The sequence below is a fragment of the Salminus brasiliensis genome, chromosome 4 (genome assembly GCF_030463535.1).
Source record: "Salminus brasiliensis chromosome 4, fSalBra1.hap2, whole genome shotgun sequence".
NCBI classification, from domain to species: domain Eukaryota; kingdom Metazoa; phylum Chordata; class Actinopteri; order Characiformes; family Bryconidae; genus Salminus; species Salminus brasiliensis.
The window spans coordinates 4029806-4173984 of NC_132881.1; the positions used below are offsets into that span (position 1 = coordinate 4029806).

General features: G+C 43.2%; 2 protein-coding genes and 1 non-coding gene across 6 annotated transcripts in view; 2 read left to right on the top strand and 1 right to left on the bottom strand.

The window, feature by feature from the left end:
* Positions 1-11299: 11299 nt before the first annotated feature.
* Positions 11300-111634, top strand: gfra1a (gdnf family receptor alpha 1a). 2 transcript variants are annotated; one of them, XM_072677357.1, is made up of 9 exons: positions 11300-11647; positions 13109-13411; positions 14834-14917; positions 88079-88430; positions 90950-91059; positions 95727-95861; positions 100566-100768; positions 105384-105425; positions 108288-111634. In XM_072677357.1, the coding sequence occupies exons 1-9, from the start codon at positions 11608-11610 to the stop codon at positions 108444-108446; spliced, it is 1428 nt and encodes a 475-aa protein (XP_072533458.1). In that variant the 5' UTR covers positions 11300-11607; the 3' UTR covers positions 108447-111634. The 2 variants fall into 2 exon arrangements, with proteins under 2 accessions (XP_072533458.1, XP_072533459.1); XM_072677358.1 differs by having other exon boundaries at positions 95733-95861.
* Positions 111635-119954: 8320 nt separating this feature from the next.
* atrnl1a (attractin-like 1a) overlaps positions 119955-144179 on the bottom strand; it is a 286426-nt gene continuing 262201 nt past the window's right edge. For 2 of the 3 annotated variants that reach the window (XM_072677372.1, XM_072677371.1), the window contains exons 28-29: positions 142156-142215; positions 119955-120103 (exon numbers count right to left, since the gene is read on the bottom strand). In XM_072677372.1, coding sequence (XP_072533473.1) covers positions 120026-120103; positions 142156-142215 — 138 coding nt within the window. In that variant the 3' untranslated portion in view covers positions 119955-120025. Of the gene's footprint in view, positions 120104-120688; positions 120735-142155; positions 142216-144179 lie in introns of those variants that run through there. The other variant, XM_072677373.1, reaches the window with a different exon arrangement.
* trnag-gcc (transfer RNA glycine (anticodon GCC)) lies at positions 140938-141008 on the top strand. Its single transcript has one exon. It is a non-coding gene; the product is annotated as a tRNA-Gly (tRNA).

Sequence of the window (144179 nt, forward strand, 5' to 3'; positions counted from 1 at the left end):
GGCTTTTTATACAAAACACAATACAGAACAGCCCATCAGAACAGAGCTTGTTTATTCAATAGCTTTCTTAAAGGTAGCTTAAAGGTAGCTTTCTTAACAGTAAGAAGAATAAAAAGAGTGACTATTTTTGAAATATAAAGCTCAAGGAAAGATATAGAGATCAACTAATATATATATATATATATATAGAGAGAGAGATCAACTATATATGTGTGTGTGTGTGTGTGTGTACACTCATTTCCAAGAACATGGATAATAAAAAACTAGAATAAAAATGAAAATGATGTCATGAAAATTACAAACAACAAAAAAGAAGAAGTGAATGTTTTGGGGGGTTTTGTAATGCATATACACTCATTTGTCCTGCAGGGGGCATCAGCTTGTACAGTTTTAGGCAATTCTGAGTAACATTCTCAAAAAGTCTGGTTCTCCAACCTCTAAGAGCGTTTTCACACTTGTCCCGAACACACGAGTTTGCACCCAGGAGCTATTCCAGGCTCATCATTACTGGTTTGCCTTCACACAGAAGGATTCCATACAACCATGGGTCAATTGTGCAATTGCAAACATTGCTTTTCTGTATGAATGTTTGCAAAATGATTAATCTGTTTATTGCTTTTTTTTTTTTCTTATTTTCCTTATTTTTCTTTAGCTTCCACGGCTGCACTGGACCACCCCGGACCACAGATTTCAGGAGGACCAGAAATTGGTGCGCTGGACCGCTCCCGGGCCTGAAAACAGCGTCTCTAGTGCGGGTGGAGCAGCCAAAGCGGCTAGTAGTGATGTTTTCATTTTTGTAATTTTGGATTGTCCTAGTTGTGGTAGTAGTGTCCTGATGTAGCCCAAAGCTGACATGCAAGTCATGATGCAGCATACTGGAATTCGGTTTGGTGCAGAATTATGTACTGTATTGTTACATTCCATTAAATACCACTTTTAATTAAAAGTTTTGACCTTACAGACAGCTGATATAGTCTTTCTGCAGACCCTCTAGGGTGGGCCAGTGGTAAACGGGCATGACCAAATGTGCTTTGAAACAGGGAATTCAGTTGTTTCAAAGCTTCAGAAAGTTGTTTCTCCCATCGCCATCTGGTGGCCAGACTTGGAAGTGCGGTATGCCTGTGTTTATTAAAGCATTTGGATGCAGTCTATGTCTAACTAGCAGTAAGCTTCCAAGCCCTGGCAAATACTGGGAGGATTTGTTAGATAAGTTCTCAACTGCATGTTTTTTAATTTAAAAAAAAATAATAATATATTTTTTTTTTTTATGTTAAAACGTCGACCCTGAGCTGATGCCCAAATTCCCGGACCTCCTTTTCAAGGCTCAACTTCTGGTTTCTGAATTGTACCACTTTTTAACCCGCTGGTCTAACAGAGTACCGAGTCTACAGAGTCTATCAGAGTGCTTTCACCTCAGCATGGACAGCAGCTGGCGGTGGACATCCTGCTACACTGCATTGCCAGTGCTGAGCTGCTGAGTCTCAGCTCAGCTCTAGACTCCAGCTCACCCCTGTCTAACACTGCTTTCACATAGACAGAGAAAAAGAAAGAGAGAGAGGGCGAGAGACCTTATGTTCGTATTGAGAGGGAGAGCTCCTTGTACTTAAGATCTATGAAGATATTCGTTTAGTAAAGTCCCAGAATGCTCATTTGCATATTAAATAAGTAAGCAACCAATCAGACGCCTCCAGAGTCAATGAGCCTTTAAATACCCTGCGATGTGACTGGTGTTCTCGATGGGGGTGAAGAGCAAAAATAACTTATTATAGAGATTTTTCTTCACCGTGAATGAGAAGAGTAGTAGAACTGAATAAGTAAAAATCAGCAGGGTGAGGTTTTCTCTTTAACAAACTGTTGAGAAAAATGAGAACAAAAAAGTTTATAGGTTGCTGGTGCTGAACCATCTTCCAACCAACCTTCTTTCTCTTCAGTATCCCTACAGGGTGAGAGGGTCTCTCAGCCCAGCCTGTAGCTCCTCACCATCCCTGCTGGGCTGGAGGCTCTCCCAGTCAGGCCTGTAGCTCCTCGCCATCCCTGCTGGGTGAGAAGCTCTCCCAACCAGGCCTGGAACATCTCAACAAACCCACAGGATTAGAGATGCTCCCAGCCTCCAGCCCACTGGGTGGAGCTTGAGCAAGAGCAAATTCAGGCCAAAATAACTCAGCCCAAATTTATAACACGCCCCCTTTAGAAGGCTGTAAGCATCTGAGAGCTGCGTTTCTCATTTATGGTAGATTCATTACCAGACACTAGCTGAGGTTTTTCTTGGGTAAATAGCAAAGCACTTTTGTAAGTCACTCTGGATAACAGCGTCTGCTAAATGCCTTAAATGTGAATGTAAATGAAGAGACAACTAGTACTGACTGAATGAGTACCTTTTTTACTTTTATATCTTAAAATACTAAATAAAATTTAGTTAATTACTTCTACATGTAGGCCCCACTTACATAACACTGGGTTGCAACCCCAGCATCACATCCAAAAAAAAACAACTGTTTCTCATTGCCAGACAGGCCAGAAGCGCTTCAGGAACCATATCCAGCAACACTGCCAAAGTTGTACCAATGCTGTGCCAAGAGATTCTGGACCACAAGAGCCCAAAGCCATACCAACACCCCATATGAAGCTGCAAGTATGTTAGTACAAGTCATCTCATTTATGGTAGGTCAACTACCAAACATTAAGAAAGCTAAAAAGACTCCTCCCACTTAACACCAGTTCAGGAGCCATAGATTGTGTTCTTAAAGGCCCAACACTCCACAACACCTATAAAATAAATATTAAAAAAGAGCTGGCTTTCTCGTTTATGGCACTCCATTCATACTACCATGAACGCAGTATTTACATTTTACAATCTTTATAATTTATAAAACACAGATGTTGAACACAGTCAATATGTCAAAGCCAGCTGTTGTCACTAAGCTTTACAACTGTGGTAACAGCTCTGATTGACGTGGGTCAGGGTATGTTTGACCATGTAGGTCAGCCCAGGGTTGTTCTCTAGACCACACCCTTTACTTCTGTAACTTTTTAATACATGATAGGCTCCCATAGCTATCACTGTTAACGGTTTGGAGGCTCATTAGAACATTAACTCCTCAAGTTCTTGCCTTTGAGCCATCTACAACACTCTACATGTTTTATACACAGCATTTTCATTGGTGGTAACCATAAGTGTGCCGTCCCGGGCCTTGTCCGCATACTACCTTTCCTACCATCTTTACCTTGGTTATGAGTGAAATGCTGCTTTCATTTTTTTATTTGTAATATTTAAACATCAACCAGAACAAACAAAATAAACACATTACTGAGAGCTGCCCCACCAACACGTTAGCTATGTGGCTAATTTAGGTAGCTTGCTAGCCAGTGGGCTGAGCTGTGCCCCAGCTAGGGCTTTAGTCTGAGCTTGGTCTGCCTCTTTACATAACAGTTCAGCCCGTCCTCATGGGTCTCCGCTCAGTGTGCAGCTGTTTTTGCAGCAGGTCTGCCCCTAAAAAGGTCCGCCCCTACCGGTCATGAAGAAACGGGGGACGGGTGAATGGCCTTGTGTGGTCTAAGTAGATGGTTCAATGCTAATCAACAAAAAAGCAGATTCTGTGTTGGTGGAGGAGTCTGGAGTGAAGGTACCGACTCCACCATGGGACAGGTGACAGTAGCTGAAAGTGGGTGTGGCTTATTGAGCAGAAATAGATGATGCATTTGTGATCACCATAAATGAAAATGCTTGTATGGAAAACTGTGGCTTTGCTAGAGAAGAGCTGGTTGGCCTAAGCGGTGTGGTGTGAGCTTTGCTGTTTGAGCAATAATATTGTTGGCTGTATTGATCTGTTTATTTTAGTAAATTATAATAATTACTCTAATGATTGATTTGTTAGTGATTCCTAATGAGTGGTTAATCAACCAGTCTGGCACAGGGGGGAGAGCATAGTGATGGGAGTCCTGCCCGACAACTCTCATTGGTTTGGTGAAGTGTGGTTCAGCCAGGTCAAACCCTGATTGGATGATCAGAGGTGATACCATTAATGTGAAGCCTAGTGTTAAAGTGCTGACTGGTTCTTGGGGACACTGTGGAGCTTATGTTGAAGGGGCTTCCTGTGAGAAGTTATTGTTCTTTTCTGGTTGGAAGTGTTTAACTCTAAAAACTCAAAAACTGAAGCTTTGCTGTATTAATTGAGGCGTGTATGGTGTCATTGCCTTGAGCAAATGTTGATAGAACTTCCAGCAAGGAGCACTCTCTACTGATGATGCTCTGGCTGATGTTGTTCAAGGCTTCACAGAGATGAGAGCAGTCTGCATTAATTTCAGGTGTTTAGTGATGAGTAATGAATCTACCATCCGTGAGAAAAGTAGTTCTAACATATATATACAGCTTGGAAACAGGGCTCAGTTATCATTTTGAGCAGAGCTTTGTGTGCTTGAGTTTACCCTTTTTCCTGCTCTCCACCCAATGTGGATGCAGGCTGGAGATGGCTCTGATCCTGTGTGGATTAGGAGCTGCTGTAAGCCTGTTTGAGAGGAAGGATGCCTAACATGAAGTGGTGTAGGACTACAATGGTGAAAAACAGACAGACCCAGGGAGGTGGGAAAGATTTATTTATTTATTTTTAATATGTTTATTTATTACATTTTTAAAGAGCAAATTGAGCAGAAATCCCAGCATGCTCAGTTTACTTACTCTGCTGCACTACTCTTCTCATCCATGGTGAAGAAAAACTTGATTTTCCCTCTTCACCATGATCGAGAACACTCGTCACATCTCACGGTATTTAAACACTCATTAACCCTGTCTGTACCTGATTGGCCAGGTACTAATATAATATGCAAATGAGCAGTCTGGAACTGTAGTGTTGGAATCCATTTATAGAGCCCTGTTTATAAGGTCCCTCCTATTAATACAGGAGTAAGGTCTCTTGCTCTTGCCCCCTCTCTCCCTCTCTCCCTCTCTCTCTCTCTCTCTCTCTCTCTCAAAGCAAAGTTAGATGGGGGTGAGTTGGAGTTGGGGGTGAGCTGCAGCTCAGCACAGGATCTGCAGTGGAGACTTTCCTTTACTGAGTGGAGGACTCACAGGCTGAGGGTAGAAAGTCCACTTCCGGCTGCTCTCCACACTTGAGGAGGTCCCTCCCACTCTGAGCCGTTAGAACAACCGCTTAATCTCACACACACACACACACACACACACACACACACACACACACACACACACACACACACACACACACACTTCTCACACACTCTCTACAGTCCCTTTCAGTCTCCGTATCTTCATCACTGATGGACACATCTCAGGAAGGGATGCAGTCCTGGAGCCAGAGGTCCAGTCAGAGCAATCCTGGAAAGGGGGATAAATGGTTCAGCCAGCTGAAGGAACGGTAGTGTGGCCTCAGCTTGGGGTCACGGCCTGAAAAAGACACAGTCTCACTTTTAAAACAGGCTTCAGATGAAGAGAAGAAACAACTGAGAACTGAGTCTCACTGAAACACCTTCATTACTAACAGCAGGCCAACAGAGAAGATCCAGGGCTCACATCCTGAAGATCAGACTGCTGGGTTTTTACCACAGTATGACAGGGCCTCAGTTGACTGTCTGAAATACCTACAATTACACAAACCAATTCCAGTGTAAATGTGATGTAGCATTAAATCAGGATTAGCATGTTAGCTTGATTCTACGTGTGGACACTTTAAAGCTCAGGTATTTTTAATCAAGACATTACAAAACACTACTTTTCTAATGTTGGATTAGAACCTTTCTCTAATCTGTAGTCCAAAACAAGCCTGACATCCTGACAGCATGTCTACAGAGAAAATACAGCTGATGAAGCAGCTGGTGGAGCAACACCAACAGCTACCAAAGGTGTCAAAAGTATTCCCATTTATTCCTCAGATAGTGAGTGGAGATACTAGGGTTTAAAAAAGACTTTAGAAGCTGAAGTATCAACTTAAGCTTTTTACTCCAGTAAAAGTGTCAAAGTACTGGTTTCAGAACGACTTCAAGTAGAAAAGTAAAAGTAATGGAAGGAAAACAAAGGCCGAAATTTCTCTAAAAGCCATAATGAGGAGAATGTTCTATTAAAATGTTGATGTTAAAAATGTTGGGCTGCACTAGGCTCCTGTTTCAGCTGCAAATCTACTGAGCATTAACATGAGCTTCATGGAGGAAAATATGAGGAGTCGTTGTCTAGAAGTTTTGTCAAAAAGTCAAAAAGTCAAACTTCAGAGGCGTGTGATCAATAAGCTTTATATTTACTATAAAACTTTTGATTTATTCTCATCCAACCACAATCAGATACACACTTTCTGGATGGTGCAATTTTATTTATTTATTTTTATTATTTTATTTATTTATTTATTTATGATGAACAATGACAATAAAATGGCTATTTTTAAAATGTAAGGGGTAGAAAGTTCAGATAATTGGGTGAAAAAGTAAGAACTAGAAGTAAAAAGTCAGCTGAAAAATAAATAATGACTCCAGTAAAGTAAAAATAACCAACATTTCTACTTAAGTAGGATAATGAACTATTTGTACTTTGTTACTTGACACCTCTGACAGCTACCCCCAACTCCACCTGCACTACCAGCACCGACCAGCAGGTGTCCAACAGCTGAAGAACATGACTAGAACAGCATTTCAGAAGTTTACACACTTTGTTAAAGACTCTCGAGCTGATTTCAGGAGGGTGTGAGGGTGAGCACAGCGTTACTGTAGTAAAACTACAGCAGTTTCTTCATGAGAAACAGCACAGCAGCTCCAACCTGAGCTTCAAACACCAGCTTTCAGTTGAGGGTGGAGCTCCAGTCTCCCAGCTGAAGCTCATCCTCTCTAAATGGATGGAAGCAGTGTCTTCTCAAGTCATCTTACGTAAATCACAACTCTGCTGAAATTAGCCAACGATCACGTCCTTCTGTAAATCAGTGTGATGATAAGAGCAGGGCTTTGTTAGGAACTCACCTGATTTCACTGCTGATCCTCCTGCTTTTCCTGATCTGGAGAGGTTCTCCTGTTCTTCAGGAGGTAAAGCTCCTCTTTACCTTCATCAGGTGGAAGGCTGAATTACTTTGGATGTAGATCCTGTTGTTTCTGAACAGTCATTCACTTTCTGGTTGGTAATGTATGCATGTAAACATGAATATCATTGGAGGGTAAATAAATTGGAAGTTGCCCCGCCTCCAAATGTACCCAAGACTATTGGGTGACATCTAGCTGCAGCCGTGCAGAACAACCGCCAGATTGAACAAGGCCTCTAAATTAGTGCAGGTCATGCTGGCCTTACGCTAAACCGATTTTCAAGCGATTGCATTGTCGCAGACAAAATTCCAGTGTGGTAAAAATGGTCTGTGATGGTGAAATCACTTGGAAAGTCATTTGGTTTAAGACCGGCAATAGCATTAGCCAACTGACTAAGGTGAGCTAAGGTGTTGGTCCAGGAGCTCACATTAACATTGGGTGGGAATTTGTTGGTGTTAGTGTTATTTGAGAGAGGTCATGCTAGTAATTTCATCTGTTGATGAACTAGCATGTAGATCAGCCAGCCAACCAGAACCTCAAAGAAGAACATACCCTATGAAGGTCTTCCCGATTCCTGGTCTAGTGCACCTGTGTGAATTTACTCAGAAATCCATGATGGGTTTTACTCAAAAATGCAGCTCAAAACTGCTGGTTTCAGGTGCTTTAACTGGATCTTTGATGGACAAGGTGGTTAAAAAAACTGGTCATCCAGGCACAAAACATTGCCCCATGCTGGTAAACCAGCTTATCTCTTGACTAGCATAGCGTACTTTTTTCATTTGAGGTTGACGGACGAGCTGGTCTACCAGCATGACCAGCTGGTTGTCAATCTGGTAGACCAAAGTAGTCAGGCTGGTCATGCTGGACATGTTGGTCTATAAACTAATTTAGTCAGCTTGGTCCGTCAAACACATGAAATCATACCTTAAGCTGGTTTACAAACCACCTCCTCTATTAACATAGCCAGCTGACTTACCAACAGAGTGTATATGCTCGCCTGGATGACCACCTTCACGATCAAAGACCATCCGAAACCGGTTATCACTTGCTTATCATTGCCTTCAGACCCAAACTGTGCAATGAATGAGCTTGTGCACTCACTCAGGAAAAAATACAGCGCATCCAACAAGAACATGCTGAAAGGGCTGATACCACATGCTGTGCGCCATCCACGCATCCTAACTGTTTCAGTGGTGGATTTAAACCAGTAAAGCCAAAGGCGCAAGCCAGTGGATGCTTCTATTCCACCTGAGGCCACTAAGGGGCCTGAGGAAAGAGAGGTCAGGCGCACTGCATTTGTTACCTAGCGTAACGTTTTTCATTATACTGGACTAAAACACTCCTTATAACGTCAGCAGGAAGGGGCAGGGCCTACTGGCTGTATGAGCAGGTATATGTACATGAGCTGGTTTTAATGGCATCACAAAAGTGATGCTATGTTAGAAAAGCAAGGCCTTTATATTCTCAGTTAGACCAGTACTGGCTGCCTGACTCCTGGATCAGCTGTGAAGAAATCTAACGGGGTGGCGTACACACTTTCTCGCCCCAGCTCCGTGGCGTAAAGGACTACAGGCACTCTCTCTCTCTCTCTTTCTCTCTCTCTTTCCCCACCTCCACAAAGCCAGCCGTCATTCATCACGGGCCTGCTTCAAAGAGCTATTAGAGCTGCCAGCCTCGGTATTGTTTGACGTTTGTAGGCCCCGTCAGCAATCAATAATTTTAATTCGCCGCCATTCGGTCCATCAGGATTTGTCCCGTCATCCTTTACTTTGTCCAATTTCCTGAGCGCCGTGGGGGGAAGAATGGTTTTGATCCGAGGCCATGAAGCACATTAAAGTGTGAACGCAGCTCGTTTACGGCCCAGACTTTATCACTCTGACATTCATTTGCAAAATTAATAGTAAATATTGATTGAGGCTTTTCATATGTCTCAGGATTGATGTCGCGTACCTTCCTGAAGCTGGCAGTCCTGCCCCGCTGCTCAAACCTGCTTACTCATCATATCGTAGTTTCTTACCATTAAACCAGGATCCCCGCCCAGCTCACACTCCTAAATCACCAGCAGAATTGTCACTAAGCTCCATATCAAAGGTTACAAATCAGTCCAGTTATTAAACACCGGTTCATTTCCGTCTTGAACCCCCACTCCACCCCACCCCAGCCTGAGGAATAGTGTGAGGCTGTGCGGACCCCCCGCTTACGCTCATTAGAACAGAACAGAATCACACACTGATTTATAAGAGCGTTGGAGCTGCAGAGCATAGCAGCTGATTGCAGGCCTGCAGTCGATCGACTCAATAATGTACAACAATGCTTTAAACTATTAAGCTGCTTTCCAGCCAGCCGGACGGGACGTATGCAAATCAATGGGGGGTAAATTATATTTGCCGTGCTAAAGTTCAATATGTTAAATATGCAAATCGGTATTTAACTGAGTTCAGTTTGTACTATTTAATGATAGCATGAGTGGGATTAAATGGAGCCAATCACCCCCCCTACACACATACACATATATAAAGAGTGCAAGCAAGCTGTGTTCTAGCAACGTAGATACACTATATTGACATAAGTATTGGGACGCCTGCTCATTTATTGTTTCTTATGAAATCAAGAGTATTTAAAAAGAGTTTACCCTGCTTGTTGTCTTGGAGTAACTGTCATCTCTACTGTCCAGGGAAGAAGGCTTTCTACTACATTTCTGAAACATTGCTGTGAGGGTTTGATTGTGTTGAGCGACAAGAGAGACTAGAGAGTCATATTTTGTTGGCAGTACTTCTCTACGGGAGCTAAACAAGCTGTGTGTGTGTGTGAATGCATTCATTAGGAGGGGCATCCACAAACATTTGGACATATGGTGTGTACCATTAGTAGTCTGTCATGACAAATCAGAAAGAGAGAGAGAGAGAGAGAGAGAGAGAGAGAGTATGAGCTAGCACCTGCTCAGTCATTGTTTTTTTCGAGGCCGGATAACTATAAGTTCATCTGCTTCAGAGAGTCCTATTCTATTGGCAGTACTTCTTCTCTACAGGTTATGTGTACAAGCTGTGTGTGTGTGTGTGTGTGTGTGTGTGGATGCATTCATTTGGAGGGGCGTCCACAAACATTTGGACAAATGGTGTGCAGCATTTCTGTCGTGGCAAATCAGAGAAAGAGAGAGAGAGAGAGAGAGGGAGAGAGAGAGAGAGAGAGAGAGAGAGAGAGAGAGAGAGAGAGAGTATGAACAAGCAGCGTTCTAACAATGTAAATACATAATGTGGACAAAAGTATTGGGACACCTGCTCATTGAAACTCATTGTTTCTTCTAGGCAGGGTGCCTGTGGAGTCTTGCTTATCTGTCCCAGAGAGTCCTACAATATTGGCAGTACTTCTTCTCGACGGAAACTAAACAAGCTGTGTGTGTGTGTGTGTGTGTGTGTGTGTGTGCATTTGATTCATCTGTGGCCTATGGAATGAGATGGGGGAGAGGGGGGAGAATTACAGACACAGGCAGAAAGGGAGAGACAGATAGAGAGAGAGAGAGAGAGAGAGAGAGAGAGAGAGAGAGAGAGCAGTATGTTGCAATGAATCCAATGCACACAGTAACAGAGAGGCAGAAATGCACCAGTAGAGGGCGACCTCGGCCAGTTTTTTGCCTCCCTCTCTCTCTCTCTCTCTCTCTCTCTCTCTCTCTCTCTCTCTCTCTCTCCCTCTCTCGCTCTCTCTCTCTCTCCCTCTCTCTCTCAGTAAAGTGCAGCACGTTTTTTTTTTTTTTAATATAATTTCTGATGTTAAACTGAATCCATCAAGAAACTGCAAAGGTAAGGTGACACAGCACTAACAGCCCCCCCCCCCCCCCCCCCATCCCATAGATGCTGAGGGACAAAGTGAAGACACAGCCTCCCTCCACTCCGCTGTATCAGAATGCAGGCCTAAATAAACACCAGTAATAAATAAATGTAATAAATAAAAAATATGATAATATTATAATCTGTAAAAAAAAAAAAAAAAAAAACACAACAACAACAAAAACATCAGAAAACTGGACTGTGATTTTGTCCCCACGCGTTTTCCGGAACTCCCCGCCCCCCCTCCGCTACGATTGGCTCCTTCCACTCGAGTCCTGCGCTGCGAATGGCCGCTACGCCCCATCCCCCTGCCACTCACCAACCCTCCGCCGACCTCGCACAACCGCCAGCCAATCCAAGCCCGGGAACAGAGACCCGAGTAGCCAATCCCAGCTCGAGAGGGGGGCGGGCTTTGTCGGAAAACGGGTGCGGGAAAAAGAACGCACTTGCGCCTGCGAACAGCACCGCCGTCGCGCGCTCACTCGAACGCGGGTTTCCTTGGATACGGAGTTTTGGAGCCGCGCGAGCGTTTCGGTGTTGTTATTTTGATGGAAATGTGCTAATATTAGTTCATTAATCAGATTTTTTATGTGATTTTCTTCAGTCGCCCATGAATTACAGCCGGCTAGGCTTGCCGAGTCGGACCGCGGAGCACTTTGAGGGATTTATTCGGTGGGGAGGTTCATGTGACGATGCTCGGGTGGATGAGCTGAGAAGCGTGAGAACTGTGAGGAAAAGCAGAAAACACTGAAATAATCGCCGAATAAGAGCCGAAATGTTCTTCAGCACGGTGTGTTTGCTTCTGCCACTGCTGGGTAAGTTTTTTCTAACGTTTAAAACCACATTAAATAAGTGTTATTTATGTTTTTGGCACGCTCGCGCGCTTCTAGCCAGCTGCAGTATTCGGGTCTAATTAGGGGCTCCGCGTGAGTTCAGCTGTTGGCTCTGTAGTGTGTGTGTGTGTGTGTGTGTGTGGTCATATCGACGCTCCCCCATGCAAAACACTTGTACCTTGTACCTCCAGTGTTTCCACTGTTTTAGACATCATATAAACAGACCAATAGAAATGCACCGTTGCAGTATGTTGAATGAGCCAAAACATTACAACCACTTACAGGTGAAGCAAATCACGATGCACTGCGTCCAGATTGCATGGAGAATGGAGCAGGAGAAATCCTCCAGCATGATCAGATGGAGAGAAGTTAGGAGGGTGTGCTCCTACCCCTGTGGAGTTGCTGGTTACAGTGATCAGAAAGGTCCTGGCTACAGTACCTGAGTGAGACCTTCATGAGCATTTCATGAAATAACCCTAAACTAGCTTTCCTGGGTGGTTATGATTCACTAATATTAAAAAAAAAAAAAAAATTAATTATTCAATTGCAATTGGCATTATTATAATGTGCCAAAACATTATGACCCACCACAGACATAAAGAGAATAGCAGATTCTGTTGAATCTGTCCATGGCAAGATCTGGGATCCTGTCTCTGCCAGCCCCAATTTTTTTTTTTTTTTTATCCGTTTATCCAATAGAAATGCTCCAAAATGATAACAACAAAAAAAAGTGAATCAGGGCTCTTTCTCTTGTCTGTAAGTTGGTATTGTAGGGAGATACAAGGTTTTTGCATTGGAGTAATGATGTGCTATCATATGTGTACATTATAAAGATGTTAAATCACTGTCAGCACTTTGTAATTGTCAGTGAATTTCTCATTCTTCTACATTAAATGCTGTGCCAGTGCTGAGCGAGTGCCATAGGTTTCCTGCAGAACTTTAAAAAAACGCCTGTATCTGGTAGAAAGACCTCGTGTATGAAGTGATCCCATCAGCGCATGAACAAACACACATCAGCAGCCGCACTAGTGCGCTCCCTTTTTCGCCGAACAGCACAGAGAGAGAGTAAAGAGTAGCAGAAGGAGGCGCATTCTCCTTTATTTATTTATTTGTTTGTTTGTTTGTTTGTTGATTTTTTATTACGAGCATGTCTTGTTTGCCCAGCCTTCACATTAACCCCCATTGTGTTTTTGTAATTGTGAGTGAGAGCGAGCTCTTTGTGCTGCTTAGTAAAAATCTCCAGGCGTTGATATTTTTAATCTCTAAAGCAGCTTGAGTGTGGTTTAATCCCCTCACGCGCAGACAAACGCACGCAGTCGTCTTAGGTACTTGCTTTTTTTTTAGGGGAGGGGAGGTGGGCAGAACGACTTATTTACCACAGGGATCTGAGAAGGAGGCTGCTTTGTTTAAATAATGCGCCTGAACTGTTTCTCCACACCGCAGACGTGCTGCTGTGGGCAGGGGAGCCTGTGTTTGCCGTGGCCGGCCGCCTGGACTGCGTCAGGGCCAGCGAGCTGTGCCTGAAGGAGCCGGCGTGCAGCACCAAGTACCGGACCATGAGGCAGTGCGTGGCGGGCAAGGAGAGCAACTCCAGCGCGGTGGCCGGCCTGGAGTCCAGGGACGAGTGCCGCAGTGCCTTGGACGCGCTGAAGCAGAGCCCGCTGTACAACTGCAGGTGTAAAAGGGGCATGAAGAAGGAGAAGAACTGCCTGCGCATATACTGGGGGATCTACCAGCATTTGCAGGGTGCGCAGACTAGCACGTATTCTTCAGGGTTTAGACTGGGGATGCACTGATAGGGGGAGCGGTATTGGGGGATAACACTGGGTATCTGACTGATACTGATAACTTTCTAAACCCATGTGACCCCACTATCACCATGCATCCCTAGTGTAGACCACCTAAATGAGCTGTGATGCTGTGACTAACCTACTGTGTTCAATTAACTTCACCTGGACTCATACGAACCTCAAGTTCATTTGGCACTGGGATGAATTTGGCTGTGAACTACTCGTACACACCCACCACACTACGCCTTTCCCTCGTGTAATTATGAGTAGTGCACGTTCACAAAATTTCCTTACTTCATCATCAGGCCAGATCATCTGAGGAACCGTCAGTTATTCTTAATCAGGTGTAATCTCTCAGCCTAGATTTGGCTCTCCAGTTTGAGGACGGCACAGTCGTGCTGAAGCCACACCCACCGTGTTAAACAAACATCTAGGGTTGGTGGATTAAGCCTGGACCTGGACTACTCAGCATTTTCAATGGAGATTCTCCACTGAAAACAAACAGCAAAAAAGTAGTCCAAGACTAGGCTTAAATCTGTCTGGAAAATGGATTAAACCTATTCATGGACTATATTTTCTTTTCCATGGAAAATCTAGGTATAGCTCAGGTCTAGACTTATCCCTGTCCAGGTAACCAACCCATAGTCTTCCGCTTAGTGCTGTACCCAAACAATTGCTCCAGCAATGAAGGATTTGGCTAGGCACTTTGGCTAGGCTGTTCAGCTATCAAAGCCTGCACCAGTGTCTTATTTGCTTGGACACACAACACACACACACACACACACACACACACACACAATGCCCCAAAGTTGTCCTTCTTGAAGAACCAGCCATTACACTTAATCAAATGTAATTAAGCCTTGATTTGGCTCTCCAGTCCACCCAACAGCAGTAGTGCTGGAGTAACACCCAGAGTGTTGGTTTCTAGACAAGGATTAGGACTAGACCTGGACTACACAGCAATTTTAATGAGGATTAACTCCATATTAAAACCATAGAACGTAGTCCAGGGCTAGGCATCTTCACTTCATCTGCCTGGGAAAAGAATTTAACCTAATCATGGGCTATATAACGGTATAGCCCAGATCTAGGCTTAATCCCAGTCCAGGAAGCCAACCCATAGTGTTCGCTGAACTGCCGGACCCAAACAATCGTGCAAATTTCGTGGGGGGATTTGCCGGTGCATGCTCAATCAACCTGAAACTGGCCACCTAAATAACAGAGTCTAAAGCAGCGCCATGAGTGAGTGACCCACATAGCCGTTTCCCCCTCAGGCAAATCAACAGGGACAGTTTACGCCATGAAATCGGTGGTTTATCGGTCTCTGTGAAGATCACTGCACTCATTGGAATTAACAGCTCTTCTATTTGGTCAACAGGGAACGATTTTCTTGAGGATTCTCCGTACGAGCCCGTGAACAGCCGTCTCTCAGATATATTCCGACTGGCCCCCATCTACTCAGGTAGGATGAGGGTTTAATGAATTTCGTGATTGTGCCTAGTGCTGTTCTCGGCAAACAGCTCCACTTGCAGAGCACACACACGGTACTAGTGGTCTGACATTTTATGAATCAGATTAATTGGGCGTTATTTCATGTTTGCTCTCTTCCTCCTTCTCCTTCTTCTTCTCCACCCCCAGCCCTTCCCCTAACCCCCCAGCCCCCCCCCAGCCCCCCTGACTGCATGCTGTGTCTGTGATCTCTTGCATGGGGAGATATAGTTCTGCATGTCCACGCTTAGCGTTCAGCGGGCCGTTAAATAGGCTCTGACCTCACCACCTTAAAGAAAGTTCAGCTTGCCGAATTGACAGAGGCTGACACGGCCTGTTCAAGCGCAAGTCTGTCGTATGAACCGCTCAGATGGGGGATCTGTGACGCTGGATTCTGTGCAGGTCGGTCTGCGTTCAGCCTCTAGGTGGCAGTGTTGTTCTCTGGGTAGTACAGTCCCAGCCACTGGGACGACTTCAGTTATAGTGCCCTGTCTAAGGTGCTTCACAGCATATGGTGATAGCAAAGGTTTAACGGAAGCAAGTGAAGTCAAACGGAGATAGCTTTGAGTTGCCATCTCAAGTAGACTAAATGTTGTCCTTGAGAGTAATCGAGAGAGAGAGTCTGACTGACAAGATTTAAACAAACCTCAAGTCTATAACCTATGCTGGGAGGCTGCTGAGCTCAGATAGGTTGAACAGAAACTACAAATACAGTCACCCACTCTCTGTCTAGCATACAATAGATGGCTTACTTACTTTGGGCAGTAAGTGAGTATTAGCTCAGTAAAATGCAGATATTAGAGATATTAGAGAGGTTTTCCATCACATCCAAACATCTCCAAAGTTCTCCTAATGGAGTCTAGTATTGTTATAGTCATCATTCAACACCTGGTTTGGTGGTAAATCAGGGCTTAATGATGGTAAATCAGGTGAGCTGCTGCTGCTGCTGATGATGATGATGGAGGTGAACACATCCTCCACGCTGTGCTGGCTGGACTGGGGGGCGTCCAGGAGAAACCTGGAGGAACTGAGCTCTGTTCTTCAGACTAAAGATCTCACAAGATCTCACTACTTTCTTTCTTCAGAATGAGAAACTCTTGCTCGTTTTTACTGGATTTCCGTTTACCTGCATCTGTTTGAATAGGATCTGCTCAGGTGTCTAGAACTTCTGCACAGTACTGCATATTCCTAAGCGTAACTGAGGAGATCTGCAGCACCTTCATATCATTTCATTTCCTTCTGTCCTGACCTTAATTTCCTTAGACTGGAGTTCTTCTGTATGTAACAGGGTTCGAGTTGCCATTTGAGTTGCCCGAGGTTCGCTTATGATGTTTACGTCCCAACAGTTGTGAAAAGGTGTAATATTTATTCTTGCATTAACATTCATCAACTGCTTTTTAACCCCTTGACCCCTCGAATGCTTAGCAGTGGTTGTTATGAATATCAATATATGATAATAAACACTGAGCAAGAATACGATTTTGCAAGTATGGCCAACCGTACAGGGCCTGAGGCTTTAGGGGGCTAATCCAACGTAGCTTTTGACAATACCTTTTTATTCAAATGTGCGTCTTTCTGATTGGCTGCCTTTCATTCAAAAAGTACCTCAGTGTTAGGATTGTCCTAATTGGTACAAAGAGAGAGAGAGAGTGTTCAGTTTGATGCTTGCTCGACCTTTTAAGAATCATATTTCATCGTCATATCTGTGCTAGCAGTCTTTATGACTTTAACATGAATGGGCGGGGCTAAAGTGGTTGGCTTTTATGATGTCACAAAAACAGTGCATTCAAAATGGGCTGCTGTTGCAGCTTAGTCTTCTTGTGAACTGCGTTAAACTCTTGACTGTATATATCTATAGTAGAACCTCTATAGGTTCCATAAAGAACCTTGTTTGTAACGATGAGATATATGAAGCGAAGGACATTTTGAAGACCTAAAGAAGCACTGCTTGATGTAAAGGTTCTTCACCAATTCAAAAAGTTCCTCACACATTTCTATAAACATGGTTCTTTATGGAATCTAAAGTCGCTCTTCAATAGGATCCCTCAAAGAACCCCCTGGAGCACCTGTGTTTTAAAGACTTTAATTTGGGCCTAGATAAAGTTGTGTCACATTCACAGCGGTCAACTGTAAATACAAAACATGCCCACGTTTCCATTCATGAATCCTAAGCAGGAGGAGGATCCCAGCCTTCACTTTCCAAACAATCCCTCAAGTTTTGTTCAGACTCTGGAGAGCGTGGAGAAGCGGAAGTGAAAACTTACGCCCTCCTAATTCAATGTCACCGGTAAGTCACGTCAATCAAAATAATGAAAGCGAAACAATCGCAGAGCCTGTTTCGAGCTCCCCTTAGGGGTCCGGAGTCAGCGAGTAAACAGTACGGTAATTAAAATCACACGCACCTCGCTATTTTTTACCTGCCTCCGCCTTTCTCCGGGGCTGTGAGAACAGAGAGATTTATGGGAAAGTGCTCGGAATCAGAGATCGCTCCTTATTCCCCATTGAAAAGCTCTTTACTTTGATTGACGGCTGCGCTCCGTGGCTAAGAGACAGCCCCACGGAGCATCAATCCCTTTCCTACAAAGGGATTTACGAGGCAGACGCAGTCAGAGACAGGGCACACTGCACTCACGGCGTCTGGAGGCTTCAGGCCTCTGGCGAGCGCCTGCTGTTGCTTATGGCTCCATCGGGAGATGGAAGAAAATAGGGTTTGTTTTGCTTCTTTTTTTATCTTTATTATTATTATTATTATTATTATTATTATTTCTGGGAACGTTAGCCATGAAATACAGTACAGTGAAATCCATTTAAGCTTGTGTGATGTTTTAAATAGTGCAGTGCTTGCCTAATATATCAGCCCCACCCCCCAGCACTAGCAATGCTCCTGATACTAGGAGAAGAAGGACTGCAACACATGTAAAACCAGTAAAGTCGCCTCTTTTTAAAAAAAAAAAATTATTGTGGCTGATGTGGCATTTCTGGGCACCTGATACACTCAGAGGAAAGCACCAGGTCCCCAGACACCTGTGCCAGCCAGCATAGCTTTAAAAGGGGAGAGAATTGTGCTCTCTCTGAAAATCTGAAGGGAAAGCTGATTTTAAGCTGCTTTAAAATAATATTTGATTAAATCCAAACAAAATACCTACAGAAAGTCATGGTTTTCTATCACTGTGTTCTTTCAAACAGGAGCATGTACAATACTATGTACTGCAGTTTTGGTGAATGGTACACCGAAGCGATCCTGGATTTATATGAGCGTACACTCTGGCTGCGCGTGTTTTGGAGTATTTTGAGCTGGCATGAGCGCTCCTCGTCTCTCCGTTTGCCTGCTGAGTCTCTCACCAGCCTCTACAGTGTATTGATGTCTGTTTTTCCACTCAATTAAATGGCTTATTGAACGCTCAGAGGTTTCCTCTCTGCATGGAGTCTTGCTGCCCTCATTCACGTCATGCCACGAAACCAGTAGAACAAACAAGCCAGAGTGCTCCCTGGGTTAGAGGTCAAGTCGGTCGGTTGGAAGATGGACTGGTGTGGCTCAAGCTGTCTGACAGCTGCACTCTCGCAAACGTACCTCCGCTCTATAATGGGCTGAAATGTAAACGGCGGTGGTGAAGTAATGGGACGGCTAAATTTAGGTTCGCTCAGATCCTATTCACCTGGCTCAGCTCGAGGTTTACTTCAGAAATCCCTGCAGAGAATTTAGATCAGGTTCTTCGGCGAGGAGGATACAGAGCAGGAATGAGGGAATGTGTATTGTTGACGGGTTGACCTACCAAAAACAGGCAAACCATTAAAAACCACCTGACGAATATTGTGCATGACACCCTTCTGCCATCAAAATAGCTCTGACCCATCGAGGCATGGATTCACAAGACCTCTGACGGTGTCCTGTGGTATCTGGCACCACAAGACATTAGCAGCAGATCCATTAAGTCTTGTAAGATGTGAGGTGGGGCCTTCATAAATACATCGGTGTGCCTTGGGTGTCCATCACCCTGTCGCTTTGGGATACTTTTGGTATGTACTGACCACTGAGTACCAGGAACACCCCACAAGACCTCTGAAGGTGCCCAGTGCTATCTGGCCTCCAGAGGTCAGCTGATACTAAAGGTTTCGGTATCGGTATCAAAAAAAGTGGTATTTATGCCTCGGCTGTTTGTGTTTGTTGGTGTTCGATGATGTTCGGGCATTTGGCCATGACTTCGGACCGACTTTTCCACACTGAGCTGCACACCCACTAAAGCTCAGCTCACCCTTTCCTGGTTCCCATAGTGAACAGCTCACATTTCCGCTGTTAGATCGTTGTTTTCCGCTAAGCCATCAATAATTGCATTGTATTGAGGTGCAGTCCTGTTGCTTGAGCAAGGCCCTCTGCTCCCTGGCATGTGTGTGTGTGTGTTGCACTGTGTGTTTGCGCTCATTAGTGTGTATGTGAGTGTTCACAGCAGCAAAAGCTTAACCTAACCGCATACCCCTCCCATACCCTAATTTCCATCCACTTTTAGCTTAGCAACCATTGCTAAACGATTGCTCAGAAATACAGCATTACTTTGAAGTTGTGGATGATACTGAACCACCTTTAATGGGGCTACAGCTGCATTCTGGCACGTGCTAACTACCGTATTTAAGGTGGAGCGCAGAAATCAAACAAGAAGCCTCTCAAGTGTTAGAGTTTATCCTGGAGCATCTATGGATCTGTTTGAGGGGACTGGGTGGGGACGGGTCGAAGCATTCGAGGATGGGGCGGGGACAGTATTAGAGACATTGGGAACAGTTGGGCTGGGGGGGTCTTGATGCTGCTCTCTACACTATTAAACGTATTCAATTCTTAAGGAACGTTTGGAGGTTCTTCTGTTTAGACGTGTTGAGGATCCTTCTAGAAAAGGAAAGGTTTCAGGTTAAAGGTTCCTTAGGAGGTTCCTCCACAGTTTCACACTGAAAAACCTCCAAAAAGTTCCTCGATGATCTTATCCTTTTACCAGTGAGGGTAAGTCATGCATTTATCATCAGTCATGCTCTTATCCAGAGTGACTGAATCCATGTGAATCATGTTACACAGGTAGGAGAGTATGGAGTTAGGAGTCTTGCCCAATGCCTGTCCAGACAGGGAATTATACCCTAGTCTGCCACAGAAAGGGAGGAGCTGTTGTCCACTTCGTACCTTCTCCTCCTAATCGGCCATGACACATTTAGAGCTTCAAGGCTAGTAAAGGAAGCTTACACTCCACTAATTAGCATCATCCTAATCACCACACTTAAAACCTGTCCAGTCTGAATTTTGTCCACAAGTTTGTCCATTTTTCTAGATGTGTGCGTTGTCCGTCTCTTTTGGAGTTTGATCAAACACTCCCCCCCCCTCCTTTTACACAGTTTGCTTTTGGTGGTGAAGCACTGACCCATGTAGAAGCCAGTCAGAACTCATTTCGCCCACTTTCGCCACTCTCTCTCGCGCTCTGAGATGGCAGGCAGTCGAGGCTGTATTTCCAGCACACCATTAGCCTCTGACCAAGAGGGGAGCAGAAAGCAAGGATGGCTCAAACACACACACACACACACACACACACACAGTACAACACCCCCCCATTTCACACGTGCCCATTTCAATAACGCAGCCGCTCCAAAAGCAGCCAGCCGGAAAAGCTGAAGAATCACCGGCTACACAGGCCAGGCAGAGGGAACGCAGTCCGGAGGGCGGCCCCTGAAAAGCTGCGATTGGCTCTGAACAAGGAGGAATGGAAACGTTGGCGTTTTCGCTGAGATATGCGCCGTGGCATTGTTGGAGTTTGTTGATAAAGTCCTCAGTAACGTCAGCCGATCGTCACTTACCGCTCAGCAGGCCTCTTTGAGAAAAATGGGGCTGGAAAGAGAATGTGACACAAAGTGTAATAGCCAGTCTGTTGAGCTGCCTGAGTTGGCTGGGCTGAAATTGCCTAAATTACGGGGTGGTAAGAAAAGGACGAGGACATCAAACAATCTGGCGAAGCACAACCATGAATAAAGATGAGCCTCCATATAATTCCGCCGCTTCTCCACCTCTCTCCAACAACGAATGTTTGTTCGACCTGGCAGCAGTGGTGGAAAGCTTTATCCAAACATAAACACGCCCCGACGTTCGCTTTTTAAGAAAAGAACCATTCTGCCTCAGCGACATGGCAGTCAGGACCGCTGCTCTGAATGAGCTCATTATTATGTACATATAGTCAGGAGCCAGTCAAGTCAAGGTCAGCTGGAGCTTAGCATCGTCTCTCCCCCCTGTGTGTATGTGTGTGTGTGTGTGTGTGTGTGAAAACATCTGTAGTGGCAACCTTCCAGGCCAGCGACACGGCTCTGCTGCACATCCCAACACAGACATGGCACTAAAAGGCTGTCGGCACATCCGCACTACAGCAGGGTCGCACTAAGCAGCTCCGCACAGGGAGACTCTCTCAACAGGTTTTTTCTCCCAGGTTCACTGTTACCGTTGCTGATGCCACAACACTGCATGTGCTTGCTATTCGTTACAGTAAAGCTGGTGATAGCTGGAAATGCTGCGATCCTTTAGCCAGAAACTCTTGAAATATAGGTGTAAAAGAGATATAAGGCCTTTAAAATAGGGATGTCCCGATCCGATCCAAGTCTCGTAATGCTGAGTAACAGCCAACATCGATACCGATCCGATCTTTGTGTGTGTATAAATAATCCAGCTCCACAGTTTAGTCACATCAGATGAGCTGCTGATTAATCCTTTCAGTACAATCCCTTTAGATTAGATCAGTTTCTATAATCAGACATTCTGGACTGACTGATGTAGTTTTCTTAAAATAACAAGTGTTTTATAGTGTTTAATATCTTATAACTCAGTCTGACCAATCAGCTCCCAGCTCCTTTACAACACTGCAGTCTAATCACTTCCTCTGTGTGTGTGTGTGTATAGTACTAGTGTTATATAGTTATATAGTTATTTCGCACCAGTAGATGTGCTGTGATTAGGGTTTCTATAGCATCAGCATTAGCTTAAGATTAAAATAGCCAATACCCGATCCATTATTAATATGCCTGGACTGGTTTAGGACATCTCTCCTTTAAAAGGTTTTCTTCTTACTCATCCATCTTTAACACAATAAGGGCTGTTTATGAAACCAACATTGGTCATTTTGTGGCATTGCTCAAAGTGTGCTGGAATCCAGGTGTTTTGTTTTGGACTGCAGTTGGGTGCTGTTTTTGGTTCTCATGATAGATCTTATCATTAATATGTTCTGACCATTAAAAAAGAAAGTTTTAAAAGGGCCATAAACTCATATGTAGTCCCATGATAAGCTCTTTTTTATTTATTTATTGTTTCTACGATATAAATGATGCTCTGACTGAGATTACAGGCTTATCATTCATTTCATATCTCGCAAAATACAAACTTAGCCTTTCCATAGTGACAGTAAGGGATGCCGTTACTGTCAGTGTTTGTGTTAGTACTGTTGTGTCTTTTAGAAGCAGTTATGATATTAATATAAAGTGCCAGCTGTATGATCGCTATAATGTTGATATGTGGGTGTGTATTTCAGCCAGAAGCCACGGTGTCAGTGTATAGTCTGCATTGGTCTGTTAAAGTAACACCATTCTTAGCTCCTGAGCTCCACCTATAGTTGGAATAATTTATGTAAATTCAGTTTTAAACGTTTAAAGTAATTTGTGCTTCAAGTCGCCACTAAAGAACCCGGTTTTCTGGTCAAACTGAGAGACACATAGCCATCAATGAAAGTGAAGGAACATGGTGGAGCAATACTACCGGATTTGACGTAGCGTTACCTTGCTTCTTAGCAGCATGCTGACCCTATATTCTTCCTTTTAAAGGCCAGTGTAGCATCATGATGATGTTGAAGGTGTTATTTTGAAGAGACCAATGCTACATTGCTCTAGTGTTGCTTTAAAGGAATAGTTTGACGAAAAAAATTTAACTAACATGATTGATCTCTGACAACAGATGCAGGTGATCAGCCAAGACTTGTTTGGTATCTGACGTTTGCTTCTTTAGATGCTAGGCTAACATTGCTAACAAACACTAGACTTCATCTTCACCACCAAAAAATGGTGGAATGTCATTCTAATACTAGCTTAAATGTTTACATGAGCTCAGTTCATGCCATTAAACCTATTTGCCTAGCTTTTCAGTAGATTTTCAAAGCAAATGAATCACTGTTTTGGTCTCATTTGTACAGAAATGAGATCGGTGGCAGTGGTCAGAGATCAATCATGTTCATTTGTCGTGACAAGTACTGCATCTACACCCTTTCCACATTGTACACGGTAGTCATTCAGCGCTTCATTTGGGAGAAAATATGTTTTACGGTCCATTTAGTGGCTTGCATTCGTTCCAGTGGTCCGTTTAGACCGTGCGTCAGCAGACTTTGATCTGACGGGTCGTGTTGGACGATAATACACTGCACATGGTCTCACAAGCCTACTCCAGACTCAATACAAGGAAGGGAGGACAGTCTGAGAGCGTCTGCAGTCCATTATTACAGAAAACACACAAACCTCCTCTCTGTTTGCAGATTCATCTGTCCTGAACGACTGAGGACAAGTTTCCCAGCCTTCTCCCTCTTTTTCACTGCAGAGTTGATTTGCATTGCTTGAACCGATAAGGAGACTACAGCGGAAGTTTCTCCGTGCCTCCACAATAGCAGCTCAGTGTGCCATAGCGCTCGCCTGGGGACGTATCACTCATTCTGTTCTATTCATTCTTCAAGTCTAGTCTTTTTTTTTGTTGTTTTTTGTGTCGACAGCCACTACAGTCCAGCCATTCTTCAGAAACTGTTAGTTCTGTTAGCGAACGCCAAGAGAAGAGTGAGGAGCTATCTTTCCCCAGCGCCCCTCTCGCTATTTTGGGCTTTTTGTTCTAGTAAACGCTCTTCTGTCCTCCTGGAGCTAGCGGCAGCTCGGGGAGACAATTCTTGCGAAAGCAAATCAATACAGAGGCATGTTAAAATAGAAACTTGAGGCTGTGCGTACAAGAAACTATTGATTTCTGCCTTTCTCCCTCTCACACTCTTTCCCTTCCCCCCCCCCCCCCCCTTCCTTTCCGCCAAAGCTCTTGTGTTGAAGTGGATCAAAGGATAATCCTCTGTTGCTAATGCTCAGGTATACTGTTGCATCATGAAGCGCAATGTTCCAGAAGAACCAGAGGAAAACGGCGAGTGTTTCTGTGCGGCTAAACAAACGAAGCGCCGGGCCACGTGTCGCTGGGCTAGGAAAACGGATGGCCGCTGTTCACGCAGGCCTTGTTATTGGCTAAGTGCTATTGATGAAGTGTGTAGATCTGCGGAGAACATTTAGGGCTTTGATGGAGCGTTAAGGTGCTCCTCGGGGGAATGTTAGGATGTTAACACAGCGCGGCGCGGTGTTAATGAGGCCTCGCGCAACATTAGAGCTCGTCCTTTATCTGTAAAAACCCCAGGCTTCCCACAGCTCCCTCCACGCCCAGCCCACCATCTGGCTGACTGCAGTTTTGGAGGTCATACTCTTGCGCTGTGGCAGCGCATGGGGAAAACAGGCTCTCTGAAGGAACATGTGGCGAGTTTTAAAGAAGGTGAGGAGGAAAGTTGAAGACTGATACACGTTGACCTTGCCTGTGAACCTGCCGAGGCCACATGGAGAGATGAAAGCGAAGACGGTGTGGTCTGATAAACAGATAGCTGTGGGTTTCAGGTCTGGAGGCCATTGCTTTAGGTAGAGCGATACAGTAACTTTGGCGGTACTTTCTCAGGCTTTGTCTTAACACTTTACTGATTGATAGCTCAGTGCTAACATTTGACTTTCTTTAAGACTTAGCTGTGGGTTTAGGCTCTCCAGATGGGAGGCTAGTCTTATTTAGGGTTATCACCCAACACCTGGTTGGAACAGCAATGCAATATACATGCACTGTAAGAACCTTAGTTTTCTCTCATTTCTCAATTTGCATTCGTGTTCAACCCTCTGGAATCAAATTTGATGTTTCTCGATGCTTCCAGTAATATCTTAGCTTTAATACAGCAGAGAAATAGTAAATAATAATCAGTTTAAACATTTCCTGGATCAGTAGAGCCTTGCCTTTACGTTGCGTCCCATCTGTCAGATCATACGTGACTTACAACTGGAGTCGAGATACAAGTCTTCTACCTCTCGCCATTTATATACTATGTTATTCATGCATTTCACTGCTTTTGTGAAGCTGAGACTCTGGTAAACCCATTTCAGGCACCAAAGCAGTTTATCCACATGACTTTAGTTTAGGTTTTATAGGAGAAATGAAGAATTTGCTGGGGTCGCAAGTTCGAATCCCAAGCCATGCCGCTTTGCCATCAGCAGCCAGAGTCTGAGAGAGCAGAATTATGCATCTGTTAGCTGGTGTGGTGAAGCTGGGGGGCCTGGCGATTAGTCCGAGCATGTCGGCTGCCTGGCGATGTTCGAAAAGAGGCGGTAACTGGCTTCACATGTATTGGAGGAGGCGTGTTAAGTCCTCACCCTCCTGTTAGTGCTAGGGCGAGTTACGAACAGGGAGGTTCTAACAAATTGGGAGAAACCGGCAGGCTTTGCCTGTTCAAAGTCCAACCACGTCCTTCTTTGGTCTGAAGCCGGTGCCTGAACCAAAACTGTGCAGATTGCAGTTTGTTGAAGTTTGCGTTGCGGCCGTCCCCCGCTCCTTCTCATCATTTATTCATGTTGCTTTATTGCAGTCCTCTGGAGCACAATGCTGAGCCAAGCGGAGGAGCTCAGAGTAATAGAGCAATTCCCCCCGATTACAGCATCATCAAACAAACGCACTTATTTGGGAAAGCTATCGTTTGCGCGCAGTTGTGCACACGCTGTGGGGAAAGGACAAAGAACGGAGCTCCAGACTGTTTGCTCTGTTGCCATTTTCAGTTTCATTCATCATTCCCCTCAAACCGGCGCTCGCGCTGCACTTACGCTTACGCTTCTACACGTGCGGCTTTTAAAAGCTCAGCGAGAGCGTGATCGCTTTACAGTGCTTTTGCACCTGAACATCCTCTCCTCTTCTCTTCTCCAGACTCGGTTCTCTCCCAGCTCTGCTCTGACCGCAAAATACCGCAGACAGATGTACAACATCGCCCTCGGTTCTGGCAGCAGCTCTTCACTGTCCTAAAAAAAATCGTTTAGCATGAGGTGACCAGCGCGGCGTTCTCCTGAGGGCTTTCTGATAGGATTCAGAGGTGGGAGGGGTGATTTATCATGGTTAATAGACACTGTTGACAGCTGGAATCAGCAGGGGCCATGCTCGTGCCAGCTCCAGTCCCAGCCAATCGCGACAGATGCATGCAAATTTGCACAATTACCAGGGCAACAAGTGCTGCTCAGCGTGCCAGTCAGGAGGCAGAGCAGATGAGGAGCAAGAAAGTTCCACTTTTTCAGTATTAACTGTTCAAGGCCGAGGCGGAAAGCAGCGATTTCTGACTTCTAATCCACTCGTCTCTGCAAGCAACTTGGTTTCTCCACGTGATCCAGCAAAGCTGAGCATTCGTAGCTTTTCATATTGTCACAAAGGGGCTTTTTAAACAAGCAAATGATTACTGCGAACAGGAATATGATTCACACCTCAGACGCCTGTTATCGTGCTCTAAACCAATCAATAGCGAGCGCCTACTGAGAGAAATTGCGTTCTGATTGCGCCTGCCTGCTCACTCGCAGCACATCCAACAATAAACGTCAGCTTGATACTTCTGTTATTCAGCCTGACTGAAAGCACAGTAGCACAGTTCACGCCACGCTGATGCATTTTGCTATGGCCAGTGTTAAAAGGGGCAGAGACTCTTGGGATGTTTGACAGGGTTAATATGCATCATATCCTTGGATATTAGAGGCGGTGTGGTGCACGGTCAGTCGGGAGGTGGGATCACATGGTTATCATCTTTGCTTCTGGGGTGTTTAGTAGTTTTGACTGCTGAACTGCTGAAAATGAAGACTGCCCTGCTCGTAGTCACGCCCATTTCGTCATGCAACGTGAAATGCAAAAACCCAGCTAAGCTAAGACATGTTCGGTATCTGAGGTCTGCTTCTTTAGTTTACAATAGACACGCTCTAGACTGTCAACAATCATGGGCATTCATCTCCACAAATGAATGCCCAACTTACTTATTCCAGACAAATGACTGTGGTTTTGGACATGGTGTGACTTACATTAGTCTATAATAGAAATAAAAAAGCACTTTTACTTTAGCACAGGGTGTCGCTTCATTCTACGCACTGTGATCCTATGAGTCTTGTTTTTGTCCTTTTTGCACACTTGGCATCAACAGCCTTGTTTGTAATAGAGGTTTGCATGTAAAGAACACTTTAAGATCTAAAGGACCTTTAAGTTTTTTATTATATAAGTAGAATACAAAAGTTGATTATTATTATTATTATTATTATTATGTCTCGACAGAAAGCTATGAGTCTTGTTTTTGTCCTTTTTGCACACTCAGCATCAACAGCCTTGTTTATCATAGAGATTTGCATGTAAAGAACACTTTAAGGTCTAAAAGACTCTAAAAGCTTTTTATTATATAAGTAGAATACAAAAGTTGATTATTATTATTATTATTAATATTATATTTAGACAGAAAGCTCTTGAAGAGTCTTGTTTTTTTTTCTTTTTGCACACTCTTGCACACTTGTTTATAATAGAGATTTGCGTGTAAAGAACACTTTAAGGACCTTAATTTAAAAGTTCTTCACCAGTTTGAAGGTCCTTCCCACCTGCACATTTGACTCTACACACTTTTAAGAAACCAGAAGTGGCTCTTCTATGGCATCGCTCAAATAACCATTCCAAGCACCTCTATTTCTTAAAAGTGTAATGTGATTTTTTTGTTGTTGTTTGAATGTAAACGTAATCAATTATTTAAATTACTATGGAATATGGCGCAGCTTTGTAATTAATGACATAATTATATTAAAACAGTACAGTAAAAACCCTGTTCCCATAACAACCAGCTCCCCTTCAGCCTCCCTGAACCAGTGCGTTCCTCCTCTGCCCCCTGTCGACTTCAACCAGTGTTTTCTTTATTTCTTTATTTTTCGCTGTGGAAATTTCCAGGAACAGCGAACACCACAACAAATCGCACGCAAAAATAAAAACAGTCACCTTGGGATCCAGCTGTTCCTGGCTCCGTTCCAGCCTCTCACCTCAGCTGTGCCATTGAGCACACCACCACTGTCAACCCAGATGCATTCGGAAGCTCTCCGAGTGAAACACGCAGCGCTGCCACGGCGAATCCACAGGACGCACGTTAAATATGCGGCAAACGTGTTTATTTAATACGCAGCCTATAATCAACATCAGCGTCCCTCCTGAATAAGAGCCGGGGGTACTAACACGTTGTGTGTGAAGCATGTCACTTGAACTTACTTGAACTTCCAAGAACTATACTCCCACTTTCTGCTGCCCTCCCTAAACACCCCTCTCGTCCAGTTTAACCTCTCTCTCTTAGAACCCATGTGACCTCCTGTGAGAACCGTACTAACCCAGTGATCCACGCTGCACTGTGGACTCATTCTTCTGCATTTTGGACTCTCTTGGTTGCCAGTACCCCTTGTGTCATGCCCCTGCTTTCCTACTGTATCATGCTATCGTCTCCACTCCTGTATTCCCCTCGAGCCCTCCTCAGTGTCGCTAGTTTCAGTGTCTAGATAGCCTAGAGACCACCACTTCACGATTAGGGTGGTTTGCACCTACAAGAATTTAATTAACCTCATCAAACCTCTCGCACTCAAAAAGATGGATTCTTTAAGTGTTCTTGGTTGGAACGTAGAGAACGTGTAGAAGTGGAGAACCTTTACCTTGCTTTAAAGAACCTCAGCGTAAATGTAAAGCAAACCAAGAACCATTTAAGAGCCTTTATTTTTACACTGTACAGCATTAAGTCTGATGAACTTAAAGATTACAGAACCTCAGCATAAGGTAAAGGTTCTATACTAATAAATATTTGTCTAGAACTGTACATGCAAGCCAAGAACTTTTAAAAAACATTTTTTTCCAAGACTGTGGGAACCATTAAAGAACCTTTATTTTAAAGACTATGAGACCTTAAGTCTGACACGTTCAAGAATTAAAGAACCTAAGCATAAGGTAAAGGTTCTATACTAATACATATTTGTCTAGAACTGTATATGTGAGCCAAGAACCATTAAAGAACCTTTTTTAGGCTGTATGGCATTAAGTCTGACACGGTCAACAATTACAGAACCTCAGCATAAAGGTAAAGGTTCTATACTAATACATATTTTTCTAGAACTGTATATGTGAGCCAAGAACCTTTAAAGAACCTTTTTTTCCAAGACTATGGGAACCATTAAAGAACCTTTATTTTAAAGACTTTGGGACCTTAAGTCTGACACGGTCAAGAATTACAGAACCTCAGCATAAAGGTAAAGGTTCTATACTAATACATATTTGTCTAGAACTGTACATACAAGCCAAGAACTATTAAAGAACCTTTATCTTTTACACTGTACAACATTAAGTCTGATAAGGTTGAGGAATACAGAACCTCAGCATAAGGTAAAGGTTCTATACTAATACATATTTGTCTAGAACTGTATATACAAGCCAAGAACCATCAAAGAACCTTCTAAAATATACACATTTTGGAAATGAAAACCACCTCAGTTGAAATGTAACCCCTTAACAAAGTTGAAAGTCATGGAGAAACAGAATGTAATGGAATGAGTTTGCTGTATAACTAAAAGCAGTTATCAAAACTAGGTGCGACTGGATTAGTAGATATATCATGATTCAGCCCAAGATTATATGCAATCCCTGTTGGTGCAACCCAACCCAAGTGATTTAGCTTTTTGCATGCATCCAGGTTTGAGCCAACTAGTCTAACTAATCTGATATTGTGCCTTAGCCCTTTTAATGTAGACCTAGACCCAGGGTCAGAAAGAGTGTGTGTCTGTGTGTAAATAGATTTAGCAATGCAATGGAAAGTAGCATCATTCCACAACATAGCGAAGAAGATCCTGCTATAACCCACTCTTACAGAACCTCCCTGTAATCTGTCTGCCCTCAGTGCAGCTTTCACTTCACTACAGGCAGGAGGAACAGGCTCTAAATCTAGTAAGTCTTTTTGCAGAGGGAGGGACGAGCAGCGGTCCCTGGAGCGGCCCAGTCACCGTGGCCCCGGGGAGAGGGGCCTCTGGCAGGGCTAAACCACTGGAGCCCCAGGACCCCGGTAGAAACAGGAGAGCACACCCCAATTGGGCTATTCTGGGTAAATAACTCACTAATGTCCACTGAAGTGGGATCGCATGAGTGGGAGTGTGGAATGAAGGGTGAATGTGTGAATGGCTGAGAATCTGTATCTTTGTCTTAGTGCCTTGTTGTAACACTAAACTCCCAAAGGCATGTCCAGGTAACGGTGAGTGTCGGAGGCCGTGGAGCTGACCGTTTGATGTGTGTGTATCAGGAAGCGACAATCAGATATGCACATATTTTGACCACTCGCTTGACTGATGATAATGATAATGATGATTATTATTAGGTTATTATTTGGTTCTGTCAGATTGATGATTTAACGTTTAATAAGTGACCGGTTTAAAAGTGTGCACGGTTTTAACAACACAGACTGATCAGTTTGACCCAGTGATGCCATAAACAGTATTTGTAGACAGTTTGATATAGTATGAAATAAGTCATGAGATATTCATACGGCCACCACCATGCTTAACAGTTTTCACACAGGGAAAAATTAAAACGCACCAAAAACGTGTCAGACCAAACCACGTTAACCAGCTTATCGGTCAGACGTCTTCAGAGAGACCGGACTGAGACCACCTCCTCTCAAGGGCCTTGTGCGGTTGTTTTGGTCTGTATCCGAGCGCATTTGCTGTATTCACACCTGCCCAAACGAATCACACCAAGGGTGAAAACGACCAAAGTCTGATTTAACCGAATCTGACCATAATACGGTTCCTAAATAGTGGTTAGGTCATAATCAATGACCGAGGCCACTACCCTTTCCTAAATACACCTCCAATTCAACTCCAGCTAAAAAGCTCTGATCATCATGCGCCATTTTTAACGAGGCAACCAATAAAACCAGAGCTTAAACCCTTGAGAAATAAAACCCTTGAGAAACAGACCCCTCAGCGCCGGGACTTGGTGAGTAGTTTAATGTAGAAATATGAGGCTGCGTCTCTTCTAGTTGTGGTGTTCAAGGCACTGACGTTGCTCATGTTTACATCGACTAAGTGGGAGGGATTAAACCTGCTAGATTTTTGCTAAACTCGTCAGAGGTTGATTTCTAGCGGATATGACTCTGATACACTCTGCAGAAAGCGTTCACTACCGAGCTCTTAAGCTAATGTTTAAAACCGGTTAAGACAATTCAGCCAGCCTTTCGTCCAAGTTGGAGGGACTTCCAGACATCGCCCTCCTGTTGGCTCTGTTAACCGGTGCAAACGGAGGTTCGTTAATTCTACTATTCCCATCAGATATACCACTATACCTGCCACAATGACTAGCTCAGCCCTTAGAAGTCGAAATAGATGGTAAAACCTGACTTTGCTACATTAAAACACTCTCTCTCTCTCAGCCAGTATGTGTCATGGCTGTAGGGGGGATCACATCGCTGTAGCTCTGATTCACTGTTAGCATGTGCAGCCAAGCCAGCGGCTCTGTTTGACCCTCACACTGTGCACTCACAGGGAAAAAGCACTAACTCTCTTTTATGTGGAGTACTGCAGTAAACATCAAACTGAAACATGCAAGAACTAATCTGCTACACACAAACAGCACACACTAGCCCTTAATGGCCTGTAAAGTCATTCATTATGGGGTCTGTAGCTGCTGAGAAAGCGCCAACTAAAGTGAATGCACCTCCGGAATGGTTTATATCCAAGTTCTGACTAAGATTTCCAGCCCAGCTAAAAATCTCTCCCATATTCTGAGCCCTATGGCATTCGATACTCAATTAATCTCAAGACCTGTACTTTAAAAATGAAGAGGACCTATCTATTTCTCTGAGGAACGGAGCTCTAAAATATGAGACGGAATGTGAAGTGTAGGTGAAAGGACCTGCATTACGGTCCGGTGTTTGTTCGGTGAGGCCCGCACTCATTAAGAATGAATTATTCATGGCCTATAGCAGACTGTAAGCAGCGCTGATGGAAGGGGAGACATTTTCCTTTTGGCCTCCTGAACAAGGGCATTCTCCTGCCCCTGGCCCAGGTCTCCGTCTCCGGCACCGGGAAAAGTGCTACTGTTTGATTTGTTTGTGCAGTGCTGACTGCACTGTAGCTTCATGCTAACGATCACTACATCCTGATGATTATACAACAACTAAAGAAACTGCTGTAAACCCTGGAGAGACAGCCTTTTATTCACTTATTACTCTGCAGGCTTAGTAAAGTAAGTTAGCAAACTGTGTCCAAATATTTGTGGACACCCCTTCTAATCAATGCATTCTGCTACTAAATCGCACACATTGCTGATACAGATGTGAGAATGCACACATACACACAGCTTGTCTAGAGCCTGTAGAAATGTATTGCCAATAGAATAGGAAGATAATCACGGACCTACTGGCACCATTCCTAATGCCTAATGGGCTAAAGGGGTGTAAAGCCCCCAGCATTGAGCTGTGGAGCAATTGAAACAGTTGGTGCTTCGTTCAGTACTTTTGGGATGAGCTGGGGAATTGAGGATGGTGATCATCCAACATCCTAACACTTTTATCACGGAATACAATTAAACCCTAACAGCAATGCTCCAAAATCTAGTAGAAAGCCTTCTTCCTTGGACAGTAGAGACGACAGTTACTCCAACAAAAGCAGTATACACTCTTTTAATGTGGGAAGAAACAACGATTGAGCAGGTGTCCAATTACTTCTGTACAAATGTGTTGGACATCACACTAGGTCTTAGGGCTCTTCTTTGCTATACTATTTAACCATTATTCTTCCTTAAGCTTAGTTACCACGGACAAATGGCATTAAGGGGGGTCCTGGATGGTTAAACTGGCCAAGTTGAATGTGTCCCATCACCAGGACTCAAGTTTGAATCCCAGTGTTGCCACAGCCATCTGTGCCTGGCGGCCCAAGGGAGCACATTTGGCCCTGATGGCTTGGTTTCTCTCCCTCGTCAATCAGTCTGCAGTGCTGCTGGCCAGTCCTGGGCATCCTTTACCTCATGTCTACTGAATGCTACCCACCCCTCTGCAGTATGGATAGCTGCTCCACAACTTTGCATAATCCAGTAGACATATGCTGAAGAAAGCAGCCCGTATAATTGGAGAACAGATTCAAACAGCTGATGGGAACTGGTATAATTAGGCTAAAATAAATAAGTAAAAAATATGATCATTAGCACAAATGGTATCTTCATTCTGGTATGAAACTAAAGTCTAAGACAAAGGAGGTATAATTCTGTTTACCCCCCCCCCAATTTCTCCATAAAGTTATTTGGATTTCAGAGTTATATTTCTTTGGTTGTAGAAAGGTTTTGCAGATCCACTGGTAATAAAAACAATAAATAAATGGACTAATTTATTACATTTATTTATTAATATTATTATTATTAGGTGGCTGCTATGATATACCAGGTGGTCTACCAGGTATAGGGTTAGGTAGTTGCTTAGTGGTTGTCCCAGTGTTTCAAAGTGAGTACTAAGCAATTGCTAAGTGGTTGCTAGGCAGTTGCTATGGTATCCCAGGTAGTTGCTATGGTGTTTTTAGGTGGTTGCTAAGATCAAAGTTGCGTCAGACAAACTAGTTGACTGTTACTAGTTTGTTTGTATCATGGTGACATAAGAAGGGTGCTCAGACTTTTTTTTTTTGGGGGGGGGGTAACTTCAAAACTGTGGGATGACTCGGCTGTACAGTTTCTGAATTATCCTATATTATCCTAATTCAAGAAAACACGTTATTTCAGATCCTGGCACCTATATTCAAACACATGGCACCTCGAACCGTTACTCGAGTCCTAGTTTGGGTGTTCTGTGATATTGATATCCTCATATGCTCTGCTCTGTGCTCAGCAGGTGCATCAAGTGCGCTGGTAGTCCAGTGGTCAAAGCCTTAGCTTCAGGCGAACAGACACAAAGGTGCAAATCTAGATGTGACAGGCTGGCAAGGCTGGTGACATAGGTGACCTGTGTCCCATAGGTGCAGCAAGTCAGAAACAAGGCAAAAAGCACAGACACTGTCTTATCCCCTACTTAGTACAGCTCTCAGGTTATTTTTCATTCAAATGCAAAACCGAAAACGTTATGTTTGATTTTTAATCTAGAGTTAAGTTCAGGGTCTGGTCACGAACAAATCTAAAGAAAGAAATTCTTATTAGATTCTTTCTATTTTTAATTTGTAAACTTCATACTTAAGATAAAAGTTAGGGCTTATGGTTATCCACCACCCAAAATTCCTCTTAAGAACAAATGCAATAACAGTTGTTATTATTTAAAATAATAATAAATATAAATAAAAAGTTAGCTAACGTTTTACAGCCTCACACTGGCCTCCGACTGTTTCAGTTCTGAAGGCCAGCCTCTAAATCAAATGATCAGTTTATAAGCTGAATTATGGAATGACTGTTTAACTTAACAGGATTAAAAATTGAGATTGTTCTTAAAATGCTGTTCATTTCTACATACTGTTAGTTTTTGACTTTCTGAACTCATTCCTCTATCCTTATGTTTTCCACAGTTTGAACAGGCTTCTGTTGGTCCTTTATTTCGAACATATTTAACTAAACAATGAAAAATGAACAATGCTCTAATATTGCAGCATGAAAGGCTACGTTACTACAGTGACTGAAGAAAAGCTTTTAATTACGGAAATTATCATTAACATGATCAACTTTTTAGTGTTATCTTAAGATTCTTCAATAAAAACACATTCTTATTCAAAACAGTGTCAATATCTCAAAAACTGAGATGAGTGTGCATGTAAAAAACTACATACTGGTGAATATGAGCAAAACAATTACATTTTAAAGTAGTTAAAACTATATATATATAATATATATATATATATATATATATATATATATATATATATATATATATATATATATATATATATATATATAACATAACAAATTCCTAATAGCTAACAGCTTATTTTAGTTTACAAACACTGGGAATATTTAAGAACTTACATTTCTGAGAATTGCATTTAAGAACATTGGGACAATTTAAGAATTTTCTTTAATCAGTCCCTAGAGAAAAGTCTTAATTAAAAAAGCTCAGATTTGTGATGTACGTTTTTAAAGCGCAGGCTTGTTCACAGCTCTGCTCTTATAACGATGGATCCCACTGTCCTTACAAACTGAACAAATCCCAAATAAGAAACCAGTGGAGTGTCAGAGTCTTTGTGAAAACTGTGTCAGTGGGTTTTAAGAGGGACTTTCTTCCTAAGAGCGGTTGGTGAATGAGGCCCATTTTTCTGAACTTCTCAGTGTTCATCTGTTTAAGATTCTTTGGGAGTTTATTTACTTATTTATTTTATTTAGGAACGCTTATGAGAATCCAGCCCCTAGCTTCTCCAGTGGCTCGATGGTATAGACTGTTTTGCATCTAATTTTAAAGAAGAGAAAAAAAAGTGAGGCATTATCATTAAACCGCTGTGAAAACTTTATGAGTGTGAGATTTGGGTTTTATTGTGTTATTCTGTGCATATCTGCTACAACACGTTTGCTTGTCAGGAAAATGACTAGAAGCCTTTTCCTCATATAGAGTTCGGAAGCCGGCACAAATTAATTACAACTTTTCTCCCCAATTATTTTTGCCATTTGCCATTGTTCAGACTGGAGTTCTGATCCAAGCATGCCATCAAGCACACGTTTAGGACGTTAACACAGCCTCTGGATTTGTTGTGTATACCGGAGGTTGTGCATGCTCCCCCCGCCCCCCGAGAAAATTCATTTGCACCTAATACACTGCCACCTTTTATTTAACAGGTATCAGCACGCGGTGCAGCACCTTTCACAGGTACACAAACCCAGCGCCTGCAAGCTCTTTTTCCTTTTCCATTTCTACCAATCAGACTCAGCCCCTAGGACGAGGATGTATACCATGGCAGACTTTTGCAGAACTTCCATACCGTCTATGAATATTTAAAACTATACCCGCGCGCATTAGCATACGGCCCCTCCAGACAGGCAAATATCCACACAGGCCGCGCTCGGTAATATTTGTATTTTTAGCGAGAACAGTGGAGGCAGAAATTAAATTCATTCCATTAGCATAACAGACAGTGCGGTGGCAGCAGCAGCGGCGGCGGCGGCGGCAGCTCTGGCACGAATACGTAAATATTCCAGGCTGTTTACGGCGAAGAGGGGATCGCTTCGTCCACGTGGGCGCCACGCTCCCACCCTTTCATGTGCCGTCGGTTTAAGTCGGCCAGCCATTTGTGATCGGTACTTAGAGCAGGGATGAAAGTGCTAAGCAGGTCAGCGAGCCCCGGGCTAAAAAAAGGAGCCCTGAGGATTTGCGCGGCCCCGGCCTCACTCATGCATGCATAATAAAGGCAGGTGACTACTCTGAGCACACGCAAATAAATAAATAAATAAATAAATGAGCGAGAAAGACTGAGGGAGAGAGAGTGAGTGAGAGAAAGAGAGAGAGAGAACCGGCCAGAAAGGGCCGATTATTCCCGGAGACCTTGAAATTATGTTCCAGTTTTAGAGCATTAACGGGATCCAAGCTGGCGTGGCGGTCAGCCTGCGGGGCGGTGGGGGTAATGAAATTGGGGTGTGTGTGCAGGGTGGGGAGAGGTTAGCACTGGCCAGCGCTTATTTGCTGTATAATGCTGCGCAGGGTTGCGCCGGCCAAAAAACGCCTCCCAAATTTTTCAACCTCTAAATTTCCAGCCAGCTTTAATTCTAACTTCATTACCAGGCCCACCTGTTGGCTGACGGGACCAGAGCGAGCCCAAGTGAACCCAAGCCTGAGTCACTCTGAACCAGAACTGCAGTGTTGGATAAAGGATTCAGATTCTGATACAATGTTTACTCTCAAATATAGAAAGATAAAAATATATATGTTATAGACACTTTTTTATTGTAATGCAAAAACCTTGTATCTACAATTTTGCTGTTTTTCCTATTTTGATATTTTTAAAAAAGTTTTTTCAAAATTTCATGACGAACAGATGAAAATGTTTTATGATCTAGCTAACAAAAAACTTTCTCAATGTAGCATTTTCTTTGCTAAATACTGCTACGCACAAGATGTCTTTAGAATTGAATAAGAATTTAATGATAATAATAATAATTAATTAAAATAATCATAATAATTAAATATTACAAACAGCACAATTATATACACCGATGTGTTTAATTTTTAATTGTGCTTACTTTTTAATTAATTAATTTTATTTTTTATTCTTTATTGCATGCACATGTAGTCGTTCCCCACAGACTACCACCTCTTTAGATAATGGTTAGCTGCCTGGCCTCAGTGTTAAAGGCTGTAAGAGCAAGTTACCAGTTCCTGTACTGCAGTGTTTACTCATGCATCACCACACAATTGTGCTCTCAGTGTTTCTGGCAGGTTAATAATAGTCGATTAGGGAATGAAAGACTTAACCATTTAAAAAATGCACGATTTTCCACCTTCAGTTCAGATTTTGGGTTAAGTCAATAGGTTTAATTATAGTATGTAGACTTTATACATTATTTTAAGCTAGAATTTGAGCTGTATTTAAGTTGCTCTAATGTATAATATTTAGTGTCTAAAACACCTTCAATTTAAACATTTCAATATGTTCAACAAACCCTAACTTAAAAACTTTGAAGCAACTTGTAGCCGTAAATAAATGAAGTCAGGTGAGCTCACCCAGGTTTACAGTAAATTATAGAGCTACTATATTATTATAAAGCTCCTACATGGCAAGTGGTCCGTTTATTCCAAAACCAGGGCTGGTCATAATATTCTGGTATGAATATGTATTAAAATACACTAAAAATACACTAAAATACACTGATACAGTGTACTGATCAGTGGTTGTAGCAAGCTAGCTTACTTTCCTCAGAATACCAGATTAGACACACCCTGATTCGGTACCATACCCACAGACACTCTCTTAGACGTGGAAGAACGGAACTCGCACTGGATGTAGGCGGTGTTGAGGTGTCTAGACTAAACAAGGGTCGTAACATCTCCGGCTGTAGTTTAGGACCTTGCGTCTGAAGCTGGCGTTGGTGTCCAGGCTTTCACAGCTTGTTCCTTATACATAATTTACTAATCCTGATTGACTGAAACCTGAGGAGTCAGAGGAGAGCAGGACAGATTGAGAGGGAGAGGATGAGTGGGCTGCTGGTACTGCATTTTGTGTGTATGCGAATGTGTGTGTGTGTGTGTGTGTGTGTGTGTGTGTTCGCACTGCTAAAGACATTATCAGTGCAGTGCTGGTTTGAGGTTTAATAGTTATTAATAATCCAGTATGTTATTGTGGTTGTACAATGAGTTTTAGATTAGATTTAGATTTTTGTATCATTTTGGGCACCCCAAAAGATTTGAGCTTTCTGATTTCTGAAAAAAGGTCTCAGGCCTTGAGTAGCTTGTTAGAGCTATGGTTCATTTATCAAAACTCATCAAACCTTGTTCCAACAATCAGCAGCCATTCACTTCTCTAAGTAACTGCTGAGCACTCTGAACATTACATTCATTGATTGATTTATAGAGCAGCAGACGAGTATAAGAAAATGGCAAAGTGTGTTCAGGTAGCTGGTACCCCTGTCCATAACATTTTTTTTTAATGTCAGTTAACAGGAACAGTTAAAGTGAAGTCTGGAAGATCAAGAAAACGTTCAGCAAGTACTTCTCCTAGAATTGCTAGAAAGACAGATCAGATAGCCTGTTGGCTGCCAAAGACCTTCAGGAAGATTTATCAGTCTCTGGAGTGGTGGTGCACTGCTCTACTGTGCAGCATCTGACCTTTCCAGTCTGTTTCGCTCTGCGCGTTGATAACAACTGAAAAGGCTGAGCTGAACCTTGCAAGCAGGTCTGTTCACTTGGTGGCCATCTTTGCTACGCTGTAATTTCCAGTCACACAAAGCCAGGTGCTGGAATTCTTCTTAGAAGTGCCTAAAACTTTATGCTTAGAATAAAAAATTAAGAAAAACAGATTTTCAGATTCTTCTTCTTAGTTTTTTCTAATCTTACAGTAGCCTCACACTTGTTTTTAAGAGTTCAGCCTCTAATATGATCAGTTGAATTACAGAATTACAGAATGAATGTCTAATTTAACTGGATTAAAAGTGAAGTTTATTCTTAAAGTACTGTTAGTTTCTACAAAAGGGTGCAAACGTGCGTCTAGCTTTCAAACTAAAACACTAAGATTTAACTGGGAAATTAAAAAGCTGGAATAAACCTTGCAACGCAGCAAAAAGACTGAAAAAAAATTTGTCCTAAATAAGAAATCAACGAGTGTCTTAAGAAGATATTAAGAATATAAGTGAGATTTTCTTACTGTGCAGCATCCGACCTTTCCAGCCCAAGCCCTTTTTTAGGCTCGCATGTTTTTTTTAAAGGAACACGTAAACAAGTCCTGTGGCCTGATGGAAAACAGTAGAATTTCCAACTGTTAAGCAAAGGGGTGGATGGATCGTTGCTTTGGGTTTGTGTTGCAGCCAGCGGCACAGGGAACAATTTATTTCATTAAATACTCAAAGATTTTGGACCCAAATGTTGTCAGAACCTATTTCAAGCTCTGGTAGTAATGTGCATGCACTGAATGTACTTGATTCTCCTAGCCACTGCGGGTTTTGCACTGGAAACATTCAGAGAGCTATGTAGCAATAAATCAATGAAGCCATGGCTTTGCATAGCCCTGCTGTATCCTTAAACTGCCCATGTTAACAGAGGTCGTCTAAATCCTCACTCGAATCCTAGCGAATCCTGACGTTCACTCTGGCTTGTTGTTTGCTTTATTTCTTGTCGTCTTCACAGTTTGCAGAGCGTACATGTGTGCGATTCTGACTGTTCCTGTCTATTGTTACCAACCCAAGCCCTCTCCCAGCACTTAGTTCCTCCGCTCTGACGCCTTTCGCTGCGGCATGTTCGTTCTGTCGCTCCCCCACGGGGGCCTCTCCACTTAAATCATTTATAACCACACACAGAGACGCTCAATAGACTGCTTGCCTGCCCTGTCGCTGCACCTTTCTGCTGACTGAGTGACGGGCAAAGCAATTTCCTTCAAACAGCTCCCCGCGGACGCCGATTGCCGCCAGGCAGGAGTTTTTTTGGCTTTCAGCCGCCACTCTCCTACTGTAGATACACTTTGGCGGAGGTCCGGTTCATGCGTTTGCTCGGCACGGCATCACGCTCACACGTGGACTCATCCGACTTTCAGCACCTGGACAGCTCCCCTTTTTTCTATCCCCCGCCCAAGCAAAAAATAAATAAAATAAAAAGCATTTTTATTTATTTTTTTTATTTAATATTTATTTATTTTTTTTGCTTGGCTTCTTTCTCTAATTCTTATTCCCTTCTCGAAGTGGTGAGTCATGCTGGAGTGTCCCGTATTACAGGCCAAATCCCCACAGGGAGACGGCGAGGGATTTGCCCTGGCTCTTTACTGAAGAGCTGCGCTTAAATCGCAGATTTACATGCAAAGCGGGGCGGCCGTCTGCTCTTAACGAAAGCAGCGGAGGCTGAAATGTAGCCACGCTCAGGCAGCGCTCTATCTAACTAAATACAACACAAAACTGGGTTTAATATTTGTACTGAGAAACGCTAGCCAGGAGCTTAATTACGTTTCGCCCCCTTTATTAGATTTCGCTGCAATATTCTGTAGCGTGTTTATTAGTCTCTCCAATCTCCGGCATAACCCGAAGTCTTCTTGTATTTACATTTACAGATGTAGGATAAATCACACTACTTGCTGTATGCGAAAGCCACCTTTTCATTTCTCTACTAGCTCTGAAAACTGCAGCTTAACTCTAGAAAGGTGCAGTTAAACAAAAGCGGAAACTGTACATCCATTTGTACCCATTGATGCAGACTGTTGCTGCATTTACATTGAATAGCAAAATGACAGGAACAAGCCTGGACTCCTAAGGGTTAAATAAACTGCAAAAATTCTAATTAGCATGATTTATCACATAACCAAGACATAGCCAATCAGCGAAGGCATGGTTACATTTGATTCTTTAGTTTAGAATTGGAGATTTGTTAGAATGGGAGTTTAGCAGGGCTAACCAACACCTTAGCGTTTTTCCAGTTGCATATTTGTATATAAATGCCAAAATCTATATTCTAAACCCACAATCCGGATTGGTTGAGAAGCGAGAAGCATTCTCACAGTGCTGACACTTGTGATAACAGCACAGTTTTTCACACTAAAACTGTTTCGCTCTGCTGACGTGTTGATAACAACTGAAAAGGCTGAGCTGAACCAATCTCCTTGCAGGCAGGTCTGTTCACTTGGTGGCCATCTTCTTGGTGGAATTCTTCTTAGAAATGCTTAAAAACTTTATGCTTAGGAAAAAAAATAAGAAAAACGGATATTATGCTAAATTCCCAGATTTTCTGATTTTTCTTCTTAACTTTTTCTAATCTTTAAGAGTTCAGCCTCAAAAATGATCAGTTTAAACAGTTGAATTACAGAATGAATGTCTAATTTAACTGGATTAAAAGTGGAGTTCATTCTTAAAGTACTGTTATTTTAGACAAAAGGGAAATGTGCGTCTAGCTTTCAAACTGAGACTGTTTGAACACTAAAATTGAACTGGGAAATTAAAAAGCTGGGATAAGCTTCACAATGCAGCAAAAAGACTGTTCCCAAAAATTGTCCTAAATGAGAAATCAGCGAGTGTCTTACGAAAATATTAAGAATATAAGTGAGACTTTCTTCAGAGAATTAATGAGATCTTCTTAAGATTTTTTTTTTAAGAAAATTGCATTTGAGAACTTTCTTATGAACTTCTTAGTTTTTATCTTAGGATCTTAAGAAGTTTTTTTTTCCTAGAAAAGCTTCTGTGAATCCAGCCCCAGGTTCCCATCTCTATGAATTAGAAGAGCCCAAAATACTGGAAACTGAAGGTTTATCCTTTCTAAACCATATTTTAAATCACTGATACAACCTGACAAAAAACTCTAAATAGTTTGTAGTGTTTGGCTCAATAATGCCCAAAACACCTGGGTCTGGATTCATGAAAGCGGTCCTCTGAAAAGACTTGAGAAGAATCTGAAGATGAACATTAATATCTCTTAATATTAATATTCTCTTAAGAAAGTCTTCATTACTGTTACTTGCCATGCTATTTATTTACACATTTTTTTTTACTTTTGGGTGTGTATTTACAAAAAGTGGAGATGGGTGACAGTGCAAGTTACCATTTCGTTTAGCTTTTAAGCCGTTAATTAGCTGCTGTCGTCACAGGACTGCAGCTTGGTGAGGTTGGAGCATGTAAAGTAATTGACTGTGGTTAGTAGGAATTTAGTACCACTGTGAAAGATGACCACACTGTTTTAATGTGAGGACCACTCACCCCAGCCTCCATCTCCATCTGGTTAAGTACAGCCACAAATCACACAGAGACTCTGGAGTGCTGATGGAGTGAGCTCAATTGCCCCAGCATCACTTCAGCTGTGAGGCAGCTGAGAGCTGGTCGAAATGTTAAAGCGGTCAGGCTTATTTGTGAGAAGCTGGCTTCACTGCTCTGCATCAGGTCATGGAGGGTGATTGGGGATGCATATTGGTCTGTAAAAAGGTCTACTAAAGGGCTTTTAAACCAGGAACTAAAAATATTGACTAAATGATGGATTAAATGTTTGGCAATTTTTTGCCACCATTTTTAGCAACTCCATCTGCCTGAATGAAGGAAAGTGTTTATTTTATAAGCTGAATAACAGGCGGAAATACAACGATTAGCTTTAACATTAAAAAACAAATGCCGTGTAGATCCCCCTTGTGCTGCCGGAACAGCTCTGACCTGTCCAGGCAAATATTCTCTTAAGAAAGTCTTCATTATTGTTACTTGTCCTTTTCTTATTTAGGCCAATTGTAACAGTGTTTTATGCTGTATTTCACAGCCCATCATAAACAATCCAAATATATATATATATTTTTTATTTGTTTATGTATTTATTACCATTTTCTCAAACCAAATTAAACTCTTTATTTTCCGGTAAACAAACTTTTTTTCTTATGTAGACACTAACAGCACTTTAAGAACAATCTCCACTTTTAATCCTGTTAAATAAATTTTTAGGGGTGTGCCTATTGAACACAAGACCAATGTGAGGATGTTTTAAAGATAAGAAAATATTTAAGAACAGAAGATTTGTGAAGAATACGTTTATCTGATAACCTTTGAAGGTTTTTAAAGTTAAGAACAAATCTAGGAAGAGAAATCTTGGCATGGACTCCAAAGACCTCCGAAAGTGTCCTGTGATATGTAGCACCGAAAGATGTTAGCAGCAGATTGTTTAAGCCCTGAAAGTTGTTGGGAGATCTCCATGAGCTTCAGTGACCCTTGGATGCCAATGATCCTGGCATTGGTTCACTACTTTTCCTTCCTTGGAGCACTTTGGTAGGTACTGACAACAGTATACTGGGAACTAGTGCTGGACTGTTCATTCGATATACCATAAGAAATCCGTTAATAGCACAGGCTAGCAGGCTAGGACACAGACTCTTCAGATGGACGGGGTTGTTTTTGCGTCCGCCTGATGTAAAGGTAACCCTCTCGCTGCACTTATGTAGAGAAACTAAAGACTTTCTGAGGTTCTGAACATGTTTATCTTCTAACTTTCAGCTCATAAACTTTAAAAAGATCTGTTCTGTGTTGTTAAATAGGTGTATTACTAGGATAATATGCTAGTGTTACCCTATAAAGACAGGCCTGTTGTTTCTAATAGGACTCGAGTTTAAATAGATGGCAATTCATCAGTCAGTTTTACTGGCAAAAAGAAATAATATACATGCCACAAGACCTGCCTCGTCTAGCCCTCACAGTTTGGCTCTCGTCAAAGTGGATCGGCCACGTTTCCTGCTTCAACAAATCACCTTGTTACTCCTAAGTTAGAATCCGCTGTGTTCTAACAGTGTGAACTTCCTAAATGCCGTATGTTTATGCCGAGCGATGCTCTTGTGGATTAAGGAGATCTGGCTCTGACTTAGAAAAACGCTCCTTACTGCATTCCTGCCCTGTTTATTTTCTTAGTCTGTCGAAAAAGTGTTTGTAAAACTATATTCAAATATTCTGAACCCACCAGACAGTGGGACAATACCTAAAACTTGCAACTTTACAGAGAATGAAAAAATATTTTGGAGCATTTCTTTTAGTCCATTCATCAAATTTAGCAAATAGTTCAACCGCAAATATGGAGATACAAGGTTTTTACAGTGATACTATGCTGTTAAAGTGCCCTGCTCAAGCCAACTAATATAAAATAGCTTGCCCTGGTGATGCCTCGAGCACTAGAAAATCAGCGAGAGTGTGGGGTTCGCGAGCAGTGGGTTAGAGGTGAGTTTAAGGAGTGAGTGAGTGAGTGAATGCGTGAGAGTGAGAGTGAGAGAGTGAGTGAGTGAGAGAGTGAAAGAGTGAGTGAGAGTGATTGATTAACGCCGCTCTGCACTTGTTGTTCTTTCCACGTACACAGAGCTTAAACTATTTAGCTGGGAATAGAATTGGGCTGGCAAATTGGATTTCTGAGCCACAATGGCCCATATGCCGTCTCATGTGACACTAGCAGGCGGTCACACAGGTGAAGCTAATTGGTAAAAGCTGGCTGCGAAGCGTAGCAGCGGAGCGCCCGCGCGAAAGCGGCGGCGCAAATGTTAGCGGCGGCTCGAGTTTCGTATCGGCCGAGGCACCTGTTCTCCCCTCGGAGAGGGTCGGGCTGAATGTGATGGGCGGGTCATGTGAATGTTTGCCATCTGCTGTGGACTGACCCTGCCGAAGCGCAGACTAACTCGGTGTGGCGCATACACACACACACACACACACACACACTCTTGCAGTCGAGTCAATAACAACATCATTACAGCCCGGCTCATTAAGCAGGATCATTAAACACAGGCTTTCAGGTTCTGCAGCCTGTACCACGGTTCAGTGCGCTCAGGCTCAGACCAAATTTGACTTGAAATGATGCACAGAAGGGCTGGATAAGCCCAGGCTGGTTAACCTTAGATTACAGAATATATTACACTCGTCTTGACCAATGAGACGGCAGCCCATAAATGTGGAAGTGTGGACATTTTCTAAAAAGAATTTGGACCAGAATTTGGACCAGAAACGCAGCAGTAGTGTCCAACTAACTGACCCTTCATCAGTTTAGCTCCTTCAGAGATTCACAGCCCACCCGCTTTTACACCTGACCAGATGCAAGCCTACCTGGTTCCCATTCACACATCTTCTGATTTTTCAGGGTTATATCAAATACTGTTATGTGCAAATGCCAAGATCACATCATGGTCTATACGATGCAGGGGAACCTTGAACCCTTCTATCCCACTGAGCCCAGTCCTTACAGTTCCCATCCAGCGCACAGTACAGATCCATTGAGTGGCTGGAGTTCTTCTAACCAGCCAAGGTGTTGATGGGCTAGTTAGGAGGAGACCCAGCTGTAGACCTTTAGTTTACAAAGGGGGAGATTGAAGTCAGGGCCATTAGGCAATACGTCTGGATCCAGGATATTTGTTTTGCTACCAGAGAGTTTGGCTAAACGGGTGTATTTGGTGCTGAGAATGACTTTTTTTCCTGTGCTGGTGTAATCTGTTTAGTGGGACCTTTTATCCAATAAAACTCAGCAAGGCAGGCAGTCAGGACTCTTTTCACATCATTGCAGTGATTGCGTTGTACAGCAACGGTCGCTAAACACATGCAAAGTTGCACAAACACAAATCTGTAAACATAGAAATGAGAACTTTCCAACCTTATTACTTTCTGAAGTAACGGAGTATCGAACACACCAGCGTTCATTCATTCATTCACTCACTCACTCGTCAAACACCAAACCCCGCTCATAAGTCATACACAAATCCCCACAGGCCCCCGAGCGCTCCTGGACCTGTATGTCGATCAATACAGCTACTAAGATTGATATCTCCGCAGGCGTTGTGGTGAAGAACATTTCAGGAGTGACACATACAGAGTTATAGAGTTCTACCATACAACACACTTTACACTCAGTATCACTACGAGATTTCTCAACCCTTAGAGTCCCAAGTGAGCAAGCCAATGGCAATGAAGGGGAAGGGGAACCCATCCTCCTGGACTATAGAAACTACTGAACTAATGGATACTAAGCAAGCCTTAAATTTCTCCTTAAATTTACCAACTTCTTAAGACCGAAGTCTTATCAGGGGGGTGAAGATTAGACTGGCATGTTTATCTAGTATCTAAAGAAGAGCTGGGTATGAATAGCTGTGCTAGTAGTAATGGTTTCGGGAAGAGTCTGCAGAAAGGTGCAGAGATGTGGAAGCGACGCTGATATATAAGCCATATAGCAGTCAGCTTATTGAATCTATAAACACAGCAGTTAGGGAAGCAGAGGAATACAGTATTCCTGCTAAATACATTATTTAGCAGCAAACTCATTGCCTGAGGACGTGTGCGAGGAGGAACAGAGGTGGTGTGTCAGTTGATGGATGTGTGAGTGTGTAGGTGGGTCAGATCAGTCCCTCAGTGTTGAGGAGTCTAATGGCCTGAAGGAAGAATAACCTCTCGCAGAGTCTGGCAGAGAGATGGTCCGGACGCTCCGGTACCTTCTGCCAGACTGCTTGTGTCTCCAGTGTGGATGTAGCTCAGGGTGTAAACTAGTCCTGTGTACTGGCAAGAACCTGGCAGGACATTTCATTATTTATTTACGATTTTAAGCAAATTTGATATAAAAGTATAAAAGTATAAAAACCACACCATCATATACATGAAATTTGAGTAAAAGAAAAGCTACATTTTGTATCCAATCAGAACAGTGGGATCTGAAGACAAGAGTACAACACTGCTATCTAGCACTATGAGCATTGCCACCAGCAGCCGGAGTCCGAGAGTGCACAATTAGCCATGCTTTCTCCCCTTATTACTCTTACGATTACGATGTTGGCCGGCATCTGTTAGCTGGTGTGTCGCATCAGCAGCTTTCGAATGTATCGGAGGAGCCGTGTTAAGTCCTTACCCCCTGAGAATCTGTGGCATTGCTAGTGCTAGCATGAGCTACACATGGGTGGGTTAATTGATCGCACAAAAATGATATTTAAAAAAATCAGTACTGTTTTTTTCATAATCGATACAGTATAGCATAGCATAATATTGCGATATATCAGTATTATCTTATCCTCTTAGTCTAAACATCTGTCTGTGATGGAGGGGAGAGAACCAAGCATTGTTGTTTCAGAGAATGCACACATCGGATCGGATCCTGTAATAACACTAGCCTGAAACAGCTCACACTCGCAGTGTGTGAAGTCGTTAGCTGTGTATGTATTTGCATGTTTTCAGAGAGAGTCCATGAAACAGCTAAAGGCTTAAAGCTAGTTAACCTTATCCTCTTGTAATTCCATAGCATTTAAAGCCCATGGCATTTAAAGCCCACAGGAACTACATGCATATTTTCTTTGAGTAGGTCAATCTTGCTATTGTGGGAAAACAACATACACATGTACCAAATATATGAGATACGGAGAACGTTTCCCATAATAACGCTGTTATGTACCCCAGTGAACCCTCATTTACCCTCCCTTAGCCCACCAACACACCAACAGAATTCTGAACTCCCACCATTTCAGCCTGTTCAGCCAAAGCTAGCCAGCTAGCATGTAAAGTGTTACAAAGTTAGCATGCTAGCTTACTCTTGGACGTCTAACCAGCAACCTCAGTCCAACCTACAGTCCAGCAGTAGTAGTTTTTTGCTTCTTCTCTCAAATGCTTGTGTTTTTATTGTTACAAGGCTGGCAGTCTTCCAAGGATGTCAATCGCCCATGCTCATTAGAATAACCAGGACCACGCCCAGACAGTAACAGGGGTTAACAGGGTTGTGGGTTCGATTCCCGGGCTCGGCAAGCTGTCACTGTTGGGCCATTGAGCAAGGCCCTTTACCCTCTCTGCTCTGGAGTTGGCTGCCCACCGCTCTGGGTGTGTGTGTACTCACTGCCCCTAGTTCACTAGCGTGTGTGTGTGTGTTCACTACCACAGATGGGTTAAATGCGGAGGACACATTTCTGCTTTAGTACCATACAGGTATTTCTAATGTTTACACCCTGTTCCCTTTGAGAACTTTGAGTGGAATCTATGTGTAGTTGCTGGAGCAGACTAAGGAGCCGATCTACCTCACGTACGGTCTAAAAAACAGTGAATGGCATTAGCTATGAAAAGACTCACGTTAAAACTTTGTACCAGTGTAATTCTGAAGAGATTTTAAGGAGCGTGCCTCAGCCAGCAGCCAGCGTTCAGATGAGTTATGGATGGGCCAGAGTTTGTGAGACGTTGCAAAACGTTGATAAATTGTTGAGAGTCTTCTGGATGGCTGAAAGGTAAATGTCTGGGCCATAAAGCTGAAATGGAAGTAAGCACCGTCATGCAGACGATGCATCACGCCTCGAAAAGCTTGCACAGATTATGCTGTGTACAGACATTTCGAAAGTTTCTAAAACTCTTGAGGGATGGAAGAAGCACAGGATGTTAGGTAGTACTCTGTAGATTCCCTGGCACAGCTCTCCCTCTCCGCACTGGCTGCGAGGACCTGGCTCTCGTCCCTGACTGTGCGGTTGAAGGTTTATGCTGCTATTATATTATGCATCATTATCCTGAGTGGCATTTTTTAAAGGCGCACATTGAAAAGTGATGTTCTTCTGATGAGGTTTTGCAGAGGGACAATGCCCACTCAACCACACCCTCAGGTAGTCTCTCCATCGCTCTCCCTCTCTCGCCATGAATCACGCCGGCGTATTCAACAACCCCTTCATCCCACACTTACACCAAACTATATGAACATCGATCCCCCCTCCACCCCAATCTTTTTACGAGCACCATTTCTCACAATTCTCCAGCGAGCGAGAGGGCCAGGCGGCGGCGGCGGTGGCAGCGGCAGCGTGGAGGAGAAGTCTGACTGTGTGTTATTAAGGAGATGCCTGCCTGGGCAGGGCTGGCCGCCCCGGAGCTTGGGGATAAAGCCCTGTTCAACGCCGGGACCTGCTGGAGTTAATATCACGCTTGCTGGAGATCAGCCCTGCAGGCAATAACCATGTATATGCATCTCTGCTGTGTAATTATAGGCGTGCAGCGAGGAAGGAGGCCGTCAGGGTCCGGTACCTCTGCAGCAGGGAGATGAAGGACCCTAAGCCTTGGAGGCATTCATCCTCAGGCAGCCATAGCCATCCCACTCTCCCCTCCTTCCCACCCAATCCATTCTACCATTCTACATTCAGCCCACAGTCCATCATGTTTACATGGAACCAGGTCAGCCGTTCACTGGGAGTGGAATGGTTTATTGGCGTCTTCTGAGCCATTTGCGAAATCAGGGACAACGCTGTGACACGGTGAAGTGTACAAATGCACAGATCTACAGCAAACAGAAAGGCACACTGGAACCGCAGCAGCATGATTGTACTACCCATGATGGTTCACTGTTTACTTTAGCAGTGCTACAGTTTTTATGCATTTACATGCAGACTCAACGGTTGCCAAATGAGCCTTAAGCTAATTTCTAAAGTGGTAACCACTCTGCAGCATGCAGTACACTCCTGCGTTTAATACCTGGCCCACACTACAGGTTAGTCCTCAGATCCTTGTTAGTCCTCCACACAGTTTCAGATTATTCACACATGGTGCAGATCCTGAAAACCTTGCTACATTGTAGGAGCAGGCTGGAGTTTCTCACAAACTGGACTTTATAAGCCATAAATGTTTGTTAGCGATTTCGCCGCCATGCTTACTCAACTTCTTCCCCGTTCAGCTCGGCTCTCATTGGTTAACAGTCTTTCAGGCATAAAGCCATCATCATGTTTTACTGGATACTGAGTCCTACTGAGAGGAGGGGTTTAATATTTATATAGCATGGGGTGGATGGTGATTTACAATTGGGGCGGCTCCGACTGCACTGGGAGTAGATGGACCACAGATGCCACACAACAATAGGATACACCCGATGTTTTCCTATTTTCTCCCAAATTGATACTGCCAATTATCCCACCTGTTCGTAGCGCCCCCTAGCACTAACAATGCTACTAGGAGGGTAAGGACCTTACATATATCTCCTCTGATACTGCCTCTTTTTTTTTGTTTTTGAACTGCCACCAATGTGGCATCGCGGGGCTTTCTGTAACGCGGGCTAGGGTTAAATCTTACAAATGCTTGAAAACTGAAGATTATATCCAAAGCAAAGCATAACAAGATAGAAACATGATATTACACTGCATAAAAAAACTGCTGCCCAGGCTAATCTGAAAACTGTCTGGGCTTGGTTCTGATATTCTAATTAAGAGCTTGCTTGATGTCTGTCCAACGACTCCCAGCAGAAGTGCTCAACACAACAGTGAGCGTGAGCGGGGACTTCTTTCCAACAGCGCTCATTTCCAATAGTTTTCAATAGGATAGAAGCAATTTCTGGGCTTTTTTTGCACATTGGACACTCTGCATCTTTGCGTACCCGAACCATTGGAAACACAGTTGACAGCAGCAACATGGAGAAGCGTAGAATCGTCAGAAATGTTTAGTAGAATTGTTCAGTACTTCAGAGCGGTTTGGTGTGACATGAAAATTGGATTTATTTACAGTGGTAAAATGGGAACCAGGGTATAAGTATTACCAGTTTTATCCAACATACCATTTCTTTGGTAACTGTTCTGCCCTAAAACATTTTTGCAAGTGTTGCTCCACTAGGTTTTATGTATTTATTTATTTATTTACTAATAAATTTTAGCACGTTTTAGGCTAAAATAGTGTATCAGGCATCAGTGTAAAGAGGTTAAACTCTCTATGTATAAAAAAACTAACAAATGAATTAAAATGACAATATAAAAAAAATATATATATATATAAAAATACTCCCTTCGACTGCTGGGTGTGTATCCACAGAATAAACATATGGCATGGCTGGTTGGATGAATAAACAGATAAACAAATTAACTGACCAATCAAACTATCGGACAGATGACGGACAGATGGTTAAGTTGGTTGGATTAGAATAGGTTTGCTAGTTAGCTTTTGCTCGCCAAGTTTCTCAAAGTGAAACCCTGGGGGGGAACAGTTTATTTAAACTGTGTGGGTTGAACAAACCAACTCCAGCCTGCTCATGGGTGAGGGTTCGACTTACACAAGCCTTACCCAAGCCTTACCCAAGATTAGGACAACCTAGTTTATATCAAAATTGTGAAAATTAAAAAAAAGGATAACATGTCAGTTATTTATTGGAATGTAATACACAGCACCATGTTGTTTCAGTATATTGTCTTCCACAAGAGTCAGATGAACCTAATTAGAAAGCACTGATTTAGGTTCCCTGGAGCTTTAATCAATATAGGCGTCTATACAGGCAGCCAGCAGTGCATTTGTAGCCATTATAGGACATAGAATGGTATATTTCAACTGCAGCAGCATACGAGAGCCCCCAAAGCACCAGTACTGCCCACTAGCCTATTTCCTAAACATGTGAAACACTGATACTCTGACACACACAAAGGGAACTGGTCTGTCTGCGATCCCCTTCTGTTCCCTGTGGTCTCCACACAGGCCATCCACCTCATTACCTTTTCCCCACAAATCCTGAGTGCCTAATGCTGCTTTATGGTTTTTACTGCTAATGTGGGAGAATTGAGAGGTGAGCCCCGTGGGGTCCATGCCTAGACCTCTGGCAATGATAAAGAGCAAATGTACAGTTTCATAGGTTATTAAGCATTGATTTTCTCTGGATTAAGAGGCCTCGTAACATTAAGCACTATGAATTTAAAATGCACCCTGTAATGCTGTTATCGGCTTCAGAAAAGGCGCCCACACCGAAACACACAAGCACGCGCTCCTCATCGTTCTCCCAGCCCTATATTCATTAAATTCACCACCTAATTTTGTCAGGCTCTGATGCCCGTTTTACGTTCCTCACCTCCTTTCCTGGTTTTTAATGCAGCCCCTCCCACAGCCTATTCCATTCTCTCTCTTTTAGCTGGCCATAGATGAGTGGCTTCTCCAATTAGTCTCTCCATTATTCCACTCTCTGAGCCTAGACTGCAAATAGCGGGCTCAAACACCCCGAGGGCCCCCTGAATTAACCAGTGCAAACTGGGAACCCCCACGGATCAGCAAATCGAACTGGAAGGCTTCCACTGAGGCCAGCCAGTTGTGTTTCTGTACTGCATCACAGCCTAACCAATGAAGGTCAAAGGACGGATGGTTTTGACCGTTGTAAACACTCCTAGCGTTTCAGCAGCCAACAGGACTGGGCTTTCTGAGCTGGGCTTTGCTCATGTTCTAGATACTCACTCTTCCGAACTGTAAAAGCGAAGGTATACCGTCCTTCCAACTGATGAAGAGCCTGAAATTGTACTTTCGAGTAACCCCAGACACAAACAGGAGCTCCGTAATTAACTGCTCTTTCCTCACATCACAGACCGAGAGAGACATTAGCAGATACTAAAATAATAGCCTTCCTGCACCATCCACTCAGGCCTCCTAACTGGAAGCATCAGTCCAGTGAAATCATTTCAAAATTGGCTTGCGGGAAAATGGTGCTCTGCCTCAAGCAGAAAAGTCTGCTGCTGAAAGCTGTGGCTTGGTGTCCGACTCCTTGGTGTCCTCTCAGCAGACTGCAGGACCTGAGGGAAAGAACAGAGGATACATGTGGGATTATTCAGAGTGGCTGTACCACTGCACATACCCAGACAGGACCAGCAAACCCAGGGCCCAGGTCTTTTATCACCACTGAAAACCACCTCCCTCTCTCTCTATCTCAGTCTCTCTTGCAGGACTTTCTGGCCGGTCCCTTCTAGGATGATTAAATCTGATGTTATTTATTATGTTATCTGATGATGAGTGATTGGACATGGAAATCCCACTAGAAACATGATGTGAAAGCATGTAATTATCAGTTAAGCCTTTTAGAAAGTTGACTGATTAGACAGACGGGCTGTGATTAGCGTTGGTCAGTTAATATTCTAGACTTTTTTACATTTACATTTACAGCATTTAGCTGACGCTCTTATCCAGAGCGACTTGCAAGGTTACTCGTATCACAGAGGTGGGGCGATGTAGTGTTAGGAGTCTTGCCCAAGGACTCTTATTAGTGTAGTGCAGCACCCAGTCACCCAGTCTGGGAATCGAACCCTGGTCTCCCACATGGTGTAATAGCCCACTGGCAGGTAGTGGTGTTATCTGTTGCTCCACACCATTTTGAGCCATGCAGCTAGGGAGCCTCCATACAAGCTAGACCACCTTTCTTGTTTTACACTGAACAGTTGTGTAACACACCCTGTACTGAAGAGCAATTTACCTGGTGTACATACAGTGCCAGTCAAAAGTTTGGACGCACCTGTTTGAACGTGTGCTGATCATCATCATCATCTTAAAAACATGTCAGAAAAGAGGACACTGGGAATACACAGGTCTCCACCACAGTTAGGATGTCGTGGCTGGGGGGGGGGGCTGGGGGGTGGTGGATTCAAGTAGGCCCAAGTTGTAAGTTGAACTGAAAGGAGATGATTGGGTCATAGACTTTAGGTTTACAGTGTAGTTAAGCTACAGACTAGGTGGCTGTTTATAGGTTGTAGTATTTTTATATAGTATACTTTAACCTATTGTTTATAGGTTAAAGTATATTTAATCCAACCAAAGCTGACAAGTATGTTTTTCCTGTTGTACCAAACTCTTACCAGAGATGTCCAATCATTTTGGTCAATGAGACCTTTTGGTCAAGCCAGAAAAATATTGGGGTCAGCTCTATACATGCTACACAGGAGGGAATAGTGTGTGCAGGTTCTCGCTACAGCTTGCTGCTTGGTACAGATTCGTTATAGCGGTGATCTGGGCTTGGTGTTGTCCTGTGTCTTGCCTGCCTGCTGATCCATAAAGTCATAAGCTAAAGGATGCCTGTGTGGGGGGGGGTAACAGACCCAGACGTGCGAATAGAGCAAAGGATCTGAAAAGGTCTCCCGTCAAGGGGCCACTGAGGCAAAATGAGATTACACATGACAGAAGTGTTGTAATACTGCTGTCTTACTCTCCTTTCCATCCTTTATCCTCAGCGATAATAATAACCTCTTGCTGGAGCCACTTTCTTTCCTACATGATTAACATCCTCTCCTGCTTTTCTTCTTTGTGGAGCTCTTTTTCGGTGTCTCTTCAGCTCCACACCGTTGTTTCAGACTAGCTCGGCGCTGGTAAATAATAAAGGGTGTTTTGGGCGAAACGACGCAGGTTAGGAGACGGGCCGGCGGAACAAATGAAAGGAAATCTCACGTCAGGTTGAGGCCCAGAGATCCGCCGCTGCTTAATTATTTTTGTAGGCCAATGAATGAATTCCATTGTGTGGGAATTATAATTGTACGCGGGCCTTCCGAGTTTAATTAATGTGTGGATGCTTTTAATATTTATGCGCATGAAGCCATTATGGGCGCTGGCAACAGTTAAAAGTGAATTCATTCATTGTTTTGTGAGCTTGCTTTTTAATCAGACAAACACAGCTAACTCAATTACTGTAATAAGCGCCTTTCCTTGTGTGTCGTCTTGTTCTGCTGGACAGAAAGGGACAGTGCAATAGCAAGATCACTCATTTCTAAAGACCTCATAATAGAGCTTCATTGAGTTATATGAGTGGAGATCATATTCCTAGCTAATCCGCTGTAGCTTCTACACCTGCTGCTAAAACAGCACTGACCCACCAACAGCTGGACTGATCTGTAGAGTCTGTCGCCGGGACGTTAGACCTTTAAGACTTTAAGACTAAGCTATTAGTAAGATAAAGCTCTGGAGACATGCAGGACGTTTCCTTTCTCTCGTTTTTTGGCTGCAGTCTCTGTCGACATAAATGGGATGTGAAAACTCAGCCCTCGAGCCAATTCATTGATAAAGGTATTTGTTGTCAGTCGTTTATTTACACTGTCAATTAGTTGTTGCAGCCCTAGTTGCAACAACTAGGAGCTTCTTGCCTCTCTGACCAGGTTGAGGCTACAAAAACACAGCAGGGGCTGCTGCACATTGCTCCCGTAATCATCTTTAAACATTTCCGTGACTCGTGGCCTTTGTTGCCTTCATACATTGATGGGCCTTGAGTGCCCAACACCCTGTTGCCAGTTCTTGGTATGTCAAATCAAATCAAATTTTATTTGTCACATACATAGTCATACACAGTATAACTTGCAGTGAAATGCTTTTTTGACAGTCTGCCCACATCAAGCTATACAATAAAAATCTACATTTAAACTTAACTAAACCTTAACTTAATGAAGTAAAGTGCAAAAGTGCAAAAGAAAAATAGAATAAAAATGAAGAAAATAAAAATAGAATAAGTTACATTTAAGTTAAAGAATAAAATATAAAAATATGAAAATATAGAAATAAGCAAAAAAAATACAAAATACAAATATACAAATATATATACAGAGATGAAATAGTGCGTGTCTGTGTGTGTATATATATATATATATATATATATATATATATATATATATATATATATACATATATATATACACACATACACACATATACATATGTACATATTTATCTGTATGTGAGTGTATGTGTGAGTTAAAAAGAAATATTTTCATTATTGTCCGTAGTGTGTTTTCCGTGAGCCATGGTTGTGTATTGTAGTGAGTGAGGGTCCAGTTTGTGTATGTAGATACTTTGATTTAGTGTCCTAAGTCCCTGTCCCCATTCAAGGCACGGATGGCTTGTGGAAAGAAGCTCCTCCTCATTCTCTCTGTGTTAGCCTTCAGGGTTCTTAAGCGTTTCCCCGAGGGCAACAGAGAGAACAGTCCATTGTTGGGATGACTGGATGTCCCTATTTGGATCAAGAGAACCCTACAATCCTTGCCGTTTCAGGCCTGGCCTCGAGGGTTTGAACCATCAGACGTCACGTAGATATTATGGTCTGTTTATGTTCCACTGTAAAATAGCTCCACACTGCAGAACCTCCACTCCTTTATTTACTGGTTTCATTTATTTATACACACACAAAGATTGGTATCAGCTGATAATCAGAATTAAGAGACAGATCTGGGCAAAAAGAGATGTTTGGGACATCCTGTATTAAAACTCATTTGGGTTCATGACTTATTAATTGTTCAGTGTATTTACTATTTATAATTAGCCTTTATTAAAGGCAGGAATTATAAGACGCAACTGACGTGCTGATTTGATTGTACGAGGGGCCTTCTGCGGTTGAGCTCGTAAAACAGTTCAATTTTTGCCCCAACTGTCAAATAAATGACACCAAATCTCAGCTGGAAACACATTAAAAAGTCCACTCTGCATCACTTCCACATGCTTTACAGTGATAGGGTCCTGCAGACTTAATCATTCAGACATTGATTTCCAATAAAATCCCATGACAGCCTTTGTTCCAGTGACCTCTTTCCCCCCTACCCCACCTCACGGCTTTGTCTGATCATTCCGTGTCCGATCTTCATAGCATTTGCTTTCGGTTTCTCATGTAATGTGCTTTCAAATGCGATGTCAAGGTAAGTGGTTGATTACTACATAGCCTCTTCAGATCATTCGCCTATGGCTTGCGTGAGATTATCGGCACTGTGTTTTTGTAGTCGCTTTATTTTGGAGTTTCTACAGTAACAGAAAGCCCCACACCACGTCATAAACACGGTCATTCCACCCCTACCCAAACCCCTACGCCACCACTGCGCAGTAATTAACGCCTTGTTTATGGCTTGCGATGCCTTAGATACCACCAACCCATCCCGCAACCACCCGCATACCCATCACCTCTGCCCACAGCAGAAAGCACTCGCTGCCTATGCTTCCGTCCATCCCACCACCACCACCATCACCAGCACATAGAGCAATCTCGAGCTGAAAGTGGCAGATGCTTTCCAAAGTGAGGCTTTCACATATCAGAACTGAAAGGCTGCGCATGGCAGAGTGTTACATCACACGTTGAGAAGCAGTGATTGCTGGCTTTCTAGTAAACGGGCAGGAAAACACAATTTTACCTCTCATTTTCCTTTCATTCTTGATTTCCCTCAGCCGGCCGCACGCACACGTCCGTTTGCTCTCTGGACCCCTGCTTACTCTTGTAAAATGTCACTGAAATGTCACATGTAGCTGTTCACATGCTCTGAGTTTCTACTGATACAGTGAGATCAGATGATTGCTGCGGGCTTTACGTTTTCACGTCCATAAGATTAATGCGCCACCTTTCCACCCCGTCACTTTCGGGTTCTCTCCTCCCCACCCACCCCTTTCCTTATCTCTCTCTCTCTCAGTTTGAGCCTCATCAGTCTGCACTGAGGTGGAACACAAACAGATTAACAGACACTTAAATCTCTCTCACTCTCGCGCTCTCTCACTCTCACGCTCTCGCTCTCTCTCTCTGCTTACACTGAGTAATGGGAACACGCTCACTATCTGTTTCCATTTTTCCTCCATTAAGGTGCATGGCCGTGAGCTTCTCCTGATTGCTCAGAGGATAGATACCACAAGCCTTCGCTCGTGCAGGCATCATCAGTCCTTAACAGACACCCTGCACCCCTCAGTAGGCTTGAAGCTGGCGGTGTGGGTCAGCGCATGCTAGAGCCAAGAGTATTTCCGTAGTCACCGTGTAGCAGCCAGTTTACACATCAACACATGGTGCAACCAAATGGGGCTGAAGGCATGGGAGAAGCACCGTTCTCCACATTTCGGATCACCAACTACTCAACCCATGCAATGCTTCCAAAACTGGGAGGGTGAAGGCCGACACAAGCCTCCATGAAGCGTGCAAGGCCAGCCAGCTCTGCCACCGATGCAATGTCTCGAAGCAACCAGGAGGAGAAAGCGCCATCTACCCACCCTAGAGAGAGCAAGGCCGATCACACTCTCTCTGGATCCCCGCTCACGATGGCTAGCAGCATGACCGGGATTCGAACTAGTGATCCCCTAGAGCCTTAATCCACTAGACCATACTCAACTGTGTGGTGGGCCGGTGATATCTGCTGCAGATAGAGGCCTGATTTCTTAAAGAACAAACCTGTGATGTGAGAATTTTGATGATTTTATGGTTTCTAGCTCAAGCTCCAGTCACTATAGAGACTACACAGTCAATAAATTACTTGGATCAGTTTGATAACTACCTATATGCAGCACTGACTCACTTCACTTTTTACAGCTGCACTACAAACATGCTGAAATCTGTGGCAGCGGTTCCCCTCCCAGTCCTCCAGGACCTTCAGTCTGTCCATTTTTTTCCCCTCCTGTTCCAGCTCCCAACACACCTGATCCAATTACCTGGCTCAGGTGTGCTGGGAAATGGAATAGAACAAAATGTCTACTGGCTACAGATCCTCCAGGACTACGAACTGTTTATCATGGAAAGCAACCAACATAGCAACCAAACAGATAAAAGAAGAATTTCGCACAGAATAAACGAGCTGACGAAGCAGATTCTGGCTGTAAGAGGGCAGAGCAGGGGGGTTCAGTTCTGATTTGATGTAATTAGTGGAAACAACAGTGTATGTGACTACAGGCTGTGTGATGTGGAAAAGATTCCACATCATGATTATACTGATAAATAATGCGACTGTGATCTACCTTGTAACAGACATTGGCCTTTGTCCAGACAGCCAAAAACCATGAAATCAGATTTTTGCCAGTCGGATCCAAACCAAATTTGGAGGTGGTTTGAAACGCGGTTACAATCGGATTTGCACCGATGTGTCCAAGTCTGGATGCTCTGGTTGCTCAAATCAGACTTCAGCGCCTGCACAAATCCAATCTGATCACTTTCAAAAAGCATTGCAGACAGTCCAGTCATCTCACCAGATCTGAATTGAGCAACAAATCTGATTTGCCTGCAGTCTGAACATAGCTTTAGTGTGTGTGTATGTAGTGGTACACTCTGTGACCTGATATCTGATGCTTCCTGTCGAGTACTGATGTGAAGCGACCATGGCTATGTTGAGGCTATGAAATCGGAAACCCATCTGCATGGGTTGCTGTGCTAACGATGAGGAGTCAGTAACTAACCTGTGGCACTCTTCTAGGATGTCCGCACTTTTTCTTAACTCCGGAGTTGACGTGGTTGCTGTCTGTAGCGTTGTGAGTGACACAAAAGACCATTTGAAATCTGATCTGAGCGGCCAGAGCTTTCAGACTCAGACTCAGACATCTGTACAAATCCGAAAGTAAATCAGTTTCAAACTTTTTCCAGATGTTTTCATGTGGAATACAATTCAGATATAAATCTGACTTGGGCTGGCAGTCGGAACAGTAGTTGGAAGCCTATTTTACAGTGTGGCTCTATACGTTTTTCTGTAATGCTTTTTTGGTCTTCTATAGTGTGTGTGTGTGTGTGTGTGTGTGTGTGTGTGTGTTTATTAGCTGTATATATAGAGCTGGTGTGTAGTATTCCTGCTGGTGTTTCCCTGTTTAGTTTCTAACCAGCCATAATTCAAGACTAATGACGTGACAGCACGTAGTTGGGGTAGACGGGTAAAACAGCAGAAAATAGACAAATGTCTCGAGGTAAAGCCTCAAACACAGATATTACATTACGTTTTATACTTCCTTTATGAAACAGTACCACTCTGCAGACTCTAAACTGTTCGGTTATCTTCTGAAAATGCTGCTCACGGCTTTGGGCTGGCAATAATGACCAGAGGGCGCTCTGCTAGAACACAGCGGTAAAAACAAAGGCTCGGAAAAGGAGCAGGCCATTAAAATATGCCCGAATCAACTCGGATCCCCTTCCCCTCGATCGGACTGGGGCATCCATTCTCAGAGCGCTCCTCACTCCTCAGACTGGGAATAATGTCTGTTTATAGGGCCTAGAGAACACCAGAGGGCGCTCTGCTAGAACACAGCGGTAAAAACAAAGGCTCGGAAAAGGAGCAGGCCATTAAAATATGCCCGAATCAACCTGGATCCCCTTCCCCTCGATCGGACTGGGGCATCCATTCTCAGAGCGCTCCTCACTCCTCAGGCTGGGAGTAATGTCTGTTTATAGGGCCTAGAGAACACCAGAGGGCGCTCTGCTAGAACACAGCGGTAAAAACAAAGGCTCGGAAAAGGAGCAGGCCATTAAAATATGCCCGAATCAACTCGGATCCCCTTCCCCTCGATCGGACTGGGGCATCCATTCTGAGAGTACTCCTCACTTCTCAGACTGGGAATAATGTCTGTTTATAGGGCCTAGAGAACACCAGAGGGCGCTCTGCTAGAACACAGCAGTAAAAACAGGACTGGAACTGCATTAGACTAAAAAACGGCTACCTCATCCATTAAAATTGTCTCTGATTCCTCGGATCGGGACACTTCTAATGATTAGCAGTCAAAATATTTGAAACCGAATGAACAGGCTTGTACTTTAGAGACGGAGTAGCTTGGAAAACGCACTGTCCTCGCCTTTAAGGCTGGCTTTTCTATCCTCACCTTGTTGTGCTCGTTGTCTCAGCTATGTTTTTCCCAACTTGAGAGGAACAAGATGGGAAGTATCATTTTTCACCATCAGACTAAAGAATGTGCAGCATCTGGATCTTCTCCCATGGCTCTCTCTTTCTTTTCCTCTGTCTGTCTGGGGTCATGCCCTGTGACCTGCCCCATCAAACCTGTAGGCAGACCTGGACGTGCACTCGCTTCTCTAAACAGCGAGCTGAGCGCCGAGAGGTGCTAGAGACACAGTCTGACTGATAGGCTTTTTACACACTTGGAATATTCCATCACTGCGTTCCACATTTCAAACAGAACTAAACCTATAATATACACAGAGCCACCTGCTAGACGCGCCGCACTCACATCTGCACAGCATCAGAAGGAAATTGCGGCCTTTTTTCCCCCACTAATGAAAATGCATCTGCTTACTGGGACAGTTCTAGGCGTTGTCACACCAGGAGATCTGATTTAAATCTGATTTATCCAAGCAAAACTACGGCACTCGGAAAAGACAGATGTCCTGTCGGTGTTATGTAAACCAAGCCCATTGTCTGCTTAGTGCTCAAATTGCAGAGCTGATTTTGGACATATGCTGAAAGTACAAAAAAACCAACAAAAAATAGCTAGCTAGAAAGCCTGTAGAGGACTGTAGCGGGTTAGGAAGGCCGCAAACAGAAGAAGCTCACTTGTATTTGATGTTGTGTTCAGGAAGAAGGAGCCAGACTGAGCTGAAGGGGTGAAAGCAGTGGGAGGTGGACGCTGCTCGCTGAGCGGGATGTCTGCTCTCCTCTCCTTCCGCCACACCTCTGTCTCGGCATGAGCACTGATCAAAAGAGCTGCCCTTTCTCGGGCCTCGCACTGACCCGTACACACATCCACACCTGAAACTGCGATGAAAAACACCAGAACAAAAAACTTCAACACACGCAGTACATCAGACATCTGTCATACACACAGTGACAGTCATGGCTCTATTGGGGTGCACAAAAATGCATAACTCCTACATAGTACAAGACCCCCCTAACCAAAGACCAGAGGGTTTTTTTTTTTACTGTGACCGTGTGGCAAAGATTGTGTCTTACTTGAACTATTGGCTACACTGCCCCCAGAGTTTCCAGTGGGACCGCACTGTTCTGTCCCTGTCTGTAAGCTTTCAGAAGAGTCCGGACAGAAGGCTCAGTCTGTCTCCGTATTTCAGTCCAAGGTGATGGAGTCCCAGAGCCCAACAGAGCGTAACTGGCGAGCATCTGTAAGGCGGCGTAACAGCAGAACTGGCATTTAGTGTTCTCCTCAAAGAGTGTTTAGCTGTACCGTATCTTAGAGAACGCACAGCTAGCCTTCCTACCCCCTTCCAACACTGGTAGCACTGTGTGATATGAGGAGTCCTAGCTACTATATAGAGAATAGGGAATGACTGAATTATGACAAATGAATAAAAGATTCAATTATGCATTACAGCACTTTAGGTTGGGTTCAGATGTCGTTTCAAAGTACTGTATGTGACTATCATAGTCTCTGCACATTAATTTATCTGCTGCCAGCATAAGAAATACCAGGTTTGATTTGAGACTCTGGGTGACATTGGGCCAGTTCAGGTTGTTTTGGGCAGAATTCATGACTAATATTTCTTAGGATCGAGTGTGGGCCTAAAACACAGTGCTGTGGTTCTGATTTCTTAGACTGCATTCTGATTTGGAGCAAAATTCCAGGCCCCAATTAAAGATCTGATACGAATCTGACAAATCACCCAAAAACCAGTCAGGTGGTTGTTTGTTCTTTACATTGCATCAAAATGTCCAGATGAGTGGACCGATTTCCTGCTACTGACCACTGATTTCCAGATTTGGTTTATAGGTGTAGAATAAGAGCAGAGTGAAAGCCAACTCGGTTTGTTTACCCTATGACCTTCGACACAGTGTAATAGCACTGTGCTGCACTGCAAGTGTCAAGCCCACAAAAGCACCATAAAACTCTCCAGAGCGTTCGACCGTCACTGCAGCTGTCCTGAGCCCTGAGCCTGAATGAAGTGCTTCATTAGAGCCATGTCCTCAAACACTATAGGCCTGTCAGCAAACCTGGAGAAGATCTGTACCTCCTGGAGAAAATGGTGCTTTAATACCGAGAGTGACGGAGATGAGAGCTGTACCCATGACAGCCTCAATGATCTCATTCTTAAAGACCAGACCACGCTTGTCCATCAGCCCAGGCCGACTGGAGCAGGAACATAGTCCTTGGATTCAGCTGTTTATCCCAAGTTCCAACCAAGTGGCTACAACCATGCAAACCCATGTGACTAAATACACATCCTCAGAGATGAAGTCAAGCTCAGGCTCAAGGGAGGCTGACACTGAAAGTACCTTTCCATTATTATTATTTACAGGATAATAGATAAGAAGCTTTATTTATTTATTTTCTTGATAAATGATGCAGTTGAAGACCATAGCCAGTGATGATTTTTTTGCTGGAACCACACCTAGCAATTAATCGTTTGGAAACTAAACATGTGCCAATATTCAGTAATAAGGACCGCCATATGTAACACATACACACGATCGTTAACTCTGTTTTCACAGGCTTCCACTGCACTACCACGTTGTGGTTTCATGCTTAATTTGATGTTTGTACAGCTGTGTCAGTCTGCTGGTGCAAAGCCAAGACATTATGTCCATTAACACTTCAGGGAAGTTTGTCCCAACAATCAGCAGCCACAGACTCCTCTACGCAGATGCCTAGCCCTCTGAAAACACCTGCAGATATATGATCTGGAATGTCATCAAGATTCACAATAAGACATTTTCAAAGGAACGTCCAAACAAGCTCTGCAGACTAAAGGAATCGGCCTTCCTGGCTGATGTGAGAAAAGGTATAAATCGGGAGCAGAATTTCAAAGATCCACAAAGTTCTGCCATGGGCCTCACAGTCCCCTGACCTAAGCATCATTGAAAATTGGTGGATAGACCTCAAAAGACCTCAGTCCCGCATTACATGTCCATTTGGGGTCTGTATGGGTAGCCCAACTGGGAACCAGAAAGTTTTGTCCATGGGTTTCATGTAGATACCGTCCAGGGTCCCACCAGGGAGGGGTCCCATCACTGACTCTGGGTTGTACATTGCACACAGGGCCTAGATGAGACCCACAACACATGTACAAACCCACTTGGAACCCACCTAGCCCAAGTTCTAGCCATGTGAGCCCCACATGAGCATGTTAGCGGAGGTGCAGCATGACCGCCCAAGCATCTCCCAGAGCTAGAAGCTTTCTGCAGGTGGGATGGGTTAAAGGTTACAAGCTGTGATCATTGCAATATGGGGTGTTATTACGTTTTGACCATGCAAGGTTCCCAAACTTGAATTTCTTTATCATCTAATCTACTGGGATACAGGGTTAGGTGATTATCGAGACGCCAAACAGTCAGCACATCCCTATGATAAACCTTGATTTTTAAGAGCGCAGGTCTCCTCACTGTTGTGATGATGTGAAGGGTAGGTCTGCTTTCAGCGCACTGGTAGTGATACATTACACTGTGTTTAAAGAGAGTTGTTGTGTGGAGCGGTATGGATTGACCTCATCACGCTTAATCTTTAAACATACGAGTGGTATGTTCAATCAGATGAGGACCGCCAGACTATTGATCTGTTTATGGGAGTCAGTCCCTCAGCCTCAGCCAGACTTTCGGCCTTCGGACAGTCTGCTGCAGAGGAAACAAGGCTGCGTTCCGATGCGAGAAAGAAAAGCGTGTACATTGAAAACAAATAAGCCCATCAAAGACACGTCTGTACAAACCCTTTCCCCTTTCCCCACTACTAAGTACCAGGGTAGTCTTTAAATATACATCACTAGGTCTGACCACTTAGCTCTATGCACAAATCAAAGGCCCTGACACTTGTTTTAAAACGCCCTAAAGAGGTGTATGTGCTTCCCAAGGGTTGGCACTTAGTGCTGGCTCTGCATCTACAAAGCTGAGCCTAGAGCTCCTTCTGTATCTTTCATCTCGGCATCCACTCTTTCTGTAGAGGAAAACTCTGGCCGTTAGAGCAGTTTAGCACTAGCGCTTGTTTTTTTTTTTATCATTAGTGATGGACAGTATCTTGTTCCTTAATTGTTAGCGCAACATCAGCCTTTGTAATACGTCATGACAGAAGTACAAATGCAGTTGTGGCTTTTTCCTAGTATCGTTCAGCAGCAGCTGGTTGCTAAGTAATTACAGGAGCTCCTTCCTCTTTAATTGGGTTTGACATTTTGGTCCAAACCTAAAAACAGCCCGACTTCACTGACTGCACCATGTTGACCATTGAGTCCCTATCTGACCCAAGGTGATGCTTTTGTCATCACTGTATCATCAAGTTTATCATCAAGCTTTCACACCTATAGCTGCTTTGCTCTGCCAAAACAATCCAAGCGAATCAAAAAGGATGTTCTCTCTGTTTATTGGTCAGACCAGTCCGGGGCAGGAGCGAGAAGGTCAATACAGCAAGAAGGTCATGTGATCTGGACTAGTGTACAAATAACTGAGCGGCAGAGATGGCATTTGCTCATAGCTGCAGTAATTATCTGGACGGTATACCAGGATTAGCGCAAACTTGCAGAGTACTTATGACTGCTGTGTCGGACCGAGGTCAGATCGCATTGGGACTTGGGACTGGACTGAGACCACCTCCTCTCAAGGGTCTCATGAGGTTGTTTTGGTCATCTGGATCTGGGTGTGATTACTGTACTCACACCTGGCCAAACAAATCACTCCAAAGGGGAAAACGAACCAGAGTCTGATTTAACCAGACTGATCCTTAAGAGTCTGAATCTGACCAAGCCAAGCGAAACCTTGTATTTCCAACGAAGTGACTGCTCTCAAAAATCCATCGCACAAAGCAAGCTTCAAAAAGGGCACGGTTGGGCGAGTCTGGTGTGGAAGAACTTGACTGGCCCGCACAGAGCCCTGACCTCAACCCCATCAAACACATTCGGGATATCTTAGAATGGAGATTGCAGGCCAGGCCCTCTCGTCCAACATCAGTGTCTGAACTCACAAATGCTCTTCTGTATGAACTGGCAAAACGTCCCACAGACACACTCGGAAGCCTTCGAGAAGAGTGTATGCTGTTATAGCTGCGCAGGGGGGACTAACTCCATATTAATGCCTATAGATTTAGAATGGGACATAGATGTCCCAATACTTTTGTCCGTATCCTCATTTGTCAACACAGATGAAATGTAATGTACGTGTCCTTTTGGCTGAACTTGAACTTGCTTGGCTGCTCCTGAATTGATTCACTGTGTTCTCTGCTCTATATTCTGTCAACAGCACGAGCGGGAGACTCCAGCGTGCCAAATTAAGAAGCGTTTTAAGGTAATGAAGGCAGGAATGAAGAACAAAGTAGGGAGGAAACTACAGCCGAGGGAAATGCAGGGTAAAATATGTTAAAATCCGAAGGCGGGCAGTGAGAACAGCCCGAGCTCAACACGTACAGTGGAGAAATGTCAGCTGATAGATATTTCAAGCTCCACCAGAGAGTCTTTAGCTTGGCATAAAGCTGCAGCTTCACCCACTGTATTTGCTGACCCTGGATTCGCAACTAGGTCCAGCCTCGTAGTCTGGTCTTATTGCCTTACTGCTGCAGTCTTTTGCCTCTCCAGGGCTATTTTCATTGAATTCCCGCCTCTATTCCCGCTTCTATTCATTCAGTGACCTCAAATTAACATCTGAGCCCTCAGAGCACTGGCTTCACCTTTGGCAGCCCACACACATTCAATTCCGCGGCTAAAAAATAGAATAAAGAATGGGGTTGGCGGCGTGTGCGTTCGTGATAGATGGCGTCCTTGTAGGACTCCAGTCATGATGAGGCCACCATAGCTGCATTTGTTTTTTTTATGACACCATGCATCACGGCATGCGGAGACTGTCCTCAACATGCAAGTTCTACACAGGGGTTCCTGAGTTCGAGGAGCTAAATTATAACCACCGAGGCCTTGGCCAGATCCAATAATAAAGCCAAGGACAGGCGCATGACCAATATCCTGGCCAGTTGGGTATTTTACTGGCTTTGAATGGACAGAACACACAAATCATGGTTTTGTTTAGGAGGTTTTACTGAATCAGATTTAATCAGATAGTCCAAAGTCATGCTTTTTATTGGCCAACTCTGGCTCTGACACTACATGTCCAAATGTTTGTGGACACCCCTTTCTAATACTGCATTTAGCTACTTTTAAATACCACCCATTGCTTGTCTAGTCCTTGTAGAAAAGTATGAACCTGTATGAACATGAACTTATTGGCAACATGCTGCCTAATGCCAGGTGTGGGTGGCACTAAGCCCCTCAGCATTGAGCTCTGGAGCAGTGGAGCTGTGTTCTCTGGAATGATGGTTGGTGCTCCATCCAATGCTTTTTGGGATCCTCCAACACCCTGACCTCACTAATGCTCCTGTTGAATGCAATTAAATCATCACAGCAATGCTCCTCCAAAGTCTAGTAGAAAGCCTGTTTCACTGTAGAGACAGTTATTGCAACAAATGCAGGATATTTTCTTTTTTAATTCTGTTGATTTTAGCAGAAACGATGGATGAGCAGGTGTCCCAGTACTTTTGGCCATATATTGTAACTGTGCTGCTGCTGTTTCAGATCATTACTTCTGGCAGGATGAGCACCACTCGTCATTTTGGGGCTGATATGCCTCTCTCATGTTTTTTTTTTATGCTGATATTGATTTTGTCATTTGGATCACTCAGATATGAACGTATGAATGTGTGATGGATACGATTTAGATTTTGATGTAACCGTCTCATTATGATATATAGGCCAGCCTGGACGTCCACCCACCCTCCCGCTCGCTCTCTCTTTCTCTCTACGAACCATGGCAGCTGTCAGACAGATGGGCAGACGGTGGTTTACAGGGCTCTAGTAAAGCAGAGATGTGTCCTGGGTAACCTTCAGTGTAATGGGCATTAACGAGTGCTCTACCTGACCACAGTAAAAACCTACAGTCCTCCCAGACGCCTGACAGATCCTCAAATCCACTGTCAGAGACCACGTGTGTGTGAAAGTGTTCGTCACCGTGTGTTACAGCAATCTGCTAGTGGACACATCGGTGTATCTTCTGTTTTCTTGGATAGCCACCAAGAGGTCCAGGCTAACGTTTCTTTTTACTGTCTTACCGCACTCAATAAATTGAGGAGTTGATGAGGTCATTTGGAACTGTGGACAAACCGGCCCCAGTCATTTTTGCCCAGTTTTGCCCTCCACTTCCAAATGAACGTCCCGCTTCCTTGGTACAGGGTGCCGCTTTAATTTAACACCAGCTAACTAGCACCAGCTAACTATTAACCAACTGACCAAAGGGGGCTCACACAACTCCAGCCTAACCGTGACCTGCGAAGCGTTCAGACAATGTGATTAAAATGTTGGCCCGGCGTGGAGAAGGCATGCACACTCTGGCGTTTCCAAATAATTACAGGGGAAGTAATCTGGCAGCAAATGGCTCTGGAACCCCTGTGAAGTCATTAGGTAATCTCATTAGGTAGTAATGACCTCACTGGCTGTGTTCCTTTACGTCCCGGCCCAGGGGCCTCTCGGAGGCCAGTCCGAGAGCGGAGGACAGGATGTTGTGGGGGTCTGTTTTTTTCGCGCCACCCATCCATTCTATTTTGGCAGCAGTCAGACACAAAAGAGCCGCTGAACTGAATCCGGAGCCGTTTTTAACTTTGAAAAGAACAGCATGATGCAAAGGGGGAAAACAGGCTGCTGCGCTCTCTGTTCGAGAGCAGAGCTCGGGAGCACGCTCTCCAACAATACAGGGAGGATTTCACCCCAAATCAATAATTTCATTTTCAATTCATGATTGGGTTGGACAGCTGGAACGAGCATTTGGCGTGTCATCTGAAGGTGCTGAAGCACTGCTGCATTTGTCTTATTAGATAGACCGGACTTCCCCCCCATCAGCTAATACCAAGCTCTTCATGAGGAGAATTAGGTTTGCGAGAACAGAGAAAATGCTAAACTCCGCTCGCCCTCCATGACCTGTGTTTGGCACTTTGGTTGCCGTGCAATAATGAAACAAAGCTTAAAGATGATAAAACGGACCCGACATCGGTGCACACAAATGTGAATGTGAATTAGGTCGCAACAACAATAGAGCTTTTACTAGATACTTCATCTTGCAGAAAGTTGCAATATGAATATGGAAATTAGTGCTCTAACCTCATCATGGCAAGTAAATGATTCTGGTCAATACAGGACATTGCAGTTTTATGGTATAGCATTTATTGAATATTCAAATATCACATGCTTTTATATATATATATATATATATAATATCAGATTTAGATTGTTCTTATTGTTTATCTCGTCCCACAGTTTTCAAGATTGTTCGAGGCATGCATGTTTTCTTCCTCAATAGGAAAGCAATAAAATTTTATATAAACCTTTATATATATAACTGTTGAACTAATAGATTTACCCTAAAATCACTTCTTCAACCACTGTTTAACCTCCAAGCTTTCAGCTTTCGGCTTCCGAACACTGTGGACTTGGACTGAAGGGCTGCGGCTAACGATTGTTTTCATATCTATACATCTATCAATTATTTTGTTGATTAGTTGATTCATCTAAACAATGAATTTTCCTCCCAAAACGATTTACAAAACCACTTAAAGTTCCTTTTCTTTTCACAAAACTAAATATGACATATATTCTACATATTAACCCTTTACTTTAGGTTAAACAAAAGCTTGAGCAGAGTAGTCAGCAGTGCAGTGGGGTATTTACACCCCTTTTCAGAGTGAATGTGATCTAGTGTATTTATGCCGTTCCCTACACAAAGAAATGCACTTCAAATAAAGACTGGATAGAGTAATTAGAGGTTTCATATCCAGTACCCAAACACACACACTGGCTCAGTCAGTCAGCAGAAAGGCCCAGATTCTAGCCTTAACCTTTTCTCTTAGTCACATATTCACTGGAACTTCTAAGGGAGCAGGTAGACCAATATATCCCTTTAATAACAAGTGCACTCAGCAGCTACAAGATCAACACATTTATTAAGCTTCCTTACTAATGCCCAAAGAAACGCTGGCTCATGCCTACTGTGGACGCAAAAGGGCAAGTATGGACGGTCCAGCGCAACGAGAACAGGCAGGTTCAGCGTTTCTGGCGGCCCATCGTCTGGAACAGTGCCTGTGTTGAGGTGTAGTAGTGCTGCTGTGGTATGCATTCAAAACTTTGCCCAGTGTACAAACCACCTTTATATTTGGTGCTGATTTCAGATTCTCTCATACGTCCGATGCTATTTCGGAGTCGGAGTGGGCAGCCCCACTGTTTTTCAAAACTGTAGCACTGACTTGACTGGAGCCAGAAATGCCTGCCCTCACGGAGAAGTAACGCAGTGCTAATGAGGAAAAGCATGTGTTATTTGAATGGGAGTGTTTTAGAGACCTGATAGAAACGCTGATATGATGGATGTGTGGAAATACCCTCATGCACTTTACAGCCAAGATTTGTATACTGAGACTCTTGGCTGCGCTCACTTCCACATATCCTGAGCCACCAAGTCACACAACCGCAGCAGCACCGACAGCTCATTTCCCAGCTGCAGAAGGTCTGGTGAACGTTGACTAAGAAGAAAAGGCTGTCATGAAGGAAATGAAAGGTTGCTGTGAATATGATATCTAAGCGGTGATATTCCCTCTGGTTCCTTCTGCAAGCTCTTTGCTCTGTCAAGCCGACACACACACACACACACACACACACACACACACACCTCCAAACAGAGCTTCTCGAGTCATCTGGATTTTACCCTGACCGCGAGCTCCCTCTCCGTGCCTTTTCATCCGCATCCCTTCATATTACCCACGTTTACCTCCAGCAAGGCTGCAGTTTAACTACAGTATGGCACACTCAGCTTTTCCCCGTGCCCATGAATCTCTCCGCCAAGCCCCGACTGTTTGTGCAAGGCGTTGCTGTGCTTTACCTGCCAGGAATCAAGGAGCACTAGTCATCCATCTTCGGGGCAGACTTTGGCACGGTGAATGTTAAATTAAAAACGTACAGCCCAGAGAAGTGGGTCATATGCACTTTAAGTGTTGAAGACACAGCTTAGAAAATGAACATCATCAATCAAGGAGCAGAGTCCACCGTGCTTTGTGTATACTGCACAACACTGCCATGGCCAATTATAGGGAGGGACAGTGGTTTTCTCCAAACGCTCCAAACTATTGAAAAAGTGTTGGAGCCACGGGGGAAAAACAACTGCCTCGCAGCCTTTTTATTTTAATCACTTTCCAAACTTTACTTATAGCTGATTTCACATCTTAGGGCTCTATTCCTGCGTCATAATAATGAATACTGTCCATGGGATTAATCTTTCACAGGCACTTTTGACGGACGTATCATTATTGGGCTTGCGGTACAACACCCAGCGATCAGTCTAGCGCAGGCACGTAATGAAAGCTCCAGACTTGGTCCCGGTTGATTGAAAGCTGTCATTTCAAAAGACGTCCGAAATGTCAGGTAGTAATATAACACTGACACCCTAATGGTTATTACATTTCCGAACCTGAGGACGGGATGTGGGAGATTACATTGCCTGAGTGAAGCTGTGCTGAATAAACAATATATGATACTGCAGGTGTTCGGACGGGAGCGAGCGAGGACACACAAAGGCCATGTTTTTGTAGTGAAGCACCCAAATAAGCAGATCTAATGAAGGCGGACAGTCTTTACACTACCTGTCTGAAACTGGGATCTACTCCTTAGCGTTCACCCAGTAACTACAGTACTACTCACTATATATCAGGAGGTTTGGGCACCGTGCAGAGTCAGAACTTGATAACACCCTCCTCGTTTGCCTCCTAGTTTGGCAGAACGTCTTGAAGAAGGCCTCTAGTTCTGCATGCACACCTTGTATAATCTATTCTGCGATTTCTAGGGTCAGTTTGTGTTTGGTGGGGTAGAGGTATGTTTTGGATCTGCTGCAGAAGCCATCCTCTTACTGTGTCCTAGTTGCATTCCATTCAGTAGAAACCGCAAGCTGAAAACACCGGGCTATCTTCGAATAGCCTTCCACCTCGTGGGCATCAATTGCACAATTTTCCTGGGGGTTTTTACATGTCAGTGTCACTCCTGGGTCGAGCACCGTCCATCCACAACAAATACACAGCCAGTCGTTTTTCTGACCACTGGTGAGGGCCTAGAGCATGGCCATGGCGCTGGCTGCTGTATCTGATACTGATGTGGGAATAACGATACACTATACGTCCAAAGCTCCGGCTAATGAAGGCATTCAGCTACTAAGTTGTACCCATTGCTGACACAGATGTGCAAATGCACACGCACACACACACACACACACACATGCAAAGCCTAGTCCCTGTCCAGTACTGCCAGTACAATAGGACTCTCTGGAGCATATAAGCATGAACCTAATGCCAGGCAGATGTGGGGCAGCGGAGCGGTGGAATAATCGTGGGGCACCACTCAGTACTTTTGAGATGAGTTGGAGAGTTGCGGATGATATGAAGACCTCACTAACGTTCTTGTTGCTGAATGCAATCAAATCCTCACTGCAGTGCTGCAAAATCTAGTAAAAAGCCTTCCCCATTAGAGACAGACAGACAGAGACAGTAACTATTTTTAATATCTTCGATTATTCGGAAGAAACAATGAAGCAGGTGTCCCAATACTTTTGTCTGTGAAGTTCAGCAGTTAATGCCTGCTGTGGTGTTTACAGAGTCTCTGAAATCATGCGATCCACCCCCTGTATCCTCTTTTACTCATTCAGTAAGAAGCTTTTCTTACTTTGTGGGAGAAAGATCCCAGTATTTGTCAGGACGGAGCGAGGGTGGAGGGAGTGATGCTCCGTGTGTTTTCGTTGGAACATACGAGCTGATGTCTCACTTACTCACCCTGATGCTCACAGGCAGCTCCTCGTCTGAGCTCTGGGTAAACATGATCCCTCTTGTCGGAGAGGATTTGCATGTAAGCTGGTCTGACTGACGTGTGGCTCAGTCACTGCCGCTGCTCACTCCACTCCCACTTCACTTGTGACCTGCACAGACACAGCGCAAGGAACGGTAGGTGGTCAGAGTGTCGTGTGTGTGTGTGTGTTTGTAGGCATCGGCACATCACTATAAAAAAAAAAAAAAGTGGGCCAGAACTTAGCAGCAGTGCTTATCCGTCAGTCTAGTGCCGTGCTTGGTGATCTTGGTCCTGGACACTTGGAAGTTGGAGTAGGGAAAACACTGACCACAGACCAGGACTGGGAACCACTGCTAGTAACGCGTTTAGTAACATGGGGAAAATATTTTACTAGGCTAATAACGGTGGCCAGCCTCTTTCTGCATGTCCATTATCATCATTAGCTTAACTGCTTAGTCCAGTTCAGGGTCTTGTGGCAATAGGGCAAACAAAGACGTCCAGGCATTCCTGTTCCCAGCCATTTCCATCAGCTGCTCCCAGGCCAACCAGCAGATATAAGCAGATTTTCAGCCTCTGTTCTCGTGTTCTTGTGGTTTGTGAAAGGTCAACAGTCACTGCCTATGTACTGTGGTGGGCTTCCTTTGGCCAGAAACTGACCTGCCTATGGGTTCTGAGGAGTTCTTAGAAGAAAATGTACAGCATTTTTTACTTGTATAGACTTTGAGTACATGGCTGATTTATGAAGACAGACGTGTTAAGAGACGTGAGGTCCCACTAGCAGGACAGTAGACAGCACACTGCTGTCCCAGCTGACGAATGACCGTACAGTGTCCTCCCTAAGTACACTAGTCTGAACTTTCCTCTGCCCTCGTCAGATGCCCAACCAGGTGGCTGAACCAATCTACTCTCCTGGATACCACAGCTCCGGCTGAGAATCTGTGTCTTGCACTCATAACCCAGACTTCCTGACCACAGATGACGCTAGAGACGTAGCTCGGCTGGCAGATGGAGAGCTTTCTACCCCTCTCCTGGAATCCGCATCTCCAAATCACTGTACCAGATGCTGTAGTAGTTCAAGTTGCTGACTGTACAGCAGAGCTGTAATGACATACGTGGCCCTCAGTATATGAGCTCCTGTGTATGAAAGAGCGGCCACGGGGCTAATTATTCCCCTAAAGCCCCTTTTCCTGATGTAGTTGTGGTCTCGCAACCCCGTGTGCCACAGGAGAGCAGCTATCGTAAATCTGCCTGATGGGCTGGGAGCCGCACTGAGAGGCTGTCCACATCGTGCATGGTAGGTTTGGGATGCGTAGCCTCATCAATCTGTGGCCTGAGCTGAAAGTTGCTGGAGGGCTGTGTGTGTGTGTGTGTGTGCGTTAATAAAGGGCCTGCTGTAGCCGGTTCCTCGCGTGCTGGTCCCGGAGGAGGCTTCCCTTACTCGTTCTCGTAGGAAACATCCCCCCAGTATGAATGCAGCACTGCGTAATGCAATATCTGAGCAAAGAACAGAGGCTGTCCTTCCACAAGACACACACACACACACACACACACACACACACACACACGTCTGTCTTACTAGGAGCAAGATAGAAGAGAGAAGGGTTATTATTTTAGAGAGGGAGTGCAGAGAAGTGACAAATGAGGGAAAATTAGTATTGGAGGCAAAAGTGAAACACTGAAGAGCGAGAGCGCGAGAGTGTGTGAGAGAGCGAGAGAGACAGTGACAGGGACAGAGAGATACTTGTGGCACTTTAAGCCTGAAGTATGTCTGCAGTACTGCTGCACAAATGCACTTGTGTGATCTACAGTAACACTGAGAGCCAGCACTCACAACAATAAAGCTGAGTTACTGCCCATAAGAGCAGCACTGAGCGAGAGGCAGCGAGAGGCACAGAGCCGCAGTGCCGTCCACCTCCAACCACCGAACAGGCTTCTCCATATCTGCCTCATCAATACTGGTGTGCTGCGGTGCATGCTAATGCTCTGTTGTGTTCTGGCTACAGTACACATTCCGTATGAACTGTATAGTTCAATATAATAATATAATAATTAAGTTCACAGAAATGTACATTTGTAAAAACCAGCCTCAGCAACTAGCTGTGTCACTAGTGCATCACCCTGTACCCTGTACCTCTACTGCAGCTTCCAATCCTCCGTCTCAGGAGACTCACTGTTCACACCTCCAAAGTTCAGTCTAAGAGGCTGCCTCTCATCATCCAAGTCATCCCCAAAACACTTTTAATGATGTTAAGGTCTGGACTCTGGGGCGGGCAGGCCATTGTTCTGAGAGCAGCAGCAGCTTCAGCAGATTGATTTGTTTCAGTAAGAGCTTCCTTTCATGAGCTCCACATCCTCTCAGACCTACAGTGTTGAGTCACCTTCTCACAGCAGAAGGAAGGATGGACACAAAAGTGAGATTGGAGTGGCTCAGAGTGGCGGAGCTGTCTAATGTGCTTCCACTATGTGCCAGGGGTCACAAGCTCAAATCTCGAGCCATGCCTCTTTGACATCAGTGGCCGGAGTCAGAGAGAGCACAATTGGCTGTGCTCTCTCTGGGTGGGGCGATTCCGCTCTCCCCCATCATCACTTCTAAAGCGTCGTTGGCCGGCGTCTGTTAGCTGGTGTGGTGGAGCTGGGGACCCGCCACTTCCGAGTGTGTCGACTTTGAAAATAGGCGGTAGCTGACTTTGAATGTATCGGAGGAGACATGTGTTCAATCCTCGAGGATCTCTAAGAATTGATCTGGAAGTACCATTTAAAAATAATACATCTATATAACCCAAAATATAATCAATACAATTAAATAATAAATATAATTCATATATATGAGACCATATATATGATGATGAACCATTTAATAATCCAAATTTGTCTCGCTTCAGAATACAGAACCATTGCTTTTCAGAACCTTCTGACTTAGTACTAGTGCAGTATCGTAAACTGGCATGGTTTCCACTATTCCTTAAAAAGCATTATATCCAAACCAGCATCCACAGCAGTGGGAGCACGAACACCCCCCAGCATAACAGCCAGCCCCACTCCCACTCTGCATGTACTTCCCAAGAAAAATGAGCTGTTTGTGAGAGTCATGCTTTCGTCTAGCGCTGTGTTCTTGTTTTGCCAGTTGGACATAAATGCAAAATGGTAAAATGAATGTATTGTATTGCCACCCCCCCCCCCCCCCTTACCTCCCCCACCTCCAGTCATTACACCACACTACTTCTAAACACTCGACACACTGGCACAACAAATACTCGGTGATTACGCCACTCTGGACCGCATGCAGGGCGTTGTCTGAGCTGGTACATTCACTGTTTTCACACACAATCCCCGGGTTGCCCTCGTCTGCAGAGAAGAACACACTGTGCCCCATGGGGCCGAGGCCTCCTGCTAGCACTCCTCATTCCGCTCTCATTTCCACCAGCTTTTCCTCAGGAAACCATTCTCTGGTTATTAGCAGCAGGAGCAGGGCGGCAGTGAGGAGGATCTGCTTGTTGAATTATTAGCTGCTGTCTGTAGTTCAAACCATCAACATCTCCATGACCTCCTTCACCCGTTTACCACGACTGGCAAAAAGCTCTCTCTGGGCCCCAATTAGTTTACCTGAGTGTGTGTGTGTGTGTGTGTGTGCGCTCAGTTTGTACAACCAGAAACATGCTCAGGAGAATGTGGGTGGGGAAAATCATTAAACCTTAGTAGTTTGATGCAAAATCATGTGGTATTTTCAAAGGCATTCTTTTCGGTTGTAGCTCCATGGGCCTCATTCACCCACTGATTTTCACAAAGATGATGACATTCACCTCTGGTTTCTTATTTGAGGTTTGTTCAGTGGATGAGGACAGTGGGATCCATCAGTTTAACAGCAGACCTGTGAACAATTCTGCAGTTTACAGACACATCATGAATTGGACGTAGACTCTCTGCTAAGGCTTTTCTCAAGAACTAATTAAAGACAATTCTAAGAAAGATATGAGGCCCATTAAGAGCGAAGACATCCTGCCAAAGGTCCCCGAGCTTGCAGTCAATAGATCCTTTATGTTTATAAACAGAAATACTGGAACATGATGACGGCTATTGCTGAGTGAATGGCTTTGTTTAGTGGAAGGAGGAAAAACATTTGTGTGTGTGTGTGTGTGTGTGTGTGTATATATATATATATATATATATATATAATGTTTATGCCTGTTCTACCTGTGTATAGAAAAGTTGTAATGCAGACTCAAATCTGTCAGTACAGATTGTAAATGAAATCAACCATTTGTAATGTAACTGCACTTTTATAATTATATGAAAATAGTATATAGAATAACAGTAATAGAAATAAATTCTTCTGAGATGTTATTTTTCCCTTATTTCTTTATATTTAAGAATAGTTATTATCATAATACGGCTTCACAGTGGCCTCTGAATAAGATTACATTAGGTCAGCCTCTAAAATGATCAGTTTCAGTAACTTCTAAAAGTTCTAAAACTAAAGTCTAAGTTCTAAAACTATTTCAGCTGGATTTAACAGGACTAAAAGTTGTGAATGTTCTGAAAGTATTATAATTTTTTTACATTAACCTATTCCTCCACTGTCTATTCTAGCTCCTGATTACTTCTCTGTTCCCTCTTTTTTGCACAGATTGATTTGAAATTGAGTGTTTATAATAAACTGTAAAATGCAGCATGAAAGGCTACAATACAAACGGCTACATAAGAAAAAACACAGTGTCTTAAGAAAATCGAAAGATAATAATTAAGAATTTAGAGAAACTTTTAAAAAATTATATTTATTTGAAAACATTTGTTTAAAAGTGTTTCTTTCTATGTAAAGCTTCGATCAAACAGACGGCACCTCGGTTCTAATAGCTGTCTGCTAGTGTAGTAATATATAAATATGAACTTAACCCCTTAAACAGCCTATAGTCCATCAGCAGGCTGAAAGTGCTATTACAAACTTCTATTAGCAGAGAAAAGCCCCACCTGTGTGTACAGAAGTCCCTGCAGTTACACAGTTGAACAATATACCTTAGTGTGTGATAAGCCTTGGAGTGTTAACGGGTTAAAGGCTTTCACTTTTTTACTCACACTGACCCCTACCCAGTGAAACAGCACTAAATACACTCTCTATACTAACGCTGGGCAGTGTTCTTAAAGTGCTGATGACATGACATTCCCAATATGCTCTGGACATTATAGCGTCCATCACAACAACCACCGATCATCATATGATAAAATATGGTCATACTGCCCACCCCTACACTCAGTGTAGACAAAAACATCAGTCCACAAAATACACAATAATTCATTATCAGTCACCATCAGGCATCACACTTTTCTTTAACAGCATGCTGTTATCCTCATCCTCCACTGCCGATTAGTAGCAGCCAAAACACAGACTGAGTCTAGCATGTCAGTACTACACTGCCCATTACACACACACACACACAGCAGCATCAGGTTGTAATCACGGCAGTGGCTTAATCGAGCCCTCGACTCTGCTCCTAATGGCAACTGACATGGCAGGGCCAAATAAAGCCCCCATTCGCTCCTCATTTCACTGCACATTTTCCCATTAACCCACAGGTGACACGTTTATTGAGATTTAATCAGAGATGTGTGTGAGAGAGAGAGAGAGAGAGAGAGAGAGAGAGAAAGAGAGAGAGAGAGGTGGATGAGTCATTGGCAGATGAGCGAGAATTTATAATAAACTCTGATGATCTACTTTAAACTTTGTTGTGCAATAGTGAAACACAAAGGGGTGATGGTCTGAGCATGGTGATCATCTACTGGTCTCCGAGATGACCATATGGATCATATAGAGTAGACCATGCATATGGTCAGTACTCCTAAAACACTAAACTCCAGCTGCACGGATAATAAAATATAGCAAACAAAAACAAAAAACAACAGAAGACCAGATGAAAATACAGGGTTCGGAAAGTAGAAATATGTAGAGATAAAAAAGACTGAAATACTGAAATATATAGAAGTAGAGGTTGAAATGGAAAGCGTACAGCTTCCACTACGGCATGGGGGTCACGAGTTCGCATCCCGAACCAGGTCGCTTTGCCATCGGGGGCCGGAATCAGAGAGAGCACAACATTTGTCCTGCTCTCTCCGAGCGGGTAGATGGCGCTCTCTCCACTCATCACTGTTAAATGAACATTGGCCTCCTCAGGTGTCTGTAAGCTAGTGTGGTGGAGCTGGGGACCCTGTGCTTTCCTCAGAGCGTGACGGCTATCCAGTGGTGCCACATCGGCAGCAGTTTACTTTACATGTATCGAAGGAGACCTTACCTTCCTGGTGTCAGGAGCTAGTGCTAGTGCTGGGGTGTGGGGGGGTATGAATGGGTGGGTTAACTGAGAGTACCAAACCGGGAGAAACAGAGAAAATATGATAAACATAGTTATTAAATAAACAAACAAATGTTGTGTGCAGCTTTAATATGCAGTATGACGTCAAATCAAGCAAGAACAATAAGGATGGGCTAGGATGTTGAGTGTAATGTAAAGAATAAAGACCTTTAGAGAGCAGCAAAACAACAACCGACAGGATTAAGCAGCACATGTGTTTCAGAATGAAGGTCAGCCCTTTGTATTGTCTTATAATATTCTATAATTATATAATATTTATAATAATCAAAATGTTAGATTTTTTTTCTAATTGGACTGAAGTAAAGTACTGGCACAGCAAGCTCAGTCTTCAAGTACTAACAACTACATACGTTACATTGCCAGAAGGACCACCCTTAGCACGTCCCTGGCCCTCACATTACAGGGTCTTTTATTCTGGCTCCCTCCAGTTGTAGACAAGGTCATTATTCACACACTTTCTCCTGGTAATCAAAAATTAGAGAATGGGCGTGTTGGCGGAGAGGAGTGGCGGCGGCGCTAATCGATTTATAGCTACATCACAGAACAAAAGCCACTGCATCAAGGCCCTGACTGCTCGGACATGACCAGACGACTTTGTTCGGTCGTGAGAGTGAACTTTAGTTTTTGTATATTTTCAATCCAGAAAAGGACGAACATAATATATATATTTTATTATTTTTATAAACTGAAACAGCAGAACAATTTCAAACCATTCTGCTCTTTTATTGCTGATGAAAACAGAACAGTAAATAAAAGCCAGGTCCAGAAGGTGACCACTCATGTTGGCATTATGTTGGCATGGGAATACGGGTTGCAACGTAAACCAGGGCTCGGGAGCGCAGCCTGTGCCGGAGGAGGGGAAGCATCAGCTCATTATTTTTTAATAAATAATGTAAGACTTGAGAAGGCCAAACCCAGGGAAACAACTGAGTGGTGTGCTAGGCCAAAAGCTAACCAGCTACAATCTCAGTCAATCTTCAGCAGTGTTAAGTGTTAAAACTATGCTATAATACGTGAGTTCTGAGAGTCGCTGACATGATGTAGTGATCCACAAGCCCTCCTTAAAAGCAAAAACAGTGGATTTCATTGGGATGTAAAATAACAGGGTGGTAAATGGAGCCTTTTTCACCTCAACCAAAGTCACATACTTACTATTATACATTAAGCAACAACTTCAAACAGCACTATGCAAGAATTAGCTCTTGAGCTCCCTCTACAGTCAAGAAGTGTGCTTTGTGCTTTAAGGCCTCAATAAAGGCCACACATTTCTGGGCAAGCTGAGAGATACAGAGCTCTAAAAGTCACTAAAAGGTAAAGAGGCATGTGGATTGAGTTGGTAGAGTAAAATTACAGTGATTTTACACTAATATGACTCGTAAGGGTTTTCCTGTAGGAAACTGGAAGAGCAAGGGTAGCTGCTTTAGGCCTTCTTCCTATTAGAAGTCAGGAAAGCGTCAACATGGTTTTCAAGCTGAAATTTTAAGGTAATGCTGCTTTGAATTAAAGCTGAACCCGACATCACCAGATCACAGATATCCGCCTGATCCTCACACCACATGTATACTGATAGGCTGCCTCTATACGGGCCACGTTTGACCCTGTGTCCTGACCTTGTATAAAGACAAAGGTCAGTGTGTAAAAAAAAAAAAAAGACCCATTGTTCCTTCATTGAGTGGGAGATCATCTTCTTGTGCTTAATTGTGAATATTTATGGATATGCTACTACTGTCTGTGTGTGTGTGTGTGTGTGTGTGTGTATATATAAATGTAGGGCATGACATTGTATCCTCTGCAGATTTGGCTCGGTGCCTCAGTCAGTGTGGGCTCGACACCGGTGAGAGACAGAGCCATCTGCCCGCATAACAAACACACACACACACACACACGCACACTAACGCACATACCCACACACACACACACACAAACAAACACACACGTGTGCATACAGTGAAGACAAGCCCACCACTCTTGGCTCAGTGCTTCAATGTTTTCCCTCTCCTATCTCGCTTACAACTCGCCAAGGAGAGAGAGAGAGAGAGAGAGAGAGAGAGCGAGAGACAGCTGGGCATGCATCGAGAGTGGAACACACACATTTACACTCTGTCACTCCGCTAAAGCACACACACCTACCACGGCACACTGACACAGTGGATGGCCTCAGCATATGCTCAGTTAGCGTGGTAGTAGCTGTGTAGGTGTTTGCTCTGGAAAAAAAACAAATGTTGCTTTGGCGAATGAGAGAGTGAGAGAGTGAGAGAGCTGGTGGGGCGGCTGTGGAGCTGATTGTCTGGTTAGATGACTCACCGGTGGAGGGACGTGTGTCAGGGTCAGTTTCTGACGCACACAGCCGGCGTGATGAGCAAATCACTGACTGTATCAGGGAGAACGGCGTCTCTGTCATTGCCACTCCGGGACGAAATGCAGACATTTCTTCAGAACTGCTGCGTAACCAGAGTCGTGTTAGTGTAAAATCCTGTAGTATTACTCTACCGTCTCAGTCCACATGCTTCTCTACCTTCAGATGCTCTCAGCTCGCCAACAAAGCTGGCCATTAGGAGACGCTTAAAGACTTATATGAGTCCCACCCATGAACTTAAGCTGTAGCCATGAAGTAAAGTTTAGATGCAAGGTATTGTGGGAAGTGTAATGGATTTCTGAGTACTGATAGGGGAGTCATCCCTATCACTTTACTCGGATGGTCCATTATGGAGGTCTTACAGATGAGCTGAATGTCTGGTAAATGCAACTGAATCAAACACGCTACTGACTTCCTCATGGGGGCGCTATACCAGACTAGGTGGAACAAACTGTAACTTGCATGACTGTCTGTTCTGTCAGTAAATAAAAGGAAACCTGCTTAGCTTAATGCATGACCTGTGGTGCAGGTCAGTAAACCAGCAAGTTCTGGCTTTGGCACTAGTAAAGATACAGTCCACCCTATAGTCTCCAGGATAATGATGTACGGTCAGTGGTACGGTCAGTCGGCTCAAGCTCAATACGTTATTAATGTGAAATGGAGGGAATCTGTAGCAGTAATACAATCACAACAGTCATCACATGCAGGCCTACATGAGCGTCTACTGGTGACGCTCCAGGGTCTCTGTCTCTTTCTTTAGCCGCTCTATCTGCTCTAGTGTCTGGACACTAACACACAGATGGAGAATGGAGACGGGGTGGGGGGAAAAAAGGCCTGTTTGAAAGTGGCTGGGCAGATGTCACTGTGTGTGTGTGTGTGTGTGAGTGTGTTGAGTTACTCTCCAGACAGTAAGCAGATGGACTGGTGTGGTGTGCTCTTACGGCAGTCTATTAAAGGTCAAAAGGTCACAGTCCACCCTCCTCTTGCTCTGACTGAGATCTGCTCCTGATCAGGCAGGCTGATTATCACAGTGCAGTGTATGTGCAGCGTGTGAACGAATGTTTTGCTTAGAAAACCCAACATATTACGTGATTTCAACACGTGTGGTTCCACACAGCAGTTCTTCAGTCTCGTAAAATATTAGCTCACTGGATAACACCTCTTATGACTAATGAAGGAAGAATACACCTGGAGTTTATGGGGTGAAGTCAGTATTTTACATGTGTATAATTGGACACTGCAGACTGTCCGAGGGCATTCATAGTATTAATAAATGAAGAGTGCGCTAGAATGAATGAATCTGATCATTTTTGCTGTCGCAGAAAATGTTTTAGACACAGTGTGAATCTGACAGTAGTTCTAAACTGTGTATACAAATCCCACCATTAATGGACTAACAGAAAAGCTTCAGAATGACTTGCAATTACATTGACTTCACATTGAATAATAATAATAATACTAATAATAATAACTGTTCAAAAACTCCCAAAAAGATTCCAAAATACTTTTCTGGAAAACTAGGACCAGGAAAAAAGATTTGACATTCTCAAAAAAAAACAACATTTAGATTTCAGCTGGTCAGCCTCTAACATAATCAGTTTAAATAGTTGAATTTAACAGGATTAAATAAGATAAGAGAAGATAAGAGAAGATTATTAGTGACCCTGTCCGAATTAGATTATGTGATTATGTGACCCTGTCCAAATATTTAAGGCTGGCCCAGTCATTTTACAGGCTTTAAATACTGTCGTCAACAACATTATTTTATATTCCGTCACAATTTCAGAATTAACCACAATGTTAGGTAGGCTCATTACAGTTCAACATGTGTCCAGTAGACAGCAGGAATGGTATCATGTTTATTCCAGAATTATTTATGACAGTATCTAAGCCTTATCCTGAGGAGTAATTCTCTCTTAAACAGAGAGAGTCCGATCGCCCATGTCTGAGAATATTACAGGCTGATTTTCACTACCTTTGCACTGATTGTGTAAAGATTTGTGGCCTCTGCTCTGCATCACAGTGGGGAAATTCTCAGTGTCTCAGCAGAAAAGGGATAGCAAGACACTGAGATGCAAAATGTAGATAAATTACCACTATATACACAAAATAAATCATAGAAGTAAAAAATGTGTATAGTCTTCTTCAAAGTACTGCCAGTGTCTACATAAGTTCTTCTAGCTCGTGTTTACTGAAAACGTTTGAACACTTTTTGCTTGATTGCCATGTTTTCCTTGTGTTCCCAGTTCTTTACTGCTGTGGTATTCAAAAGTTGCTTGTTAATGAGAAAACGCATATTAATGAAGGCCTGCTTAGGTACCAAAATGAGGTGAAAATCTCAGAATCAGATACGTTTTATAAACTATCCCAGAAATAACTGCGATAAACAATATGATGGTCATTTTAAGAGCAGTTCAAGCCCCTGATATAATAATAATAATATAAAAGTGTAACCATTTTAAAGATCAATCAATCAATCTTTCATTAGTAATAGTTTAGAAGAGGGTTTGCTTGTTGAAAGTTACTGATACACTGGCCTCGACGCAACTGATGTTCATTCTGACGGAAATCAACATGCAAGTAAACACAGTGGGCCATATCAAGGTCAGCAAATAATTATCGAGGTCATGTCCATATATTGTAGGATACGTCGATAAGGTAATTCCCATGACAGGCCCAGTTCTTACTGTAAGAGAAACCAGTGGGATTGTTTGATCTGCGGTGACCGTATCATTGTGTTCTGGCAGAGCGTGCTGGAGGGTTAAGTGCTGAACCTCAGATGAATGGAAACCTAAAGACCCTCTCAGGCAAAAACATCACGCAGTGACTGAAGATCTATGGATTACAATAACGCAACAAGCCGAAGGGGAGCAGCATTTATTTGCGACACAGGGCCCTGGCAAGCCTTGGCCACTTTAACAAGACATTCAGTCGAAGGGACATTAAAGAGTTGTTAATGATCTCAACTATTTTTACTGCTGCTTTGACTCGTTCTGGGCTTTTTCATTCCCTTTCAACTTTCTGTTCCCTTCAGAGAGAAACCGCAGCACAGAGTCAGTGATAGAAGAGCAGAGGACAGTCATTACAGAGGAGGTGAGGAGGGCACAGAGGAGACTAGCCTGCAGTTAGACACTTCTGCAGACCCTTCTTCAATCAGCCTAACGCTTCATTTAGAGAACCCACATTCTGCAAGTGTTCTGAGCTCTGGCCTAACCTAACCCAGAGCCAAAAAGCCTTGTAGAGCTGAATGACCCCAACCGCAGAGCTCAGGCCTCAGGTAGATCAAGAACTTCAAACAATTGCAGCTGGTGTAGAGAAACGGGGTGCTCTCCTGACCATTCTGCACGACATGCAGATTCAATTTCTTAGTTTAGAAAGTCAAGAAATGTCTTTTCAATTTTGCAGTTTTACTAGTGATTCTGCTAGTGAATGTAATCAAAGACTGGAAAAGATTGGATGCTTGGAACAGAGAACCACCAGAAACATCTCCACAAGCCAAGCAAAGCTCGTCATTCATACAGTGTGGGAAAGAAGATATGGCTTTAGGGATTTATTTATTATGAATGGTGGATTTCATGATAATTCTTCTAATGCTAACTTAAATTGGTTTGCATTATTTCTTGTTTATATACACAAACCTACCCCTTACCCCCATCCTTCAGTTATGCTAGAGCCTTACAAGAGCTCTCCAGATCAACCAGGGAGTTAGGATCCATCTCAGTTAGGATCTCCATCTCTTACTTCACATACTAAACCAAATTCTTGGCTGTAGATGTCTAAACAGTTCTTTCTTTATCCGGACCCATACGCCTCCTACTTCCTTCAAGCTTTCTTACTTCCAATGCTATGTAGAGGTCGTATGACTTGGTATTTGCGTCATGGAAAAAGTTTGGAATTCGTGGCAACAGGATTCTTAAAGCATCATTTGTGTGTTATCTAGAATTTCACATCGCTGCTGTATCTGATAGTACCAAAAATGAAGCTGTAAACATGTCCAACACATGCCGCCAAACGCATGATGAGAAGCAGGATTGTGGAAACTGCTTCAGCACTAGTATTTATTTAGTCTATAGTTTATTTATGTTCTTACAGCATTAGTCAGAATCAGAGAAGACTTCACACAGGACTGTGCTGTTCCTGTAGGTTATATAGGTTCCTAACATTCAGATGGCGTCAGTCAAATTCCATCAAGAGTTAAGAATACGAGACCCAGTCCTACCAGCACTGGGAGAGCTGACAACTGACAGTAGCAGTATGTTAACACTGTGTGAGTGATGTAAATCTGCTGCACGTTTCTTATACTTAAGATAAAATAAGGCAAGACTGCAGGAATGATAGTGTGACCCTGTCCAAATATTTAAGGCTGGCCCAGTCATTTTACACAATAACATTATTTTATATTCCGTCACAATTTCAGAATTAACCACAATTCAACATGTGTCCAGTAGACAGCAGGAATGGTATCGTGTTTATTCCAGAATTATTTATGAAAGTATCTAAGCCTTATCCTGAGGAGTAATTCTCTCTTAAACAGAGAGAGTCCGATCGCCCATGTCTGAGAATATTACAGGGTGATTTTCACTAACTGATTGTGTAAGGATGTGTGGCCTCTGCATCTCTGGTAAATATTGAACACATCCCCAATTGCAAAATGAAAACCTTCTAAATATCAGGCCGAAAATTAAACAAACTGTTGTTGGAAGGTTCCTAAAATGAAATTAGAGCCAGTGTCTCTTCAACTGTTGTGAATGTGATGTGTAAATTGCTGTGTAAGTTGCTTGTCCTGCTGTAATTTTACTGCAGCCCGTATTCGAGATTGTATAACTGAAGACGTGTGTAGTATATATATTTTTCTGACATATGTCCCCCCTAATTTACCGATCCAATCCGAACAGACCTGTTATGTATATCCATAATAACTTCATCATACATCATGAAAACAAACTCTTATCGCAACACACACAACATGTCCATACACTACTTTAACTAACCCATGATCCAGATGTGCAAATGCACACACACAACTTGTCTAGTCCCTATTGGCACCATTCCTAATGCCAAGTGTGGGCTAGAGGGGTATAAAGCCCCCCCAGCATTGAGCTGTGGAGCAGTGGAAGAACTGTGGTGCTCCATCCAGTACTTTTGGGACAAGTTAGGGAGTTGGGGATGATGAGGTGGGGTGGTGATCATCCAAACTCCTGACCTCACTAATGCTCGTCACTGATTGCAATCAAAACCTCACAGCTATGCTCCCCCAAAATCTAAAAGAAGGCCCTCTTCTCTGGATAGTAGAGACAATTACATGAGTGCAGATGTCTTCCCTTTAGATTTCAGTTAATTGACACATTAAAGATTACACATGGACATATTTATCTGCCAGCACCAGGTGTCCCATTAGCTCATTTTCAGCAAGTGAATCAATGAATCAGTGAATCAGTGAATCAGTGAGCAATACGGCATACGTTTTTGGAAGTTGCTGATAGAAGTCCTTGAGAGAAATGCTCTTATTGTCCTCCAAACCTTTTTATTATGATTTTTTTTTTTTATTAGAGGCCAAAAACTGGCCCGGCTCATGACCAGCGCTAACCTTAATCATTTGCTTTCATGGAGAGGAAGGTGCAGAGGGAAGCGGGGCATGCCAGATCCACTTAATCACACAGCTTTTAAGGACTGATCTAGAACAGGCTCTGTCAGCCATTAGGCCGGCCTGCAACGAGCAATCTGACAACAAGCGCATCTCCCCTCGCCTCCAGAGACACTGAGGAATGTGCACGCTCCATCAACTAGCTCTTCTAGACTTCCTAGCCAAGACAAGTAGCTTATTGGCACAGGAAACAAGTCGCAGTGAAAACACACACATACACACACTTACTCTTAAACTCACAGACGCTTATACTGTATGCACACACACACACACACACACATACATAAACTCTCTCCTCTATCCCACTCTCCAGCAAACCTGTTCTTTCTGCTTTTAATTGGCCCTCATTAGGGCCCAAACTGCTGCTGTTGCTCCATTTTTCTGAAAAGTCTCCAGAAATGGTAATTAATGGCAGGATCTGTAAGAAAGCCGGCAATTAGCGGGAGCTGACAGGCGAGAAGAGTGCAGCGCAGGCAGCTTTGATGACTCTGCTGTTCGGCCAAGCCGATTGTTTGTTTTAGCCTGCAGGGTTCCAAAGGGATGAGCTCTGTTTGATTTAATGCTACCGAAAAAAAAACACACAGGGCTACACCACACAGCTCTCTGTACCCTGCACTGACAGGCATGTAGAAAAGATCATTAATTTACACTGCTGTCAGGACTGAGATTCTGAGAGAGAAAAGCTTAGTGCCCTGGATAGTGTCTGGAAGTTCATCTCTCTCTCCCTCTCCTACATCAATACTCTTCAATTGTAATGTCGGTTCAACACTGCGACCCCTAAAATACCACAAATCATGCTCACTAGGACCTGACTGGTATATATCCATTCACAGCTCCCCCTAACACTACTACCAATGCTCCCGACACTAGGAGGGTAAGGCGTGTGTCGGATGCCCACCGATGATTTTGGAAAGAGGCGGTGGCTGGCTTTGCATGTATTGGAGGAGCCTCTTTCCAAAATCATCGGTGGGCATCCGACACACTCAGAGGAAAGCGCCCGATCCAGCTGACAGGCGCTTGTGCTGGCCAACATCGTTTTAAGAGTGATGAGGGGTGAGAGGTGAGAGCACCATAAACCCACCCGGAGAGAGCACCGTGGTAGCGCATTAGGCCACTGAGACCCAATGATAATAAGGTTAAATCTAATCTGATCTAATCTCATCTGAAGTGTTTTCGTACTCCATGTTGACATGCTGGGTGTCTATAGTCAGCCTCTAGCCTTTAGCTTTGTACTGAAGCTATGAAGCTAATGTGGATTAAGGGCTCAGGTGTGTAAATGAGATCCTTCGCCCCAACATTCCTCTCGTACCGGCCGATTTACACCATATACTGGTCACCCAATAACGCACATCCCAAACAAAGCCTAACACCCCCTTCTTCTCTCCTCCTCTCTCTAAAGGGGAGCCGGCACTGGCGAAGGAGAACAACTGCCTGAACGCAGCCAAAGCGTGCAACCTGAACGACACGTGTAAGAAGTACCGCTCGGCCTACATCAGCCCGTGCACCAGCAGGGTCTCCACGGCTGAGGTGTGCAACAAGCGCAAGTGCCACAAAGCCCTGCGACAGTTCTTCGACAAGGTGCCGCCCAAGCACAGCTACGGCATGCTCTACTGCTCCTGCCCCGTGGGCGACCAGTCGGCCTGCTCCGAGCGCCGCCGCCAGACCATCGTCCCGGCCTGCTCTTACGAGGACAAAGAGAAGCCGAACTGCCTGACGCTGCAGGAATCCTGTAGGGGCAACTACATCTGCAGGTGGTCCATCCCACTCAGCTACCCTTAAAGTCTCAGAGTCACACTTGCTACTAGGGCATAATATAAAATACTAGATCATGATATTTATATTTATTTCTTAAAAACTACCATTCAGATCCTCTCCTGTACTGAATACAGTGATTTATACTCAACATCTGCTGCTCTTCATCTAATTAAACCAGTCTAATTACACTGTTAGTAATGAAACCTGCAGCTGATCAGTGTTTGTTAAGCACTGACAGTACAGAAATGATCAAATTTATCACAATACGATAACATATCGTCATATTGCCCAGCTCTGCTAGGACAGTTCCTCGCTGAGTGTCAGCTTTGGCTGAATTGTTAAGACCAAATAAGACTGAATGTGGTGTAATCAGCCAAGTCTGGAGGTTGGTTCTGTAGTTTAGCACTGCTAATGTAAGTAATGGAAGCCTAAACCTCACCAATTCACACTGTGAAAAAAAAACTGCAAGCCTCAATTAAATCACATGCTTGCATCAAACCATGTCACGTTGTGAAGTTACCTCCAATGGGCTCGCCTACACTTTACGATACACTGCATCTAAACAAATGGGAAGAGTAAACCAGGTGAGGTAAAACAGAGGAGGCCTGTTGGATGGTGAGAAGACTTGACTTATTTCCAGACCAGCACCTTTCACAGATGAGGGGAAACTGTTATATTCCACCTTCTAATGCAAGCGTATTATTTATTCAATAATGTATTGAATAACACAGTTCACAGTCTCGACTCAGAAGTGATGCGAGAAGCATATTTAGCAAACGAACATTTAAACCCACTGTATCCAGCTGTCGCTGCTATCCAGTCGTGACTCGCCGCTGCTGCACATGCGTTAGCCACCTCAAGCTGGGAGTGCATTCGTCCATGGCAACACAGATACGGGCTTAGATTAACACCACACCACAGTGCAAAGTGGAGCCTTCAGAGGTGCTAACAAACAGAAATCTCAGGGAGATTCAGCGCAGGGACGACGCTGCTTGTGATTACAGAGCCTCACCGGCAGGGACATCCAGCGTTAATTCTGCCTCTGATGCCTTTCAGCTGGGAAATAAAGTGCATATTAGCGCAGAACACAGAACATGTTCGGTTAGGACAATTACAGTGATTATCCAAGTCTAGCAATAAAGCAGCAGAGCTCAAATTTAGTTTGCTTGGTTCAGAGCCTGCCCCCAAGTGCTGTAAATGGCTTGTTAAGGATTCATTAGATATGGTTTGTGTAAGTGTTCTATGTATCATTGCTCTATCACAGCAGTGTGAAGTCTCCAGGCTGAGGTGGAGAGAGAGGGGAGGGTACTTAATGACCCTGCTCAATCGGAGCATCTGCAACTGCTCCCACTGCTCGGCACTCCAAGAGAACTAACACACACACAAATAAATGGAGGACATTTGAATTGCTGCCCCTTGGTACCTCCAATAGTTTACTGCGCTCTCTCGTTCATACTCTCTCTCCCGTGAATTTCAACATTTTAGCCCAGGCAGTCTGAAGGCAGATGAGTTTTGGAGGTTACCGTAGGCGGTTGAGGGTGGGGTAGCACACCGGGGCTGCTCTGGGTTTGTGGAGATGGATTGACACCATCAGTCTCTCACTAGTCCCACACCATATGTCAGGAGCATCACCACATCACATTAATTCAGCTTCTCCTCCTCTGTGCTTAGTGCTGCAGCCCTGTGGGTGAGTGTGCAGTTAGAACGCCCACCGTCTACGCAGTGATCTTGAAGAAGCCTGTGTTTTAAATACTTTCACCTAATAGTTTAGTCTAGGGCTGGCACTAAGACCTTGGCTGATCACAGTTTAGCCTGATGGATCAGCAGTTAATTCATTTACATGATTAGCGTAAGTACTCTTACTGTGAGCAGCAGAGCTTGGACCCACCCATTCATGTTCCCAACTGGTTCTCTGCCACACATTTTAACTTTACAACAGCACCGTCAGAATCATGTAGATGTTTCACTGACTGTAACAGGGAGAACAGCGTCTCTATCATTGCCACTGCTCTACAGACCTTTGGTGAAGCAGACAGGACAACACAGGACAAGCAAGAGCCGCAAAACTGCTGAGTAACCAGAGACATATTTGTGTAAAATCCTGTGATTTTATCCTACCGCCTCAGTCCACATGCTTCTTTACCTTGCAGTGATGCTCAGCTTGTCCAGAAATGCACGTAACCCTGTCCTGGGCTGGCACAAAGCTAAAATTAAACTTATTGACTTGAACAGTGGTCAAAATAGAGTAGTTAGTCGCATTTATTTATATTTGACATGGACTTATTTTAGTGTTTTTTTTATATTTATTGTCTTTTGTACTTCTTGTCTGTGCACCCCTGCACTATTGTACCACGTCCTTACCTATTACTGCACCAGAGACTTCCCCCAACAGTGTTTTGTTGTACTGTAAAACCCTGTTATAGTATAATGTCAGTTCAGTCATACAAACTGAACACAATCTGACCTTATGCTCTGCCTAACGCAGTCATTGAGTGGTGATCTGCCCGTGTTTCAGGTCTCGTCTGGCGGATTTCTTCGCTAACTGCCAGCCGGAGCCCCGATCACTGTCTGGTTGTCTAAAAGAGAACTATGCTGACTGCCTCTTGTCCTACTCGGGCCTCATTGGTAAGTTGTTTTCACTACTTGGACTGGAGTGATAATGTTCAGACTGTCTATATATCCAGTACGTAGTGATGATTGTATCACTGCTATTGATCATGTAGCCTAACGTAGAGCCAAAAAAAAAAAAAAGCTTTGCTGCCAATTAAGCTGCTACTCTTCTTTAATAACGTGAATGCTGTCATACAGTGGACATAATGCAAGTGTTATTATTATTATTATTATCATCAAATCATTATTGAAGTGTTTCCATAGCAGTGTGAAATCAGAAATCAGTGTGAATGGGATTTACGATCTACAATAATAATGAATAACTAATACAATTTGAGAAATGAAATGTTTAAATAGAAAAGGTTCAAGCTAAACCGTCGGTTCAGTGTCAATCAGCTCAAAGCTGCTCTATAAACACACAAGCACCATGCTAACAGCTAGGACTGGGGAGACTCGTCAACGTAACAAGCATGGACGTGTAGCAAAGATGGCTGCACCCACTGAAAACAGGGGCTGTGTCTCAAACTCCACACTGAATAATGTGTTAAAGACTCTCCTCTATTTCTGACCTTGAGCACGTTAGAGTATAAGTCTCAGTATTGTGCTTTACTACTGCATGTAAAAAATTCGGACCCATCAATATAGAGTAATTGTACTGATCCACTACTGCCACCAGTGATCCAGTATTCTGAACAGAGGCCTAATGTGAACTGTGCTCACTCAAACTACCGCAGTGCATCCAGCAATAAAGGCTGCGCAGAGAGCGCTCCAGTTCCAACTACTCTGGGGGCACAATTCTTGAACGTATTGCGGATGATATTTTAGACAGGTAAGAGAGGTCAAACTAACTGCACGAGTGACCAGTCGGTCAGCTCCGCGGCCCGGCTGGTCTAAAACTCCTAGTTTTGTTCATTTTGGGCTCTATTGCAATCGCCCTAATGCCTCAAAGCCAGCAAATCTCCTTGTGCTCTTTCTGCTCTGCTGCTGTTAAACTCATTAGTGACCGCTCTCCTTACTCAACTTTGACTACTGTAGTGTTGCACAACTCATCTGCGAGCCCTCCTAGCCCTGCCAAAATCGTTGCCCATGCTCCAGCAATAAACCTCCTGCTGCTCCTAAACTAATCTGTGTCTTTTCCAGACAACCGTAATGTGTCCAATTCCTCCCCCATGCCCACTTTTCATTTACATGCACAGTTAGAGGCTCGCGTCCCCAATCGGGTCCACACAATGAGACTGAAGCAGTCATAAAATCCTTCATCATTCCCAGCCATTAGATCTGCCGCCAAATTCCGCAGCCAAAGCCAGGGAGGAGAGTCAGAGGCCACGGCAGAGAGAAAGCCAGGAAGAGAGGAGAATAGAATACGCAGAAAAGGAAGCAGTGAAGTAAAAAGAGGGGGGATCCACAGGGCACGCATTTGGAAGCCGAAGAGAGGACACGGAGGCACACAAATCCTTTTGTGTCCCTTTTCCTCATCTACGGAGACGAACTCGCCTGCTTCATCTATCACATCCTGCCAGAGCGCAGCTGCTGAAGAACAGGCACGCAGCAACTGGTGCAAACTCCAAGCCGATCTGCCATAAAACAAAACCAGCGGGCCTGTCCCGCTGCCAGCGGCGTGGTAAAGGCAGAAAGTAGTGCAGGATTTCAAACAACCTCTGTTTGTGTTAAAGTGAAAGTGGGGCGAGTCGGGATCGGTTCTCCGAGCAGACAGGGACAGGGGAACACAGCGGTGCAGGTATTAGTCAGTGATTAACTCCAGTAGCGATTACAGAGCGGCTGCACCACGCAGACATAGTCATGTAGTCTACAAACAGTGCAAAAGTTTCAGACGTTCAGCCATTAAACAGAACATGTTTATCCTCCAAACATACCAGTTTCCCCTGAAAAAATACCCCAGTGGTGCTGAGCTTGCTGTGGTGCATCACAGAGAGAATTCAGGCTTCGAGACACGTCTAAGCGGTGCATACCTGTCCACAGAGCTCTGTACTAATCTTCAGTTACAGCGTACCGCACACGTCCTCTCTAGCTGGACTTGATGATTAGTAGTTAGCTAACTGTCTCCTCCGGTTCACTACCTGCTGTGTTCTGTTTGGGAAAGACAACCAACATCAAATCAGATCGTGTTTGTCTTAACGTTACATTAACACAGGTGTGAAGGTGAGTGGAAAACTGCAAATCTACAATATATACATCATACATATCATCATACAGCATACATTCACTACTCCACTGTTCCAAACATCAGTATGTTATGAATAGGGTTGAATCAGTATGGTGTTTTTTTTGGTATACTATGGTATGACAATTGATGGTTAGCATAAAAAAGGACATGTGCAGAGATTCCCACCAACTTTGTGGTATATTTTATAAACCAGTCAATTGATTAATGGAGAAAATAATCAGAATGTCACAAAAATAATCATTAGCTATGTACAAAATGATAAAAAAATCTCATGTGTAGCTTTCTTATTTAGTTATTTATTTTGAACATAAACGTCTACTATACTTTTACATAATCTTCCACTATAAAAGTGAAAAAAAAATTCTCCCTGTAGTAAAGCATTTGTTCAATTTGTTCAATTGAATAAAATAAAGCATAAATAAATCAAATAAACTAAACTTTTGCTTGCATGGGATGCTAGTAATACTGTAAAGTACTGTTAATACTGTCAAGATACTGACATCACCCATTAAAATATCATAAATAGCTATGAAATCTATAGATGCTACATATTCTATAGGCCAATATGTGAGTAGGGTGAAACACATCAAACACCGGTTGAACTCTCCCAACATAGCAGAACGTCATGTAGGTCACATTTCACTGTAATTTCAAGTGTATCTGACTGTTCACCTCTGTCAGTGCACTCTAAGTGAGTCTGCGAGTGCTATCCACCCAGAAGCAAGTTCGTAAACGGTGGTGGTGATGGTCAGTAAATTTGTCGTTTATGGGGGGAAAAAACAGTCTTCACACTCCTTGTTGATAACAGTCCCGTACACCGAGCAGTTTGTAATTCTTTACACGCACCTAATTTAACACCTCTGATTAGACCTGTGCTGGTAACAGTCTCCTCTCAAGTGGAAAATAACCACAGTAAACAGCTCATCTGGGACGTCAGGGGGATGTTTTTACCTTATATCTTTCCTTTCCTTAAAGCATTTCCACACTCTTTCTTCTGGTAACTAATCAGAAGTGGTCCCCAGCACTGATACAGGAGCAGGGAGCTAACAGAGCGGTGTCCGAGTGCCTCTTTTATCTAGTTTAAATCTAAGTGAACTGATTTCCAGTTTAGTTTGGATCAGCGAGAGCTGGTCAAGGTTTCGTTTAATCAGTACGGACTCATAACTGGTGAGGGAGGTCTGTAATATTTGATGCATTTGCTTGAGCAGAAATGAAGAATTTAACAAATTGAATAAAAATCTCAGCAGCTTTGTTATATGCTTACATATCAAATACAACAACAGAAAAAAAGAAATTGCACAGAAATTATAAACTCGTTTTTGGGACAGTCTTAAAAAGTTAATAAACCTACACTGTAAAAGAGCTGGTTGTCAGTAAACCTAAAATAAGTGAGGGTAAGTAAATGAAATGGTTTTATTCAACTTAAATAAATACTTGGAATAAAACAATGCAAATAAAAATGTATTTCAGGACAACCAAAATCATATTTTAACGTCCTAACCGAACCTAACTTAACCTAAAATGTTCTTGGTTAGAAGAGAGTTCTAGGAAAATGTCACGAGGGCCAGGAGGTGTAGCTGGACGGAAACACAAGTGCTGTTGATTTTAGAATAGAGAGAACATGAGCCAAAACAAACACAGACAGAAAACCAATCTAACACAAGCAACAAACAGGCTAACATACAAGATTCACCCAAGCTAAGCTAACATACACAGTGAACTGTTGTGGAAGAGGACAACCACAGGACTACTTACTATAAAACACAGACCAGACCAGAGACACCTGAGGAGGATAATAGATGGGTAGACCAGGAACAAACAGAGCCATGGGCCACAGAGAACAGGCAGAAACAGCAAAGGCTGGGAAAGGTGTGACAGAAACATATGTATTGGGTTTAGAAACTTTAGCCTACACTCAAGTCCTTTAATATATTTACCTTCATCAGACCTAACATCTCACAGCCTAAACAATAAAGTCTTCACCCCACCAGTGTCTGAGCTTTTTATGTGATGGGGGAGAATATGTATTGGCAGGGTAAATTGGTAAAAAAAAAAAATCTGAAATAATACTTCTAAATAAAATCAATAACGGCTTAGAACAGATTTCTAGGAACAATTATTTACAAGGGCTCGAACAGTTTCCTCATTTAGAGGTTCTTCATACTTTAAAGATCGATGATATAGCTGAGACAGGTGGGACAAGACATGACTTTAAAGACTGAAGAACCTCAGGATAAAGCGAAGGTTCTATACGACTACAGAGTTTTCCTAGAGCTGAAAGTCCATGCCAAGAACCCTTTAGGAAGCTTTACGACTGAGAGACATTAGGTCTGACTGGGTTAAATGCTCTTCCAGAATCTCTAAAGAAAATTCATTAAATATAAGTGTGTTATATTTGACATTTTAGAGGCTAAAACCCAAAGCGCTGTTCTGTAGCGCGTTTAATAAAGAAGCTGCTAGAACTGCACAATTACAGTTGTGTCATTTTCCTTCACAGGAACAGTGATGACACCAAACTACCTGCGCTCTCCCAAAATCAGCGTGTCGCCCTTCTGTGACTGCAGCAGCAGCGGCAACAGTAAAGAGGAGTGCGACAGATTCACAGAGTTCTTCACCGACAATGTCTGCCTGCGTGAGTAATGGCACTATCTGCTGCCTCGCTCGCTCACTCACACACACACACACACACACACACACACACACACACACACACTCACACACACACACACTCTCGTTCTCTCTCGCATCTCAGAGTTCGATGGAACTGAGCTTTCACTTCTACTTCTCCTTTCATGTTCTCTGTTGTTCCCGTACCCTTCATTCTTCTCTGTGTGTTCTCTCTGTGCTTCCAGCTGCTTTTGGCCACCTGTCAGTTCGTATACATTTTCTGTCCGTTCACCTCTTCCCTATAAGACCTTCCTCCCGTTTGTTCTTTCCTCCAGCTACACGTCCTTGGTTGCATTTCAGTTTCATGCTTCCTCTCTTCCTCGCCTGCAGCGGCAGCAGTCCTGTCACATTTCAGCCTCGTTTAATTAAGGCTCTACTCAACATCAGGTCTGGTAACACAGGGGGGATCAGACAGGCTCTGGAGCTGCAGCTTCAGCTCTGGATTCAGCAGCTTAGATAAAAAGATCAGCACTGGAGCTTCTGCATTTGTTTGAGGCCCGTGATCTGCTTTATCAGCTCTGGTAATGAATCGGAAACCCCTCTGATCTTCTCCTGAGGTTTCGTGGAGAGAGATGACATGAAACCACTTCTTCCTTCCAGATACTGACGCTGAACCTGTGAGGACTGGCTGATACCAAGTAACAGTAACTGACTCAGGAGAAGAACACAGCTTCTATAGCTAATCAAAAAACTTAAAACAAAAAAGCCTCCTCAGCAAATCTTTTTTTATCCATAACAAAATTAATTAGACATTGTTTAAACACCTTACATGTTTAGGAACAACCCCATTTTGGGAACTACTGCACTTTGCCATCAACCCAAGAGGCCGAATTCTGTCCGGGTGGCTAGATGGCACGCTCTCCCCTCAGTCTTAAGCGGTGGTGGCTGGCACAGCTGTTGGGTAGAGCTGAGGACCCTGCGCTTTCCTCTAAGACATTCTTGGGGTCAATTCTTCAAAGTTTAGTTTAGGGGGGCTGTAAGGCCCTTCTAAAAGCTTCAGGTCATTCATAGTGGTTTTGAGAAGTGGTTTGGATCATTTCCAGCTCATTTTTAGCCGATGGTTTGCTGGTTAGTTGTGGAATCCATCCTTTCCTTCCACCTGTGCAGTATTGCAAATCCCACTGGCAGCAACACAACCCTAAAGCAATGATAGATCCACTTCCATGCTTCACAGTTGGCAAGGTGTTCTTTTCATGAGGTGAATTTTTTGCTTTTGGTCTATGAACATGCCTTGCACTTGATTTCAAAACTCATCAAGCTTGTCTAGATGTTCTCTATCGTCACTGGTAGGGATTATTTTAGCAATGCTGCACAGTAGGACGGTGCACACCACCACTCTGGACTCACCCTACAGCTTTGCATCTGTCTTTCTCACCAGCATCTTTTCTTACACAAGGTTAATTATATAATGTAACATATGCATGTATTGATCTGTACTAATAAATATGGCCCACTTATTATACAGATATAATAAGAGTTTAATAAGCCGTCCCCACAAACTGATCCTAATGTTCTGCAACCTTTCAGTTGGGAAGACAAACCAAAAACATGTAGCTTTTGTAGAAACAGAACTTTAGAAGACATAGAGACACCGGTTCTACCTCTCTGCCTCTGTGGAGTCCTGCAAAGGTGGATGTGAGGGCACAGAGATGGACAGCTCTCTCAGCGTCTCTCCCTCCCTCTCTCTCTCTCTCTTGTGTCTCATTAGTGGAGCTCAGTGTTAAAGCGTGCTGACAGGTGTGGGGGCGCGTGGTCCGCGCCGTCAGCGTGCAAGTGTTTCAGTGCTGGTGACTGAGCCTCTCTCAGGCCTTCACGCCTTGCGCCTGCTCGCAGGGCACACACACACATCCCTCTCTCTGTCTGATACTGCAGCCAGGATACCAAGTCTGAACAGGACAATCAGCACCACTGAATTAAGACACTACATAGATGTCTAGTTATTTTTGGCATTTCTGTGATCTAGTTTACATTATTTCAATGAAAATTTAGTACATTTGAGCTCATTTCATCCAGTTTACAGTTCATCACAACACATTTCTCCACCCTTTTCTCTCTGTATATATATTTATTTAGAAATGAAAAGGCTTAAAAAACATGACAATCTGCAAACTGAACCATCTGCACAACCGTACAGCTCTTCTTCTAATTGCAAAGAGAAAAACAGAATTCTTCTTTAATTAAATAAGTAAACTCAGTGCTCATTTAATCACTCAGAGATTACACCCTGCTTGTGTTATCACCTACAGTAACGTTTATGGGAAATAATCAAGTGGACGAGTTTTAAGTTTAATTGAACTCCTCCACTGTTAAATAAGAGCAAGTAGAGCCTCTATAAGCTCACTGTGAGCATTTACAGCCCTTAACAGATGCTCTTATCCAGAGCCACTTACAAAAGTGCTTTGTTGTCCACTCGGAAAATATATCCCCAAGTAGCGTAAACAGGCTGGGGCCTAAAGATACCCTTGAGCTAAGCTACTCCCAGACATACGAGTCAGTGCTAATACCTGAGATACAGAGATAGGACCATTCAGTGGTGCAACCACAAACCCGTTTACCAAGTGCGAGATTAGTGTTTGTTCAGTTAAGTGCTGTTGGAGGAGATGGATGTTTAGTCGCTCTAACCTTTCGGTCCACATATTAAATTGAATATCTGGTGTTTTACCTGAAGGAATAACGGAATAAGGTGAGAAAGTGGAACCAGAGAGGGGAAGGTTGTAATTTTCTGGATGTTGTGGAGAAGAAGTAAGAGCTGAGAGTGATAACTGGTTGCCCATAACTGCACTCTGTTTCTGCAGAGGCTCAGAGCTGGTTGCTTTACTGTAAGAGGCTCATGTTCCAATAATGCAGGTTTAATTTACTGGCTCATTCATAGAGTTTGTAAATTGTTTATTTCACTGAAACTAGTTATATATAGTTATATAGTATATTGATGGTGTCGCACAAAATATTGTCTCAATTTAAACAGGCAGTGTCTTTCATGATGAATTGACCAATGGACTTCCATTTAAAGGTTAAGAATTTTTTTTGTGTGTGACAGCAAAGTTAATAAGATGCAAAAGTGAGAGAGATCACAAGTGGCCTGGCTTTCCAAATTTATAATAAATATTGCTGAGATAGAGTACTTCATAATTGTTTTGAGGACTGAGACTAAGCTAAGCTGACATTTCTTTAGCAGAATACTACGCTGATGCTTTCTTTTAAGCTTTAATAACACAGATACACAGCCTGCAGGTTAGAGCACGTGACCCACACAGGAAGAGCTAATGCAATACTATAATACAGTACAGTAATGCAAAAAACAGACACAGGGACATAGACTAATCAGAAGCTAGTTAAAAAATGAACATAACCTTAATCAATAACCATGTCTGTTGGTGTTTATTCCAATTATGACCGATGTTCAACTGTTTTCAGGGACGTTCTGGACAACCAGGAATGATAAATGATCAAAGTGGACGGGAGTACGATTCAATATTTACATGTGCTGTATTTACCCAGCTGAAGGTTTACTGGCTGGCCCAATAGACTTGGTCCCAAAAAGGACTGATTTCAAGGATAGGGGTTATATATTTACATGCATGGTCCTGTTCTCTATAGGCAATCTGTTCTACCTGCCTCTAATACAAACAGCACTGCGCTACGACGCAGGAGCAGGCTGTGTGTACTTTCACTCATTTATCTCAACACGTTTATGGGAAACCTGAAGGGAGAAACAGTGTGATGTTCATATGCAAATGGCTCAGGCTTCACGCATATCTCCAGGAACAAGCATTAGAAAACTGGTATTTAGGCAATATACACAGGTAATCTTCAGCCTTGATTTGGCTTTGTAGAGCTAAGCAAAAGATAAGTGATTGCTTCTCTTTCTGTTTATACAAAGTATTCGTAATGTTCCTGCTACAGCAATTAGAGGTAGCCAGACATGCTAGTGTGGGATAACTACATATAATACAATCTGACATTTGAAAATGTCACAACTTCTAGCAGACAAACCACATTTGAGGTGGATTATGTGTTAATACACCCAAAGCAATGCGTGGTTCTCTCATAGCAAGCATAGCATTTTTTTAAACCACAAAAAAGTCTAACCTAAACACATACAGGAATTGAAATCATTGAAGTATCCAGATAGCAGTTAGTGTTAATATGTTGAAAAATAAATAATAATAAATAAAAGATGCTGCAGAAATCACCTCTGTGGAGCTCTTCAAATTATTCCTCATTTAAGGTAACAATAATTATCGGTAAAATGCTCAATGATTCATTAGCTGGAAAGAGCAAGGAGATGTAATAGGTTTGATGAAGTCCAGTCCTCCTTCTCTGAGACAGGCTTCTCAGGCTACGTGCCTTACACATTTTATGCTAGGCCTGTTAAATAGTCACACAGGCAACTGCATTCATTCATGGCTGATTGCAGTTCATTTGCACTATCGCTGGTCAACACTATTAAACAATCTGCCACCCACTGGATATATTCTGAGCTGTAATAAAGGACTAACTAAAATGTATTTTATTCTTTTATTATGAAGCATAAATATTGAATATATAAATGTTCATAAGGATGGTTTTAAGAGCAAGTATTCAGCTGTAAATTTAAGCCTGTAAAAAGCTCATTGGGACAGCCCTATATGTGAGTTATGCCTGAGTTGTGTCTCTGCTATTTTCACAGGTAATGCTATCCAGGCGTTTGGCAATGGGACAGATGTGAGTGTGTGGCAGCCCATGCCTCCGGTACAGACCACCACCTCCATAACCACCCCGTCACAGAGAGCAAACGACCAGGGGCGATCGTCCAATGCTTTGGAGCCTGGCACACACACCAACCCCCTTAATCCTGGGGACTCCCTATACCACTTCTGCGGAAACCTACAGGTCAGTCATACTTATCTACATGTGAAAGCACTGATAGTAGGACTGTGCGATATTGGAAATAACTGGCATTACGATATTTTTAGTCGCTCTGCGGTATTAGGATGCTAAAAATACAGGACTTTTCAGCAGATTTCTCCAGAAGTCAATGATCCCACACTTTATGATAGTAACAATGTCCTCTATGGATCCAAGATTGGCGTAAAATAAATGACACTGGGCAGATATAATCTGCCTCTGGTTGATATGTCAGAGAAAATGAGAACAGTGGGATTTTTCTTTTTGTATCAAGGAAGTTGTAGCATGATGTGTATGGTTTAATTTGCTTTACATGAGATTGCACATGTGCACATTACCCTAATTGATAGTAATGTTCTATTAACTGGTGATAATGTAGCAATATGGGCACTTAAACTGCAGCACTTAGATCTACAGCAGCTCCACCTTACAAAATACAGGACTTGAAGGACCTGCTGCTTGGTGCCAGAAATCACAGGACACTCTGAGGTCGTGTAGATTAAGCTGTTTAAACGTCACATGGAAGACAACAGCATGTCAGGCATAGAGGAGGTCATAATGTTTTGTCTCATCTGTGTATCCTGTTTTCTGAATTGTTTTTCCAACAAGAAAAAATAACATACTTTCTATTTTGTCCATTTTTGGCTGGAATTAAGTCACAGAAAGGTCCTCTGTGACTTGTGCACAGTACTGTTCAACACTGGAGTGTGTTGAGTCAGTTGTTGAGTGAGTTTTGTGTGTTTCTACACTACAGTCCTGTGAGAGAGAGCAGCTGTGAGAGAGAGAACATGGCAGAGAGAGAGAGAGCAGCAGACTCATGGGAAGTGCCCGTCAGTCTGGAGCATCGATTACAGATTCCCACAACAGACCTAGCTAATCTCTCTCACCGTGAGAGACAAACACAAACACCACTCCTCTAGCTCACGGCTGCACGGCCTCACTCACTCGTAGTTAGCATTTGTTAAAGCTCTAAATAAAAGACAGGTTTCTCACTCCTTTAAAATAATAAGATACAGTCCGCTGACCTGCACACTGTGGTTCCAGTGGTAAACCTGACCTGCAGTCACTGCACAGGTGCAGCTGACATTGGTACATTTTCTCACAGTGGACGACATTCAGATCCGTATAAAACATGTCCCTTCATAAAGGGTCAAATAATGTTTAAGCAGACAGATAAGCAAGCAAATACAAGCTAACATGCCTTGGCTAATCCTGCAGCCTAGCTATTGACTAACTGTGCTGAGGTAAAACTCGCCTAGTCGCGTTTATGAGACTAAAAAAAAGGTAAAGGTAAAGTATCAGTCACTGTACTCTGTACAGCTAAATGTGTCCTCCGCATTTTACCCATCTGTGGTAGTGAATACACACACTAGTGAACTAGGGGCAGTGAGCACACACAACCAGAGTTGTGGGCAGCCAACTCCAGCACCTGGGGAGCAGAGAGGGTGAAGCCTTGCTCAAGGGCCCAACAGTGGCAGCTTGCCGAGCCCGGGTATCAAACCCACAAAAGAAAATAAACCAATGGAGGCTGTGACGCCTTTTAAAAAATCAATTAATTTATTTATTTATGTATGCTTTTTATTGTAGATGTAAAGAGGATTACTATTAAAAACCATGTACGAATTGTACATTAGTATTTGATATTTTACCATTGATAAACTGTTGAAAATAATATTTGCTGCCCAAATATTAATGTGCCCGACTGCAGAGGGTGTTTCTCAGAAACTCGTTCTTCTGATAAAACAGACACCACTTGAATAGCATACTAAATAAATTCACCATTAACATTATGTCCTTTTGCTTCAACAAAACAGTTTCAGTAAGAGAGGGTGGAGATGCAGGTCTGGTAGTAAATGTGGATAAGTGGAAGTTAATGTAAATGTGCAGCACCACTGCAGAGGTTTTTGTCCGCCAAACCAATGCATTTACCTATTCAGCCTTCAGCATTTCTCCTCACCTATTAGTGCTGACATCATACAGAGTGTGTAAAGGCATCATTACACAGCCTGTTTCATTCTAAAGGATGAATGAAGTTTGGAAAACATTCATGTAAAAATGAATGATGATGTTTTTGTCACATAAATCCACATAAATATCATAAATGCAAGGAATATGTAAGATACGGCCCTTTAAAGGGTGAAAAATGATCCGAGTCAGCCATGTTGGAGTGTTTGTGTTTGTGAGGTCGAGATCTCATTAATTGTGAATATTAAAACTACGAGTTCTAAGAGTTTCTGTTCATCATCCGGGCTTTAGATCCATCTCTTCCTGCCCAGCTTCAGTTCTACCAACAAACTCAGTGAGGAATCCATTCATTATACTGTCACCAAGCCTCCTACACCAACACTATTCCTCTTAGTCTTACGCTAAATGCACACACACACACACACACACACACACACACACACACACACACACACAGTGCTTGTGCCAAACGCAGAGTGTGCTTGCAGAAGCAGGAGGGCTGCAGGGCTCCAGCAGGGTGGGCCACGGGCAGCTCTAACTCATCTGCATAAAACTCATTTCCCTTGCGTGTGACGACAGCCGCCGTACAGCCAGAGCTCACGGCCAGATTTTACAAACCAAACAGCAAGCTGCCACATACTGTTGTGCTCCTGTGTGTGTGTTTGTGTGTGTGTGTGTGTGTGTGTGTGTGTGTGTGTGTGTGTGTGTGTCTAGCAAGGGTTGAAGCAATCTAAGCAGTTTCACACTCTTTTTGTGTCAGATGAATATACGCAGATATATGGTCCTGACCACACTCTGCTTTCAACAGCATCTCTCTCATCACTCGACCTTAACTACAGCAAGATAGATTTACAGCCTTAATCAAGATGAAAGAGCAGAATGCAGAGTGAATTTACAAGCTCTGTGTTTTAGTAGAAACTCTGTATTGGTTTTACACTTTTTAAGGTGTCAGAGATTGCTTATATTGAGGATTTTGTTGTTTGATGTATTGATAATAAGTATGTGACTGAAACATGGTCAGATACAGTCTTGCAAGCCTATCTATCACCCTTTAGTAAACAGCACTGGTTTTCCTTTTATGTTTTTTAGTATTTTCTGGTTTACGGCACTGCAGCGGCTCACAGGAGCTGTCTAGTGTAGCATAGTATAGCATAGTTTTTAGTATTTTCTGGTTTACGGCACTGCAGCGGCTCACAGGAACCATCTAGTGTGGCACAGTATAGCATAGTTTTAGGAGAACAAGTACACTGTAGACAATGATGTATAGATGGCTAGCTGAAGAGATTGTAGCCGGTTAAGTAGTGTCCACTTTTAGCCTAGCACAGATATCCCTCTCTTTCCACATTTAGCTTCCTTTAGCGCTACTCTGAGGAACAACTTGAGAGAAGGGACGGTAAAAGCCAGTTGGCTAGTGTTAGCATTTAGCCTATCACAGTACTGAGCTCACATTATTTCACTGTTCTCCATTCGGGAACAGCTATATTTAATATTGCTAATACAAGCTTATCTGATGACTATACGCTTGTATTTGATGTAATTCTGTAATTAATTCTTACAATTAAATAGCTTGGAATTTTAATGAGACTAAAATTTATTGGTCAATTCACTTTAAATTGTTTGAAATTCAGCAACAGTTGTAACTTATTGGGGGGAAAAAAAGTTGTTTTATAGCAGCTTATAAAACAGGCGATGTCCTGGGGAAAACGCTTTTTGCTAGTATACAGTTGGCTTAATTAGCATTTTACCAGCATCCTGTTGCACCTTGTTTGTTCTGCTGCTAAAGCAACATTTCTTCTGAAATCATGGATATTAATGTGAATTACTTCAGTGTTTTCAATCAGATACATAAGCAATAGTGAGGTTAGCAAAGTTGGATGAGGTCCCAACTTTTAGTAAGAGTTTTGGGTTATTTGCTACTTAGAGGGAAACGTGAACATATGGCGTATGTACTTATTCCTATCTCTTTACATGCAAACAACAAAAATATGCAAATGTAGGCTTAATGACATCAAAGATGATCCTCTATATCCCAGAAAATACAGACTCTGTATATATGGACAGTACTAGCCACAATCTTCCTGACTTGTGAAGAACAAAAGAACAAAAAACAAAAAAAAAAAAAAGAAAAACTGCCACCAAATATTTTACCAAGCAGCACATCTGTCTGTCTGTTCTACTAACCTTTAGCATACGGTAGTGCTGTGTGCAAACCTAGCCCCAAAACACCTCCTCCAGACCGTCCTCGGAAAAATCATATTCCATTTATGTGGTGGGAGTCGTGACGGGCTAAACCAGAGCTGATCAGACCAGGTTTTAGCCCAGTGCATTAGGCAGGGCTGTGTCTGCTATTCTTTAATGTCTGTAATAAACAAAAGAACACCACAGCAGAAACTCTGCCAGCCAGAGCGATTTCAGGAAAAATGCACTCAAGTACTCTTGCAGCTAAAAGTTTCCTCCAGGTCTGATAATGGCATTTAGAGTTCCTCAGTCTCCACCAGCTGGAGGCCTCTGTGCAGCTTCTGGGATAATCCAGGTTACACAGTTAACCAGGGACTTCTAGACAGTGTCATTATCTTAGGAAGAACATAAGATTACCATGCCATAATACTCTCTCTTACCCTGTCTCTGTCTGTAGGCTCAGAAGCTGAAGACCAACAACACAATAGACGTTTGTGTGGTAAGTAGATTCTGTGTTGTTATACAATGAAAGCCAGAAGTAGATCCTCAGCCTCAACAGAGTGTTAGCTGCATAAAGTCCTGTGTAACGAGTCATGCATCTGAAAGGATGTGTGAACTGATTTATTCAGGCATTAAGCAGCTAACACCAACATTACTCTGTGTTCTTTCTGTACACACACACACACACACACTTCCTCATAATCCAGATATTACTGTATCTCTACAGTGAGACTAAGCCTAACATCTGTATACATACACACACACACACACACACACACACTCCTTTATATATATATATATATATATATATATATATATATATATATATATATATATATATACACCTTAAAGCTGGAATTATATTTATACAGAGTTATATATTTGGGTAGGGGTTAATACAGAACAGGAAATTTAAATAAGACGCAGCTCCAGCTTTATGTAAATAAACGAGAGCGTGTATTTTGATCTGTTAGCCCTGCTGTTCTGATTGTAATGGTCAAGGTCACAAGTATATTTTTCTGTACCTAATAAAGAGCTTCACTAGCTGCTAGTGAATGTTAAGCACCCTCGTCACATTAGGCATATGTAAGACTTGTAGAGTTGCTTAAATTTTATGAATTTAGATGTTTTTATATATATATATATATATATATATATATATATATATGTATATATATATATATATATATATATATATATATATATATTATTAAGATGATCTTCTGTTCCACCTTAAATACAGCAGTACATACTCTATTTACTCCTGTTACTCCTGGATTGTACCTGCTTCTCTACTTAAAGGAATAGTTGAATGAAAAATCTAATCTAATAAGATAGATCCCTTTGCACAAACGCAGTCAATCAGCCAAGACATGTTTGATATCTGACGTTTCAGTCTTAAGAATGCCCCGTGTCTTAAACCGTCACCTTTCTTATCTTGGTGAAGGCCAGAAAACAGCTGTAAATCTGCTCACGCTTCAAACGGTCAGGTTTCCTGTTTAAACAGGACTTACTGAACTGTGGTTGATAGATTTAAAAAAAAATGCATTTGGCATATATTGACCAAGTCTGGTGACAGTCTAACCCTGTATTCACACACTAGCAGGCAACCAGTCGCTTGCGCTGCCCCAAGCTTCTTGTCTCTAGTGCGTGTGTTTGAGGCTGCTCGTGTTGTTGTGTGTGGGCGTGCACACGACTCAGCTTTCGACAGGAAAATGTAACCAAGTAAGCCAAAACAGAGGAAAAGAGGAAGACTGAGAACAGGAGCGAAAAGCCAGTAGGAATAAAAGGTTCAGGGAACAGAATCTGGGGACCCGAACCCCCGTCTCCACAATCGGTCAGAAAAACACTGCTGCAGCCAATCGCTTCCAATGTCACTTCCCTGCATCTTAATTTATTTGCATAAAGCTGAGAAAATCTCGAAACTGCAGCTGCAAATTGTGCACTCCCGTAGGAAATGACTGCTCGCTTGTCGCTCTGTCGCCTGCTAGTGTGAACACATGGGAGGGCTACTGTTGGCAATATTGGCCTCGTGTCTCCCATTAGCCTGGTGTCTCTAAACTAAAGAGGCGCAGTTCAGAAATCACACATGGCTCGGCTGACTGACTGATTACATCTGTGCTAAGTGATGAATCAAGTTCATTTGAGGGTTCATTAAACGATTCCTTTAAGCTGGAACACAGAATTAGAAGAAGCTAACTTCTCCTTCATGTTGGAGCAGTGTGTGCAGTCCCTCTCTATGCTGTTTGTGTACAAATAGGCTTTCATTGCCTTTATTGGTAGATTTTGTCTTCAGACATGGAAATGGACTTCTTTCAGGTTTATGTTGATAATTATTGGAGGTTTATGGACTTTGGACCGCCTGTAATTGCATTGGACACCCATTTTTTGTCACTAGCTGCTAAACCAATCCATACAGTGTTTAGATTTCACAGAGAAGAGTTGCTTCACCAACCAGCAGCCCATTCTACTGCTGTATTTCTGCTTATTCAAATGTTGTAGTGCTTAACATGCAAAAACAGCACTACACTGCAGACTAACCGTTTAACTGCCTTTTCTACAGTACTACAGCTACAGTATCTCAAGAGCTCTAACAGAAAAGAAATGACAGAAATACTAAATAAATAAATAAATAAATGACCCACACAAACGCAGTACTGAGACATTGCGACCCAATGGAAAATTTCAGGTGACTTTCGACCTTGTCCTCAGGGGTACTTCCTGCCCAGTGTGCTTGTGGTCTTTGTAGTGGGTGATGCTGAAATGTGAGCGTTGCTTATCTTTTGCCTTTTAAAGTTCACTAAATGTCATTGTACATAATAAAAGCAGCATTACACACCGGAATGACATTTAGTGTTGCTGCAGCAGACCCAAACTGCCTTAAAAAGTGACGGGCCTTTTTCAGCCTCACGTTTCGTCCCAGTGTTAAACAACTTTTTCATCTCACAGGCAGCTGAACTCGTTTAATGTATATCACACACAGAATGGCATTTTTATACGCTATCCCCACTGAAATTCACCCTCAGTCCTACAGTTCTAGTCACTTTATAGGATTTTGAGGCATTAGAGCTGTGCAAGTGTGATTCACCAGCAGTACGGCACATTCAGCCCACATGATCACCTCAACTCTAAACTCATATCATTTAATTTGGTCAGTTTTAGTTGTGCCAGACTATTTATTTATTTATTTATTTATTTATATTTTTATCTTTTGTTTATCCAAAACTGCAACAGTCCCCCTCAGTTCAGACAGGTACATTAAAGCTTCGTAAAGTTTCGTACAGCAGGTGAATTTATTTTGCTTGATGAAAACACGAGTGTATTCATATTCTTACCTGACGTTTGGTCGTGTTTCTCCCAGGATTCGCAATTTGTGGACCCCAGCTCCTCCAATGCCATCTCCAGAAACTCCTCCATGCGGCAGACGTCTTCATTAGGCCTTAGCTCCCTACTGCTCCTGCTGGTCATTTCCCTGCACTGCACCCTCACACCCATGCCCGCCCCCACGGCACGGTTGTAGCCACCTGGCGAAGGCAAACACGGACGCTCTCGATTTGTACAAAATTGCTCTCCGTCCCCGGTCTCCCCGTTGTACTCACCTTCTCTGTTTGTCTCCTCTCTCTATATCTTTCTCTCGTCTTATGGTTCTGGGAGCTTTGGTTAATGCTGTGTTGACGCAACAAAAAAGTGATTTTTGGTGAATTTGAGTTTCAGTTTTTCCGTTTTTATTATTCTTTTTTTTTTTCATTTGTTTGGGTTTTTTTGGACTGGGAGAAGAAACATGGAAAGGGAGCGTGAGATTTATTGCAGAAGGTCTCGCAACATTCCAGAAGGGACCACAAGGTGTTCTCGGGTGGCAGCTGTGAGAGATCGTGCAGAAGGTCTACGATGGCTTCGAAGACAATAACGGACAAGAGTGCAGGCAGCTGTGTTAGGTGTTTTTTGGCGAGTCTCGTCTGTGTTTGCGTATATCGTGTGCTTACTGATATGACGATGCGCACTGACTTCTATCCGGCACACAAAGAGAACATAGAAAGAGCTCCGAAGCTGCCGATTGAGCTTTCACTGGAGATCCCTGCCCATGATCCTCTTCCAGGACGTATAGAAACATCAGCCCTTTTCCCTGCTCGCATTCGCAGCATACCACACATATCAAACGCTCACCTTCACGATGCTTCAGAGCCCTGCTTGGAGTAACTGAGTGATACACACATAGGAGTCCAGGAAGGTTTGGCTGGGTAGAATTCTGCAGAAAGACTGCGGTCCGAGCTTTAATGGGTTGTTTCAGTGGGCTGGAAGAGAAGGAATGTTGCCCGAGTCAGGTCTGGCAGTGGCACTGGGTAATCTGTACCTGTGGAACTGTGCAGAGCCTCCAAGCCTGTTATGCAGAACAGTCGACGGTGTGGTTTCTGCTTTAATCAGACTAAACCCTTATCTACTCTCCACAAAGCCATCGCTGTAATTGTACCCCATCCCAACCCACACCAAGCCAAACCACCTGACACCTATCTGTCCTTAAAAGTGTATGTTCATATTGCCTTTACAATGTCACAGTAGACTGTGCTCGGACCCCTGAGTCCAGATGAAATATGATAAAGTCCTGTATGTATATTATAGTCTCTTTTTTTTTCTTTTTTTCTTTTTTTATGTAACGTAAGTCTATCTGAACGGTACCGAGGGGGTATCCATCATGACTGCATCATGTCAATATGTTATAAAGCAGTAGTATAATCGGATAAATATTGATTTATCCGGAGCAGATAACTGATTTATAAGTTCCCTTTGGATTGAAATGTACCCGATGAATCAGCCACGCAATTCCCACACATCCATGAAGCATGTGCAGTTTCCCACCTCAGCCGGTGCACACACTTACGACTCGCTCCTACGGTTTGTGTGGCTTTTTGAACAAGAAAATGACTGCATTGTACTCTGTATTATTTATGAGGCATTCAAATGTTATAAATTCCACGTACTCTAACCTTCTAAAAGGGACTGAGTGTCTTTAAGAGAGAGTGTGACTTTTGGAAATGATCATATTGTTTGTTTTTGTTTGTTTTGTAAACATGTACATCTCATTTAGAGGAACAGAGGCTACATCTGGAATGATTGCTGCCCCAATGGTACCCCAAAGTGTTCTACAGATGTTTAAGTAAATACTACTCTATTGTTTAATGGCTCGAGAAGAAAGAAGATAACTCTTATTTTTGTATCTTTTGCATTCTGTTGTATCTCTTTTATCACATGATTCTTACCCATGTTAGCAAACTGAACAGCAGCAGAGTTAAAACTACAGCATGGGTCATAATTGCAATAAAAGGTTTTGGGGACACTGTATTAGCAGGTCTAGACGAGCACTTAGCAGTGCAGCCGAGTTGCTTACCTACACGGAGTGTACAGAACATTGGAGCTGGTTTTCTGATACTGCATTGCACTTTAAACTGTTGGGCTGTTACTTGAAGAGCAACACCAGTGAAATCACTGAAATGTGAGGGATCTTTTGATCGTGTATGACTTGTATGATAAAAATAATGTCAACGAATCTCCCAAAAAGTCTCAGAATCCCCCTCGATTCACGAGAGACTGTTTCTCCCACCTTTGTGTTAAAATTTCCGTCAGTTTCCGAATCAGTTCGGTCAAATCGTACTCAAAGTGCGTGCAGTCAGAAGTAGGCTACTGCTGAGGACACTGTCCATAAGTAGCTAGACCGACACTCCAGCAGACTACTTAACGCTATTCAGAGCTAATTAGAGCAGCGCTAGCTAACCCGCCTACCAACACGGCACTAGAAAATCAGAATGTTGTGACCTGTGTTGGTGGTTGAAGGCACTAAATTTAAAAAATCCACCATCTGAAGGTCTGCTCTTACCGTTTATGTGAAGGGAGATGTTTGGGGAAGCTCAGGCGATGTCGGGGAGGTGGTTTTTAATTTAGCGCCTTCAGCTTTAACCACAGATGCAGGTCGTCTTCACTGGAAGGTGGTCGTCTGTGTTGTGTTTGTAACTCAGTTGTTCAAGTGAAATTCTCTTCTTCCAGTTATTGAGACACTCTCTAACCGAGCATATTACACACATTACATCACACACTGTTTGTTTATCATCATGCTGACCGGTGGCTGTTCCTCCAAAACCCGGATGGAGCGTGGGAACGGAGGCGAGGCTAAAAGGCCAGGCCTGGTGTTGCTCTTTAACCATAGACCTTCTGCTATAAACTTTCATTGGCTGAAAGTGTTTTGGGAAGCTGATTGCCTGCCAGAGTCCTGTGCTTAAAAAACAATCACTGCACTTCAGCCTTCTCCCCTGCTTGTTCTCACCTCATATTCACACTCTCAGCCGTCACATGCCTTAAAATCTGCCTTTAACCCGCCTCCCTCCTCATCACACTGATTTAATTGGATTTAAGGTGAAACGAATGAGCAATCACAGCTTTCCCCAAGCCTGTTTCAAGAAGACGAGCCCAGCGCTCTGTACACTCTGCGTATGCAGTAACACTGAATGTGCTTTTGCAAACTGGGGTCAGAACGTCAGAAAATGGTCATAAAATGAAAAGACTTTTTACACGTTCACATCACACCGATCATTTAAACAGAGGACTTATTCTTGACTAGTAATAAAAGATTCCTCAGCTATCTGACATACTTCTTCCTAGCTTGTGAAAACGTAAAAAAGTATTCTATGAAAACAATGATTAAAATGTTGACTCATCCAACCTTATACTGTGGTCTTTTAGCATGTCACAGCTGGGGGAACAAAACTGGTATGAGCTTTCTAGTGTTTATAAGCAGCTAAGAAACCATACAGAAGAGGATATTAGCCCTGCGGAAAAAAACAAACAACAAACAAACACTCAAGATGAGGTTCAGCTGGTTGACCGGCACAGGGTACTGGTTTTGGTTTTAGTTTGATGGTTTAGCCGATCTACCAACATTACCAGCACCTCCAAAAATAGCCAACCACCCAGCCAGGTCAAATGGAAAAACCATTTAGGCCTGCAGTGTTCTTAATCAATCACGTGTTTAATCAGTGGAAAAGAAGAGGCTTATTTAGTCTGTAATAAATAAATAAATAAATAAATAAAGACTACGATGGGCACAGCAGACAACACTGCTCTGTCCTGTATACAGAAGAGCTTCTTAGTCCTAATGACTATATCTCTGGCCTTTTCCTAGACCATTTTTAGAGGAGCACCTGAAAAGGTCACCCTCTGTCATCTCGTACTGTTCTTCCTGTGAAATCTGACCTATTGTACTTGTGCTTGTGACACAGTTGTCTAAATTGAATCCAAAAAGCTAAGAACGGCATCTTACACACTCGGGCATCACTGGGACCAGGAGCTTTGCTGAATTTCTCAGAGTGGCTGACCGGCCCATTTGGTGATTGGAAGTTTTGGTTTGTTGGAAATAATGAAAAAGACATAATGAAACAATGACTACAGAAGTGCAAACCTGCTCTGAATGTTCTCCCTGTGCTGCTGAATGGTGTCCCTTTGCCATGGAAAAATCTTAAGCCTTGCCTAAAGTCTGCATACCGTATAACTATATTTATTAATGTAACAAATAAAAAAATAATATCTAAATGAAACAGAATTAGCATGGTTTCAACTTGAATTGGCCAGATTTAAATGATTTATAGATTTCTATTTATATATAACAAGGAGGAGATCCCTCAGATCTCAACAGTCAGCTGGACAGTTGCTTACAAGCCGTCGCTTACAAGCTTTCATCTAAATATGAATGTGGATGAAGCAACGTCAACGTCCATTCACTGCTGTAAAGCCATCAGATTACAACCGCAATAACAGCCCCTGACCTTACAGCACTTAATAAAACATAAAAACATGCAACGTCAAACTTAATACACAATGCAAAACATTGTGGAGATGGCTTCCTGAGAAGAACGGGCATTTATAAAAATTCATCATCATCCTCCCATCCTCTGGAAGAATAAACAGAGAATGCAGGAAATTGAAGAATAGATAGCAAACGTCAGACTGATGTTCAAATGAGGACTAAAGATGGGATGTAATAATTTACTGAATTACGAAGAATCACAACAGCAAAACTCCGCAGCAGATCCCGCATTGCTTTGTTTTCCCACCATCTAGCTACTCTTTACAGGAACAGTAAAAAATATAAATAAATAAAAATAAAAAAAATAATCAATCAATCAATCAATCAATAGACACACAAAATCAAGACACCACAAACACTAATCAAACGCTGAACAGGCCGTTTGAGCAGCTCACAACCAGGAAACTGACACTGAACCAAATGCAGGACGGCCGTCATGATGCATGTGTTCCTAATGTATTTCGTATTTTATAGATTCCTAGATGTCTTATTTAACAGACATTGCTGATAAACTCATATTGGATATCATATTTCTTTTTCTCCAGAGCAGCAGAATGTTTAGGCAACACTGCCAACTGACGCCTCCAAAGCACTGTCAGATATTTACAGAGTGAATCTCACATTATACTTCTGCCATGTGCTGTTACACACTGTGTGTAATGGGAAGCATTGTGAAAGTGCTAAACCTCACACTATTCAAGACGAGCGAGCTGCGTGCTGCGTTGGAAGTTCTGCTTAATAAAATCATGAAATGGCTTAAAGGTGATAAGCTTTCTCCCAAAAAATGTCAAATGTTTAATAACCGTGCTCCTCGCTTAAGCTCAACATCTGAGATATGGTTATATAACTGAACCATCAGAATGATGGAGGCGGTTTCTTGAAAGTATAATACCATTAATATTTAAAACCCAGACACCACCTGCGACCTCTAAGAAGAAATGTGCACATTTGCAAGCTCACGTTTCTTTAAAAAAAAAAAAACAACAACAAACAAACAAACAATGGAGGGCTTATCACAGAACCCTGTGGCACGCTTATATTATAATTCAAGCTGGGTAAGATTTCATTAATCATTCCAACACAACCATCTGGCCTCAGCACAGGACTTTCTCCATCCTAAAGAAGCCTACAAGGGAAAGGTTCAACTTGAGCAGTGTATTGATCAGGACACGTCAGACACAGTGAGGTCAAGGAAGCTACAAAACCCCTCCAGATAAAGCACGGCACACTTTTTGGTAAAGCATGTTCTTTAAGCCGTGCTTAATCTTAGTATTCTGGATGAATCTGACAGTTTCATACAGCTCCACATCTTGGACCATGAGGTCAGTTCTCCACATCCTACACATCCCATCAGTCCAGCTTCATATGTTTGTTTTGTCTCGCATTTCTCAACCTTTGCTTCTACATTTTCAGAGCTACCAGCAAAAGAGCATTGGTGGACACCTGCCAGAAACAGCAGGCAGAGTTTGTCCTTGCTTCTTCTGCGAATGCTGTTGCCTCATACCTCCTGTGCTTGGACAACAAAGAATGACCAGCATCCATGTTTACAATATCGTAACGATATCGTAGCAATAACCAGCTGAACCCATGATTAGAACTGAAACCATCCAGTGGTTTTAAGACCTTGAGCCCAGTGTGAGATGGAGGAGCTCCACATGGCTTGGCCGGAGCACCGGACTAAGGAAAGCCAGTTCTACTCCGAAACTACAGTTATCAAAACGATCCTTCTTCTTAGGAACACTAGCTTCAGCGCAGGGCTAATGGGAGGTGATGGATAGCAGTAATAATACAGTATATCAGCAGCGGTGCAGAAATGATCAGTGCTAATATTAGTAATTGCTGGTGTGTAAGAGTATTGCCATCTGGGGTCTAGTCGAGCCAACACCATCACACCAGCCACACTCATCAGATACAGCTCTCTAATAATAACATTTAGCTCACACAAGTCGATCCACCGTCTCCTGGCAACGATATGTCCGTTTGTTCTTTGGTGGGAAAGACAGTATTTTGCTGTGGAGTATTTTCTAGGAAGACGTCATTATGAAATAATGTAAGGCCCACGCCCCAACTCCTCCTCCACAGCCCTATATATACCCTTCACTCTCACTTCACCTTCGTGCCAGACATCACACCCGCCACAACCCCATGTCCTCCCACCTTCCACCTACGCATCTCACCTACTGGGGGTTAGTGGTGCAGCTCTTCCACATTCAACTGAAGGGCCTTGCTTAAGGGCTAACAGTGGCAGCCTGCCGAGCTGAGCCCGGGTATCGAACCCAAAACCCTGTCAACAATAGCCCAGAGCTCTAACCGCTGAGCACCACTGCCCCGGGTTTAGTTGTTCAATGGGCGCCGTCCATACTGACATACTCACACGCTGTAGAGCAGTTGTCCAGGAGTGGAAATGATGACCCCTGCTCTACAGCGTTTATAAGAGATGCAGTAATACTGCACATTTCAAAAACCACCCAATCTAAGATCACTCAAATATTTCAAACATTCACGCTCACAGACCTTCACAATACTGAGCTGATAATCCAGATGTAAATTCAGTTAAGAAGTACCACATATGAACGTTACAGTCCTTTAGCCTGGAGCTTACTTCTCCCCTGACTGTAATAAATACCGGTTGGGTAATTTTAATCATTATTATTATAATAGTACTCTTCACATGCTTTGATGATATGTAACTTACTTTTAACTTTCAATAAAACTAAATATCTAAAAGTTACTTTAGTTTTCCCCTATGCCAAACCTCAATCCCACACCTAAACCCTCACCGTGGTCTTAATCCTAGTCTTTTACAGAACATAGTCCCTTATTTGAATTAGCACAACAATCTGAGAGAGTAGTTATCACCCTAAGGACAGTTAAATCACAACGCGTAGGTCCACTTTATTCACCTGTCACTTTCTTTAAGGAAACAGAGAATATCTTACCCTATTAAACCCCCAGAGTCCACTGGCCTAACTTTCACACAGGGATATTAACTCTCTGCTTTACTGCCATTAAATCATAACTTTGATAAATGCACAGCCCTGAATTACAGGCTACGTTTTTGTTGCTCTGTTAATTGTGGTACTAGCAGGTAGTAAAATAATACTAATTATCTACCCTCTCTGTCACATCTGTAGCACAAGGCTGAATAATTCTAATGAGCTTCCCTGTAACTGCTAAAAGAACAGGCACTACATAACACAGACACGGGAAGCAAGCAGCAGTTGCTGAAGCGCACTCCTATTGGCTTGTATTAGAAGTGTGTTTTTAGATAATGACTATCGGAGGTGGCAAACACTACCGATTGTTGTCCTTCTGAGCCGATCTGAGCTCCGGTTTCTGCTTTCTAACAATAGAAGAGGTTCGGATATGGCGTATAGCTGGTCCTCAAACCGTGTACAAGGGCAGCTTTTGCTCAGGGCACAGAAAATGACAAGAGAACCATCAAGCTTTTCAGTCTTACTCATGACTGCGATGACCGGCGCGATGTGGTGTAGCAGCGTAAAGGGTGGAGTGCATGCGTCTCATTGTTTTCTTGGGTCGAGAAACACAAAGTTCAGCCTTTCACAGTTGGTGACGGAGGTTATTGTGCTAGGCACAGAAGAACAGCGTGCACACGCGCTAACTGTAGAGCCATTCTTCTCACGATGTGGGTGTACGTGACCCCCGAAACAACTCCGGGCTTTGTAGTCTGCTTGATCATTCTCCATCGGATGAGGACAATTACCAGACATAAGTGGAACATAATGGTATAAAGATTGAAGTCTGGAAAGTCCATCCGTCTTCCGTGCAGAGGTCGAGTGAGCGGGGGTATTCAAACACAATGGGCAGAGGAGGGCCGTGAGTCACCAGTCACAATGCTACGGTCTCGTGAACGGCAAATGACAAAGAAAACATGCCATGTTAGGCAGAGTTCATTAAAAACTCACTGATTACAATTCTTACACAGTCGCTCCCCTGTGCAGGAGCTATACACGTAAAACACAGCAAGCTAAAGAATCTGAGCCAGACTATGATGGCTGGATGATGGCTGGCTCAGAACATCACCAGAACATCAGGCAGGTCTTGTGAGGTGTAGCCGATATGCAGTGGTCAAATGGTCAAATGCAGGAGTCATGGTGCTCATGGAGGCCCCACCTCATAACTTACAGGACTTAAAGGATCTGCTGCTAACGTCTCGTCTTGGTGCCAGATACCACAGGCCACCTTCAGAGGTCTTGTAGAGTCCATGCCTGGAAAGGTCAGATCTGTTTGGGAACCTACACAATATTAAGCATGTCATGAGTGGTCTTAATATTATGGCTGTATAAATAAAAACAAACCACCCACAGGTCCAGGCTGAAGCAGCTGCTTGTCTTGAATGCACTGAGCTACAAACCCATATAATCATGTAGTGAACTACAGCTGTGCAAGCAGGTCGAGGATCTGTCTCTAGATTAGGGATTTTAAGGGAGTGTTTCATGACTAAAGGTTATCAAGTCTAGTGTCATTTATCCACAGGCTCATAGTGTCCTAGTAAGAGAGTGAGAGGCTCTCTGTGGCCCAGCAGTTCCATCCTGGTGCCTAGACGGAGCTAGAAGATGGAAATGACGGCACCAATAACTGGAACCTGGCTGCAGCACATAAGGTGTGTATATGCATCCAGGCATGGACAGAGTAAGAGAGAGAGAGAGGCTGACCATTACTGCTTATGTGCAACACCAGTTGCTCAGCTCAAATCACCAGAACAACACAGCAAATGGCCACACGCTCATGTGCCCGTAAGCTGAAACCGGGAGCTTCTCTTCAGATGGTGAACTTGCTGAAAAATGATCCAAGCACCTTTCCAGTCTGCAGAACATTTAAACAGCTGTGTGCAATAACAGAGCAAAGTAACAGAGCAGGTTATCCAGACGGACTCACGCTGGAGGGCTCGTATTCTCCCACCGCAAACACACAGCACTTCTGAACACCTGTGGAAACAGTAAAGCATCAAAGCAACAGAAGCACTTTGCTCAACTGGAAAGTCTACTGTACAACAACCGGGCTCTGAGTTCTGAGATCGTATTGGTTTAGCTGGCCTGTATAAATAACGTAGATGGCACCGCTGCTTGGTGAAGAAACATCACCTGACACATGTTCTGACCTTTAAATGGCATAATTAAGAGAGAATTAAGTGCAGCTACAATTTTGTATTGCTTGAAATAATATTATCAAAATAACAACAAAAAATGACCCAACGTTAAAGTGCCTTCCACTCATTCCTTCCCAAATTATTAACAACTGTTGCAACACGAGTGGGAAAAATTTATAAACATCAAAAATCAAGTCATCCGCAGTGATCACAGCGTAGAATAAACAAGAATAAACAAGTCCAGCGCTCAAATGATCCACAAACACAGACACTAAAGACAAGAGACGCTTCATAGCCCTGCAGTGGACAATCATTCTGCTAACACTGCCCAAGGGCCACAGCAAAAGAGCTGACAGGCTGGTTTTACAACTGAACATTGCACTGAATTCAGCAGATAGAAATAACACACACACACACACACACACACACACACAAGTAACACAAAGACAAAAATAGGGCATCATGTTGAGCAGAAGCCAAGGAAACAACCTCTTCTGTAAACCTATTTTGACACTTTGTCGTGTCCTTCCTTTATTTTTATTCTGACGTTATTTAAAAGTCATGTTTTTAGCAGTAACGTTTGGTGGATACAGCAAACCAAAATTCTAGGGCTGGATGACACGGCCAAAACGTTTAACACTGTATTTTGAAAAACATCGGACACTGTATTTGCTGCTTATTTTTTTATATAGTAATTTTAAGTGCACATACAGCTCTGGAAAAAATAAAGAGATCACATTTATTTTTTCTTAAATTAGCATCTCTATGTGTTCGGCAGCTGTTTTATTCCAGGAATTTCATCAAACAGAGCTGAGTTAGCTGAATTTGCAGACTATGAACGGCAAAAAGTCCCAACAGCAATGTGAAAGACCAGTGGAGAGCCTGCTGAGACATGAGAGCTGTGATTGGCTGTCGAGGTTATTATTTCACCATAGTGATTTCTGAAAGCTCTCAAAGTTCAGATATTACTACTGTGTTTAAATCTAAATAATAACTTCATGCTTCATTAATTATTATAATCATTTCTCTGCATTATTTGAGCAGTTTCTGCAAATTATTATATTTCTGCGAATAAATAAATGCTCTAAATAGCAAAGATTTTTATTTGGAATTTAGGGGACAGCCGATATGCAGTGGTCAGTACCTAACAAAACTGCCCCAAGCAAAGACAAACGCTGAACCAGCTACAGAGTCATGGTGCTCATGGAGGCCCCACCTCATAACTTACAGGACTTAAAGGATCCGCTGCTAACGTCTCGTCTTGTTGCCAGACACCACAGGCCACCTTCAGAGGTCTTGTGGAGTCCAAGTTGTCCATGTTGGTTTTCAAATTCAAAGCAAATGTTAATTTCCCTTAAACACACTGCCTGTAAATAGTAAAACCAGAGAAATTGATAATGTAGGGTTGGTCTCTACCGAGAGAGAGAGAAAATGACAATGATATAAATAATAGAAAGATAAGTTTGATCACACTGGACTCTATAAATGTGCAGCCTGATCTAACTGTGTTAGTCTGTGGGTCAAACAAACATCCAGCATATCGGCACTGTCCAGTGAAAAACATGAGTCTCTAAAAAGGTGACTTTACAGGAGAAGGCAAAACAGTTCTGAACTCTGAATGGAAGTTAGCGATAAACAAGAGTTTATTCCCAGTCATTTTGAGCATTTCTATTGGTCCATTCAGGCAGAATTATACAAGACAGTGTACAGAGCAGCTACAGGGTCTCCAAAAAAACTTTCAAAAGTTGTTGCCTCCTATAACTGTACGTCCAAGCCAACAACCGTTTAGAGCCCCGCATTGTTGGGAGTGTTAAAAAAAAAAAAAAGAAAAGAAACACAGCTGTCATCTGGAGAGGCTTTGAGGAGGGCGTGCATGCGCTGCACTGTGGAGCATGGGATTTAAAAGAAGTACAATTCAGACTACTAATGACACAGTGCCCCGCTGTCATTTACACTTCAAGGTCTTCCTTAAAGTGGTGGAGAAAGAAGGAGGAGGAGGAAATTGGGAGGCAGGTGGAGAGAGAAAAAAAAAAAGACAGTAAACAAACAGGGCAGGATCTGAGGCCGCAGTCTGTCCAGGTCAGCCGGGTGGTTCAAACGCAAGTGCCCTGGTGCCGAACACGCTGCTGTTCGCGACTCCTCATGCCCAAGCCCTTATCTTTGAAGTCCCCTGGCTTCTGCTGTGAGGTATCAATAAGGGCGCTGGCTGCGGCGATGCCTGCGGGGAAGAACACAGGGCGGGAGGGAGAGAAGCAGCGGGAGGAGAAGAGAGCGGAGCTGAGCTTCAAAGAACAGTCCTCAGCAGTGGAGCAGGTGAGAAGCAGCGTCCTGAAATAAGCGCTTGACCTCCCAAACAAAGCAGCAGAAAAGCCTCAGTGAAGCAGAAGGGCTCGCAAGATCAAGGAGAGTTAATGATCGTTTTAATCAAGTTCGGGCAATTCTGAGCACCCTGGAGCTCTCAGCACAGTTATCGTAGGTGGTAACAGGAGCTGTTCCCTCTCACTAAGATATATGATCGTAAGGCACTGTTTAGATATGTTTAAAAAGTCTTACACACCCCTCGATTCAAGAAAGAGAGGCTACAGGCCATGCGACACGGCGTAGAACACTCAGCAGTCTACTGGAACTGTGCGGTTTTAAACACAGACCTCAAAGCCGTAGTAGATGATGCCTAAACATTCAGACTGAGGACGGAGTCAGTCCAGGTCTTATGAGTCTGTCTGAGACATTAATATTAATATCAATATCATTCGTATCCAGGATCCAGTATCTTTACTTAGGCCGGATTCTGTTTATACACATGCTTCTCCAGTGTGATCAGATGAGATCCGATTTCACTTTCCTTCAAACTGTAAAAAAAAACAAAAACTCATCAGCATGTTCGTTACATTAATCTCCGTTTTATGTCCCGTAACTGATGGTTTCTCATCAAGGTGGTCCGAATTCAGGAGACTGTGAAGACTTTAGAGAAACTGTGGAACATTGGATGGTTCTCGCGTTTCCTTAACAGCTCTATCAGACAATGAGAAGGACTATTTAAACCACAGGGGGAACACACTGCGACACACTGTTGATTATACACCAGCAAAACACACACACACACACACACACACACAGTGAAAGAGAACAAGGGAGATAGAGAGAGAGAGTGAGGACCCAGTATAACTAAGTATTCCTCCTTTTATATTTTTATTTTTTGATTTCCCCCGTCAGACCTTTGTCGCCTCGTCTAACCGTATCCGATCACATTTATACTGAAATGCGGTCGAGACCAGTCTCTGACCACCTCCGAATGTAGTTTGAGTGATCCTGGGCGTGTTTCCACCTGACATTTCTTTTATACAAGTGAAAATTTCAAGTGTATTTGGAGGCAAACTGCCGTTTGCTCGGGCACTCGAAATGCTAAAAGACGCGATCAGACAGCTTACAGACTGAACGCCGATGCTTCACAAACTGCCGACAAATATCTATGGGTTTAATATCCGGACCTGTCAACGACTCTAAATCTGGTAGTGTGAAAATAGCCAATGAGAGCTGAGGGTGGAGTTACACCACATCAACAGGCATGGACATGGACTCTGCCAGATCCTCTGAAGGCGTCCTGTGCTATATGGCACCAAGACGTTAGCAGCAGATCCTTAAAGTCCTGTAAGTGGTGAGGTGGGACCTCCATGGATCGAATCAGCGAACCCTGGCCACCCATGACCCTTCACCCTTGTCGGTTCACTGGCTCAGTGCTTCCTTGGAGCACTTTTGGTAGGGACTGACCACTGCCTATTCTGGGTCCAGATGCTCTGACCCAGTCGTCTAGCCACTGCCCTGCTTTCAGCACATCACCTTCCAGGTACCACTGGACAAGGTAATTCAGTTTACCTGTATGTAAATGTAATGTTATGGCCGATAAACTTGAGTTGGAGGGTTATCAGAGTAGTTATCAGTGCAGTGCTTCCTGTCTGTGGTTCATTAGCTGGTCCCAGTTAAGCTGGGAAATCACCAGCATGTGCTGGATACTAGCCCTCCAGGACCAAAACTGAAACGACTACCTTTAGACGGCTGAGCGGTTCAACGGTTCATTCATTGGACCAAACAGATAAACAGTAGCTCTGCACTGGCAATGACCAGACCTCGATCAGGCCCTGGAAGAGCTCAATTTGAAACCCAAACCAAACACAATCAGTGAGTTTAACATTTGAGAGAGTGAGTGTGTGGCAGAGACTCATCCCTGATTTTAGTTTCTTTTCCTGTTACAGTTCAGACTGCCAGCGCAAACCTGATTTCTGGCCAATCTAGCTTATACCCAGATTGACTTTTAACAGTCTGGACAGCCACAAACCTCATGAAATGTGGAGGCGGTTTGAACTGTGATTACATTCAGATTGCCTCACTCACGCAGGTAGTTACTGATGCGTAAGTGGACTACATTAACATTTACATCTACATTTACTGCATTTAGCAGACACTCTTCTCCAGAGCGACTTACAAAAGAGCTTCGCTGTTTACCCAAGAAAAACCTCAGCTAGTTAGAATAGACTAAAAATTCAAGATGCCTATAAGCTTAGACACTACTAAAGCAACCAAGCAACCCATGCAGATGGGTATGTGATGTCCAGACACACACATCTGATGATCTGATCATGCGTAAATAACGGTCAGTCAGCCAATCAGATCTGATTTGAGAAACACAGAAGAAGTGACTATAGATAAAGGATAAAGGATCATTTATTAGAACTGTCATTCGCATCACATATGGTACATGAGGTGGAACGAAACTGTGATCTCAGGGTCCCAGTTACACCCAAAGAGCAATTATTGAATAAATAAAATTATAGAATATAAAAAGAGCAGATATAAATAGGAAAAGTGGGAAAAGGCAGCAGTACTATGAAAGGGGGGGTGGGGTGGGGGGGTGGTGGACCAGACGCCCACTAAAACAGGTAATTAACCGATGTGTCAAAGCAGGTGACCGCGCAAGGAACTCCCCAAACTGCGCTGTCCCTTCAGGACCACAGTTGACAGTTTTCTAGAGTACAGTGCAAAATACAAGCCAGAATCCCCTGCAAACAGAGAAACACCTCCTGACTCTAGAACTGGAGCTAGGCGTGCTGATGCATTTCACACACACTACTGGCTCCTTGCTTCCTGGAGGAATTAAGGCGATTATGTGTGTGCTGTCTAGACAGACAGGTCTGGTCTAGTGTTTGATCCAGCAGTGGCTTCAGCCAGCCTCCTCCACTAGAGGCACACAATATTTAAAAGATTATGCGGTGTGGCAGCAGAGGGCACGGGGCAGGATGTGCTTCGAATCACACTGTTGTATTTGGGTTGACGAAATGAGCCGTCTGATCAGATCTCATCACTTTCAAGAGTACAAAAGGAAGGCACTTCACTAGCAGATGGCCAGCAGGACAGGACAGAACCATTTCTTCAAGCTGGTCCCAGCAGCACACACACATTTCTATGCCCTGATGAGCACGTCTGTAACGATAAAGACACATTTTCTGGGTGACCAGAGATGTCCATCTCAAATGAATTAATAACAAGGGACAATTGGATCAGGTCATGGGTGGTCAGTAGGCTAAAGTGCTCTCAGCAAATGGAACGTCAAACTCATTAAAGCGCTGTCTAGTCGAGCGAGCTGGTTGGACGGTCAACCATGATGTGAATGCTGTGGTTTTTGAATGGACATGTATGGAGTCATAAACCTTTAAACCTCCCCTTAATGATAAATTGATAAGTCATGGAAACAATATTGATAGACTGGGTTCACAAGGCATTGAGCCGGCTCACCAGCAGTGGTAAATAGAGGCTATGTGGCGCTAGCTTAACACTACCCACACACAGCAACACAGAGCTGGTAGGACCAGCTGCTTGGGTGAGACGAGCCAGTCTCCATCCACCACCTGGCCCTTTACGAAGAGCCTCCTGAGGTAAAGTGCCATCATGTCACGCCAAGGTCAGTCCTCAAACTGATGAGTGTTTCCCGCCAGCAATCAGCCACACTCGATTCTCTGCATGAGTCCAAGGTTACTCTCAGAGGAAAAGCAGTCCCCCACACGTGTCCTTTCCATTTGTCTCTCCGTAAATGATAATTGCCCATAAAGCTTCATTAATATGACGTCCACTAGACAAGAGGTCACCTGTATGTAGACCATGAGATACACTGTAAGTGTAAACAGTCCTTTTTTAAATACTGTGGCTGCGTCCCAATTGAGTATTATACACTAATGCTATAAGGTACAGTCAAGCTGGAAAGTCTGCACACTCCTTTACCTTTTATTACGTTACAGACTTATTCTACAATAGATTAAGTTCATTTTGTGTCACAAACTCTGCACAAAATAGAAATAAATAAATTAGACATTTGTGTCTAATATAATCATATATATTATAAATGTAAGTGTAAAATATCATATACACAAGTTTTGCCACCCTTTCATATGACTGCTTCCATTGAAGATGCATTGAAGCTGTAAGGTGCATCAACCAAGTATTAAGGCTAAGGGTATGCACTGATATGTAAACCCTAACACCTATTTTTTTGTCAGTAAAATAAAACTGCATATGTTTGTAATTATTGTTTTATTATTGTAATTATTATGTGTAGATATTTGTTGATGTTTGAGGCAAACTTGATCCGATCTATTGTAGAATAAGTCCGCAACCTAATAAAACCTGGAGAAGGTGTAAGGGGTGTGCAGACTTTTGGCTTGACTGTATATTCTATACACTAATCTTAACAGTGCAGGGTAGGCAGGTCAGTATACAAAATATTGAAGTATTAACCTATTTTGTACTAACAGGAAGTGATGATGTGTTGCTATGCTAACATGCATCCCTGTAAGTTCTCCGCTCGAACATTTTCCAAGTCTACTTTTTCCAAATATTAGTGGCTCCACCATTTCTGTTTTGCGTTGCATTGTAGAATAACAGTGTCCACTAAAACCACACTTAAAAAATGCCCACATCAGGATATTTGAGTATACTCAACTTTATATTATTTGACACCTTTTCCCAGATCAAGCTTCAGTGTCTCAGACCGTCTTCATTGAGCTTCCAGCGCAGAAGCAGAGCAGATTTCCCCTCTGGATTCCCAGTTTGTCCAATAAGTGGGATGCTCCAACTGTACTGCAGTTCTGTAAGTGCAGTTCATGGACGTTCTGCTACTCCATGTAATGAACAGAAAGGGTCTCATGCTCTTTCAGCCAAGGCTGTCAATCCCTTCATTCCTAAGTGTAGTGCTAAAGCAGAATAAGGGTTAAAACCTAATTTCTGGTGGGAGAAAAGGGGCAATATTAGCACCGGGAAATAAGCATTAAGCAAATAAGCATTTTTACTAAGAAAAACATTTAACAGTTAAACCATAATTAAGCTGTGGACCTGGACCTCATACATCTCATGTTTATTGAGTTTTTAATGTATACCAACTCAAGTCAACCCATAACCGTGCACCGTAACCATAACACAATACCCTGGCTAATTGGAAAGGTCTGAGCTATTTCTGGCACCTTTCATAATCTGATTCACTGCTCATCTGCATGACAAAGCTGCCATATGATTACTGGCCCATATCAGTTTCTACCACTAATTACAAACCACTGGATGCCCTTCAGGTTTCACGTTTCAGGTTATTGCTGGCGAGTGTGGATTTAAAACATGCTCTATGACCTGAACCATTGAAAAAGACTGATTCACAGAACAGAATCGCTCACAATGTTCACTTCATGGCCCAGTTTCTCAAAAGCATCATCTTAACTGGCAGAGAGAGAGAGAGATCAGTGTGAGGCTACGTCGACCATTCAAGAATAATTTTGTGGTACGATGCTTTCAGGCCAGTTCAGCACAATTCCTACTAATATCTGCATGATATAAACGAGTGAGAACAGAGCTGGCGGAGTGCTTGTGAAGGAAGACGGTCGTCTAAACTGCGGTGAGAATATGATCACTCGCTTTGTGCTTTGTGATTCCTCATCGAAAGAGATGTCTTAGCCCCAAAACTCTGGGTAAATGCCAATGGTTGCTTTACCGCAATAATATAAAGCCTTGCTTACCGGTCTCAATACCAACCCACGTCCTAAAGTGCAGCGAGGGTTGGGCAGTATCCACTTTTCTCTCTCAAACCAGTACCCGCTGTATACGGTAGTGCTGCGCAAGTATTGCAGATGGTCCTGCGGTAACATGGCTTCCAAACAATATTTTTATGCTTTATTTTAAACCCGAAAATCAATCAAATACAAAGTTCAGCTTGCTCTCAGACTCAGGGAACAACATGTACACTTTAAATATATCATTTAATAAATGTTAAAGCATCAATCTGACAACTGCTCTGAATCAGAAGATGTTGTTGACTGACTGATATGAGCACTGATGATAAAACCTCGTGTCTGGAAGGGTGAAGTAAGAAGAAATCAGAGACCGGTTCTGTGTGAGTGAATGCTCTTAGGAGAGTTTTCCACTGTTTTCAGACTCATCCAGGTTTGCTTGCTTTGTCTTTCATCAGTCAGCTTACACAGCGCCCCCATCCTGTGGCTTTATGAACTTTGCATGAATGAATGAGCACGATTATTTAGTCGGGTGTTAGATGGACACAGGACACATCATAATTTTGAAAACCTGCCCAACTTATTTTTGAATACAGAGGTAATATGATATTACATGGTAAATAACTGATGGTTATAGTCACGGCCCCAAACACAGCCTCCAAAATACTGAAGCTCACAAATGCTGGATTGATACTCCCTGCTTGGCATAAGCTGTGGCACGTGGGCATCCACACAGCATTTACGCCGTGCTGCTGGCTAATTGTCTCTGCTTGTAAGCCAGATGTACAGACATCCCTTTTTTCCAAATGGATAAATAGTCTAATGAGTTGCTTTACTCTGCTGATAAAAGGTCATGCGTTAATGAGCATGATGCATTTGTTTACCCTTGACAGTTTTCTAACTTGTGATTGAGAAATCATTTCAAGCCTGCAGATCTATCAGAAAGTCACACACACATGAATCACACACACTATTTTCTGTCAGTGTTTTTCCCCCCTGTTTGTTTTGCCTTTGTCATTTCGCAGGTCTGTCTTTTCATGTGGAAGTACAGCACACGAAAAAATATATGCATAACGCCTATCTTCTATTCGCAGCACTGAACCTGGGGTGTGTCTGGGAGGCACTGCTGCAGTGCTTGTCCAGGACATGAACACTCAGCTCTTACATGGCCAACTACTAAACAGCAAGCAAGACGTTCCACTTCAATAAGTCGACGCCCAGATCTAGACTATTTTAAACGGGATAAGAATAAACACAGCCGACATGTACACGTTTAGCATTACTGAAGTAATTAAGTTAGCCGAACACAACGTTACAATGGAAGTCTAGCAGGCAAGCTAGCACATAGTTTTAGCCTTAGGGGGTCGTACGCTGGTAAAGTCTTGCATTATCACAGGTGGTCTACTCAGTTGACCTCACTTTGAAACATCGTTGGATGGAAAAGCTCGGTCAGTTCGGTCAGCCACAGTAAGGAACATACTGGGTAACACCTACGTATTTATAATAATGACTGTAAAATGACTCATAAGCACTCATGGCAAAATACATAAGAGTTTATAACATAGTTATAACAGAGTTTACACATTTTAACACATATCAAAGCTGATCTGGACCATGGGGTGAAGATGCAGGTGGACATTACCTTTGCTAGTCACAAGGACAAGGCCAATCTTGGCAAAAGGACCCAGGAAGCACTGAATTACAGAGCTGAATTAATGCTCCACATTCATCAAAACGAGCACCAGTGTAAGTCAACCTCACCGCAGCTTCTCCGTGCAGCAGTGATGCTCGCGTGGCCTAAAATGATTGTTGATATAATTATCCTCTGTCTGAGTGCTGTAGACGTAGCTAGGGTTCTGGCTAATACAGACAGGATACAGCTTGGTAGGGGAGTGTACGGTGCGGTTGGTGAAAAATGCTAGGCTGACTGACTGAAGGTAAATAGGCTTGCTTTCACAGCTTTACACACGAGGCTTAATGAATGTTTTCACTGCTGACCCCGTGATGAGTGTAATGCTCTGATACTAGAGAGAGAGTGTCTCTGAATGCAAAACACTACCTCGCACAAAATGACCTCCTTTGGATACCATGGCTGACTGTTTTCTCTCCACAGACGGGGTTTAAATCATTATTGCTAAACTGCTCTGGATCAGGAGAGAGAAGCTGGTTAGCATTAGCTTAGTTAGCAGGATAACAGTCCGGCTGGCAGAAGGTCAAATGATGCGACTGGTGTGTCGTTTGTACTGGGAGGGGTTTTGGTAGTGGAATGGGTCTCGGGGACGCGTACCTGGTTTAAATGAGTCTTGGGTGTGTTTACACTTGGCCTGATCCAGATATAGCCCTTAAGTGTTATAAATATATATAAATATATATTAGTACAGGAGTAAACAGGGTGTGAATGAGGTTAAATTAATAATTATATTATATTTATTTAGGTTGGTTGGTAGGTGGGTAGAAAACCCAACATGTAGGATTAAGGCATCTCAGGTAACTAGGTAAGAATAGCCATGCTAGGAATGGACACTGTCCTTTAGTGGACACAGCAATGCTGACATCAAGAGGGTGTGTGGGAAAGCTAAAGACCACCCATGCTGTGTTTCACACCAGCCCAGAGTTCAAATAGTTTACAGGCAATTAGCGCTACTTGATACACAGACACGAGTGAAAGCGTCTGCAGGCACCATGAGCAGGGCTGGACGAGTTCAAAATAACGCTGTTGTGATGACACCAGACCTGACCCACAACATTATTCCTGTGATAAGCCCCTTAATAGCTCGCGCAGCTAACAGTGCTGAGGAAGCTCGAATGCAATCAACCGATATCACACTGTTTGTGAAATGTTTTGGATATAAATATCTGGCTTTGAAACTAAATCAAGGTTCAAATACATTCATGAGATTCGTTAAACAAGACATGGTTAGAGCTCATGTCTCTCTCACCGACAGTGGAGAGGGGTTCTCCCAGTGGAGAGGGGTTCTCATAGTGGGGAGGGGTTCTCCCAGTGGTTTTCACAGTGATAAGGGATTCTCATAGTGGAGAGGGGTTCTCACAGTGGAGAGGGGTTCTCACAGTGGTTCTCACAGTGGAAAGAGGTTCTCACAGTGGTTCTCACAGTGGAGAGGGGTTCTCACGGTGGTTCTCACAGTGGAAAGGGGTTCTCACAGTGGTTCTCACAGTGGAAAGAGGTTCTCACAGTGGTTCTCACAATGGAGAGGGGTTCTCACAGTGGTTCTCACAATGGAGAGGGGTTCTCACAGTGGTTCTCACAATGGAGAGGGGTTCTCACAGTGGAGAGGGGTTCTCACAGTGGTTCTCACAGTGGAAAGAGGTTCTCACAGTGGTTCTCACAATGGAGAGGGGTTCTCACAGTGGTTCTCACAATGGAGAGGGGTTCTCACAGTGGAGAGGGGTTCTCACAGTGGTTCTCACAGTGGAGAGGGGTTCTCACAGTGGAGAGGGGTTTTCGTGAACAAGCAATCATTTTTAGTTGCTTTTCCTTAGTGGTTATTAGTTTGAGTTGTTAGTGGAAAATGTGGTTGGCTTTGAGCTGTATTTAGGTCTACTTTGGCCATTTTTTTGTTTCTTTGTGAGGTGTTAGCGACACCTGCTTTGCTGACAGCCTTTATTTATTTATTTAAATTTTAGTTAGTAGTCTTTCCCTAAAGTAACATGTAATGTTCCCGACACTGGGAGGGTGAGGACTGACACACGCCTCCTCCGTCACAACCAGTCACCGCCTCTTTTTCAAACTGCCAGTGATTGAAACGTCACCAGGCTACCAAACCACTTGCAGGAAAGCGCTGGGTACCCAGCTCTGATGTGTGGAGAGAGAGAGAGAGAGAGAGAGAGAGCAAGGACAAGTATGCTCTCTTGGGCTCAGGTTGCTGATGGCAGGCAGCATAACCCTGGAAATATATGGTTTCATTGCAGGTTTATGTAACAGTTTTAGAGTCATTTTTGGACTGTGAGATGTACAGATACTGCTGGAGGTGGATGAGGGGGAGAAAAAAAAAAAAAAAAAAAAAATATATATATATATATATATATATATATATATATATATATATATATATATATATGCATGGAAAGGGCCTTGATATTCAATTTTAAGCATCTAACGTCAGCTCATTTTGTCATCTAACTTATGTCTATATTTCCTGAAACAAGATCTTCAGTGAGGTCAAACATCACGCTCAAATAATCTTCCCACTTCCTGAGATACATGTGCTTTCTGAAAGGGTTCAGAAAGCTCAGAGCACGAGGACACCACCATGGAGACTGCAGGTCAACAGCACATCAACGTATCTTTATTGCTCACTTATTTCACTATCAGAGCCGGCCCTTTCCTTCCTTCCCTGCGTCCCCAGAGGACGTCTACGCTTTAGAGACACAGAGAGGCTCCTGTGAAGGTGAAGAAAGCACTAAAGCAATTCTCCCTTTCAGAAACGTGATTCTGTCTAGCAAAACCTGCCCAAAATGTCCTTTATCATTTAAACATCTTGTCTGGAAAAGAGTCGCCAGCAATTATTACTATTATTATTATTATTATTATTTGTTTATTTTATTGTTTTTTTTTGTTTTTTTTTACCTGAGCAAGATTAATGTTTTCCCACAAGCAACCTGCACATCTCTGTTAGAAACACTGGCCAGTTTTGAAGCAGTGCTGTGCAAAGTATTTACTGCATAGGTGGGGTAATCGTGGGGTTATTCAGAATGAGGGGCTGGTTGTAGAGGCAGGTGAATAGATGGAAATGCAATAATTCAGTATCAATCTTCACTGTTTGAGCTGAATGAAGATCCAGCCTGAATACATACAAAACCTACAGGGGAATGATGGATGATCACCAACCCACCTCATCCTTCCCAGCTCCTCAACACCAACCATCATTCCAGAGAACTCAGCTCTTCCACTGTTCCACAGCTCATTGCTGGGGGGCTTTATACCCCTCCAGCCCATGCCTGACAGGTTTGGTATGGTGGCAACAGGTTCATATTTAATATTTAGGTGCCGCAGACAGTCCTTTAGTCACCATTGGCTTTGTGTGTGTTTGTTTATGAACATTTTTGTCAGCAATGGATGCAACTTGAATTAGTTAAATGCATTCATTAGAAAGGGTGTCCACAAACATTTTGACGTATGGTATATATAATATATAATAATATAAAAGACATATAATAAATAATAAAACATGGGGGATGTGTCTGCACAGCTGTTAAAGCTCTCTTCACCTTTTTCTTTCATCCAGTAGCATCTCCTGTCCCCTTTTCTGTCCTCCTCTACGCTGGTGCACCTCTTCAGACTGAAGAAGCCGATTAGGCGGCATGTGTGACATTTAGCGTGGTGTTGAACAGCCTGTTCTATTTGAATGAATATGTAAATATGCATTACTGCCCTTTACCAAAGCTGGGCTTCAGAATGCCAGGCAAGAAGGCAGGGCAGCGGAGGAACGGGTCAACAAGAGAAGAAATGGCATGTAGTACAAAAGAAAGACGTAGAGAAGATCTGCTGCAGGAGAAGGTACAGGCGGACAGGTCCAATTCTGAGAGGGAGAACTAGAGATATGAGAGACAGTGGTAAATCAGAGAATACTAATATAATCCAAAAGCACAACTGGAAAGCTATTAGATCAAGCAGTTGTGTTTATACCATAAGGACATGTTCACACACACAGAAGCTGTGGAATTCTACTGTTTGTAAATTAGTACGTTCCTCCAAACACAGCAGGCAGCCTGCCATTATTTACTGGAGGGTGAGAAGATAAAGCAAAGCAGCCTGGATATCGGTCTAAGGCAGAGGTGTCAAACATCCACTGTTTTCAATGGTGATGTTCCAATGGTCAGTTCAGACACTTCAAACTAACAGAAATCAATGATCGACTCCGACAGACAACCAAACTCACCAGCAAAAACAGCCAGAATCTCCGGCTAGGCCAAAACCGAAGGCTGCAGCAAGTCAGTCCCTTGTAAGGCAGTGAAGTGATGAAGGTCTCTGGTCTGTAACCGAATCACAAAGCCAGCAGTTCGTCCTGATATTGCCGGGGTATCGGCAGCTCACTACCTGCTGCTAGCATTTAGCTGGTTTAGCATTTACTGTTAGCATTCATTCACAAAATATAATGTCATTAAAGAAGGCTGGGACAGTCTCTTCATTATCGAGGTGAAACCAGCGAAACCAGCATGGGTTCAGGTAAACTGCAGAGCTGTCTTAACTCACTGTAATCATGGTAAATGTGGTTACTGTAATGCATTACCTAATATGTTCAACACTAATATCAATCACATGATTTCTTCCTAATGATGTTCTTTAGAGATGTTAGCAAGAGCAGTTCAGTTGCTGGAAAAGCCCTTATAGGCCATCTTTGCTACGCCAGGTAGTTATTTCCAGTCCAGACCAGACTAAAGGTCAGACTTTCCACCTTAGCACCTCAACCCTCCTCCGAATGCGGCATAACCAGCAAGCTGACTGGTCTTATTGCTTTAGGGCAGGACTTCATCCATCACCAGCCAGCAAAATGGCCCCTTTTGCTAAATGGCGGGACTTTATCCATAAACCGATGCCATGTTAAGAGCGTTACGAGGAATCCCATTCATGTATCAACCAATGGCTGGTCACCTCATTTATAATGTCTCTGATGTTGTTCTAGAGCATCATGTAATTCAGTGGCTCTCAAACGTCCCCAGGAGATTCATATTTTTATTTTTGCTCATGGCCTTTGTTTTGTTTTAGGTTTTTTTTAGATGGGTTGGTGCAATAAGCTGGGTCTCCAGGGCTGGTCCACACAACCTCAAACAACAGTGCAACAGAGCTGTCCACTCCTAGCAAGCCTAACTTCACCTCCAATCAATGACAAACCAACAAGCATACTAAGCTATAGCATACCGCCATACTGGTGGGCATGAAAATGTCAATCAACCGATCATATCTTACAATTAATGTGGTTTTAATGCATTTAGTCATTAGAAATGATACAGTATCTGATCAGTGGTGGTCCTATAGTGGTCCGTTTCCACTGACAGACAGGGCTGATCAATTCTAGGAACAGATGAGTTACAATCCATAATTATAAACATACAAGGTACTCCTTCATAGTAGGCCTCTCTGACAAAACAGCCAATGAGTGTAGGTGGGTGGGAAGCTAGACTGGGAACTTACACTGTGTGTAAGTGTTAAACCACAAGGCATGATTAGGGGTCTCCACTGAGGTGCACTTTGTTGCAAGCAATAACCACAAACCACAGGGGTCTTGGTCATTATGTGAATACGTTCCTGAACCTCCGAGATGATGTGAATGGACCAGGCGAGCTTATAATGAGAGTCTGTAAATACAGAATGGAGCAGTGCAGCGTTTATAAAGCAGTGCAAAACAGAGGACTCGCCCGCAGAACGAGGGAGATCTAATGTCGGAGAATCACACTACTGTGAGCCCTTATGTTCCACAAGCCTTTCTCAGCTATAGCATTGTACTGATACTGAAACTGGGTATAAGCAGGTGCAATCAGGATCTTGCGATATCTGCGTGTACAACAGCTCCTACCGGACGTCCACCTTCATGCAGCTCGTCCTAGCTTTCATTTTTTATTCTTAACGAACAGGTAAAGATTTTGCATGAAGGTAAAAGCTTTCACAATCTAGCCCTTCTGAGAGCGGTCTCCTAGGCTGGACATTAAGCAGTAGGGGGATGCTGACAGTGCAGCTGAAACGAGGAGAGGAAGTGAGATCATGGCTCTGGAGCTCAGAGGTCAGCATTGGCCCACAATGACTGCCTATTATATCCACCACAGCTAGCACACAAAGCAGCTCTCAGTATTCTGCTTGATGTTTAATGTAGAGCTTTATCTGCACTGGAATGCAATCTGTGTACACACACACACACACACACACACACACACACACACACACACACACACACACTACTTCTCTATTAGGAGTCATTCAAAACACAAACAGTACACTGGAGATACCAGATGAATGACAGTTTCCTCAGTGGTATATTAATATTAGAGAGAGAGCGAAAGCAAGAGAGAGAGAGACTTTTAGAGTGAGAGAGCGAGAGAGAGAGAGAGACTTTTAGAGTGAGAGAGCGAGAGAGTGAGAGACAACAGAAAAAGTGAGAGTGAAGGAAAGTGAGAATGTGAATTAGAGAGAGTGAGAGAGAGTCGTACTGCAGTGAAAGTCCTCAGGGAGTGAGAGATGACGATGAGAGAGGATGAGGAGGAGGAGGAAGAAGAGGATGAGGGTGATGATTTGGCCCTGTGCCAGAGCTCTAACAGGAGCACAGCGTGGGACACACACAAGCTTGCACTACACCACTGGAGCAGCGGGTAATCTTCTTACACAGACGGACTGTGTGTGTGTGTGTGTGTGTGTGTGTGTGTCTGCTTGTGTTTGTCCCGGTCTGTCTGAGGTATTCAGAGAATTCAGACTGGGAAGGTAAAGATAACTGAAGTTCAGGACCGGAAACAGAAGGCCTTACTGTACAGTACAGTAGTAACCAGTTAAATACTGACCTCCTCACTCACTGAAAGCAGAGTTCTCATTTGAATCTTTAATATTTAGTCACTTTTAATGTATTTATTTATTTGTATTTATTATTTTTGTTTGTAAAAATGTTTCCTTTCTTCCCATCTTGTTCGTAGCGCCCCTTGTCTTGGGAAGTCCCCAGCACCACCGCACCGGCCAGCAGACGCCTGTGCTGGCCAACCTTGTTTAAGAGTGATGAGAGGAGAGAGTCTCCATCTACCCACCCGGAGAGAGCACGGCCAACTGTGCTCTCTCTGACTCCGCCCACTGATGACAAAGCAGCCCTGCTCAGGATTTAAACTTGCGACCCCCCGGAGCCCTACTGCCAGCGTACTGGACCGCTGAGCCCCTGTTTTTGTTTTTTTTGATGAAAATGTGTGTAAATACTCTGGACTAACCTGAAACTCATGACTGTCGATTTACAATCAGGGGCTCTGAGGGGTTAGCGGCCTGTACCCTGCCAATATCCAATTCCGAGCTGCTTTGCCATCAGCAGCCGGAGTCTGAGAGTGCACAATTGGCCGTGCTCTCACTGGGTGGCGCTCTCTGGGATGGCACTCTCTCACCAGCTGTTAGCTGGTGTGGTGGAGTCCTTACCCTCAGGAGCATTGCTAGTGCTGTGGGCGGACAACGAACGTGGGTTAAATTAAATAAACAAAATACATGAACCGGGCGATTAACTAATAAATGATTTCCCCATCCCTTCTAACAAACCCACAGCAATTAACACAGTTATATGACTGATCTGAAATGTGGTTTAACATGGAAAGGAAATGTGTATGGATCAGCCTGGATCAGTCAGTCTACTAAATGAGCCTGAAGTCAGTGGGAAACACTCCTAAGACCATTCACTCGACTCTGTGCTCGCAGATATGAGGCTTTATCATCTGAACAGGTGGGATTTGAGCCTCAGAGAGCTGGACGTTCCTGGCTACACCTTGATGTCCATGAATCACAGGTAACGCTTTGACACTGAGTCCGACAAAAGGGGCATGTTCCAATGCGAACGTGACGTCAATGCATACCCCCTATTGCAAAGAAGAGGAAAATAATAATAATAATAATAAATAAATATAATGATTATATATATAAAAAAAACATTATGTAATGGCACCATCAGTAAAATAAAATAAAGAAAATTGTTATATTTGACATGATCTGTTCACTTACTTTCAGAAAAACAGCAAAAATGTATCATATGAAAGACTTGGCAGCCAATCAGATCCTGTACTGTCTACTGCACTAAAGCTGAGTTAGCGTAAAGCACACAATCACGTGTAAAGTTTAGATTTTAACAGCAGTTTTAGTGGATTAGTCTGCTTTTTTATTTGACTTTTAAAATGTGCTTTAACATGGAAAGGAAATGTGTATTATTACTGATCTGAATCAGTACATTAGCTAAATATAATCAATTATAATCATCCTCTCAGTGGTATGAGAAAGAGAAAGAAAGCAGCTGCTGTTCTAATATACAAAGTAAAAATACTAGTGTAAAGGTTTCTCACCAAGTTTCTAAAGGTTTCACAGGTCAGGGTGTGATGTGGCCACTTAAAGAAAGAGAGGGAAAGAAAAGAACTCTTCTACATGGACATGCTTTCAAAACCAGCGTTCTGATATGCATCCATAGTGAGAAGTGCAGTAAAAAAAAGGGGGAGGCAGCGGGGGGTGGCTGGGGAACATGACTGGCCTTACACAGGCCATTCTACAGAGACAGACAGGGCCTCTTTCTGGGAACAAATAGGTTTTGTTCTGCTGGCAGTCTTTGGGAAATCTTGTGCCTTTGAGCACAGTGCAGATGAAAGCTCTGAGCTCTCCCATTTACACTGCACTCTCGCGCTGACGTCTCCTCTTTCACTGCATCACTCACTTCCTGTGTGCTTCTTTCAGCTCCAACACTGCCAGAGCATTGTGCTGCTCAGAGTGGGACACTTACAGTGGTGATAATTTCATTCATACGTATCTATGTTCTGTACAGCATCATCTCCATATTACATTTATTACTATATTCCCATGAAGTGAGGACAGTTAATGTCCTGAAGGAAGGGAATGAGGACTGATACTGTGCTCAACTACACAAGTATCTAACATTTGGGAGGAGGTCTCACTGAAATTTTATACATAATCCAATTCTCAAGGACTTCCCTTTTAACACAACTGCATTTAATGAAACTAAAATTAAATATTAAAATAGAATCAATTAAACGTTTTATTAATTAATATTAATATTCCAACAGTGTTTAAACAATTTAATCGTTTCAATAAACATTATTGGAATATCATTCATTAAACATTATTAAAAGCTATTAAAGGTTTAATTAAACCCTGTTAAAAGTCCCACTACTAAAAAGAGCCACCTACAAATTCGTCATGCAGCAGTCAGATTACATACCCATAAAAGTCCCCATCGCTTTTGATTTGGTCCCACCTGATTTCCCTCATTTCTACCATAAAATGCAATCTAAGACAGCCTGAACACAAACTACAGTTTTCAAAGGATGGTTCCATGGTTTATTTTTATTTGTCCTCAGTTGTTGGCACTGTCAAACATGGTGGTGGTAGTGCAAAGATGGGAGGGGTTATTTTTGCGGCTTCGGCAGAATTATGCATACCCATCTCTGAATGGCTCTAAAGTAATCACAATGAAGGTTAGCACTAAAACATGTGGGAGCTCACTGAGTGGTAAAGTGGCGCTCTGAAAGCAGGTGGGGGGGAAAAACAGGCAGATTTAGCGACATGCTAAGTTCAAGAAAGAGGGAAAGCAAGCAAACCTGGATCAGCTAATCTATTAAATGAGCCTTTAGTCAGTGGAAAGCACTCCTAAGATCGTTCACTCGACTCTGTGCTCACAGATATGAGGCTTCATCCTCTGAACAGGGGGGATTTGAGCCTCAGAGAGCTGGACGTTCCTGTCTACACCTTAATATCCATCATTAGTAACGATTAATAATAATAATAATAATAAAAAATAAATATAATGATCATATATATATATATATATATATATATATATATATATATATATATATATATATATATATATAACAATGTGGCATGTGCAACAGTAATGGCACCATCAGTAAAATAAAATGTGCAGAAAATTGTTATATTTGACATGATCTGTTTACTTACTTTTAGAAAAACTGAAAAATGTGTTATATGAAAGACTTGGCAGCCAATCAGATCCTGTACTGTCTTCTGCACTAAAGCTGAGTTAGCGTAAAGCACACAATCACGTGTAAAGTTTCGATTTGAACAGCAGTTTTAGTGAATTAGTCGATTTCTGCAGGGCCACAAAAGCGAAAGCATTAAGAGTAACGATGGCAAAAACTGAGGAAATCAGGAGGCCTGTGTCTGTAAACTTTTAAAAAGTGCTGATGGTGAGTGCAGTGAAAACACAGTGCTGTCTGACACTGATGAGAGGACTAAATTACTCAAGTGAGGTACTGAGCAGACCGCACTGTGTGATTGCCTCATTTCAACCATATATTCTAAGACATACAGGAAATTTAACGACTTCAACCAGTCGGTCTACACTTCAGTTAAAACCTCTTTATGCCGTTAGGAATCTCAGTGGTTTCTCAACCCACACAGAGGCCGAGCGGCTGCTCAGCAGCACGCTCTCGTTTACCACATGCAGCAGCAGCGAGCATAAGACGTCTGGATAAGGAAGAAGGACGCGTTTGCTTGGTCTCTTCTGTTAGCAATTGATTTTCCCAGTAAGCTAAACATCCCCTGTTAGCTTCCATCTCTCTCCCTCACTCCCGATGCCCCTCGCTCCCTCACTCGCCCCCCCCCCCAGTCGTTTTCTATGGCTTTGTTTACCTCAGCGCTATTACTTATCTCTGCTCTCTTTCCTCTCCCCGTCTCTCAGAAGGAGCTGCCGGCTCGTCTGCTGTCTCTGAACAGCGCTTTCCTGCTGCAGTGCTTTTTACACCTGCTCACATTTCACCTCATTTATCACAGCTTTACCTCGGCGAGAACGATCGCACAGCAGAGAAGGACTAAAAGCAAGAGACAGGACAGGAGGGGTAGCTGAGGGCAGAGCAGAAAGGACAAGAGAGGTGTACATTATAGCTGCTGCATGATGCTTGGCAGACCACCGAAACTGTCCCCACCAGACACACAGCTTTCATCGTTGTGAGAGGCAACAATCAAGCTCCAACCTGCAGCTGTTTGTGTCTATCCCTCCACCTTGAGAAGATGACTCGATACTGTGGGTCTGAAAGAACACAGAGCTGATCAAGAAGAAGCTCTTACTGAGAAAGCTTCATCAAATCAAACTGCTGAAGCTGCTGCGGTTCACAGAATAATGAACAGACGATCTCAGAATCCAGACCTCGACGTCTCTGAATGAGCTGAAATACAGGTACTGGGAGATGAACTGAATACTGAACTAGAGATCATATCTGGTTGCTAAAGGTCATGGTGTAATGTTCCGTTAAATACCTTACAACCACCACCCCTTTTTTCCCTATGATGCTGGAAAAGAAATTTATACGTAAATAAACAAATCAAAAGCAAATGAATGAAAGGCATTATTGAAACTTTATTATTGATTAATAATAGTAGTAGTCTGTAGTAACGGGAAATGTTCCTGGCAAGCTAGGCCAAAAAAAACAAAAACAGGCCAACCAAAGTCAGTCTAACCAAAGCTAGCCAAACCAAAGCCTGGCCAAACAAAGTCAGAGCAACCAAGACTAGACAAACCAAACCAGGCCAAACTAAACCAGGCCAACAAAAGCCAGAGCAACCAAGACTAGACAAACCAAAGCCAGGCCAACAAAAGCCAGAATACCCAAGACTAAATCAACTAATGTCAGGCCAAACTAAACCAGTCAAACAAAATCCAGAACAACCAAGACTAGACAAACCAAAGCCAGGCCAAACTAAACCAGGCCAACAAAAAGCCAGAACAACCAAGACTAGACAAACCAAAGCCAGGCCAAACTAAACCAGGCCAACAAAAAGCCAGAACAACCAAGACTAGACAAACCAAAGCCAGGCCAAACTAAACCAGGCCAACAAAAAGCCAGAACAACCAAGACTAGACAAACCAAAGCCAGGCCAAACAAAGCCAGAGCAACCAAGACTAGACAAACCAAAGCCAGGCCAAACTAAACCAGGCCAACAAAAGCCAGAGCAACCAAGACTAGACAAACCAAAGCCAGGCCAAACTAAACCAGGCCAACAAAAGCCAGAATACCCAAGACTAAATCAACTAAAGTCAGGCCAAACTAAACCAGTCAAACAAAATCCAGAACAACCAAGACTAGACAAACCAAAGCCAGGCCAAACTAAACCAGGCCAACAAAAAGCCAGAACAACCAAGACTAGACAAACCAAAGCCAGGCCAAACTAAACCAGGCCAACAAAAAGCCAGAACAACCAAGACTAGACAAACCAAAGCCAGGCCAAACTAAACCAGGCCAACAAAAAGCCAGAACAACCAAGACTAGACAAACCAAAGCCAGGCCAAACTAAACCAGGCCAACAAAAAGCCAGAACAACCAAGACTAGACAAACCAAAGCCAGGCCAAACAAAGCCAGAACAACCAAGACTAGACAAACCAAAGCCAGGCCAAACTAAACCAGGCCAACAAAAGCCAGAATAACCAAGACTAGACAAACTAAAGTCAGGCCAAACTAAACCAGGCCAACAAAAGCCAGAATAACCAAGGCTAGACAAACCAAAACCAGGCCAAACAAAACCAGGCCAACAAAAGCCAGTGCAATCTAGGTTAGCTAAACCTAACTCAGGCCAAACACAGCCAGGACAACCGAAACTATGCAAACCAAAGTCAGGCCAACCAAAGCACGGACAGCCAAAGTCAGGCCAACCTAAAACAGGCCAACCAAAGCACGGACAGCCAAGGCTAGTCAAACCAAAGGTAGACCAAACAGCCAGGAAAACCAAAGCCAGGCAAAACTAAGCCAGATGAACACTGTCTCCAACAGAATCATCCCAACCCTTTAATTACAACACTTGTATCTAACCCCCGGTGTGTGGCCTGACCAGCTCTCACTGCAAATAAATGATTACTCTACTTCAAAGAGGAGCTCTACTGCAGACTGCAGACACTACACACTGTGATTAGACTAGATTAGACACTACATACAGCTTTAGATACCGAGTTTAAGCTGTTCATTAAAAATAACTTACTATACTAAAAACTCCTTTACCAGATACTTGAGCAATAGGAAACGAGATGATGACCACAATAAAAGTGTAGCTTGAACCTGGTCTACATAAAAAGCCACCGTCTCATTTTACCCCGTGTTAGGTTGCGCCCCACCGCTGCCCTACTTCACTTCCTCCGTGCACGCAACACAAGAATGAGGAGGCCAGCGGGTTGGCTTACAGAGCATAAACCTCCCCGTGATTAGAACGAGTCCACAAAGACCACAAGCTGTGCTCTCCCTCTGCTTCACCAGCACAGATACACCACCCCCGCTCCTACAAAACAGTGACCACTGCCTCTCTGACTCAGCCAAGCATTGGTGGTTCAGTGGTAGAATTCTCGCCTGCCACGCGGGAGGCCCGGGTTCGATTCCCGGCCAATGCATGAAAGCTTTTTTTTTTTTTAATAATTAAAAAATGAATTTATTTTAGCTCTCGCACGTCTGATCAGCAGTGATGTTAGAAATGTTCGAGACAGAAGGAAAAGACGCCTGAAGAGAAAACTAGAATGACGGGAGGAAGGAAGGAAGAGGAAATACACACACACACACACACACACACACACACACACACACACACACACACACACACACACACAGGGGGTGGGGCGAGTCACACACACATTCCTAACACACTCGGCTTCACAGTAACGGTAGAGCCAGACAAACCGCCCTGCAGTCCTGCTCTGTAGCTGAGAGGCTGCTCGCTGGACTGCAACAGCACAAGTAGCTGTGTTTATAGCTGTATGAAAGTGTATAGCTGTATTTCTATAACACAAGCTAACTCTGCAGGGAAGGTCAACTGTAGAGACTGACTTCTGCTGCTCACTGGATCTTAAACACTGCCTAGCAGAGTCTCATACGTGTCTGCACTCTGTGCAATGAAGTAAATCAGCCGTTTTGACCCCTCAGTCTATTCAGATACAGACGCATGCTATTATGCTCAGTCTGGTCTGAGCTCAAGGTACATTTATTTGTAATGTGGAAAGAAATTAATTAATTAATTAAATAAATAAATAAAAATAAATAAATAAATTGGGATTGAAACTGCGATTTAAAATGAGAAAAAAACAACATAAAATTAGCAAAAACATGATTTAAAAATTATTATTATTATTACTATTTTTAATATAGTAAGTAATATATAGTATATTGTAGGGTTATGTTATGTCATACAGCATAATGTATTATATTAATGTAATACATATAAGTTATATAATAATAATAATAATAATAATAATAATAATCATACATTTTATTTTATTTTATTTTTTTTGTCTTTTGCTAGTTCTGAAGCAAGACAAACTCTTGTAATATTTCCGAGACTATAATTTTCAGTTGCTGCGTTTGGCCGATGGTCTGTATGTGTTTCGATGCACTTTGTTTCAGTTCTGTGTTCTGATGGGGTTCAGTAAGTGAAATTCACATTAAACACAATCACTCCTCTTTTTCAATCCCATATTTATCTAACTTCTACTGTTCCAGAGATCTGGATAAGATCCTGTTTTCTGGGCTGTGTGTGTGGAATCGTACCAGACTGGCCAGGTGGGGGCACTCCGGAGACCGCTCGATGACTATGGGGCTCGGAAGAGTCTGAAAGAAAGAGAGAGAGAGAAATATTTACACATTTAAAATTTACAAAAAATATATAAACGTAAATATAAACTGCCACTACTATTACTACTCCTACTGCCACTACTACTCCTACTGCCACTACTACTCCTACTGCCACTACTACTACTACTGCCACTACCACCACTACTACTACTACTGCCACTACTACTACTGCTGCCACTACTACTACTACTGCTACTACCACCACTACTACTACTGCCACTACTACTACTACTGCCACTACTACTACTATTACTGCCACTACTACTACTACTGCTACTACCACCACTACTACTACTGCCACTACCACCACTAATACTACTGCCACTACTACTACTACTGCCACTACTACTACTATTACTGCCACTACTACTACTACTGCCACTACTACTACTACTGCTACTACCACCACTACTACTACTGCCACTACCACCACTACTACTACTGCCACTACTACTACTACTGCCACTACTACTACTATTACTGCCACTACTACTACTACTGCCACTACTACTACTACTGCTACTACCACCACTACTACTACTGCCACTACCACCACTACTACTACTGCCACTACTACTACTACTGCCACTACTACTACTATTACTGCCACTACTACTACTACTGCCACTACTACTACTATTACTGCCACTACTACTACTACTGCCACTACTACTACTACTACTGCCACTACTACTACTACTGATACTACTACTACTACTACTGCCACTACTACTACTATTACTGCCACTACTACTACTACTGATACTACTACTACTACTGCCACTACTACTACTACTACTGCCACTACTACTACTACTGATACTACTACTACTACTACTGCCACTACTACTGATACTACTACTACTACTGCCACTACTACTACTATTACTGCCACTACTACTACTACTGCCACTACTACTACTACTACTGCCACTACTACTACTACTGATACTACTACTACTACTACTGCCACTACTACTACTACTACTGATACTACTACTACTACTACTGCCACTACTACTACTACTACTGCCACTACTACTACTGATACTACTACTACTACTACTACTACTGCCACTACTACTACTACTGATACTACTACTACTACTCCTACTGCCACTACTACTCCTACTGCCACTACTATTACTACTGCTACTACTACTACTACTACTACTACTACTACTACTACTACTACTGCCACTACTACTACTATTATTGCCACTACTACTACTACTGCCACTACTACTACTACTGCCACTACTACTACTACTGATACTACTACTACTACTACTACTACTGCCACTACTACTACTACTACTACTGTTACTACTACTACTAGTAGTAATACTACTATTACTACTACTACCTCTGCTACTACTACCACTACTACTGTTATTACTGCTAATACTACTACTGCCACTACGACCTCGCTGCTACTACTACTGCTGCTAGTACTGCCACTACTACTACTAATATTACTACTACATCTCCTAATGTTGCTACTACTACTGCTACTACTACTACTACTACTGCCACTACTACTACTACTGCCACTACTACTACTACTCCTACTGCCACTACTACTACTACTGCCACTACTACTACTGCCACTACTACTACTACTGCCACTACTCCTACTACTCCTACTGCCACTACTACTACTACTACTACTGCCACTACTCCTACTACTACTGCCACTACTACTACTACTACTACTGCCACTACTACTACTACTACTACTACTACTGCCACTACTCCTACTACTACTGCCACTACTACTACTACTACTACTACCACTACTACTACTACCACTACTACTGCCACTACTACTACTGCCACTACTACTACTGCCACTACTACTACTACTACTGCCACCACTACTACTACTACTGCCACCACTACTACTACTATTACCGCCACTACTACTACTACTGCCACTA

What these genes read in the sequence shown, in the direction of transcription:
- gfra1a (XM_072677357.1), top strand. Translation starts at nt 11,608, where the DNA reads ATGTTCTTCAGCACGGTGTGTTTGCTTCTGCCACTGCTGG. An exon ending in CACCGACAATGTCTGCCTGC is followed by an intron (nt 95,862 to 100,565) that starts GTGAGTAATGGC and finishes CTATTTTCACAG; the next exon opens with GTAATGCTATCCAGGCGTTT. An exon ending in ACACAATAGACGTTTGTGTG is followed by an intron (nt 105,426 to 108,287) that starts GTAAGTAGATTC and finishes TGTTTCTCCCAG; the next exon opens with GATTCGCAATTTGTGGACCC.